This window comes from Salmo salar, chromosome ssa12 (assembly GCF_905237065.1).
Source record: "Salmo salar chromosome ssa12, Ssal_v3.1, whole genome shotgun sequence".
NCBI lineage: Eukaryota > Metazoa > Chordata > Actinopteri > Salmoniformes > Salmonidae > Salmo > Salmo salar.
Genome location: NC_059453.1, coordinates 42,792,437 through 42,936,615, shown reverse-complemented (window position 1 = coordinate 42,936,615; position 144,179 = coordinate 42,792,437). Strand labels below are relative to the sequence as shown.

Here is a 144,179-nt window from a genome sequence, read left to right as displayed (position 1 = left end):
GGTTCATGAGAAGAAGATGATTGCTGACGATTTTGAGCAATACACGGAACCCAAACCATCTGTGCGCGTGCGTCATCGTGCATAAATGTATTTTGTCCCCCTACACCAAACGCGATCACAACACGCAGGTTAAAATATCAAAACAAACTCTGAACCAATGACATTAATTTGGGGACAGGTCGAAAAGCATTAAACATTTATGGCAATTTAGCTAGTTAGCTTGCCCATGCTAGCTCAGTTGTCCTATTTAGCTAGCTTGCTGTTGCTAGCTAATTTGTCCTGGTATATAAACATTAGGTTGTTATTTTACCTGAATTGCACAAGGTCCTCCACTCCGACAATTAATCCACACATAAAAACGGTCAACCGAATCGTTTGTAGCCATCTCTCCTCCTTCTAGGCTTTTTCATCTTTTAACTTATATGGTGATTGGCATCTAAACTTTCATAGTATTACCACGACAACCGGCAAAACATTCTGTCTTTCAATCACCCATGTGGGTATAACCAATGAGAAAATGGCACGTGTGTACCTGGTTCTATAAACCAATGAGGAGATGGGAGAGGCAGGAATTGCTGCGGAATGACTTATATTTTAGCCCTTGGCAACGCAGACGCGCGTTGACGCGCACGAGCGGTGTGGGTGCAATAATTGAATAACAGAGATTCCTAAATTTATTTTGCGACGCGAGCGGTGTAGTCAGGGTATTAGCATTACATATGCAAAGATGTTTTTTGCATTAGCATATGTGCTAACGTGCATCTATGGTTACAGTGGAACTATATATGAATATAGTAATGAATTATTCTCACAACCATTACAGACTAATGAGTCTAAATACAACATCTTGTGCAGTGGTGGAAAGTACCTAAGTAAAAAATACTTTAAAGTACTACTTAAGTTGTTTTTGGGGGGTATCTGTACTTTACTTTACTATTCATATTTTTGACTACTTTTACTTTTACTTCACTACATTCCAAAAGAAAGTAATGTACTTTTTACTCCATACATTTTCCCTGACACACAAAAGTACTTGTTACATTTTGATTGGCTAGCAGGACAGGAAAATGGTCCAATTCATGCACTTATCAAGAGAACATCCCTGGTCATCCCTTTTGCCTCTGATCTGGCGGACTCACTAAACACTGATTTTTTTCTAAATTATGTCTGAGTGTTGGAGTGTGCCCCTCGTTATCCGTAAATAAAAAAAACAAGAAAATGGATCCACCTAGTTTGTTTAATTTTAGGGAATTTGAAATGATTCATACTTTTACTTTCAATACTTAAGTATATTTTAGCAAATGACATTTACTTTTGACACTTATGTATATTTAAAACCAAATACTTATAGATTTTTACTCAAGTAGTATTTTACTGGGTGACTTTCCCTTTTACTTGAGTAATTTTCTATTAAGGTATCTTTACTTTTACTCAAGTATGACAATAGGGTACTTTTTCCACCACTGATCTTGAGTCAATCTGATGTATGGTTCATGAGGAGAAGATGATTGCAGATGTTTTTGAGCATTAGCGTTACATATGCAAAGATTGAGTTGTTTAGATATCAATGCGAAATTCAGTGTGGTTCATCTTAGGGACATCCATGATAGTGATGACAGTTTCAAATTGATAGGCCACTGTGGAGTGGATTTACAGTGGTTTAATAGGACGTGTAAAATCACATTTTTGATTTGTCAAAAACTCAGCCATCTTTTGACCAATTCCTTAGCTTTTCTCAAACTACGACTTGTACCATGGGCCTACATTATCATTTGGTTATAGTGTGGCCGTCTTTGAATGCATCAACATTATTTTCTCAAAGTCTTAAGGGACTATTGTGATGAGTCCAAAGACCACATTTGGAGTGAATCTGACTTTTAGACCATGTGAAGTTTTTTTCAAGGATTTTAAATATTAGCGTTACATAGTCAAACATTTGAATTGTTAAAAGTTTCCTTTTGATAAATCAATTCCAAACTGTATGTGGTTCATCATGGTGTAACGGTCGTCTGAAGGAGAAGTGGACCAAAGCGCAGCGTGGTAAGTGCTCATGATTCTTTATTATCACAACACACTCAAACAAAACAGTGAAGAGGCGCCTCACAAGTCCTCAACTGGCAGCTTCATTAAATAGTACCCGCAAAACACTAGTCTCAACGTCAACAGTGAAGAGAAGACTCCGGGATGCTGGCCTTCTAGGCAGAGTTCCTTTGTCCCATGTCTGTGTTCTTTTGCCCATCTTATTGGCCAGTCTGAGATATGGCTTTTTCTTTGCAACTCTGCCTAGAAGGCCAGCATCCCGGAGTCGCCTCCTCACTGTTGACGTTGAGACTAGTGTTTTGCGGGTACTATTTAATGAAGCTGCCAGTTGAGGACTTGTGAGGCGTCTGTTTCTCCAACTAGACACTCTAACGTACTTATCCTCTTGCTCAGTTGTGCACCGGGGCCTCCCACTCCTCTTTCTATTCTGGTTAGGGCCAGTTTGCGATGTTCTGTGAATGGAGTAGTAAACAGGGTTGTACGAGATCTTCAGTTTCTTGGCAATTTCTCGCTTGGAATAGCCTTCATTAATCAGAACAAGAATAGACTGACAAGTTTCAGAAGAAAGTCCTTTGTTTCTGGCCATTTTGAGCTTGTATTCGAACCCACAAATGCTGATGCTCCAGATACTCAACTAGTCTAAAGAAGGCCAGTTTTATTGCTTCTTTAATCAGGACAACAGTTTTCATCTGTGCTAACATAATTGCAAAAGTGTTTTCTAATGATCAATTAGCCTTTTAAAATGATAAACTTGGATTAGCTAACACAATGTGCCATTGGAACACAGGAGTGATGGTTGCTGACAATGGGCCTCTGTACGCCTATGTAGATATTCCATTAAAAACTCAGCCATTCCCAGCTACAATAGTAATTTACAACATTAAAGTCTACACTGTATTTCTGATCATTTTGATGTTATTTTAATGGACAAAAAAATGTGCTTTTCTTTCAAAAACAAGGACATTTCTATGTGACCCCAAACTTTTGAACAGTAGTGTACATACAATGTTTCAAGTCTCTAGATCAACGGGGCGACGGATATGAGGGTTTAAGGGAGACTGCTTATAACAGCGCCCCCTATAGGCCAATCAGTACCATTATTTTTGACCAAGTTACTCATGGCCTCTAGTTTCTGTGTGTCAAGTTAGAAAAAAGTTACCAGTCTATGCTTGAGTTATTTGACCATGTCAAGGCTGGGAACCCTTAAAAAGGTGATTGCACAGGATCTCCTTTTCAAATCAAACACTCTTCGTTCGTTGAACTGCTCTCCGTTTCTTCCCGGTCAACTTCTGTGACAGCACGTGATGAATATGTCATCTTCCCACTTAATTGCCTCGCAATCAACTCGCTAATTCGCCATAAGAGTCTCACCCTGAAACTATTATTGTTAGCCCCATCTTCGAAATCACTGTAGACTGATGACTAATGTCTAGTGGTGGAGGAAATGAGGCTACGAACCCTCTGATGGACGGGATTATCACACCCTGTCAATCATCACACCATTTAGTTCAGATGAAGCTTCAGAACGTGAAGAAGAGGCATGATCTCCCATGAGTTGCATGAGTCAGTCAATCATACGGACATAGGGCATCGTAGGGCAAAGTCAGGCTTAACTTGATAGGCCACTGTGGAGTGCTGATGAACATAATAACCATGCAGTGTCCCAAAACCCTTCAACTGGCATCATTTCCTCATCTCCTTTTAAGTTAAAAAATATGTTTAATCAAGTCAATTTATTTCAGTAGTTATTTAGGGCAGGTTATTACGCAAACAAACCCATAGAGCAGGGATGGGCAACTTCAGTCCTCAGGGACCTGATTAGTGTCACACTTTTGCCCCAGCCCTAGCTAACACACCTGACTCCAATAATCAACTAATCATGATCTTCATTTTAGAATTCAATTAGATTAATCAGCTGTGTTTGCTGGAGTTGCCCATCCCTGCCCTATAGAGTCTACACTAGTGTTTCCCAAACTCCGGGAAACCCTGTGAAGAACTAGTTTTGGTTGCAGGTTAAACCCTTTTGGGTTCAGGTAGAACCCTTTTCGGTTCCATGTGGAACCCTTTCCATAGAGGGTTGTACATGGAACCCAAAAGGGTTCTACCTGAAACCAAAAAGGGTTATACCTGGAACGAAAAGTGGTTCTCAGATGGGGCCAGCTGAAGAACCCTTTCAGAATCCATTTTTCTAAGAGTGTAGACCAGGGGTACTCAAATCTTATCAAACGAGGTCTGGAGTATTACTGGTTCTCTGTTCTACCTGATAATTAATTGCACCCAGCTGGTGTCCCAGGTCTAAGCTAGTCCCTGATTGGGGGGGGAACAATGAAAAAAGCAGTGCAACTGGCTTCAAGGTCCAAATTATAATTTGAGGGTTCTAGACCCTACTCCCCAGTCACTCTTAGATTTAAGAAATATGGTGATTGCTTTACCTTGCCTTCTGATAGGCTAGGTGGAACTTATGCCATATTAATAATTGATGTGTACCCAATCTATTCAGGTCTACAAGAGTGTCTAGTGTCTAGGTCAATTTGAGTTTCGTCTCCAGAGAATTTTCCTTCAGCTCATCAGTGTGGTGCAGTAGCAGGGTCATACTGTAATAGAAGTGTATATGATCTATGAAACACATAAGATGCATCCCAGAGCCCAAGTCAAAAACAGTGCACTATATAGGGAATAGGGTGCCTGTCACGTCCTGACCAGTAAAAGAGGTTATTTGTCATTGTAGTTTGGTCAGGGCGTGGCAGGGGGTGTTTGTTTTGTGTGGTTCGGTGTTTTTGGTTTATGTTCTATATTTTCTATTTCTATGTGTATATCTAGTTTTCTATTTCTATGTTGGGTTTTTGACAATGACCTCCAATTAGAGGCAGCTGGTTGTCATTGTCTCTAATTGGAGGCCATATTTAGTGCGGTGTGTTTTCACTTGTGTTTTGTGGGTGGTTGTTTCCAGTATAGTCTGTGCACCTTACTGGACTGTTTTCGTCATCAGTTTATTTTGTTCAAGTGTTTTCTTTAATAAAGAAAGAAGATGAGCACTTTACCCGCTGCGTTTTGGTCCAATCCTTACGACGCCCATGACAGAACCACCCACCACCAAAGGACCAAGCAGCGGAAGAAGGAGCAGCAGGAGAGATATTTGGAGTCGTGGACATGGGAGGAGATCCTTGATGGCAAGGGTCCATGGAGCCAGGCTGGGGAGTACCGGCGACCGAAGGAGGAACTGGAGGCAGCAAAGGCAGAACGACGTTTCTGGGAGAGGAAAGTAAGGGAGCAACATGAGGCCGAGAGGCATCCCCCCAAAATAAATTGGGGGGGCACACGGGGAGTTGGGCAGAGTCAGAGTGGAGACCTGAGCCAACTCCCCGTGCTTATTATGGGGAGCGACAGATCAAGCAAGCACCTTGTTATGTGGAGATACGCACTGTGTCGCCCATACGCGTGCACAGTCCGGTGCGGTCAATAAGGGCTCCGCAGCGTTGCCAGGCGAGAGTTGGCCGGCAGCCAGGGAGAAGTGCGCCGGCGCAGCGCATCTGGCCACCAGTCCATCTCCTCGGTCCAGTTTACCCTGTTCCTGCTCCTCGCACTAGCCCTGAGGTGCGTGTTACTAGGCTGGCGCCTCCAAAGCCAGTCCCACGCATCAGGCCTCTAGTGCGCCTGCCCAGTCCAGTACGTCCTGTTCCTGCTCCTCGCACTAGCCCTGAGGAACGTGGCACTAGTCTGGCGCCTCCAAAGCCAGCCCCACGCATCAGGCCTCTAGTGCGCCTGCCCAGTCCAGTACGTCCTGTTCCTGCTCCCCACACTCGCCCTGAGGTGCGTGTTACTAGTCTGGCGCCTCCTAAGCCAGCCCCACACACCAGGCTTCCAGTGTGCCCGCCCAGTCCAGTACGTCCTGTTCCTGCTCCGCGCACTCACCCTCCAGTGTGCCTCCATAACCCGGTACAGCCAGTGCCTGCTGTGAGCACTCGGCCTCCAGCGACGCTCCCCAGCCCGGAGGCTCCATCGATGCTCCCCAGTCTAGAGTCCACGGAACGGGAGCTACGCCCAGAGCCACCTCTGTAGTGAGAGGATTGGGAAGGGGGGGGGGGTGTAGCACAGGGACCGTTGTTGATGGTGGCCACCCTCCCTTCCCTCTCTTTAAGTTTGGGGTTGTTTTTGTGTTTTTTTTGTTTGTTTTTGAGGTGCATTCAGGGTCTGCACCGTTGGGGGGGGGGGGGGGGGGTAGTACTGTCTTGTTCTGACCAGTAAAAGGGGTTATTTGTCATTGTAATTTGGTCAGGGCGTGTTTGTTTTGTGTGGTTCGGTGTTTTTGGTTCATGTTCTATATTTTCTACTTCTATGTGTATATCTAGTTTTCTATTTCTATGTTGGGTTTTTGGCAATGACCTCCAATTAGAGGCAGCTGGTTGTCTCTAATTGGAGGCCATATTTAGTGGGGTTTGTTTTCACATGTGTTTTGTGGGTGGTTGTTTCCAGTATAGTCTGTGCACCTTACTGGACTGTTTTCGTCGTCAGTTTATTTTGTTTAAGTGCTTTCTTTAATAAAGAAAGAAGATGAGCACTTTACCCGATGTGTTTTGGTCCAATCCTTTCGTCGCCCATGACAGAGCCATTTGGGCACAACATAGTATGAGGGGTTTGGTCTTATTCACAGTATATCATAATGTTAATTTTATTCTGCTGAATGCACTGTAAGTTCATTATGATTTACCAAGCAAATCTAAATTGCACTTGCCAAAATACATGGGGAAAGATGTGTGCAAATATAAATAATTGTTCCATTTTGCCAATTGAGGGACTTATGTGCTCCAGAAGCCCTGATAACTGTGTTCCAAAATCCATAATTCCACTAGAGTGTCTTAGAACCTCAGTTTGATTCAGTCAGACCACTTTAATATACAGCATTTAGAAGGGCTTAAGCAGGTGATAGTTCCTAAGTTCTGAGCTTTGAATAGGCTACGCATCAGCAGAAAAATAAAAGCACATTAGAGGAGTGAGATATGGAATTATTGGAGACCTGAACAGAAGAAAGATGAATTGGATATAAACCAAAAGTGTTAAGGAAGAAAGGACCCAAAATCTAATTTCTGGGGCAATATTTTCACCTTTCAACATCCTTTTACTATGCACAGAAAATGTCAAAGTTACTGACTTACACTGCTTTCTCTTATTTTAGTCAGCCTAAGAGGCGCTTTGAACTTTTAAGAGATAATTATTAATTCTTACTTAATGCAATGTTGGGTGAGTCATGTTCACCAAAGCCTCCATGACTGATTACAGTGTAGCACAGGGCCCTACTCATACTACTGTATTCCAGTGCTGATACCTGTGGATCCCACTCCCTCTCTCTCTCACCTTTTCCCAACGCTCTCTCCTGTTTACACATTTAGTTTTTCACTCATTCTGTCTCACTTGCCCTATCTTCTCTTTCTTTCTCCCTCTTTCTTTAATTATCTCAGTCTACCTCTGCCTGTGTTGCTTTCCCTCTATCTCCCTGCTCTCCCTCTCTGCTCTAGCTGCTCCCCTCTCCCTTTCATTTAGCATAATCAGCTGTCTAGACAGTAACCTCTGCAGACAGATCAACAGGAATACCTGAGAGAGCCGGTTTATTTGCGTTAACAGACAGATGAGGTCCAGAGACTGTGAATGCATTATTATGCACACTTCATTTTCACAAATGAATCTTCATTTATCCCGCTGAGATCTTCATAAGACAATGCAAACTTTGTAATTCATTATTTCCCCTCGACAAAGTTAGATTTTTTTCTGTCAGTGTTTTTACATTGCACTTTGTAAGGTATGTCTGGACATGTTTGAGCTAAAACTGACTGAAGAACGTGTTCAGAAAAATAGAGATGGCATCTATAGAAGAGGCTCATACCATGTAACTTATATGCTGTCGTGGACAGATGTAACACAATTGTAACTTCTGTCCCAGGACTGTGAGATTTGATGAGTAACAAGGAACAATTGTTCAGTGGTGTGCTGGTTTTATGTCACTGGTTAATTTCGTGGGAGTGCACCTACGCCTGGCATCTTTGAATTTAGACCTGGTTCCGCCACTCACACTTGTTTCATATCTCATACCTTTCCCCCAGAACCTAATCGAGTAGGTCAGTGTTTGTGAGATTTTGGTTCTGCCAGGATTGCTTAGATGCTATAGTGATGCTGAGGATGTGTGGTCCAAGGTGTGAAGTTTGCCATAGATGGTGTTGGAGCAAGTTTTATGGATGAAGACAAACAGTAAGAAAGTGGATTGGTCCTTTGAGCCGAATGTACTAACTTTCTATTTCATATTTTAGCAGAGGAACAAAAGTAAAGAAGTAGAAGCACTGACTTCCAATAATCACTGTTACAATTAATGCTAACTCTATTATATTCTGACACAACTTTTTGAGTGCACTTAAATAATGTAATGATTGTAGTAGTCTTTGAGTTGCTTGCTTACAGCAGAGGGCAATAAGATCTCATCAACTCACTGCATTATTAGACGTTTGTACAACATGCCTATAACGTCAGATTTTGACTTCGACAGAGATATGGAATTATAACTTGAGTGACTTATCTTGTCAAAATCCTGACTTTAACCATCATACAACCAAACCAACCAAAAACAAAAATGGCTGCTTTTCACATGGGGCTTGAACTAGCGATGTTCAGGTTACATCACCTTCCAAAACAAATCTAGCCAAAAACAATGAACTGAATATAGGGACAAAATAACACCAAATTCCTGTACATGCAAATGTGTTTGGTAAATACCAACAAAAAAAAAAACTCAATTAATAGCCCAGGCGTTTATTTGCTTAAATCACTGAACACAACAGGCGCTTATTAGAGACAGGCTTCCATTTGAGCCAGGCGTCTACTTCCTTAATGCACAAAGCATTTTTGTCATGTATACTCCCTCTCCGGCCTCTCGGTCATCAGGCAGCGCCTCATGACACTCCCCTGGACTCCATCACCTCCTTGATTATCTTCCCTATATCTGTCACTCCCCTTGGTCCTTTCCTCAGGTGTAATGGACTCTGTTTCATGTTGGTGCGTTGTTTTTGTTTCATGTTTATTGGTTGGTTTATTTATTAAAACACTCACTCCCTGTACTTGCTTCCCGACTCTCAGCGCACTCGTTACACAATTGCTAATTTGCATAGTTAATTGTTTAATTCCAACATCCACTTCCAGCATTTTAGTCAATTTATTCATTTCCTGCACCATGTGTAATAATTTTCACACTGTCACGTTACTTTTGTCTTAGTATGCCTCTATAAAAACATTGAAACTTTTCCTTGACAGAATAATTATTATCCTCTTTGACTGTGCCCTTTTGACCAGTTCTTACTATAGGGTGATATTACAGTTTTGAGGGGTCAGTACTCCTGAACTTGTTGACTGTTTTTGTACTTGCCAGTTAGCTAGCAGTTGTTAGCTGCTAATGGCTAGCAGTTTTTTACTGGCGATACAAACACATGATTGCCATAATTTATTTTGAGTCATTACTGAATTATTTAATGTAACAAATCAAACTTCAAATAATTCATGGTAACCTTGTAAACAATTCATTTAGACCAGGCGTTTAATTGTCCAGCTATTAAAAGGGATAGGCGGCTATTTGAGACTACCCGTTTAATTGTAGTTTTAAGGTAAAGCTGATTGTAATATTACTAAACACTTGTGATGTCCTGTCTTATTAGTAATCACTTTTTGTCCCTTCTGAGGTGTTTGCTAGCGGCAGTAGATCAGCTCCAGGCCCCTCTCGTCACAGATACGGGTCATGAAGGAGCCTGCCTTAAAGATCACAGAGACAGAGTGACAGAGAGACAGAGAGAGACAGAGAGACAGAGAGAGAGAGAGAGACTGTCACCATACATGGAAGCCAACAGTAAATACACGGTTGAGATTATGATTCACAGCTATTTCACAATGGACATGACACAAACAGCACTGATTACATGATCAATGGTGGTTGTGTCCTCCATTACTCTGAAAATAAACTGGTGTTTGGCCCCTGCCTCCTCCTCTGGTGATTTGTCATCATTATTTTTGACATAGAAAATACACAATAATGTTATTGCTTGTTGGCATCTTTTTTGGGGTCAGCTGAAGTCCTCAAATGCTAGCTACCCACTGGGCACAGACACCAACGTCTATTTCACGTTGGTTCAACGTAATTTAAATGATATGGAAACAACGTTGATTCAACCAGTGTGTGCCCAGTGGGTAGCTAGTTTGCTTGATTATTTAGCAGTGATCTTACAGTTGCTAGCCTGTTCGAGTTGAAACATTCCTGAAAGCAAGCTGGCGACATGCATCAAAATGTTGTCAGGTTTGCTTGATTAAGAGCTATCTAGCTAACTCTAGCTCGCAGGGATCAAACCTGTCTTCAGGTACAATGTTAGCTATGCAAATCTTCCTCTCACATTACATGTTAGGTATAGGCTATGTATTTAGCTAGTTAAGTACATCACAGTATCATAGCCTAGTATCATAGCGGCATAGCCTATCAAAAAATGACATGTAGCTAGCTAACGTAGCTAGCAAGCTATAAACAAAACATAGCTACACACCAGTTTCAGGTTTGACAGTTGACAGCCCATGTAGAAGTTAATCGGATGTAACGCTAATCCATATCCTGGCCATCTGCCCTAAATTGTTGAAAAACTCATCCCATTTTCACTCCTATTTGCCAAGCGAAATGTGCGTCTGTTGCACCCATATGCAGATTTGACAGCAAATGTCCACATTGTAGCTGGGGGTGGACTACAATGTGTTGTCTTTGGGAAAATTGAGCATCATTGGTAGAACTGTGTATGTAAGTAATCCATACCCAAACTGCCAGTAAGGCGTGACGAACTCACTTACAAAACTCAGTTTTGGCCCAGACTGACTTTATGACCAAAGTTATACTATATACACTTTGTAGTCCATTTTGATACTAGAATTAATGTTTCTGACTCATATCGATGCGACGTAGGCTGTTTAAAACCATAGAAGTTGGTTCTAAGGGGCAGTTAACCTTAAATGTACAAATTTACAACCAATAGAGTCTGGCTCTTAACTCTGCCTAGTCATGTCCTGAACAAACCCACTGCACTGCAGTCTGTCTCCTTAACACCCAGATCCTGTGGTGACCTTCACAACACCCAGGGGTAATTGAGTTGGAGGGTGGGTGGGGCCTCTAAGTCTGTATGTGTCCCAAATGGCACCCTATTCTCTACATAGTTTACTACATTTGACCAGAGCCCTATGGGCCCTGGTCAAAAGTAATGCACTATATAGGGAATAGGGTGCCTTTTGGGACAGCACTTCTTGAGTTTCCTCGTGACGAGCCAGGCCCAGGCAGCTGATGGGATTAATGTGATTTTGGTGTTTTTTACTCCCTGTGCAGACAGACAGACAGACCTGCCTCTGTTTGGTGGATGTTTTGGGTGAGCGTCGCTCTCTTGTTTGTTGCAGACAGAGACCCCAAGCAACCCTGTGTTTCAGAGTAGAGGGAGCCGCAGGATGCATGATGCATCGGTGGTGGACGGATGGAGAGAGATAGAGGAAGGGATGGAGAGAAAGGGAGGCAGAGAGGGAGATGAAGGGGGAAGGGGAGGGGGTGGAAAATGGGGGTGGAAATAACAGTGGGAAAGCAGAAGGAGAGGGAGATAAATTGTGGTGTTGGTGTTGAGTAAAAACAGCATTTTCATCTCTCCCCTTGAAGCCAAGGGATAAAGGGAGAGTATTATCAGGTGAAAGCTGAGACTGGAAGATTTAATTGGAGTGAACAGCTGATAGATACATAAAGTATGGAGGCTTTTTAAGGAGAAATAAAGACTCTCTGTCTTTCTTCATGTGGTCTGAATCAGTTGACCCACATGAGACTGTCGGTGGTCCGGAGCATCAGACAAGAGCGTGTGATGTGGCAGAGTGTGTGACTGAGTGAGCTAATGCATTTATGCAGACAAAGACATTGTCTAGACAGTAGGGCCCCCAAAAAAGGAAAATACAAATTTAATGAATGTTTGTCAGATTGTCTGACTCGGCAAGGATTATAAAAGGTGCCTGGTGTCTCGGTGCGTGGGTAGATGCTTGAAAAGGTTTTCTGAAGACTTTTGTCTGTCTGCACTTTCACATGGTTAAATTTGAAATTTTATTTAACTAGGCAAGTCAGTTAAGAACAAATTCTTATTTATAATGACGGCCTACCAGGGAACAGTAGGTTAACTGCCTTGTTCAGGGACAGAACGACAGATTTTTACCTTGTCAGCTCGGGTATTCGATCCAGGAACCTTTCGGTTACTGGCCCAATGCTCTAACCACTAGACTACCTGCCAGCCCAAAAATTGTGCTCCGCCCGGGAATCGAACTCGGGTTGAAAGAATGGGAATCTTCCATGATACCATTACACCAGCGACACAAATCAGGAGACTTTTAATATCAAAGTAACTTTAGCTCCCTCAAACATTTGTTGAAGGTGAAGATAAAGAATGTGTCCCAGATGGCACTCTATTCCCTTTATAGTGCACTACTTTTGACCAGGGCCCATAGGGTTCTGGTCAAAAGTAGTGCACTATGCAGGGAATAGGGTGCCATTTGGGACGGAACCGTGATGGTTTGCTGTTGCAGGGGGTATTTGTGTATCAGCAAAGTGAATGCTAGATATGACAGACGCTATAGTTGAGGTTATTATAAACCCTTTGCAAACATGTTATTACAAAGCATTACCCTGAAATTACGCATAGTAGACTCAGTTCCAATATCCACATTAGTATACTACTTAGAATTAAGCAATGTGTGCAAGCATTCTAAGTGACAGTATGACCATTGGAACATAGCCTGTAGTCAGACGTTTTTTAAACATATATTTCTAGTAATTATCCACTTTCTGTGACGACATACCTGAGGTCACAGTGCACATGTACCATTATAGACAGAATATATATAAATTGGGATCATAATTCGAAGATGTCACAAAATGTTAAAATAAAAATAAAATTCAGCTATTCCATTAGCTCCCCTCCCCTTACAAACCTACTTTCACATGCACGCATGCACACCCACACACCACTCGCACGCACACACGCATGCATGCACACATACAGAAACACGAACACACTCCCACGTACCAATTAACAGGCAAAAGGCAGAGGGAAAGATTATGCTTCACCATGGCGACACAACTCCACATGTTTTGTAATTTGCGCTCTGTTGATTGGGGAGGTTTTTACAGTATCCCCTTCTGGCTGGCATTTGGATTAAGCTAAATTGAAAGGACATTTTGCAGCCTTTAATTACAGAAATTAGATATTAGAAAAATATACCAAGATGTAGATTGAAAAAGGATTGGTCCCCTGATGTAGGATCCAGATTCTCCTAATTTGGTGATACAGTGCCTTGCAAAAGTATTCATCCCCCCCTTGGCTTTTTTCCTATTTTGTTGCATTACAACCTGTAATTTAAATGGGTTTGTATTTTGATTTCATGTAATGGACAACCACAAAATAGTCCAAATCCGTGAAGTGAAAAAAAATAAATACAAAAAAAATTAAAAACCTAAAAAGTTATGCGTGCATATGTATTTACCCCCTTTGCTATGAAGCCCCTAAGATCTGGTGCAACCAATTACCTTCAGAAGTCACATGATTAGTTCAATAAAGTCCACCTGTGTGCAATCTAAGTGTCACATGATCTGTCACATGATCTCGGTATATATACACCTGTTCTGAAAGGTCCCAGAGTCTGCAACACCACTAAGCAAGGGGCACCACCAAGCAAGACCAAGGAGCTCTCCAAACAGGCCAGGGACAAAGTTGTGGAGAAGTACAGATCAGGGTTGGGTTATAAACAAATATCAGAAACGTTGAACATCCCACGGAGCACCATTAAATCAATTATAAAAAAATTGAAAGAATATGGCACCACAACAAACATGCCGAGAGAGGGTCGCCCATCAAAACTCACGTACCAGGCAAGGATGGCATTAATCAGAGAGGCAACAAAGAGACCAAAGACAACCGTGAAGGAGCTGCAAAGCTCCACAGAGGAGATTGGAGTATCTGTCCATAAGACCATTTTAAGCCATACACTCCACAGAGCTGGACTTCACGGAAGAGTGGCCAGAAAAAAGCCATTGCTTAAAACCTCTCTGGGGTATGTGGGACGGTAGCGTCCCACCTCGCCAACAGCCAGTGAAATAGCAGAGCGCCAAATTCAAAACAACAAAAATCTCATAATTCAAATTTCTCACACGTACAAGAATTATACACCATTTTAAAGACAATCTTCTCGTTAATCCAACCAGTGTCCGATTTCAAAAAGGCTTTACGGCGAAAGCATAGCATTAGATTATGTTAGGACAGCACCTAGAAAAAGCACAAGAAAAACCACACAGCCATTTTCCAAGCAAGGAGAGGCGTCACAAAAAACAGAAATACAGCTAAAATTAATCACTAACCTTTGATGATCTTCATCAGATGGCACTCATAGGACTTCATGTTACACAATACATGTATGTTTTGCTCGATAAAGTTCATATTTATATCCAAAAAAAACATTTTACATTGGCGTGTAATGTTCAGAAATGTTTTGCCTCAAACTTCCAGTGAATGAGCACATCAATTTACAGAAATACTCATCATAAACTTTGATAAAAGATACAAGTGTTATGCACAGAATTATAGTTAAACTTCTCCTTAATGCAACCGCTGTGTCAGATTTCCAAAAAAAGCTTTACGGCGAAAGCAAACTTTGTAATAATCTGAGTATAGCGCTCAGACATCAAAACAAGCCATACAGATACCCGCCATTTTGGAGTCAACAGAAGTCACAAAAAGCATTATAAATATTCATTTACCTTTGATGATCTTCATCGGAATGCACTCCCAGGAATCCCAGTTCCACAATAAAATGTTTGTTTTGTTTCGATAAAGTCCATATTTATGTCCAAATACTTCCTTTTTGTTCGCACGTTCAGTCGAGTAATCCAAATGCACTGTGCTCACGCAGTAAGTTCAGACGAAAAGTCAAAAAAAGTTATTTTACAGTTCGTAGAAACATGTCAAACGATGTATAGAATCAATCTTTAGGATGTTTTTATCATACATCTTCCATAATATTCCAACCGGATGATTCTTTTGTCTTCAGAAATGAAAAGGAACACACCTAACTCTCACGGGAGTGCGCGTGATTGATCTCATGTCATTTTCTCAGTCATCTGATTCCAAGAGCTCTTATTCTCTCCCCATTCACAGTAGAAGCCTGAAACAATGTTCTAAAGACTGTTGACATCTAGTGGAAGCCTTAGGAAGTGCAAATTGACCCCACAGACACTGTATATTAGATAGGCAATCACTTGAAAAACTACGAACCTCAGGTTTCCACACTTCCTGGTTGGATTTCTTCTCAGGTTTTTGCCTGCCATATGAGTTCTGTTATACTCATAGACATCATTCAAACAGTTTTAGAAACGTCAGTGTGTTTTCCATCCAAATCTACTAATAATATGCATATCTTAGCTTCTGGGCCTGAGTAGCAGGCAGTTTACTACAGGCACACTTTTCATCCGGACGTCAAAATACTGCCCCCTACCCCAAAGAAGTTTTAAAGAAAAAAATAGCAAAAACGTTTGGTGTTCGCCAAAAGGCATGTGGGAGACACCTCAAACATATGAAAGAAGGTACTCTGGTCAGATGAGACTAAAATTTAGCTTTTTGGCCATCAAGTAAAACGCTATGTCTGGCGCAAATCCAACACCTCTCATCACCCCGAGAACAACATCCCCACAGTGAAGCATGGGGGTGGCAACATCATGCCGTGGGGATGTTTTTCATCGGCAGGGACTGGGAAACTGGTCAGAATTGAAGGAATGATGGATGGCGCTAAATACAGGGAAATTCTTGAGGGAAACCCGTTTGTCTTCCAGAGATTTAAGCTGGGGCGGAGGTTCACCTTCCTGCAGGATAATGACCCTAAGCATACTGCTAAAGCAACACGAGTGGTTTAAGGGGAAACATTTAAATGTCTTAGAATGGCCTAGTCAAAGCCCAGACCTCAATCCAATTGAGAATCTGTGGTATGACTTAAAGATTTCTGTACATCAGCAGAACGCATCCAAATTGAAGGAGCTGGAGCAGTATAGCCTTGAAGAATGGGCAAAAATCCTAGTGGCTAGATGTGCCAAGCTTATAGATACATACCGCAAGAGACTTGCAGCTGTAATTGCTGCATAAGGTGGCTCTACAAAGTATTGACTTTGGGGGGGGGGTGAATAGTTATCCACGCTCCATTTTTCTTTTTTCTTATTTCTTGTTTGTTTCACAATAAATATTTTGCATCTTCAAAGTGGTAGGCATGTTGTGTAAATCAAATAATACAATCCCCCCCAAAAAATCTATTTTAATTCCAGATTGTAAGGCAACAAAATAGGAGAAATGCCAAGCGGGTGAATACATTTGCAAGCCACTGTAATATGTTTAAATGATAGATAATCAGTGGGTTCACATTAGTGTAAATGGGTAACGACTTAACACTCGTCTTATTCCATATCCTTTTGACTTACGCATTTGCTGGTCTTTTAAAGGCAAGGGACTCCATTTCATGTGGAATTGCAGTGGAACATAGAAGTTGTGCTGTGTTCGGGTACACTCAGGGCCACACAGCCAACAAGCAGCCAGGACTCTCAGTAAATGACATAGCAGTCCCCCTCTGCATCCCAAATGGCACCCTATTACCAAGTGCACTACTTTTAGCCAGGGACCAAAAGTCTCTGGTAAAAAGTAGTGCACTGTGTAGGGAGTAGGGTACCACGTGGGACGCACTCACCCTGCTTCTCGAGTGCTGTCATTACGTCCCAGGGAGAGAGAGAAGCCCATCCAGTACTGACAGAAACCATTAAAGAACTTGACCTCTATATATAGAGGCACATACACCTCGGTTCAGAAAAATCACATCTGACTGTTCACAACTCAGTCTGAATGTTGATGTGTATCGTTTTCTTCTTTTTTCCATTCCGCTATTGTCTGCTTATGCAAATTCTATGAGATTGTTGTTTTCTAAGAGCTAGAAACAGACAAGTTTCAAGACATTTGTCTGAAGGGGCATGGTGTATTATGTAATATCTAGAGTGGTGACTTTGATTATATGTGTCTAGGGGAAATGGGAGTTGTTAACCAAGCCGATACTTTACATCAATCTTACGTAACCATAGACGACCACAGAATTTTAAAACACTTTACGAGTCTAGGAGATTCGGAGACAATCAGTGCATTACTTTTTTTTGCTTTTGACTTAATTTGGCCCAGACAGACGGCTTTTCCACAGATAGATATTCCGCTAGCCCACACGTCTAGCCACAGTAAGTAGGATTTTACAATAATGAAGAACAGAAGGTGTCTGGCCACTTTCCGTCAGCAGTTACAGGAAATTGGCAGCATTGACTCAAGATGGGGTCGTTTCAGCTGTCATGTTAGCAGCCACACCTGGGAGGCTGTATTAAGCCTATGTCCCAAATAGCACCCTATTCCCTATGTACACTCTCAAGGGTTCTACTTGCAACCAAAAAGGGTTCTTCTATTGGGACAGCCATAGAACCCTTTAAGATTCTAGATAGCTCCTTTTTTTCTTAGAGGGTAAGCTCTGATTTCCAGTTTGGAGAATGGCATTGTCAAGGCTCTGTTCAATCTATACTGGTATCTGAAAGCTTCCGGTTGTCCCCTTGATGTGCTGCAATGTTGTACTTTTTTTGTATTCAGCTAATGATTCAATAAAGCTATGTGTGCTGTTGGAATCAAAAAGAGACCGACGCGGATATTACTGTAATTTTGTTTTACCGTTCCACAAGAGGAATGTTGTTTTTCCCCTTCCCCAAAATGCTGTTTTTTTTAGATGGAACGTCGAGCTAAACACATACACGTCAAATAATTTGTTATGCATTAACTGTAAGGATAGAAAAGGGTCCAATCTTTCTCAAAACACATGCATGGGTTATAATAATTTGATACCCAAAAAATACATGTGATACACATTGTGTATGTTTCCCTGAAAAGCTATATGATTAAATTAATTTCCCTCGTTGTTCTAAAACAATGTCCACATGCATTTTTCCATTCCGCTATTGTCTGCTTATGCATTAACTGTAAGGGTAGAAAAGGGTCCAATCTTTCTCAAAACACATGCATGGGTTATAATAATTTGATACTCAAAAAATACATGTGATACACATTGTGTATGTTTCCCTGAAAAGCTATATGATTAAATTAATTTCCCTCTTCGTTTTAAAACAATGTCCACATGCATTACATTGTTGGTATTCGACAGCAAATTGCATTTCCTGAGGAAAATATTGGCTGCTATGAGGAGATGAATCTTTTAATGAAATATTCAATATCTCGTATATTTATAGGTTATTTTGACATGTTTAGAAGAATTCCTGACAGAAAATGTATGGTGATTTTGTCCATGTTTAGTCTTTTCGGATTCCCATGTTAATCAAATAAAGTGACATAGTAAAACTTAACATTTTCAGTAGGGGTCACATCTGAAACATATACCATAAGCTCAGTATTTAGCAAGCTTCACAATAAAAATCACACAATTTCAACCACTCAGAGGCCAGTTAATTAGGTACACCCATTTAGTACCTGGTCAGACCCCCTTTGCCTCCAGAATAGCCTGAATTCTTCGGGGCATGGCGTTCAATCGTTGCTCAATTGGTATCAAGGGATCTAATGTGTGCCAGAAAAACATTCCCCACACCAGTACACCACCGCCACCAGCCTGTACTTTTGACACCACGCAGGATGGTTCCATGGACTCATGCTGCGTATGCCAAATCCTGACTCTGCCATCAGCATGACGCTGTTTTTCCACTCCTCAATTGTCCAGTGTTGGTGATTGCTTGGCCACTGGAGCCACTGCTTCTTTTTTGTTGTTGATAGAAGTGGAACCCAGTGTGGTCGTCTGCTGCAATATCCCATCCGTGACAAGGATCGGGATCGACGAGTTGTGCATTCCGAGATGCCATTCTGCACACCACTTTTGTACTGCGCCATTATTTGTCTGTTTGTAGCCTGCCTGTTAGCTTGCACGATTCTTGCCATTCTCCTTTGACCTCTCTCATCAATTAGCTGTTTTTGCCCACAAGACTGGCATTGACTTTGTCGCTCCATTCTCAGGTAAACCCTAGACACTGTCGTGTGTAAAAAGCCCAGGAGGCCGGCTGTTTCTGATATACTGGATCCGGCGCATCTGGCACCGACGATCATACCACTCTTAAAGTCGCTTAGGTCACTCGTTTTGCCCATTCTAACGTTTAATCGAACAGTAACTGAATGCCTTGATGCCTGTCTGCCTGCTTTATATAGCAAGCCACAGGCACGTGACTCACTGTCTGTAAAAGCGATCAATTTTCATGAAAGGGGTGGTATACCTAATAAACTGGTGTCTAATTAGAAATTAACCATATGAAAAATACTATTAAACCATTAACAAACAATTGAATAAAGCATACCATGAAGTGCTATTTAAAATATCTATCTGCAACATTGTGAACATTGCTGTCTACTGAATATAACAACATAATGATCGGCCTATGCCCTATGTTGACACAGTGGCCATTGCTCACTCCTGTGTATACTAGACTACTGAATCTTCAGCCTAATAATGATGCATAGTCCTGCTCAGAGATCAAGGCCCCAGACACTGGCTTATGATGAAATGGCAGATCGGCCTCGGTGGGTTGAAATATGAACGTAACCAGCTGTGCGTCTCATGCTCTCAGTCAGCATGACTCATCCTGCCTCTCCTCCCCTTTGATGAGGCTGCCATAACAGGCGTCACTGCTGAGTCCCAGGAAACCAGTTACCCTATGTCTGTGTTCCAAATGGCACCCTATTCCCTATATAGTGCACTACTTTTGAATGAACTATAGGGAATAGGGTGCGATTTGAGACATAGGCCGTTACTTTATCAGAGTCAGCCTCATCAGTGTCATTGTTCTGACTCTGTTCAAATAGTACACCAAACATACAGGTACAGCATAGGACACATAGTGTATAATATATGCCATTTAGTAGACATTTTTATCCAAAGGGACTAGCAGTACAGTGAGTGCATACATGTTAGTATATGTGCCACCAGAAGGAATTGAACCCATGACTCTGGCATCGCTAGTTTCATACTCTTATCAACTCTTCCACACAGGATACTATGATCAACACTAAAGACCTTGGTTTATATACTTTTGCTTGAGCCTGCCAGGAGTGCCAGATGGGCGGTTTTTGCACTTTTGGTTCCATTACTAGGCAAGCTCCCGAGTGGAGCAGTGGTCTAAGGCACTGCATCTCAGTGCTAGAGGCGTCATTACAGACCCTGGTTCGATTCCAGGCTGTATCACAACCGGCCGTGATTGGGAGTCCCATAGGGAGCCGCATAATTGGCCCAGCATCGTCCGGGTTAGGGTTTGGTCGGGGTAGGCCGGCATTGTAAATAAGAATTTTTACTTAACTGACTTGCCTAGTTAAATAAAGATAAAAAATAAAAGCTAATTCAAGCACAGCTAAAGTATTTGATAGTACCAGAAAGGATACACTGTATTTGGCAGACCAAATAGGGTTGTCTGCTGGTCATGGGAGCTAACACCAGGTTTCAGCCAAACATTACCGAACCACCTGTGCTACATACTTTGATTTAACACGCAATTCCTCAGCATTAGTGCACTCTATTTTCAGATTACCAAACACAAGACATGAGGAAAAACTGGCTCAGTATAAAAGTGGACTCCAGTATCCTATCAGGGGGTATCAAATCTACCTCTCTCTCTCTGTCTCGCTCTCTCTCTCCTCTTCATATGGGAGTCGGTGCAGCTGTACAAACTTGGCCCCCGCCCTCCTGTCTAGAACTCTTAGCAGTGGGCGGCCAGCCAGGGACAGGAAACAGATGCAGACCTCCACAGGGTTTCAGCCAACCAGTGCGCTCAGTCGCTTCCGCCACAGCAGCCCACACCACCTTCCTGGTGCAACTGCCTCTCAGAAGTGTACTCTTTGAGCCACATGGCTGCCTTCATAGGTTCCATGGAGGGACTGGCTTCTCTGACTTTGTTGTCGGGGAGGATGAGAGGAGGGATGGATTGATAGAAACTGAGGATGAAAACACAATGGGCTGTTACGATCCATCTGGTTGCAATAGATAATCCCGATAGGCTACAGCTGAGGATAGAACTGTCAGTGTGTAGTTCTAGTCGTATCCGCTCTCCAAGGTAATTTCCTGGTGCTGTGGATCTGGTTTTCCTCTGATTGCAAAAGCATGAGGCAAAGTTTCTCAATCATTTCCTTTTTTGCTCAAATGTAGAGGTCATTCACAGGGCCGTGGCTACATATGAGGACACCGATGTCCAGACAACAAGAAAAAACATTTGAATAAGAACAAATAATTGGGAACTCAGTATTGTTCTCAACTTAGTGTTGAGAGTTAAAGCCAATTTATGCTTGATCCGACAATGAGATCCGGAGGCTCCATACAGAGGGTGTGACAAAATTGCAAAGCCTCAGGAGGCTTGCGGAGGCCAAATCGAACTCCATACCACATTGCTGTGCGCCTCCCAAATTCTGTAAAACAAATGGTGACATGATTGGTTGACGCTAGGTGGGGCGGTACATTCCTTATAAACACAAACTCACTTCCTTGACAACAAACATGGAAAAATTTCACGAAAGGCAATCAGAACAGGTTCACAAATAAAAAACATATTTATGATACCTCGTGTAAGGAATTCAAAGACACTAAACATTTTTCAACTCCTGGAAAGAGATCAGGGAGGTAATCGGGTAGATGCGGTAAAGAGGTAAATGGAATGCAGAAAGTATGGAACAGAAGAATGCTGGATTGGCACACATTCAACAAATCTGATCTAACAAGGTGGATATTTATCAAATCCATCATTATTGATGTATTATAAAAGGCCTACAATGTGGTTGCTAAAATCCGATTAGGATTGGCTGTTTTCACTGGAAAACATTTAGAAGTTTAGAAAAAGTGACTGCTAAATGCTAACTCCCATTTAAATAAGCTGGTAGCATAGCTAGCACACATAATTCTGTGTTGGTAATCAAAGTAGTTTTATACTGCAATGCAGTTGATTGATGACGATGACATGAACATGTATTGGGGTTGACATCCATAAAAGCATCCTACTCTGATTTTTACCTCAACGTAGTTTAAAATAAACATATAAACAATAGCATAAATGTAGGCTAATTTTGCTCAGGGGGCAATGAGGAGATTCGGCATGGAGATGCAAGTGGTAAAACGGTGCAGCCTTTTTACTTCATGCAATCTTGGCTGAGCTCTTATGCCAAGCACCGGGAATCAAACCCCAACATCTCAGAAGAGGTAAGGTCTTGTCTTTTAGTTTAGCCAGTTGCTTGTAATTAGCTGGATGGCTACAGAGATTAGCCATGAATCACTATGAGGGGTGTGGTACAGACCAATTTATTGGCTGAGCATTACAGCTCCCCAAAGTGCAAGAAGTATGAATAATCTGACTTCTGCGGAGGATGCATTGCTGTAAATGCTGTACGGAAACTGCAGACGGCGGATTTATCATGCAGATCCTTTTAGAATAGTAGAATACTGGTGCAATATCGAAACTTGGTTGTGTATTAGCAGTTTTCCTCTTGTTATATTCTAGTTTTTAATCCCGGTGCTGAGTTGATTTGAGTTAATGTGTAGCGACTAATTGTATAGCTAATAGGCTATGTGTTAGTAGATTGTTTTTTTTTGTCAGAGTTTTTCAATAGTATAGAAATGCAGTAAATTAACTTTAATTAAAACTCAGACCTCACTAAAACTCAGACACTGGCTACGGCCCTGGTCATTCACTCCCTAACTATGTCTTAAATGGCATCCTTTTCCCTAAATAGTGCACTACTTTTGACCAGGACCCATAGGGCCTCTGGAGGTAGTCTGGGAAACATTGATTTGAATCTAGATCCATCTTATTACACTACAAAAGTTTTTTTTCCTGGGACTAGTACGTGTCTTCAAAGTATTGTAGTGTAAAGAGGCCCTATGTAGATATTAGGGTGCCATTTGTGTTCTCTCTGCTACCGCACGGCAAGCGGTACTGGAGCCCAAGTCTAGGTCCAAGAAGCTTTTAAACAGCTTTTACGACTGAATATCTAATCAAATGGCTACCCAGACTACTTGCATTGCGCCCCCCAACCGCCTCCCCGCCCTCTTTTACACTGCTGCTACTCTCTGTTATTATCTATGCATAAGTCACTTTAATAAATCTACCCACATGTATATATTACCTCAACTACCTTGACTAACCGGTGCCCCTGCACATTGACTCTGTACCGGTACCCCCTGTATATAGCCTCGCTATTGTTATTTTACTGCTGCTCTTTAATTATGTGTTACTTTATTTCTTATTTTTGGGGGTATTTTTCTTAAAACTGCATTGTTGGTTAAGGACTTGTAAGTAAGCATTTCACTGTAAGGTCTACCTACACCTGTTCTATTCGGCGCATGTTACAAATACAATTTGATTTAATTTGATTTCGGACATACTCAAGTTGTACACTTGACTCTCTCTAACAACACTCTCTTTCCAGATCACTTTGAAAGTGTTTAGCATTTCTTCTGAAACATTTGAGTTTCACACTTTCTTCTATGGTAGCACTGTGGAAGTATTTTGCATATAACGCTCAACTTTATGCCGTTGCTCATCAAAAGCAGCTGTTCCACTTATTTCACTGTATGCACTCACTGTGCAAGTCTCTCTGGGTAAGAGCATGTGTTAAATGCTGGATCTGTTAAAAACATAAGCCTTGAAAGCCCTGAGAGTTATCTGTCTGAAGTGAAACCCTGCATCCCAAATGGCAAGCTATTCCCTATATAGTGCACTACCTTTGACCACAGCCCATAGTAATCTGGTCAAAAGTAGTGAACTACGTAGCGAACAGCGACATAGTCAGGGACATTTGGAACATTGTCTATGACTGTGAAACTGCAGTGCATACTAGATTAGAGGAGATAAAAAGTGCTCTAGGGTTTTATAAGCGCAGCACGTCCTAGCACCAGCCCCACTTCAAACACACCATTGGATTGTTATTACTTTGTCCTATGACATTAAATGACCCGCGTGCCCTTTTCCCTCTCTTGTCCACTCCTCAAAGTCATGTGGCACACACACGTCATGACATTGATCCAGTCCCACACAAACACACCCCAGATGTGGCACGCTCACTTCAGTGTAGTATGCCACCTGTCAACATTACATCCATTGCTGATGTCACCCGCATAATAGACATCTTATCAAATCAAATGTTATTAGTCACATGCGCTGAATACAACAGGTGTAGACCTTACAGTGAAATGCTTACTTACGAGCCCCTAACCAACAATGCAGTTAAAAAAAATAAGGATAAGAATAAGAAATAAAAGTAACAAATAATTAAAGAGCAGCAGTGAAATAACAATAGCGAGACTATGTACGGGGGGGTACAGGAAAAGAGTCAATGTGCGGGGGCACCGGTTAGTTGAGGTGCCCCAAACTATAGTTTTGACAAGTCGGTTAGGACATCTACTTTGTGCATGACACAAGTCATTTTTCAAACAATTGTTTACAGACAGATTATTTCACTGTTTTACAATTCCAGTGGGTCAGAAGTTTACATACACTAAGTTGACTGTGCCTTTACACAAAATTCCAGAAAAGTATGTCATGGCTTTAGAAGCTTCTGATATGCTATTTGACATCATTTGAGTCAATTGGAGGTGTACCTGTGGATGTATTTCAAGGCCTACCTTCAAACTCAGTGCCTCTTTGCTTGACATCACGGGACAATCAAAAGAAATCAGCCAAGACCTCGGGAAAACAAAGTGTAGACCTCCACAAGTCTGGTTCATCCTTGGGAGCAATTTCCAAATCTGTACAAACAATAGTATGCAAGTATAAACACCATGGGACCAGGCAGCCATCATACCGCTCAGGAAGGAGACGTGTTCTGTCTCCTAGAAATGAATGTACTTTGGTGCGAAAATTGCAAATCAATCCCAGAACAACAGCAAAGGACCTTGTGAAGATGTGGAGGAAATATGTACAAAATTATCTATATCCACAATAAAACGAGTCCTATATCGACATAACCTGAAAGGCTGCTCAGCAAGGAAGAAGCCACTGCTCCAAAACCGTCATAAAAAAGCCAGACTACGGTTTGCAACTGCACATGGGGACAAAGATTGTAGTTTTTGGAGAAATATCCTCTGGCCTGATGAAACAAAAATAGAACTGTTTGGCCATAATGACCATCGTTATGTTTGGAGAAAAAAGGGGGAAGCTTGCAAGCCGAAGAACACGGTCCCAACCGTGAAGCACGGGGGTGGCAGCATCATGTTGTGGGGGTGCTTTTCTGCAGGAGGGACTGGTGCACTTCACAAAATAGATGGCATCATGAGAAGAAATATTATGTGGATATATTGAAGCAACATCTCAAGACATCAGTCAGCAAGTTAAAGCTTGGTCACAAATGGGTCTTCCAAATGGACAATGACCCCAAGCATACTTCCAAAATTGCGGCAAAATGGCTTAAGGACAACAAAGTCAAGGTATCGGAGTGGCCATCTTATTGTGGGAAGCTTGTGGAAGGCTAGCCGAACGTTTGATCCAAGTTAAACAATTTAAAGGCAATGCTACCAAATACTAATTGAGTGTATGTAAACTTCTGACCCAATGGGAATGTGATGAAATAAATTAAAGCTGAAATAACTAATTCTCTCTACTATTATTCTGACATTTCACATTCTTAAAATAAAGTGGTGATCCTAACTGACCTAAGACAGGGAATTTTTACTAGGATTAAATGTCAGGAATTGTGAAAAACTGAGTTTAAATGTATTTGGCTAAGGTGTATGTAAACTTCTGACTTCAACTGTACATGTAGGTAGAGTTATTAAAGTGGCTATGCATAGATGAAAACAACAGAGAGTAGCAGCGGTTCAAAAGGGGACGGGAAATGCAAATAGTCCGGGTAGCCATTTGATTAGGTGTTCGGGAGTCTTATGGCTTGGGGGGTAGAAGCAGTTTAGAAACCTCTTGGACCTAGACTTGGCACTCCAGGTACCGCTTGCCGTGTGGTAGCAGAGAGAACAGTCCGGCACTTCCGGCGCCGACTGAGATGGCCGCCTCGCTTCGCGTTCCTAGGAAACTATGCAGTATTTTTTTTTTTATGTGTTATTTCTTACATTGTTACCCCAGGAAATCTTAAGTTTTATTACATACAGTCGGGAGGAACTATTGGATATAAGAGCAACGTCAACTCACCAACATTACGACCAGGAATACGACATTCCCGAAGTGGATCCTCTGTTTGGTCCATCACCCAGGACAATGGATCGGATACCAGCTGGCAACACAAAACAACGGCGCCGCAGAAGGGGCAGACGGAGTGGTCTTCTGGTCAAGCTCTGTAGACGGGCACATAGCGCACCGGTCCAGAGCATACTACTCACCAATGTCCAGTCTCTTGACAACAAGGTAGACGAAATCCGAGCAAGGGTTGCCTTCCAGAGAGACATCAAGAGATTGTAACGTTCTTTGTTTCACGGAAACATGGCTCACTCGGGATACGTCATCAGAGTCGGTACAGCCACCTGGTTTCTTCATGCATCGCGCCGACAGAAACAAACATCTCTCTGGTAAGAAGGGCGGGGGTGTATGCCTTATGATTAACGAGACGTGGTGTGATCATAACAACATACAGGAACTGAAGTCCTTTTGTTCACCTGACCTAGAATTCCTTATAATCAAATGCCGACCGCATTATCTATCAAGAGGATTCTCTTCGATCATAAACACAGTCGTGTATGTCCCCCCCAATCAGACACATCGACGGCCCTGAAAGAACTTCATTTGACTCTATGTAAACTGGAAACCACATATCCTGAGGCTGAATTTTTGTAGCTGGGGATTTTAACAAGGCTAATCTGAAAACAAGGCTCCCTAAATTTTATCAACATACCCAATGCGCGACCTGGGCTGGCAAAACCCTGGATCATTGTTACACTAACTTCCTCAACGCATACAAAGCCCTCCCCCGTCCTCCTTTCAGAAAATCTGACCACAACTTCATTTTGTTGCTCCCAGCCTATAGACAGAAACTAAAACAGGAAGCGCCCGTGCTCAGGTCTGTTCAACGCTGGTCGGAACAATCGGATTCCGCGCTTCAATCACATGGACTAGGATATGTTCCGCATAGCATCGGACAATAACATTGACGAATACGCTGATTCGGTGAGCAAGTTGATTAGCAAGTGCATCGGTGATGTTGTACCCACAGCGTCTATTAAAACCTTTCCTAACCAGAAACTGTGGATTGATGGCAGAATTCGGGCAAAACTGAAAGCGCGAACCACTGTTTTTAATCAGGGCAAGGTGACCGGAAACATGACCGAATACACACAGTGTAGCTATCCCTCCACAAGGCAATCAAACAAGCTAAGCGTCAGTATAGAGACAAAGTAGAGTCGCAATTCAACGACTCAGACATGAGAGGTATGTGGCAGGGTCTACAGTCAATCACGGACTACAAAAGGAAAACCATCCCCGTCACGGACCACGATGTCTTGCTCCCAGACAAACTAAACAACTTCTTTGCTCGCTTTGAGGATGGTACAGTGCCACTGACACGGCCCGCTACCAAAACCTGTGGGCTCTCATTCACTGCAGCCAACGTGAGAGTAAAACATTTAAACATGTTAACCGTCGCAAGGCTGCCGGCCCAGACGGCATCCCCAGCTGCGTCCTCAGAGCATGCGCAGACCAGCTGGCTGGTGTGTTTACGGACATATTCAATCAATCCTTATCCCAGTCTGCTGTTCCCACATGCTTCAAGAGGGCCACCATTGTTCCTGTTCCCAAGAAAGCTAAGGTAACTGAGCTTAATGACTAGTCAAGTAGCACTCACTTCCGTCATCATGAAGTGCTTTGAGAGACTAGTCAAGGACCATATCGCGTCCACCCTACCTGACACCCTAGACCCACTCCAATTTGCTTACCGCCCCAATAGGTCCACAGACGATGCAATCGCAATCACACTGCACACTGCCCTAACCCATTTAGACAAGAGGAATACCTATGTAAGAGTGCTGTTCATCGATTACAGCTCAGCATTTAACACCATAGTACCCTCCAAACTCGTCATTAAGCTCGAGACCCTAGGTCTCGACCCCACCCTGTGCAACTGGGTCCTGGACTTTCTGACGGGGCGCCCCCCAGGTGGGGAGGTTAGGAAAAATCATCTCCACCCCGCTGATCCTCAACACTGGGGCCCCACAAGGGTGTGTTCTCAGCCCTCTCCTGTACTCCCTGTTCACCAGCCGTCATGTCGGCTCCGTCCACCAGGGCGTTTTCTTTATGACATAATTTGCATTCTGTGTATATGTAATTCTGTGTGATTGAGGTATTTAGTAAATAAATAATTAAACCAAAGTTTGTATTGCTGATTCAACTTGTTAGCCAGGGTTCATGAAGATAACCAAGAATTTACAACTTTCAAATGAAACTGAAATAAGGTGACGATTAATATGGACTGTTATTGGTGTAAAATATTACTAGGTCTTTAAGAGATTATTCGGAAGATAACAGCTCTATAAACACTCTTTTCTGGTCCCCCGACTTTCTAGTTAATTACATTTACATGATTAACTTAATCAGGTAATATTAATTACAGAGAAAGGATTTTTTAGAATAGCATGTCATATCACTTAATCTGGCATAGCCAAAGACATGACAGTGGTGTCAGGAAAATAACCTCACACTCAATGTCAACAAAACAAAGGAGATGATCGTGGACTTCAGGAAACAGCATAGGGAGCAGCCCCCTATCCACATCGATGGGACAGTAGTGGAGAAGGTGGAAACTTTTAAGTTCCTCGGCGTACACATCACGGACAAACTGAAATGGTCCACCCACACAGACAGCGTGGTGAAGAAGACGCAGCAGTGCCTCTTCAACCTCAGGAGGCTGAAAAAATGTGGCTTGTCACCAAAAACACTCAAACTTTTACAGATGCACAATCGAGAGCATCCTGTCGGGCTGTATCTCCGCCTGGTACGGCAACTGCTCCGCCCACAACCGTAAGGCTCTCCAGAGGGTAGTGAGGTCTGCACAATGCATCACCGGGGGCAAACTCCCTGCCCTCCAGGACACCTACACCACCCAATGTCACAGGAAGGCCAAAAAGATCATCAAGGACAACAACCAGCCGAGCCACTGCCTGCTTACCCCGCTATCATCCAGAAGGCGAGGTCAGTACAGTTGCATCAAAGCTGGGACCGAGAGACGGAAAAACAGCTTCTATCTCAAGGCCATCAGACTGTTAAACAGCCATCACTAACATTGAGTGTCTGCTGCCAACATACTGACTCAAATCTCTAGCCACTTTAATAATGAAAAATGTATGTAATAAATGTATCACTAGCCACTTTAAACAATGCCACTTTATATAATGTTTACATAAACTACATTAGTCATCCCATATGTATATACTGTACTCTATACCATCTACCGCATCTTGCCTATGCCGTTCGGCCATCACTCTTTCATATATCTTTATGGACATATTCTTATTCATTCCTTCACACTTGTGTGTACAAGGTCGTTTTATTGAAGATTTTAGATTACTTGTTAGATATTACTGCATGGTCAGAACTATCAATCAAATCAATCAATCAAATCAAATTTATTTTTATATAGCCCTTCGTACATCAGCTGATATTCTCAAAGTGCTGTACAGAAACCCAGCCTAAAACCCCAAACAGCAAGCAAAGCATGTGAAAGAAGCACGGTGGCTAGGAAAAACTCCCTAGGAAAAACTCCCTAGAAAGGCCAAAAACCTAGGAAGAAACCTAGAGAGGAACCAGGCTATGAGGGGTGGCCAGTCCTCTTCTGGCTGTGCAGGGTGGATATTATAACAGAACATGGTCAAGATGTTAAAATGTTAAAATGTTCATAAATGACCAGCATGGTCAAATAATAATAATCATAGTAGTTGTCGAGGGTGCAACAAGCACGTCCGGTGAACAGGTCAGGGTTCCATAGCCGCAGGCAGAACAGTTGAAACTGGAGCAGCAGCACGGCCAGGTGGACTGGGGACAGCAAGGAGTCATCATACCAGGTAGTCCTGAGGCATGGTCCTAGGGCTCAGGTCCTCCGAGAGAAAGACAGAAAGAGAGAATTAGAGAGAGCATATTTAAATACACACAGGACACCGGATAAGACAAAAGAAATACTCCAGATGTAACAGACTGACCCTAGCCCCCCGACACATAAACTACTGCAGCATAAATACTGGAGGCTGAGACAGGAGGGATCAGAAGACACTGTGGCCCCATCCGATGATACCCCCGGACAGGGCCAAAAGCACAAGCATATCGCTACACTCGCATTAACATCTGCATGTGACAAATAACATTTGATTTGATTTGACTAGGGTGGCTAGAGTCTTTGAACATTTTAGGGTCTTTTTCTGACACCGCCTGGTATAGAAGTCCTGGATGGCAGGAAGCCTGGCTCCAGTGATGTACTCGACCGTTCGCACTACCCTCTGTAGTGCCTCACGATCGAAGGCCGAGCATGTGACGTTCAGAACTAGCATACCCCCCGCAAACCTCCGGTGAATTTACTAAATTACTCACGATAAACGTTCACAAAAAACATAAATTATTTTAAGAATTATAGATACAGAACTCCTTTGTGCAATCGAGGTGTCCGATTTTAAAATAGCTTTTCGGTGAAAGCACATTTTGCAATATTCTGAGTAGATAGCCCAGCCATCACGGCTAGCTATTTAGACACCCACCGCCCTGACCAAACTCCGATTTACTATTACAAAAGTTTGATTACCTTTGGTGTTCTTCGTCAGAATGCACTCCCAGGACTGCTACTTCAATAACAAAATGTTGGTTTGGTTCAAAATATTCCATTGTTATATCCAAATAACGGTGTTTTGTTCGTGCGTTCAAGACACTATCCGAAGTGTAAATAAGGGTCACGAGCATGGCGCATTTCGTGACAAAAGATTTCAAAATATTCCATTACCGTACTTCGAAGCATGTCAACCGCTGTTTAAAATCAATTTTTATGCCATTTTTCTCGTAAAAAAGCGATAATATTCCGACCGGGAATCTGCGTTTAGGTAAACAGACGAAAGAAAATAAAGCATGGGGTCGAGTCGGGCACGAGCCTGTACTGTGACCAGCCACTACCCAAACGCGCTACTTTTTTTCAGCCAGAGCCTGCAAAGCCACGATTCAGCTTTTTGCCGCCTTCTGAGAGCCCATGGGAGCCGTAGGAATTGTCACGTAACAGCAGAGATCCCGTGTAATGGATAGAGATAATCAAGAAGGGCAAGAAATTGTCAGACAGGGCACTTCCTGCATGGAATCTTCTCAGGTTTTGGCCTGCCAAATGAGTTCTGTTATACTCACAGACACCATTCAAACAGTTTTAGAAACTTTGGAGTGTTTTCTATCCAAAGCTAATAATTATATGCATATTCTAGTTTCTGGGCAGGAGTAATAATCAGATTAAATCAGGTACGTTTTTTATCTGGCCGTGAAAATACTGCCCCCTAGCCATAACAGGCTAAATTTCCCTGCATTAAAGTCCTCGGCTACTAGGAGTGCCACCTCTGGGTGAGTGTTTTCTTGTTTGCTTATGGCGGAATACAGCTCATTCAATGCTGTCTTAGTGCCAGCCTCTGACTGCGGTGGTATGTAAACAGCTATGAAAAATACAGATAAACTCTCTAGCTAGATAGTGTGGTCTGCAGCCTATTATGAGACACTCCACCTAGGGAAGCAATAGCTTGAGACTTCCTTGTTCGGGCGCGTTCGACGTCACCGGCCTTCTAGCCATCGCCGATCCACTTCTCATTTTCCATTTGTTTTGTCTTTGTTTTACACACCTGGCTCCAATTCCCCAATTACTTGTTCATTATTTATTTAACCCTCTGTTCCCCCATGTTTTTTTGTAATTGATTGTTTATATGTATTGTGAGTGATTGTTTGTACGTTCCATACTCATATCTGCTGTCCTGCGCCTGACTCCTCCACACCAGCTACACACAGGCCGATCACAGAATCCCTCACCAAACGAATGGAGTCAGAAGGAGCAGACGCCCTCCCTGTGGTGGTAGAGGAGTGCGTCCAGCAGCACGCGACCATGTTGCAACATCTGGGCACCGCCATGGATCGTGTGCTGCAGACGATGGATCGTTGGGAGAGAGAAGGAGGATTTAAAGTGCTGTTGGAAATCGCATTGTTCACCCACCGCTTTCGGGTATTTTTCGACCACCCGCCTGAGGGTCGAGCGGCGGGTGAACGACTGTTCCATCTGAGGCAGGGGACGAGGAGCGTGCAAGATTTCGGATTGGACTTCCGGACCCTGGCCGCCAGCGCGGGATGGAACGACAGGGCCCTGATCGATCACTACCGGTGTAGTCTGCGCGAGGACGTCCGTCGGGACTTGGCCTGCCGAGACACCACCCTCACGTTGGACCAGCTGGTGGACCTGTCCATCCAGCTGGACAACCTGCTGACTACCCGCGGACGTCCGGATCGGGGCCTGTCAGTTCCATCCCCAAGCACCTCCGCTCCGACGATGGAACTGGGAGGTGCTGCACTTAGGGCGACCGGAGGAGGGGCCATTCCCTGCACCATCTGTGGTCGCAGAGGGCACACTGCTGGTCGGTGCTGGGGAGGTTCCTCAGGGAGTCAAGGCAGCAGGCAGGGCACTATTGTGTCACCCCAGGTGAGTCGCCATCAGGCTCACCCAGAGCCCCCTGTTGCTCACATGTATGTGTTTATTGAATTTCCTGAGTTTTCCCCGCATTCCCAGCATAAGGTGCTCGTAGATTCAGGTGCAGCTGGGAATTTTATTGACCGTTCTTTTGCCCATAGTTTAGGGATCCCCCTTGTTCCTGTGAATATGCCCTTCCCTGTGCACGCCCTAGATAGTCGACCATTAGGGTCAGGGCTGATTAGGGAGGCCACCGCACCACTTGACATGGTTACGCAGGAGGGTCACAGGGAGAGAATCAGTCTCTTCCTTATTGATCCTGCGTTTCCCGTGGTGCTGGGCCTACCCTGGTTGGCCTGTCATGACCCCACTATTTCGTGGCAACCGAGAGCTCTCAAGGGGTGGTCACGAAAGTGCTCAGGGAGGTGTGTAGGGGTTTCCGTTGGTGCTACTACGGTGGAAAGTCCAGACCAGGTCTCCACCGTGCGCATCCCCTCAGAATATGCCGATTTGGCTCTCGCCTTCTGTAAGAAGAAGGCGACTCAATTACCACCACATCGACGGGGCGATTGTGCGATAAATCTCCTGGTAGACGCAGCACTGCCCAGGAGTCACGTGTGTCCTCTGTCACAGGAGGAGACGGCGGCTATGGAAACATATGTCTCCGAATCCCTGGGGCAGGGATACATTCGGCCCTCCACCTCACCCGCCTCCTCGAGTTTCTGCGCCCGTGTATTGACTATCGGGGTATCAATCAGGTCACTGTGAGGTATAGCTACCCGCTGCCTCTCATCACCAGTGCGATCGAGTCAATGCACGGGGCGCAATTCTTCACAAAATTGGATCTTAGGAGCTCTTACAACCTGGTGCGTATCCGGGAGGGGGACGAGTGGAAGATGGCATTTAGTACCACCTCAGGGCACTATGAGTACCTCGTCATGCCGTATGGGTTGATGAATGCTCCATCAGTCTTCCAGGCCTTTGTTGACGAGATTTTCCGGGACCTGCATGGGCAGGGTGTAGTGGTGTATATCACGACATTCTGATATACTCTGCTACACGCGCCGAGCATGTGTCCCTGGAGTGCAGGGTGCTTGGTAGACTGTTGGAGCATGACCTGTACGTCAAGGCTGAGAAATGTCTGTTCTTCCAACAGTCCATCTCCTTCCTAGGGTACCGCATTTCCACTTCAGGGGTGGAGATGGAGAGTGACCGCATTTCAGCCGTGCGTAATTGGCCGACTCCAACCACGGTAAAGGAAGTGCAGCGGTTTCTAGGGTTTGCCAACTACTACCGGAGGTTTATCCGGGGTTTTGGTCAGGTAGCGGCTCCCATTACCTCACTGCTGAAGGGGGGACCGGTACGACTGCAGTGGTCGGCTGAGGCGGACAGGGCTTTTGGTCACCTGAAGGCTCTGTTTACCTCGGCTCCCGTGCTGGCTCATCCGGATCCCTCTTTGGCGTTCATAGTGGAGGTGGACGTGTCCGAGGCTGGGATAGGTGCCGTGCTTTCTCAGCGCTTGAGCACGCCACCAAAGCTCCACCCGTGCTTTCTTTTCGAAGAAGCTCAGCCCGGCGGAGCGAAACTATGATGTGGGGACTGGGAGCTGTTGGCTGTTGTCAAGGCTCTGAAGGCGTGGAGACATTGGCTTGAGGGGGCTAAACACCCTTTTCTCATCGGTACTGACCACCGCAATCTGGAGTACACCCGGGCGGCGAGAAGACTGAACCCTCGCCAGTGGGTTCTTTACCCATTTTGTTTTCACTCTGTCCTACAGACCAGGTTCCCAGAACACTAAGGCAGACGCACTGTCCCGGATGTATGACACAGAGGAGCGGTCCATGGATCACACTCCCATACTTCCGGCCTCTTGCTTGGTGGCACCGGTGGTATGGGAGTTGGACGCGAACATCGAGCGGGCGTTGCGCACAGAGCCCACTCCTCCCCAGTGTCCAGCTGGGCGTCTGTACATTCTGTCTGCTGTCCGCGACAGTTTGATCTATTGGGCCCACACGTCACCCTCCTCTGGTCACCCTGGCATCGGTCGGACGGTGCGTTGCCTTAGTGGGAAGTACTGGTGGTCCACCTTGGCCAAGGACGTGTGAGGGTTTATGTTTCCTCTTGCTCGGTGTGCGCCCAGTGCAAGGCTCCTAGGCACCTGCCCAAAGGGAAGTTACAACCCCTACCCATTCCACAACGGCTGTGGTCGCACCTGTCGGTGGACTTCCTGACGGATCTTCCTCCCTCACAGGGCAACACCACTATCCTGGTCGTTGTGGATCGATTGTCTAAGTCTTGCCGTCTCCTCCCTTTGCCCAGTCTCCCTATGGCCCTACAGACTGCGGAGGCCCTATTCACTCACATCTTCCGGCACTACGGGGTGCCTGAGGACATAGTCTCTGATCGGGGTCCCCAGTTCACGTCCAGAGTATGGAGAGCGTTCATGGAACGTCTGGGGGTCTCGGTCAGCCTCACCTCAGGTTTTCACCCCGAGAGTAACGGGCAGGTGGAGAGAGTAAATCAGGATGTGGGTAGGTTTCTGCGGTCATATTGCCAGGACCGGCCAGGGGAGTGGGCGGCGTTCATCCCCTGGGCAGAGTTGGCCCAAAACTCACTCCGCCACTCCTCCACTAACCTCTCCCCCTTCCAATGCGTACTGGAGTATCAGCCGGTTCTGTCACCTTGGCATCAGAGCCAGATCGAAGCTCCTGTGGTGGACGAATGGTTTAAGTGCTCGGAGGAGACCTGGGACGCTGCTCATGTGCACCTGCAACGGGCCGTGAAGCGGCAGAAGATGAGCGCCGACCGTCACCGCAGTGAGGCCCCTCCGCCTGCCCTGTCGGAAGCTGGGTCTGCGGTTTGTGGGGCCTTTCAAAGTCCTGAGGAGACTGAACGAGGTATGCTACAGGTTACAGCTTCCCCCAGATTACCGTATTAATCCCTCGTTCTATGTGTCTCTCCTCAGGCCGGTGGTGGCTGGTCCACTCCAGGAGTCTGAGGTGTGGGTGGTTCCTCCCCCCCTCTGGACATCGAGGGGGCCCCGACGTATGCTGTTCGAGCCATCCTGGACTCGAGGCGTCGGGAGAGGGGCCTTCAGTACCTCGTGGAGTGGGAGGGGTACGGTCCGGAGGAGAGATGCTGGGTGCCAGTGGAGGACACCCTGGACCCTTCGTTGCTGCGGGAGTTCCACCGTCTCGCCCTGCACCTCATCCTCCGGGTCGTCCCCGAGGTCGGTGTCGGCGCGCTGCTGGAGCCGCGCGTCAAGGGGGGGCACTGTCACCACTTCCGCCGAAGTCGGTCCCTCTTTTCGTTCCCGCGACGTTCAGCAGTCGACGTCACTGGCCTTCTAGCCATCGCCGATCCACTTTTCATTTTCCATTTGTTTTGTCTTTGTTTTACACACCTGGTTCCAATTCCCCAATTACTTATTCATGATTTAACCCTCTGTTCCCCCATGTTTTTTTGTGAGTGATTGTTTGTATGTATACGGTCCGTTTTTGTGGGCTAGTTTGTGTTGTATTTATTGTTTCCTTGAGTAAATTACCTTCCTTACTCATATCTGCTGTCCTGCGCCTGACTCCTCCACACCAGCTACACACAGGCCGATTACAGATATCGTGCACCAGCTGTTATTTACAAAAATACATAGTCCGACGCCCCTTGTCTTACAAGAGGCCGCTGTTCTATCCTGCTGGTACAGCGTATAATCAGCCAGCTGTATGTTGATGTTGTTGTTCAGCCACGACTCTGTGAAACATAAGATATTATAGTTTTGAATGTCCCGTAGATCATCGATTTTATTCTCCAAGGATTGCACGTTTGCTTGCAGAATGGAAGGAAGTGGGGTTTATTCGATCGTCTACAAATTCTCAGATGCAGCCCGCCCTTTGGCCCCTTTTTCTCCGCCTCCTCTTCACGCAAATCACGGGGATCTGGGCCTGTTCCCGAGAAAGCAGTATATCGTTTGCGTCGGGCTCGTCAGACTCGTTAAAGGAAAAAAACGATTCTGCCAGTCCGTGGTGAGTAATCACAGTCCTGATGTCCAGAAGTTATTTTTGTCATAAGAGACGGTAGCGGCAACAGTATGTACAAAATAAGTAAAATAATAAGTTACAAAAACCGCAAATAAACGAACAAAAAAACACAAATCGGTTGGGGACATGTAAAACGTCTGCCTTCTTCTCTGGCGCCATTTTATGGGTGACACAATATCACCAGATTTATCATAAAGTGAACATTATTTACAATAAGGATTACATGGAGAAAATCGGACCTCTCTGAAATGAAAATGGATCGCCCTCCCTCAGCAAAATATATTTGACCTAAATCCTTCCTGAACTCTTGAAAAGAAAAACAAGTGACCTTGCCCTGTACTCAAAATAATTATTAAAACATAACGTGGATAGCAGAGAACATCCTTACCGGTTACCGTCACTTCTTGGACAGGCCAGAGCCTTAGATATGCCGTTTTAGGAACAGTTCTTCGTCCTGTAAGCATTTCATGGTAACGCAGGAATTTTGACAGCGTACAGGGCTGCAGGCCAGAAGGTTGTGGGTTCACAGACCACCGTGGACAAGAGTAAGGGTGGAAAGATCTTCATAGCAAAAGCAGAATCTTTTTTAATAGGCTACCACACAAATTACTGAAATTACAGACTAAGAATGGACAGAGAGATAGGTCTATGAGTTCATCTTATCATATTTCTCCAATGCCAAATCAGTGTGTCTTGTTTGCGTTGGTAAGAATCTGAGCATGGTACTTTCAAAAGTTAGGCCTGCCTTTCCATCCCAGACGGTAGGCCTACCGACACAGAAACATTTAAGCTTTAACTGCTGGCAACTCTTCTTCCTGTCACGACTTCCGCCGAAGTCGGTCCCTCTCCTTGTTTGAGCGGCGTTCGGCGGCCAACGTCACCGGCCTTCTAGCCATCGCCGATCCACTTTTCATTTTCCATTTGTTTTGTCTTTGTTTTACACACCTGGTTTCACTTCCCCAATTACTTGTTCATTATTTAACCCTCTGTTCCCCCATGGTTTTTTGTGAGTGATTGTTTGTATGTTTATCGGTCTGTTATGTGGGCTTGCTTTATTGTATTGTATTTGCCTATTATGAGTAAATTACGTTTATTTACTCATATCTGCTGTCCTGCGCCTGACTCCTCTACACAAGCTACACACAGACCTCATTACACTTCCATGGCTTAACCCAACGACAGAAGGTGTTTCCCTAAAAGCTGTTTGGGTTTAACCATTTTGTATTGTACAGAAAGTGAATAGCTTAATCAATTGATAGTGACAGAATTAGATTACTTCTCAAGCAAAGTACGTTTTTGTCTCCTTGGCTATAGGAGGTTGTAGTTCATCCTCTGAATGTCAAAGAAACTAAACAATGATATGCCCATATGCATCGGAGTCCTTCACTGACACAGAGGTAGGCTATTTAAAAAGTGCATGGTGGGTGGAGGAATTGGCCAACAAATCTATGTATATATCAGCCTATAGCCTTATTTTCTCTGTCAAACAGGTAGGCCTGTCCAAAATGGTCTACTTTCAGCACCATAGGCTGTCCATTTCTGATTGATTGTGCTGCGACTGCTGCTTCAAGTTTCAGCACCACAATGAAAGTTACTTGAATCTGGCTTATTGTGAGGTCAATAACTCTAATAAATACACCAAGGGCAAGAAAAATATTGTTTTTATTCAAATCAATTATAATAGTAGGTAGCTATCAAAGTTGACCTCCGGTCCACCTGCTCATCTTCACGCTCTCCTTCTCAAACTGAACAGAATATAGGCTATAGGCTAGGCCACGCACAATATATAGATTTTTTGGGACTAGGCCTAATAAATAATACAATTCTGAATAATTATTTGACTCTCCTCCTGAACTGTCACTGCAGGCCTACACGGTACAGCATTGGTTAGGCAACACAAAAAAAGGTTTTGATCAGCAAGACTAGAGCAGGTTGGGGCTCAGGGTTGGAATATCCATTGCACTGTATAATGCAGCCTAGTTTTATTCACACCATCGCAGCAATCTTAGAAATATAACTTTGCTCTGTGCTTCTCCGAGCAGACACGTCGTAGCCTACCTGCTGGGCACGCAGTTGATATTGCGTGCCCAGCAGAGAATCAGCAACTAATCCGGGCGAGGGTGTGACGCTCTCTGCAGCCAATATGCGTAAGACCTTTAAACAGGTCAACATTCACAAGGCCAAAGGGCCAGACGGATTACCAGGACGTGTACTGCGAGCATGCGCTAACTGGCAAGTGTCTTCACTGACATTTTCAACCTCTCCCTGTCTGTAATACCAACATGTTTCAAGCAGACCACCATAGTCCCTGTGCCCAAGAACAGTAAGGTAACCTGCCTAAATGACTACCAACCCGTAGCACTCACGTCTGTAGCCATGATGTGCTTTGAAAGGCTGGTCATGGCTCACATCAACACCATTATCCCAGAAACCCTAGACCCACTCCAATTTGCATACCACCCCAACAGATCCACAGATGATGCAATCTCTATTGCACTCCACACACTGCCCTTTCCCACCTGGACAAAAGGAACACCTATGTGAGAATATTATTCATTGACTACAGCTCAGCGTTCAACACCATAGTGCCCTCAAAGCTCATCACTAAGCTAAGGACCCTGGGACTAAACACCTCCCTCTCTGCAACTGGATCCTGGACTTCCGGACGGGCCGCCCCCAGGTGTTAAGGGTAGGTAACAACACATCTGCCACACTGATCCTCAACATGGGGGCTCCTCAGGGGTGCGTGCTCAGTCCCCTCCTGTACTCCCTGTTCACTCATGACTGCCCGGCCAGGCACGACTCCAACACCATCATTAAGTTTGCCGATGACACAACAGTGGTAGGCCTGATCACCAACAAAGACGATTCAGCCTATAGGGAAGAGGTCAGAGACCTGACCGTGTGGTGCAAGGACAACAACCTCTCCCTCAACGTCATCAAGACAAAGGAGATGATTGTGGACTACAGGAATAGGAGGACCGAGCACGCCCCCATTCTCATCGACGAGGCTGTAGTGGAGCAGGTTGAGAGCTTCAAGTTCCTTGGCGTCCACATTACCAACAAACTAACATGGTCCAAGCACAGCAACAGTCGTGAAGAGGGCACGACAAAACCTATTACCTCTCAGGAGACTGAAAAGATTTGGCATGTGTCCTCAGATCCTCAAAAGGTTCTACAGCTGCACCATCGAGAGCATCCTGATGGGTTGCATCACTGCCTGGTATGGCAACTGCTCGGCCTCTGACCACAAGGCACTACAGAGGGTAGGGCGTACGGCCCAGTAGATCACTGGGGCCAAGCTTCCTGCCATCCAGGACCTCTATACCAGGCGGTGTCAGAGAAAGGCCTTAAAAATGTTCAAAGACTCCAGCCACCCTAGTCATAGACTGTTCTCTCTGCTACCGCACGGCACTTGTCATCTCCCGTCTGGATTACTGCAACTCGCTGTTGGCTGGGCTCCCTGCCTGTGCCATTAAACCCCTACAACTCATCCAGAACGCCGCAGCCCGTCTGGTGTTCAACCTTCCCAAGTTCTCTCACGTCACCCCGCTCCTCCGCTCTCTCCACTGGCTTCCAGTTGAAGCTCGCATCCGCTACAAGACCATGGTGATTGCCTACGGAGCTGTGAAGGGAACGGCACCTCCATACCTTCAGGCTCTGATCAGGCCCTACACCCAAACAAGGGCACTGCGTTCATCCACCTCTGGCCTGCTGGCCCCCCTACCTCTGAGGAAGCACAGTTCCCGCTCAGCCCAGTCAAAACTGTTCGCTGCTCTGACACCCCAATGGTGGAACAAGCTCCCTCACGACGCCAGGACAGCGGAGTCAATCACCACCTTCCGGAGACACCTGAAACCCCACCTCTTTAAGGAATACCTAGGATAGGATAAAGTAATCCTTCTAACCTCCCCCCCTTAAAAGATTTAGATGCACTATTGTAAAGTGGTTGTTCCACTGGATATCATAAGGTGAATACACCAATTTGTAAGTCGCTCTGGATAAGAGCGTCTGCTAAATGACTTAAATGTAATGTAAATGTAAATGTAAGAGGTACCGGAGCGCCAAGTCTAGGTCCAAGAGGCTTCTAAACAGCTTCTATCCCCAAGCCAGAAGACTCCTGAACATCTAATCAAATGGCTACCCAAATGGCTACCCAGACTATTTGCATTGCCCCCCCTCTTTTACGCTGCTGCTACTGTCTGTTATTATCTTTGCATAGTCACTTTAATAACTCTACCTACATGTACATATTACCTCAATTACCTCGACTAACCAGTGACTCTGTACCGGTACCCCCTGTATATAGCCTAGTTATTGTTATTTTACTGCGGCTCTTTAATTATTTCTTACTCTTATTTCTTATTTTGGGGGGGGGGGGGTATTTTTCTTAAAACTGCATTGTTGGTTAAGGGCTTGTAAGTAAGCATTTCCCTGTAAGGTCTACACATGTTGTATTCGGTGCATGTGTCTAATAACATTTTATTTGATTTAATTCTAAAACACTGAGAAATATAGAAATATCATAAATGACAAATTACATGACCGACTGCTTTAAAAGAAATACTAAACCTTCCCCTTGAACGAAATTGAAAAACCATGAGCCTCCCCATTTTCCTCCAGGTACCCATTCTGTAAATTTTGATGACTGGCTGAGGTTGGGTATTGATGCAGTTCAAAAGAAGGAAGATAACATCCTCTACTGGCAGTCTGAAATACTGCGTCTGCTAAGAGTAGAACTATTACATTGAGTCAGCTTGTACTACTGCTCTGTGATTACTGTAAGGTAAGAGACATTATGGAGGTAGTTATCCAGCTTTGGGACCTCTGAGGTCTGACCTCTAGGTCAGGACAAATGCCTTTTTACTTAAATATTCAACAGGTATTGCTAAGAGTGCCAAATCACCATCATCGACGACATTTAACTGTGCATTTAAACTTTAAGGAAGTCACAATTCAATGTACCTTTTTTGCTATAAAAACGGTAATTTTAAATGCACTGCAGGAAGACATGTATAAATTGATGTGAGCAATTGTTGCTCAAAAGGGGGTGCGGATTATTAACTTAAAAATGTCAGTTAAAAAGATGTACGTATATAGTCCAAGTCCATTACAACACTCATTATTGTTTACTCAAATTGTTTCTAATTTTACACAATGTGTGACACTCAAATGATTTGGAATTGTTTCCAAGGATACACAAAAGGACAGTTTCTCTGACTCCACTATGTTGCTATGGTGATGGTAAACATATCTGTTAATATAACATACAAGACTATATAAGACTGAAAGGTGAGAAGTCACATACACTACAGAGAGACAGACACGCTTGCCAGCATAGATGGCAGCCTGCAAACCACTTGGATCTGGTAAAGAATGCAGCTTTGTGGATAAAGATGAAATCTGGTAAACTCTTTAAAGTCTATGAGTTTACAACAAAACAAATGCAATTAAATGTTATATTGTGTATTCCTTGAATTTTGCTGACAAATTCGACTTTCTTTTTTTATATAGCACAAGGTTTGTCACTTTTGTTCAAGATGAGGATGTGTTATTGTTATTGTAGTAGTGGCAGTAGTGGTACTGCAGTAATGGTGGATTGGTTAGCAGTAGTTAATGGTGGTGGTGGTGATAGTAGTAGGCATGTTTAGTAGAAGTAGTAGTAGTAATAGTAGTATAACAAGTAGTTGTAGGCTGGTAGTAGTAGTAGTACTAGCATTAGCAGTAGTAGTATAGAATATATTGATTTTACTCAGGTTCAGTAGAGGGTTAGCCTATTCTCTCTAGATTATCTTTGAAACTATCTTTGTTTTTGAAATATTTGGTTCTCTGATCTGTGTTAAGTTATTTAGGAGCCATGTTTTGCAGGTCCAATGTTTGTTCAAAAGCCTTATACATGTCTTTGATTCATTTTCAGGAAAGTTCATGTCAAAATAGAGCTTCAGTCAGCCAAAGCCTGGCCCAATAAATGGGGATTCTTGAACAAGTCCTACAAGGAGGTAAGCCAGTGAAACCTGATGCAGTATGAACACAGAACAAGTTCTACTTCTTCAGAATACAACCATACAACCCTATAGCCTCTATTGATTAGCCAGGTAGGGACAGACTGAACTGGGCTCCATTTGAATCAAAACAATGAAATCAAAGTTATTGGGTTGATCGATCACATATCTATGAGTTTCTTCAGATGTTCAGATATTTCATGCAATGTTTACAGATGCAGGAAGAGAGCAACAAGCTGAAGGACGTTGTCAAATTGGAGCTTCCCCAACATCTTAAAACACGACCCCCTACCCCACCTGAGAAATACATCCAAGTGAGTCCTTACAAACTCCTTTGGGTCAAGGTCAAGTAAGGCCCTGGTCAAAGGGAGTGCACTATATAGTAGTGCACAACCAGGGTTGGGTAGGTTACTTTCTAAATGTAATCCGTTAGTTACTAGTTACCTGTCCAAAATTGTAATCAGTAACATAACTTTTCGATTACCCGAACTCAAATATTGTTACTTTTAGATTACTTTCCCCTTAAGAGGCATTAGAAGAAGACAAAGATGTATGTTACCAATTGAACAGTATCTATTGCAGGGTAAATCAATGTTAAAGTTTACATAGCTGGCCATATATATATATATATGTAAAATTGTACTTTATGCGTTGGGTTATGTAGGCTTCTTCTAACCCATCGCTTCTACTACATATAACAATACAATTAAATGATATCTTTACAATAAAAAACCAGTCTATCAGAATTCCAGTCATTCCAATAAATGTTATACCCCTTGATCTTCAAGAATAGGACTTGGAAATATGGAAGTATAGATTAGCCAAATTGTTTTACCTGAGCATAACCCCAAAACTAAGGACTTATTAGCCAGCCCTACTCTGTTGTTTATGATTTTGTTGTCATGGAGGACTGATTGGACTCATTGATTCGAATTGAAAAATAAAAGCTGCGCTCATAGAATGGCATGCTTTGAGCACTACTGAAGAAAAAAAGCCCCACTTGTATTACATAGGCTTGGATCTGCACTGTGCAGCTGTTGCTCGAGCGCATTTTTTACTGGCTGTCCACTGGTTTCAGAAACAATGATTGATAGGCAGCTTAAACTTCTTGAATTCAACCATTATTGGGTTCAAATACAATGCGTAAGGCGCCAATAGCTAAATATGAGAGCAGCAGTGTGATTCACATCAATGCGTTATGTAGATATCAATAATAAGTGATATCCGTATTGCCGTAGACCCCCAGGGGTATGCGCGGTCCCGTCGGGGGTAAGCCAAATTAAAATGTGATTCTGTCACGGTCGTCGGTAATGGAGGACCAAAACGCAGCAGGTATGTGTACACTCATCTTGACATTTATTAACTCAGAATGAACACACCAAAACAACAAAACGAACTTACGAACACCGAAACAGTCTTGAAAGGCTCACTCGGCAAAACAAGAAACAATCTCCCACAATTACACAGACAAACACACCCAACTAATATAGGACTTCCAATCAAAGGCAACACCACACAGCTGCCTTCAATTGGAAGTCCACCCCAATTAACTCAAAATAGAAATAGATTACCTAGACTAAACATAGAATTACATAAACAAGGAACAGTGCCCAAAAACCCCGGAATACATAAATCAAATGCCCTTTTTAGAAAAACCACCACCCCGAACCACATAAACCAAATACCCTCTGCCACGTCCTGACCAAACTACAATAACAATTAACCCTTATACTGGCCAGGACGTGACAGATTCACATAAAAACATTTTTTTTCCTTCACATTTTCAAAAAGGCCATTTCTATTTTCCAACGGGGATATACATTTGGATGAGGTTTTTTTCCCTCGCCTGTGTCGTCTTGTTTCACTGCAAAAAATAGATTTAGACAATCTAGTGTTCAGCGAAATAACAACACAATGTCAAATACAGGTAGCCTAGTCAAATAATTAACATCCAATCACATTAACCGTTACTCTCTCGCGGGAATTCCACCAACGGTTCGTATGTAGCCAAACGTAGCTGCTGCTCATGTTGGTATCTGTACTGATGGCGCAAAAGCCATGACAGGGAGAAATAGTGGAGTGGTAAACGCGTGTGCAAGCAGTTGCTCCCGACGCCACTTGGGTACACTGCAGCATCCACCGAGAGGCTATAGCTGCCAAGGGAATTCCTGACAGCTTGAAAGACGTTTTGGACACTACAGTGAAAATGGGTAACTTTGTTAAAGCAAGGCCCCTGAACTCTCGTGTATTTATATTGAATTATGTAATGATATGGGCAGCGACCATGTAACGCTTTTACAACATACAGAAGTGCGCTGGTTATCAAGGGGCAAAGTATTGACACGTTTTTTTTTTAATTGAGAGGCAAGCTTAAAGTTTTCTTTACTGACCATAATTTTCACTTGTCTCACCGCTTGCATGATGACGAGTTTCTCACACGACTGGCCTATCTGAGTGATGTTTTTTCTCGCCTGAAAGATCTGAATCTAGGATTGCAACTATATTCAATGTGCGGGACAAAATTGAGGCTATGATTAAGAAGTTGGAGCTCTTCTCTGTCTGCATTAACAAGGACAACACATAGGTCTTTCCATCATTGTATGATTTTTTGTGTGCAAATGAACTCAAGCATACGGACAATGTCAAATGTGATATAGCGAAGCACCGGAGTGTGTTGGGTGCGCAATTACGCAGGTACTTTCCCGAAACGGATGACACAAACAACTGGATTCGTTATCCCTTTCATGCCCTGCCTCTAGTGCACTTACCGATATCTAAACAAGAGAGCCTCATTGAAATTGCAACAAATCAGAAGCCACTGCCAGATTTCTGTGGGCTGCGCTTAGAGTATCCTTCCTTGGCAAATCGCGCTGTTAAGACACTGATGCCCTTTGCAACCATGTACCTATGTGACAGTGAATTCTCGACCCTCATTGGCATGAAAACTAAATACAGGCACAGACTGTGTGGAAAATGATTTGACTGAGACTCTCTCCAATACAACCCAACATTGCAGAGTTATGTGCATCCTTTCAAGCACACCCTTCTCATTAATCTGTGGTTAGTTTTATATGTAAGATGGTTAAATAAAGAGCAAAATTATTGATTATTATTATATACTGCTCAAAAAAATAAAGGGAACACTTAAACAACACATCCTAGATCTGAATGAAAGAAATAATCTTATTAAATACTTTTTTCTTTACATAGTTGAATGTGCTGACAACAAAATCAGACAAAAATAATCAATGGAAATCCAATTTATCAACCCATGGAGGTCTGGATTTGGAGTCACACTCAAAATTAAAGTGGAAAACCACACTACAGGCTGATCCAACTTTGATGTAATGTCCTTAAAACAAGTCAAAATGAGGCTCAGTAGTGTGTGTGGCCTCCACGTGCCTGTATGACCTCCCTACAACGCCTAGGCATGCTCCTGATGAGGTGGCGGATGGTCTCCTGAGGAATCTCCTCCCAGACCTGGACTAAAGCATCTGCCAACTCCTGGACAGTCTGTGGTGCAACGTGGCATTGGTGGATGGAGCGAGACATGATGTCCCAGATGTGCTCAATTGGATTCAGGTCTGGGGAACGGGCGGGCCAGTCCATAGCATCAATGCCTTCCTCTTGCAGGAACTGCTGACACACTCCAGCCACATGAGGTCTAGCATTGTCTTGCATTAGGAGGAACCCAGGGCCAACCGCACCAGCATATGGTCTCACAAGGGGTCTGAGGATCTCATCTTGGTACCTAATGGCAGTCAGGCTACCTCTGGCGAGCACATGGAGGGCTGTGCGGCCCCCCAAAGAAATGCCACCCCACACCATGACTGACCCACCGCCAAACCGGTCATGCTGGAGGATGTTGTAGGCAGCAGAACGTTCTCCACGGCGTCTCCATACTCTGTTACGTCTTTCACGTGCTCAGTGTGAACCTGCTTTCATCTGTGAAGAGCACAGGGCGCCAGTGGCGAATTTGCCAATCTTGGTGTTCTCTGGCAAATGCCAAACGTCCTGCACGGTGTTGGGCTGTAAGCACAACCCCCACCTGTGGACGTCGGGCCCTCATACCACCCTCATGGAGTCTGTTTCTGACCGTTTGAGCTGACACATGCACATTTGTGGCCTGCTGGAGGTCATTTTGCAGGGCTCTGGCAGTGCTCCTCCTTGCACAAAGGCGGAGGTAGCGGTCCTGCTGCTGGGTTGTTGCCCTCCTACGACCTCCTCCACGTCTCCTGATGTACTGGCCTGTCTCCTGGTAGCGCCTCCATGCTCTAGACACTACGCTGACAGACACAGCAAACCTTCTTGCCACAGCTCGCATTGATGTGCCATCCTGGATGAGCTGCACTACCTGAGCCACTTGTGTGGGTTGTAGACTCCGTCTCATGCTACCACTAGAGTGAAAGCACCGCCAGCAATCAAAAGTGACCAAAACATCAGCCAAGAAGCATAGGAACTGAGAAGTGGTCTGTGGTCCCCACCTACAGAACCACTCCTTTATTGGGGGTGTCTTGCTAATTGCCTATAATTTCCACCTGTTGTCTATTCCATTTGCACAACAGCATGTGAAATTTATTGTCAATCAGTGTTGCTTCCTAAGTGGACAGTTTGATTTCACAGAAGTGTGATTGACTTGGAGTTACATTGTGTTGTTTAAGTGTTCCCTTTATTTTTTTGAGCAGTGTATTATTATTTGTGCCCTGGTCCTATACAAGCTCTTTGTCACTTCCCACGAGACGAGCCGGGTTGTGACAAAAACTCACACTCATTCTTATGTTTAAAAAATGTATCTTATAGTGTGTGTGGCAGGTTTACAATGATGGCAAAAAACATTTGAGAGTGCGCTGATCCTGGTGCTAGAGGGGGTACACAGCTGGAGATTGAATGTTTGAAGGAGTCCTGGACTACTGCCGTAGACTAAACCCCTGCTGTTATCCTTACCTCCAAGCGTTTATTCACGTTGGATGCCAACAGAAGTCACACTATTGGAAGACATAGCTTGGACTGCAGCCTACAAAAGCCTATTCCTGCTCTTTTTTTCCCCCGCGATCCATCAAACACATTTGGTGTGTCATCATAGTGGTCTCTGACTTGTCTTCAGACTCGCTCAGGTGGAACAAACTTAAACTTGTGCCTTTTTCAATGATGATTTGAATGTCATTGAGAAAACAGAGAAGTGTCAAATATTTTTTTTCGTAAACATCCTTTCTGAATTTCAATGTAATCACCTAGTTTTTCAAAAGTATCTGTAATCTGTTTACAATATTTTTGCTGGTTTTTGTAATCCCTTACAAGTAATCCATTACTCCCCAACCCTGTGCACCACTACATAACAAAAACGTATATAGTGCACTACTTTTGACCATGACCTATAGGGATCCAATTGTCTTACGTCAGTTAGCGTGACGAGCGTCGCGTAGCAGTGACCCCACCTGTTGGAAGACAATGATAGGGCTCTGGTCGAAAGTCGTGCATTATGTTGGGAATAGGGTGCCATTTGCAGACCGTAATGCTGGGCTATGTGTGACACTGAGGTCGGTTGCAGGTAGGACCCTCTCCCCCAGTTCCCCAGACCACCCAGGCTCAGATTGGCTGGCGCTCGGCCGTACCCAAGTTGCAGTTGGAGCGCTACGGAAAGGTCCAGTGTGGGAAGAAGAGCTTCCTGAAGGAGCTGGGCTGGGCCTGGGACGCCTGCAGCTGAAAAAAACCCTCTGCTGCCATGACACCTATCTCCTAGGCCTTGGCGATGCCGTGCACAGACTCAATATTGATGACTACTCAATATATGACTTTCCCTTATCCCCTGCTTTTGTTTGTCTTTGTCTTCCTCGCTTCCTCCTTTTTTTATTCACATACTCTTAAATCCTATGAAATTAGCAATATCAGCATTTTTTAAATATATTACTAAATATTGATAAATTCTCACTAATCAATACAAAATACTATTAATCTGCTCTTATTTACTTCTGTCTCTCTCACATTTAATTTCAACACAAATATTGCATACTATATCCAACAAAATTAACACAATGGGTGCTTGGTTATTTTGATCCAATGACAATCATTTGATTATTTATAGGATATTATGTTCTCTCCTTTCATTATCCTGTAGTCAATGGTGCTGTATTCCCACAAATGTAATGTATTAGTTAAGGTCCAACATTTTAATTTTGAGGAGGGAATTTTAAACCATGTTTGTTCCCATTTGATATACTTGGTATGATTTCTTCAATGGCAGTATGGTTGACCATGTATCAATATCTTGTCTTGCAATTTAGCCTATATTCGGTTTGGTTTCATAAGATTGTTATAACAAATTAAGATTTTTATAACAAATTAAATTAGACTTTAGGGGCTCTCTGACTTCGGTTGCCAGCTGGACGGTGCTACCTCCAACACATTGGTGCGACTTTCTTCCATGTTAAGCAAGCAGTGTGTCAAGAAGCAGTGTAGCTTGGCAGGGTCGTGTTTCGGAGGACGCATGGCTCTCGACCTTTGCCTCTCCCAAGACCTTAGGGGAGTTGCAGCGATGGGACAAGATTGTAACTACCAATTGGATGTATTCACAATCTATTTGTTTATATTAAAAAGTATTTACATAGAAAAGCTATTTTACCATATAGAAATGACCAAATATTTACTAAGATGTGGATTCATTATATCAAGCATCACTAGAAACCATTTACCAGCTGTGTTGAATTATTAGCCAAGTACCCGAAAGTATTTCCTACTACACTGAACAAAAATATAAACGCAACACGTAAAATGTTGGTCCCATGTTTCATGAGCTGAAATGAAAGTTCCCAGAATTTTTTCAGATGCACAATAAGCATATTTATCTCAAATGTTGTGCACAAATTTGTTTACATCCATGTTAGTGAGCATTTGTCCTTTGCTTAGATAATCCAGCCACCTGACAGGTGTGGTATATCAAGAAGCTGATTAAACAGTGTGATCATTACACAGGTGCTAGGGACAATAAAAGGCCACTCTAAAATGTGCAGTTTTGTCACACAACACAATGCCACAGATGTCTCAAGTTTTGAGTGAGCGTGCAATTGGCAAGCTGACTGCAGGAATGTCCACCATAGCTGTTGCCAGAGAATTAAATGTTAATTTCTCTATCATAAGCCACCTCAAAACGTTGTTTTAGAGCATTTGGCAGTACGTCCAACTGGCCTCACAACCGCAGACCACATATTTGGCATCGTGTGGATGAGCGGTTTGCTGATGTCAACGTTGTGAACAGATGGTGGTGGGGTTGGGATGCTCTGGATCAACATGTACAACAGTGTGTTCCAGTTCCAGCCAATATCCAGGAACTTTGCACAACTATTGCAGAGGAGTGGGACAACATTCCACAGGCCACAGTCAACAGCCTGCTCAAATCGCCAGATACTGACTTATTTTTTAAGGCATCCCAATAATGTGAAATCCATACTTGTTGAGCACATTCATTCTGGCACATGTCTCGCCCATCAGTGCAACACATATGGCACTGTCATACTGAGCTTAATGCAAGGCTACAGCTGCACTGACATCATTTTTGTTGTTGTTGCAATTTACTAATTCTACCTAAGGGCGCAATGCATTACACACATTCCAGATCTACTATTATGAAGCTGCCTGGAATACAAGCCAAACTGCTGTCTAACAGTAGAGGGGGATATGCGGATTTCATAATAATGAAAATTATGTTGGATAAAAATGTTTTACACTTCTGAAATGCTACTAGGAAACTGTTACTATTCTGTGGATGTTCTATGAATTGAGGACAACTGAAAACATGTTTGTGTTCTGGTTGTCATTTAACCACTGGGTACATTCCAATATCCATACTAGCAGAAAATACCCATACATGCCCAATACATTGCTTTATTCAAGGTGGTATGATAGAATGGATATTGGTACAGAGCCACATGCTATGATGGATTGGCAGTTTGGCACACAGACAATGCCCTGCTCTTAACCTTAGCCGGGTGACTCTTCCTCTCACATGTTCCCCCCAGTCTGCTAGACAAAAGTGGCAGACAGACACACTAGTGGGCCTGTCCCTGCACTGACCTTTCTACACAGCCATACACCAGCTCTCCCGCGACCTCGACGTAAAAAGCCAGACCCCAGTCACTCATGCAACAACAAAGACAGGCTCTAAGGGGTGGAGCTACAGGACAATATGATTGTTTTCAAAGGCATAACTTACATTTTTAATTGAAAAAGGAATTGAATATTTTACATTTTTCAAAAGGTTTTGTAATTCCAAGCAGATTATTTTGCCTATGTACCCACACATTCACATAAGTGTTTGTGTTGTTCCACAATATTACATCCTCCCTTCACACTGAAACACATGATAAATTATGATGCACAAAATCCTTCACTTTGTAGCATCAAAGAAATACATAAAGATATGCTATGTGTAATACATGACTGTGCCCTCTCATGAATTGAATAGCAAATTAAACTAGATGGTAACTTTACATAAAGTAAAAGTGTGGGGCTTTCTTCATCTGTTTAAAAATGTTTACTTAAACAAAGCAACTAAATAGAGTCAAAGCTAAATGTAGTAAAACAATTGGTCTGATTACTTTGATGTACTACTATACCAACTTTATTACTTTGGATTGTACGTCAGTTAGATCACACATTTCATCAGAAACACTCAGACTACTACACTTTTATACACTCTCCTACTAGAATACCACAGTATATGCAAACTGTAATAATAGAGCACAGAAGACTATGAGGCATAGTTGAAGTTTTAAATAAATACCAAACTATTTTTTACAATGGATTTGGACAATGTGAAGGCATCTGGGCTGGATCAGTGGGAAAAGAGACCAGTGGCCGGAAAGGGGGAGCCCTTGCCCCCTGTTGGGTTCTAAGAATATGAAATATACTTATACATGTCACTGAGGGAGAGAGGGTAATGTATAACGTTTACATTATGTCAGGATATGTTATTGTTAGAGGGATCCTCTGGGAGGAGAAGAGACACAATCTGGTACCAGTCACCATGACAGCCGTGAGTTGGGGTGGCGTGAGCACTTTGGGGCACAGGTCAGGTCAGATGAAGTGAGGAAGACAGATATCACTAAGGTTCTGTCGAGCAACAGAGATGCATTGGCTGTTCAGTTGTGTAGGAGGAGACTCAGCATAGGAGAAAAGGCTAAATATCAGTGCTTGCGTGAATGTCTTTGTCTGTTCAGCTGTTCGATCCTTTGGGATGAATAAACTTTAGAACCTAACACCCCTAAGCATCTCTGCCCCCAGGGAGGATACACAAGTTAACTGAGCATAGCATACATAGGGCCCTAAAAAAAAATCACGTTACATTTTTTTGCCTGATTCCGTTTTGTATTTTCCCAAATTCTGTTTTCTCCGTTTCATTTTTTCAGGTAAAAATGTCCCATTTTTTTTAACGTTTTTGCTATCAAAATCACCTTTTTTTTACGGGCTCCTAACCAATTGTGCTATTTTGCATTGTTTGTAACTTATTTTTAACATAATGTTGATGCTACTGTCTCTTATGACAGAAAATAACTTCTGGATATCAGAACATGCTGGGCACTTGTTGGCTGCTTTTCCTTCACTCTGCGGTCCAACTCATCCCAAACCATCTCAATTGGGTTGAGGTCGGGTGATTGTGGAGGCAAGGTCATCTAATGCACCACTCCATCACTCTCCTTCTTCATCAAATAACTCTTACACAGCCTGGAGGTGTGTTGGGTCATTGTCCTGTTGACAAACAAATTATAGTCCCACTACACGCAAACCAAATCGGATGGCGTATCGCTGCAGAATGCTGTGGTAGCCATGCTGGTTAAATATGCCTTGAATTCTAAATAACTCACTGACAGTGTCACCAGAAAAGCACCCCCTCGCCATCACACCTCCTCCTCCATGCTTCACGGTGGGAACCACACATGCGGAGATCATCCGTTCACCTACTCTGCGTCTCTCAAATTTGGACTCATTTCCACCAGTCTAATGTCCATTGCTCGTGTTTCTTGGCCCAAGCAAGTCTTTTTTTTTTCTTATTGGTGTCCTTTAGTAGTGGTTTCTTTGCAGCATTTTGACCATGAAGGCCTGATTCACGCAGTCTCCTATGAACAGTTGATATTGAAATGTGTCTGTTACTTGAACTCTGTGATACATTTATTTGGGCTGCAATCTGAGGTGCAGTTAACGCTAATGAACTTATCCTCTGCAGCAGAGGTAACTCTGGGTCTTCCTTTCCTGTGGCGGTCCTCATGAGAGCCAGTTTCATCATAGCACTTGATGGTTTTTGCGACTGCACTTGAAGAAACGTTCAAAGTTCTTGAAATATTCCGGATTGACTGACCTTCATGTCTTAAAGTAATGACAGACTGTCATTTCTCTTGCTTATTTTAGCTGCTCTTGCCATAATATGGACATGGTCTTTTACCAAATATGGCTATCTTCTGTATACAACCCCTACCTTGTCACAACAACTGATTGGCGGACTGCCCTGCCGTGTTCCCTGGCATCCATTGAAGACCAAGACTTTTCCGCTCTTCCTCCCGAGTACTTTGACCTCTGGGAGGCCTTCAATAAGAGGCAATCCAACACCCTACCTCATCATCCATACGACTGCGCAATGGAATGCCTACCCGACTCCACCCCTCCCCGGGGCCGTCTGTACTCCCTCTCAACCCCTGAAGCAGCAGTCATGAACAATTACATCCGGGAGTCGCTGGAGTCAAGTTTCATTCACTCCAATACATCCCCAGCTGGTGCAAGCTTCTTCTTCGTGGGAAAGAAGGATGGAGATCTGTGTCCCTGCATCGATTGCAGAGGGCTGAACAGGATTACGATTAAGAATCGGTAACCCCTACGCCTGATGTTCGCCGCCTTGGAGATGGCCCTTAGGGCCCAATTCTTCACCAAACTGGACCATCAAACACATTAAGAAGGAAAGAAATTCCACAAATGAACTTTGAACAAGGCACACCTGTTAACCTGTTAGGGCTAGGGGGCAGTATTTACACGGCTGGATAAAAAACGTACCCGATTTAATCTGGTTATTACTACTGCCCAGAAACTAGAATATGCATATAATTATTGGCTTTGGATAGAAAACACCCTAAAGTTTCTAAAACGGTTTGAATGGTGTCTGTGAGTATAACAGAACTCATATGGCAGGCAAAAACCTGAGAAGATTCTGTACAGGAAGTGCCCTCTCTCTTTTTATTGAAAACTTAGGATCTTTGCTGTAACGTGACACTTCCTACGGCTCCCATAGGCTCTCAGAACCCGGGAAAAAGCTGAATGATGTCGAGGCAGCCCCTGGCTGAAAAACATTAGCACCTTTGGTAAGTGGTCTATCAGAGGACAATGAGACTGAGGCGCGTGCACGAGGTGACCCCATGTTTTTATTTTCTCTCTCTTTATACTAAAACACGGTTTCCCGGTCGGAATATTATCGGGTTTTTTTACAAGAAAAATGGCATAAAAATTGATTTTAAACAGCGGTTGACATGCTTCGAAGTACAGTAATGGAATATTTAGAATTTTTTTGTCACGAAACGCGTCGGGCGCGTCACCCTTCTTTACCCTTTCGGATAGTGTCTTGAACGCACGAACAAAACGCCGCTATTTGGATATAACTATGGATTATTTTGAACCAAACCAACATTTGTTATTGAAGTAGAAGTCCTGGGAGTGCATTCTGACGAAGAACAGCAAAGGTAATAACATTTTTCTTCTAGTAAATCTGACTTTGGTGAGGGCTAAACTTGGTGGGTGTCTAAATAGCTAGCCCTGTGATGCCGGGCTTTCTACTTAGAATATTGCAAAATGTGCTTTCACCGAAAAGCTATTTTAAAATCGGACATAGCGAGTGCATAGAGGAGTTCTGTATCTATAATTCTTAAAATAATTATGTTTTTTGTGAACGTTTATCGTGAGTAATTTAGTAAATTCACCGGAAGTTTGCGGGGGGTATGCTAGTTCTGAACGTCACATGCTAATGTAAAAAGCTGGTTTTTGATATAAATATGAACTTGATTGAACAAAACATGCATGTATTGTATAACATAATGTCCTAGGATTGTCATCTGATGAAGATCATCAAAGGTTAGTGCTGCATTTAGCTGTGGTTTGGGTTTATGTGACATTATATGCTAGCTTGAAAAATGGGTGTCTGATTATTTCTGGCTGGGTACTTTGCTGACATAATCTAATGTTTTGCTTTCGTTGTAAAGCCTTTTTGAAATCGGACAGTGTGGTTAGATTAACGAGAGTCTTGTCTTTAAAATGGTGTAAGATAGTCATATGTTTGAGAAATTGAAGTAATAGCATTTCTAAGGTATTTGAATAATGCGCCACGGGATTCCACTGGCTGTTACGTAGGTGGGACAAAATCGTCCCACTGGCCCTAGAGAGGTTAATTGAAATGCATTCCAGGTGACTACCTTATTAAGCTGGTTGAGAGAATGCCAAGAGTTTGCAAAGCTGTCATCAAGGCAAAGGGTGGCTATAAATAAAAACCCTTGGATGGGTAGGTGTGTCCAAACTTTTGACTGGTACTGTATGTGTGAAATTTGTTTTGATTTAGAATGGACCATTATCATGCACCTGTCTCAAAACAGGGGCAGGGGAAAAAAATACATGTCATCTATTCACTCAAATAGCAAATGGAGGACATTTGTTCTGTGGTTCATTTTCATGCCAGCCAGATAGGCTATACTCCTGTAAGCAATGTGCTTAAAATAAAGAAAGTTGAGAAATAAATATAGTAGCCCTAGCCTATAAAAAGCTGATGAGATCCTCCTCTTTTTAATTGAGGCCATCGTTCTGTTTCTCGTGCAATTGCATAGACTATAGAAATGTTGCGCAACATGAGCTCATGGGCTCTCATGAAGTGTTTGATTAGATTTTCGATCACATTTGCATTGATGTCAGAGTGATTAGAGGGACAATAGAGTGCAAAGTACCAGGCAGTTGGCAAGTTTGGTTGGTTACGAATGACCATCAACAGCATCAGAGCTTGGAGAAGCCTAATTACTGTGACTAAATGGTTGCGTGGAATTTGACTGCCTTCAATACGATCACCGCAACAGCCCTACCTGCAACCACAACACTTCAATAACACTTGCCATGAGATATTCTCTAAGCATTACAAGAATATGGCTCTGAATATATACAGCAACACATCCCCCATAAGCATTCCTGTCTCTTCTATAGATGTTATATCCTTGTATTGCTACTCTTGTTTATCTCTGTCTCCCTCTGTATGGCGATGCTCCTCTGTGAAATCTTAAAACACAAAGAAGACATTCTTTTAATGTGATTTTTGTAACTTATGAAAAGTATGATACAGTGAGGGAAAAAAGTATTTGATCCCCTGCTGATTTTGTACGTTTGCCCACTGACAAAGAAATGATCAGTCTATCATTTTAATGGTAGGTTTATTTGAACAGTGAGAGACAGAATAACAACAAAAAAATCCAGAAAAATGCATGTCAAAAATGTTATAAAATGATTTGCATTTTATTGAGGGAAATAAGTATTTGACCTCTCTGCAAAACATGACTTAGTACTTGTTGGCAAAACCCTTGTTGGCAATCACAGAGGTCAGACGTTTCTTGTAGTTGGCCACCAGGTATGCACACATCTCAGGAGGGATTCTGTCCCACTCCTCTTTGCAGATCTTCTCCAAGTCATTAAGGTTTCAAGGCTGACGTTTGGCAACTCGAACCTTCAGCTCCCTCCACAGATTTTCTATGGGATTAAGGTCTGGAGACTGGCTAGGCCACTCCAGGACCTTAATGTGCTTCTTCTTGAGCCCCTCCTTTGTTGCCTTGGCCGTGTGTTTTGGGTCATTGTCATGCTGGAATACCCATCCACGACCCATTTTCAATGCCCTGGCTGAGGGAAGGAGGTTCTCACCCAAGATTTGACGGTACATGGCCCTGTCCATCGTCCCTTTGATGCGGTGAAGTTGTCCTGTCCCCTTAGCAGAAAAACAACCCCAAAGCATAATGTTTGACGGTGGTGATGGTGTTCTTGGGGTCATAGGCAGCATTCCTCCTCCAAACACAGCGAGTTGAGTTGATGCCAAAGAGTTCCATTTTGGTCTCATCTGACCACAACACTTTAACCCAGTTGTCCTCTGAATCATTCAGATGTTCATTGGCAAACTTCAGACGGGCATGTGTATGTGCTTTCTTGAGCAGGGGGACCTTGCGGGCGCTGCAGGATTTCAGTCCTTCAAGGCGTAGTGTGTTACCAATTGTTTTCTTGGTGACTATAGTCCCAGCTGCCTTGAGATCATTGACAAAATCCTCCCGTGTAGTTCTGGGTTGATTCCGCACCGTTCTCATGATCATTGCAACTCCACGAGGTGAGATCTTGCATGGAGCCCCAGGCCGAGGGAGATTGACAGTTCTTTTGTGTTTCTTCCATTTGCGAATAATCGCACCAACTGTCGTCACCTTTTCACCAAGCTGCTTGGCGATGGTCTTGTAGCCTATTCCAGCTTTGTGTAGGTCTATAATCTTGTCCCTGACATCCTTGGAGAGCTCTTTGGTCTTGGCCATGGTGGAGAGTTTGGAATCTGATTGATTGCTTCTGTGGACAGGTAGGTGTCTTTTATACAGGTAACAAACTGAGATTAGGAGCACTCCCTTCAAGAGTGTGCTCCTAATCTCAGCTCGTTACCTGTATAAAAGACACCTGGGAGCCAGAAATCTTTCTGATTGAGAGGGGGTCAAATACTTATTTCCCTCATTAAAATGCAAATCAATTTATAAAATTTTTGACATGTGTTTGTCTGGATTTTTTTGTTGCTATTCTGTCTCTTACTGTTCAAATAAACCTACCATTAAAATGATAGACTGATCATTTCTTTGTCCGTGGGCAAACGTACAAAATCAGCAGGGGATCAAATACTTTTTCCCCTCACTATACAAACTTTTGCAGCTTCCCCTCGACCAATCATCATCTACCACCACCTCCATCAACACCATACTGTGGGTCTTCAAATGTTGTCAGATATACACAGGGAAAGACGGCACCAAACATGGGAACAAGACAGCTCTGAGCAGTGACACCAGGAGAGAGAAGGGAGAATCACAGCATCTAAATTTAGCAAAGTCACAAAAATAACAAAAGTGACAGAGGCATCTGTGCAGTCCAAAACAAGTATCTTATGCTGCCAAAAAGGCTATCAATGTACCTCAAGAAGTTCCCAGATAGGCATCTGCTCAGCTGCAGTCTACTCTTGAGGCCCAGCCTACCTTTTCTTGGAGCGTCGCCTGATGCAGTTACCTGTAGCAATGTCATGAGTGGAGTGCTGGAGGTGAAGTGTCCCTTTAGTGCGAGGGACATGACCGTGGAGGATCATGTGTCCTCAATCAAGGATTTCCACGTGATCAAAGAGGGTGAGGGGATAAATATCTGGCTCGCAGTCAGTGTTCCAATTAATCCCAACCGTTTTCGAATGGGTTGAGGTCGGGGCTCTGTGCTGGCCAGTCAAGATCTTCCATACTGATCTCGACAAACCATATCTGTAAGTACCTGGCTTTGTGGATGGGTGCATTGTCATGCTGAAACAGTAAAGGGCCTTACCCAAATTGTTGCCACAAAATTAGAACATAGAATCGTCTAGAATGTCTTTGTATGCTGTAGCATTAAGATTTCCCTTCACTGGAACTAAGGGGCCTAGCCTGAACCATAAAAAACAGCCCCAGACCATTTCCTCCTCCACCAAACTTTACAGTTGGCACTATGCATTGAGGCAGGTAGCGTTTTCCTGCCATCTGCCAAACACAGATTCGTCCGTCGGACAGCCAGGTGGTGAAGCATGATTCATCACTCCAGACAACGCGTTTCCCTGCTCCAGAGTCCAATGGTGGCGAGCTGAACACCACTCCATTGACGCTTGGCATTGTACATGGTGATTTTAGGCTTGTGTGCGATGGAACAGTTCTTGTCCTGACATTGCTTCCAGAGGCAGTTTGGAACTCGGTAGTGTTGCAACCGAGGACATAAGATTTTTAAGCGCAACGCACTTCAGCACTCATCGGCCCTGTTCTGTAATCTTGTGTGGCCTAACACTTCGCGGCTGAGCCCTTGTTGCTCCTAGATGTTTCCAATCCACAATAACAGCACTTACTGTATAGTTGACGGGGGCAGCTCTAGCAGGGCAGAAATGTTATGAACTGACCTGTTGGAAAGGTGGCATTCTATGACGGTGCCACGTTGAAAGTCACTGAGCTCTTCAGTAAGGCCAAACTACTGCCAATGTTTGTCTATGGAGATTGCATGGTCATGTACTCGATTTTATACACTGGTCAGCAATAGTTGTAGCTGAAATAGCTAAATCTACTAATTTGAAGGGGTGTCCACATATAGTGTATCCGGACTGTATCACATCCAGCCGTGATTGGGAGTCCCATAGGGTGGCGCACAATTGGCCCAGCGTCGTCTGGGTTTGGCCGTCATTGTAAAAAATACATTTGTTCTTAACTGACTTGCCTAGTTAAATAAAGGTTAAATAAAAAATTTACATCTTGGGATGGATTGCATATAAAAAAATACTCATGTTAAAATTGTAATTATTAAATATAAGTTAATTGCTTATGTTAGCCTATGTACTGTAGGCATAATGTTAAACCAGTGCTCTGACAAACAATATGAAATTATCATAAACAAAATGTGGTCTGTCATTATTTACATCTTCACTAACATTAGTCACAGTTACGCTAGGCTGATAGCTACTTTGTTAAAATAGCTAGCTACCTTTTGTTTGGAGGTCATCTGAAGGATGTTGTTCCAGCCATGTGCTCCCCGCATCTACAGGGTTAGGACATATTTCGCTTGGCTTTCCATCAGTGAAGTTCTAAAAATAAAATGTTAGATGGCTAGATTAGTTATTGCATGCAGCACAAACGAGGAACAGACTAAATGCTAAACTAAGGTATGCTTATAAACAGCAAGGGTAATGAGTCATTGAGCTAGCTAGCAAGATTAGCTATGATCACACCAAGCTAGCACTTGTCACTGAGCTAAGATAGCCGAACAAGTTAACTAGCTAAATACATGTATAATATAGCCCGTTCATAGACGCCAACTACATTTAGTGCCTATTGGTGAGGGTATCTTGTTCCCGGGGGTCTTTTGTTAAGAGCCCCGACGCTTGCACTAAATGTTAACACACATTGCTTATGATACGGTTTTGGAAACAAGAAATGTACACTGAGTGTACAAAACATTAGGAATACCGCTCTTTCCATGACATACCAGTAGCTCGCCTAACAATTCCAAAAATACATACAATGTTTCACATGTACCATCGCAAACTGTCATAAACAAATCTCACAAGTATCCGACACTGCAAGCTCCCAGCTACTATCTAATCAACGCAACATTGACATTTTTCAAACCTCTGGTTAGCCACTAACAAAATATCTACCAAATATTTTTCAGCAATATTGCCAGTCTGTCTGTGTGGTGCGCACGTTTGTCTGTCACTCCGTGTGTAGCCAGTTGACGTGATAACCGTCTTGTGGGTTGACAGAAATACTTTCTTCAAAACCTTCTCAATTAAATGTTAACTGCAAAGTAGGCTTACCTGGCAGAAGTATATCATGAGGAAGTAAATATATCATTTGTATCTATTATTTGTTATTTGAAAACTTTGCCATGAAATGAGCAGAACCAGTACAGAACCATCGCTAGACCAGCACATTAGATGGCACATTCCTCATTCGCTAGTTGCGCAATTAAAAGGCAAGATACACAATTAAACAACATCAAAAAATGGTCTTCTGATGTGATTTAACCATTGACATGGACTCAGAACATCCAATTTCGTTATTTCTTTATGAACAATTTTAATTTTGAAAATAAAACAGAAAACTTCATTTGGGAAAATATAAAACAGAATTTGGGAAAACATCCAAGATGTACATTTAAGGAGCCTGTTACTCCTAAAGGTCCAAGGACCTTATATGTTATTTTCAGAGGTAGAATGTATCTGGCAGCCAAAACAGCCAAATACTCCATCTAACCGTGAATCGATTCCCAATTGCGGTATGGTTCTAGAAACATAAAGCCCTTTACTTTCATTCATAATTTCACAAATGCAAAATATACATTTAGGTTAGAGCATTGGACTAGTGACCGAAAGGTTGCAAGTTCGAATCCCCGAGCTGACAAGGTACAAATCTGTCGTTCTGCTCCTGAACAAGGCAGTTAACCCACTGTTCCTAGGCTGTCATTGAAAATAAGAATTTCTTCTTAACTGACTTGCCTTGTTAATTAAAGGTCAAATAAATAAATACAATTTGCATCCCTCCCCCTTTTGCCCCCAGAACAGCCTCAATTCATCAGGGCATGGACTCTACAAGGTGTCAAAAGCATTCCACAGGGATGCTGACCCATGTTGACTCCAATACTTTCCATAGTTGTGTCAAGTTGGCTTGATGTCTTGTGGGTGGTGGACCATTCTTGATACACACAGGAAACTGTTGAGCGTGAAAAACCCAGCAGCGTTGCAGTTCTTGACACAAACCTGTGCGCAAAGCACCTACTACCATACCCTGTTCAAAGGCATGTAATCTTTTTACACAATCCGTGTCTCAATTGTCTCAAGGCTTAAACATCCTTCTTAAACCTGTCTACTCCCTTTCATCTACATCAGTGGTCACCAACCTTTTCTGAGTCAAGATCACTTTGGCAGTCAAAAAGCAAGCCAAGATCTACCACTCAGATAAAAAAAAGACTTAAAAAATGTAACATGAAACTAATAAAAACAATTCTGAATGAATGAGTTTTGTGCAGTAGGCCTAATACATTATCACAGCATATTGGTTAAATGACTGGCCTGCCAAAATTGTTCTTCTCAGAGCATACATTTCAAAACTCAAGCATTGATAACAGATCAGTTGGTGTAGCACTTGCGAGTCACAACGGAGCATTTAACTGAAATAATTTGTATTTTTATTTTACTGGACTGATGGTACCTGCATTTGATGGTCATGGTGCTTTCAAGACAACTGGGAACTCAGTGACCTTCAGGTCAGAAAGTCGGAGCTCTAGAAAGGTGCCAGTTTTCGAGTTGGATGACCATTCAAAGCGATTTTCCCAGTCGGATCTCGTTTTTTTTCAGTTCCCAGTTGTCTTGAACTCACTGAAGTCGGAAGTCCGAGATGTCTGTTCCGAGTTCCGAGTTCCGAGTTGTTTTTAACATGGCATTAAAGTCTCAGTGGAGGGAGGGAGAGAGCAGCAGAGGGTCTACCTCTTATGGTCCCTGCTCTTTCCTTCCTTTCCTCCGGTGAGACCAGAGAGAGGGGACACATTCTTCCACCTTCCATTCAGGCACAAATTGATGTTGTTCTGATAACCATAGAAAGTTAAATACTCCTCGATATTAAAGTAGACACCATGAGCTGCTAATAATAATAAAAATGCTGGTCTATTGATACACTTGGCTACTCATTCATTCATTCTGCAGGGTGAGTGGAAGTAAAGAGAAGCGCATTTTATGTTTTGTAAAAGTGTTGAATAAAAAACAGTGTTGACAGTGTTAAATTAAACGTAGACATGATCTCACTCATTAAAACATCAGCTCTTTGCTGTATTCTTTGACAGTCTCTCTCTGGTCATGTTTTTAAAAGTTATGAAATCTCAGGTAGGCTAGTATCAAACTTTTCTGTGGCAAGGGTCGTGGAAGCTGTAGGTAGGGATGGTTATATGAGCTATCTGATTGGCCAGAGCAGTAGGCGCACTTGATTTAGCCACAGATCTCCCAGTCTACCGGGCAGGCAGAGTTTGTCTTTTCAAACAAATGAATGGTTGAAACACTTACCCTTAACACGGGGCCTCACAGGGGTGTGTGTTTGGTTTCTTCCATGACTGCGTGGCCGTGCACGACTCCAACACCATCATTACGTTTTCAGACGAGACAACGGTGGTTGGCCTGACCGCTGACGAGACAACAAAACGAAGGAGCAGATCGTGGACTTCAGGAGACAGCAGAGGAGCATGCTCCACTGGTCACTTTAATAATGTTTTACCCACTTCATATGTATATAATGTATACTAGTCAAGGCCTATTCTATTTAACTATTGCTTTACATATAGTATTCTATCCTAAGTATTCTTCAGATATACTACATATTCTATCCATACACTGTCCATACATCCCATCATGTTGTAATGACCTGGCTAGATCATAAAGGAACAATTGTCCAGACAGAGGGTTGAGTTTACGAATTCACGGTTTATTAACCCAACTCCACACATTCTACTGTTTGGCTGTAGCTCACGCCAAATAAATGAAAGATACCCGTATAAAACAACCGTGACATTCTCTTGTGAAGACCAGCCGTAAGAGAGTGAACAATGGCTAAACATGGTCTTAAACTTGCAATGCTCCATGGTCTTTAACTTGCAATGGCATGTTGGACCCTGCGAACACTGGGTACTGGTAAGTACAACACAACCAACTAACAGCATAACACATAACACACATCTGTCTGTGTGGGTCGCTACAATATATACAGTATCGTTCTGGGTTCCACTGCGCAAGAGGGGGTCCATGGAGTTTTATGAACATCAAGGCATACACATGGTGAATTAGGATTTTTTTTCAATGTTCTGATTGGCCAAAGTGGTCAAACCTCCGACGAACGTTCGCAGTGCACACACATAGCCTACAGTTCTTATCATTCCCACCACCGCCAGAGAGAAGACTGGGAAGAAACCACCATTTACCTACCTCTACGCTGCTATACATATTTATTTGGTTTGACATTCTATCGTTTTTCATGGAATTTTGGTGATAATTAACTAGAATTTATTTAGAATTTATCTGAATAAATGTTTCCAGAAATAGTTTTACCAGCTCCATGTATTCTCAAATTGAAAAAGGTGAGGGAGCGCCGCTCCCCTGCACTCCGACAGCACTACAACCCTGACCATGAGCAAACCTGTAGGAAACGTTATGCTGAAGGACTGAAATTCCCACAAAAGAACATTATTTGTTAACGTTCTCGGAACAATTTGAGAACATGACTTTAAAAAGAACCAATAGGAAACCTCTAGGAACGTGTTGCTGAAATACTGAAATTCCCACAGAAGAACTTTGTTTCTTAACATTTTCTGAACTATTTGAGAACATTTCCAATGTCAAACTAGTTGGAGAACATTCCTAGAACATTACCAAAATTTAAACTAAGTGTAACCATATTTGAACTTTTAGGAAATGTTTTGTTAAAGTAATGAAATACCAAGAAAATCGTTTTTTTTTGGTCAAGTTCCTTAAATGTGCTGAGAATGTTCCAAAGCCAAGCAAATATCCTGCGCCATTCAAAGAAAGTTGTGGGAAGGTTGTATTCAAAATAACCATAGGACCACCACGCTCTCACCACGCTCTAAGACAGGGGTTTTCAAACTGGGTTCCGAGGTACTGCAGGGTGACCACAAATGTATTATTATTATTCTCATCATCATTATTATGTTGTTTTATGAATATTGCTAACTGCAAAAGAATACCATTGTGGATACCATTTTTATGTCTCTGCATCCAGTATGAAGGCAGTTAGAGGTAGTTTTATGAGCCAATGCTAACTAGCATTAGCACAAGGATTGGAAGTCTACAGGAACAGTTAGAATGCTTGCTGTTCCTGTTCATCCGTCTCTGCGGAAGTACATAAATGGCTTCATTGCCAAAATCTCAAACTATTCCTTTAATATGGAGGAAATTACAGTCATTGGCGCTAATTACAGGTTTTTTTTCTGTATAGAAAATTGTTAGGTGGGCCATCTAAGTGGTAATTTTCAGGATGGAAAAACAGTTTCAGTGTCAACTTAAATGACCAAAACCCAGATAGAAAGCATGCAGGAAATATATATATATTTTATTTTAGTGATAATACCCTCGAAGCCTGTGTTTGGAGGATATATTGGCACGGTGTTGCCAATATATCCTCCAAACACCAGCATCGAGGGCATTGTCACTTTTATACAACGGGTTTTGACATATGATTGACATATTTTCATTAAACTTTATTTTGATCAATTTATTCATACTATTTCATCCTTCCACAAGATATAGTCCCAACACAAATCTAGGGTTGCTAGAGACACGACCCAGTCGTTCAGTCTTTTTGTTCTGTATCTTATGGACACAAGTCAGCAGTTCAGTGTTTTTGTTCTGCATCTATAGACGCGACCCAGTCGTTCGTTCTAAATGTTCCATTGCCATACTGGCTGGCAACATTCTTAACCCTTGCTAGAGATGTGACCCAGTCGTTCAGTCTTTTTGTTCTGTATCTATGGACGCGACCCAGTCATTCAGTCTTTTTGTTCTGCATCTATAGATGTGACCCACTTGTTCATTCTAAATGTTCCATTGCCATACTGGCTGGCAACATTCTTAACTCTTGCTAGAAACGCAACCCAGTCGTTCAGTCTTTTTGTTCTGTATCTATGGACACGACCAAGTGGTTCAGTCTTTTTGTTCTGCATCTATAGGCACGACCCAGTCGTTCGTTCTAAATGTTCCATTGGCCACATTCTTATCTCTTGTTTGCTAGCTAGCCATAATAACAGCAAAGTAGCTGCATTTGCATTTGTTTAAGTTGTTTTCTAGTGACATTTATTTGGATACATCCATAACAATGAGCTAATGAGGCACGATTTCGCATGGCATAGAAAATGTGCTCACTCGTCAGGACACTGTTGTTCAGAGGAGCTAGCCAACAACACAGCTACAGTAACACAATCACTTCGAACTGAAGCTGGAAAGACTGCAAATTACCTGCATTTTGTTTGACCTTTTTTCAATGTACTTTTTTTATATATATCCATAGAAATGATGCCAGCTGATTCATAATTTCGTATGGCTGAGAAATGCTGCCTGTCTGTCTCATCCCAACTCGACAACTCGACAGCAGGAGATCGAATTTGATTGAATATTGAAACAGTGTTGCAAATGTCAGAGAGACAGACAGCAAGGTTTATACAAATCTCCACTGTTGAAAACGAAATGCTAGTCTAAAAGAAATGTGAGATAATGTGTAGATGCTTTTTATAGTGGAGATCAAATTTCTAAGTTGCCTGGCTGGGCTGATGAGACAGTGGATTGCGCAGTCAGATGGAACAGACTAAATAGATTTAGCCAGTGGCAATTTGTGGAATAGACGCCGGCTAGAATGCGGTTTTAACCAATCAGCATTCAGGATTAGACCCACCCGTTGTATACTTTTAAATAATATCATCTTTGACAACTAACAATCAGATATTGTTTGTTCGGATGTGCGTTAAGTACAAAAACAATTATCCCCCATCCCAACAGGAGGCCTTTTGCTTCTTGCTAGGTTGTCATTGTAAATAAGAATTTGTTCTTAATTGGTTTACCTGGTTAAGTAAAGGTTATGTAAATAAAACTAGATAGTCAGGGAGAATCAAAAATTCCAAAAACCAGACATTCAACGCACATGCCAATTGATTTTGTTATGACATTTGAGCAGAGGAACATAGAATTAGACATGACAAAATGCATAGAATTGCAGAAACTTAGCATTAAAACGGCAACATTTTCTCTCACCTCAATTAATTATTTTCTAGAATTGCTAAAAATGTGTTTAACAACAGCAACATTTTTTCTTCGCTGGCAAGATACCTTTGTAGCTAATAGACTGTTAGATTTTACACTACCAAATCTATTCATTTTAAAATGTTGATTACTTCATTTTGCTAACATATGGTGGTCCCTGGGCAAGAAAAGTTTGAAAACTCCTGCTCTCTGAAACATGGTTCTCAGAATGTTATGTGCTTGTCAGTGTTTCATCTTCTTTCCCTATTTTCGCTTCGCTTGTTATATATTATGCACATTGATAGCTTGCTAGCAAACCTCCTCACCAATTAATGTATCATAGTAGCAGGCTTACAGGAGGCAGCAGTAATCTGAATGATCAGACCGAAACGTGATGAGAAGGGATCGGGTGAAATATGAAGCGAGTGAACGGAGACATGACAAAGCCTGAACATTTCAGCTATATTTCTCATTGATTTAGCCCACTATTGCCTATAGGTGTGATACAGATGAAGGCCTATATTTAATCTGGATTTGACAAATAATAGCCTGACTAGGAATCTTTGACTTCTCCATGTGCCATATGTGTTCCCAATTAGGGTAAATGTAGTCCTATTAATAATGTTTGAATGTTTTCCTAATTTGCATCGGCTAACCATTGTGATTAATGATATTTACAATATTCTGATTGAATAAACAGGTATGGGTAACAAATAATAATTGGTTTCGGTGTTCCGCATGGGCCCTTTGATTTTTCATTCGTTTTCCATAAATGGCTACTGTAGTGGAAGAATGAGAGGAGGTGATATACTAACGACTGGTGACTGGCTGGCATGCGAGGCCCAGAGTGATGATTCAATCACGATTTATGACATTGTTTGGATGGCAGACAATCTGTGGGCTATCACAAGGTTCAAACATACCTTATTTGTGGCAAGCTCTAGGAAGAGAATTCAATTGTCATGTTTGGATTGTTTCAAGAGTTCATAAAGAGCTATGACTTTTTAAATATTTGATTGTACTGTAAGTGCTATGGATTTATTGTCACAGGGAAACTGTTATTCTGTTCGTCGGACAGCGGATAGTTCAAAGATGGAGTGACACAAGGGTGTGCTCCTAACATTTAAATTGAGTTGATTAGATTATAATCTGGATGTGTCCCAGTCCTTGCTCTATGAAGGTGGCACATTCCCCCTCCCCCTACATCTCTGTCCCTACAAACCACTACATATCCCTGTATGATCAACTCCAAAGTAGTTTTGAGCCATGTTTCCTGCATACAAATCACATCAGGCTTAGCTGGCATATCCACAATGAACTGCTTGAACTCATGCCCATTAGCCAACAGGCTTCGAGCATTCCATTGTTGTATTACCAACATAACTAAGATCCAGTAATACATGACTCCAGCCTCGGCTGATTGAGGTCATCTCGAACCTCTTCCCATGTCAACCCTGTCATCCTCAGATGTCTCCCAGCCGCTTTCACTATTAGCTGAATCCTCTCTGTTTTAGACTCTACTTTAGCAGTGCTATTGATAGCTCCTGCTATGAATGTCTCCAGCTTTCTCTTATCTATGTATACCATATCGCCGCCCACCTGCCCCGTAATCCCAGTTCTAGATGCTCCTACCCATCTCTCCCTTGAACCTGTATCTCCCTGTACCTGGACCATCCTCACTGCCTCAGCATATGACACCCTTCTCTCCACTCTCACTTATTGCACCTCCACTGCCTGTTTCCTTGCATCACACCCACCATATGCCACAACATGAGCCCCCCCCCCCCCGAAAGGCTTCGGTAGTTATTTGGCAGTACCCTGTCCTTGATGTGTAACAGAATAGCCTGGCTATCTACCCTAATCACATCCCTTGTTGCTTGCAATCTTTGAAAATTCACTAGAACGCCTCCTCTCAAGTTGTTGCTTACCTCTTTAGTGCTAACACTCACAGGCACTCCTGTTATCACGCTTTTAATCCATTACTTCCCTGCTAGATCAGTCCAGCTGCTCGACAACACCTTACACTTACCTATTTGCTTCACTCAGATTTTTCCCTCTGCACCATGTCCTTACAGAGCACCAACAAGCTCCCATCTCTTAACACTTTATCATTGACAACTTCCCAGATCAACTCTTTTATCAGCCATCAACCTTATCGGACTCATTGCTCCATCTCCCCCTTCCTCCCTAAACTTCAGAATCACTTTATGCTCCTCCTCACCTCCATGCTCCCCTCAAGACTTGTCTTGCCCTTCCTTGGCACTCTCTACCTCCGAACTGACGCTGGCATTGGAAACTGTTGCTTTCCTCAAACTTCCTTTTCATCGCCACCTCCATAAACCTCTCACTCCCCTTAAAACCCCTACTCCCTTTTTCCCTTACCTACTCCCCCCTTTATTTGTATCACTATGCCCTATACTTGCTTCACTTTCTTCTCCATCACTATCACCTAAGATCTGTGACCCAACCGCCACGACACCAAGTAAAGTTTGATTGTTTGCTTATCAATTTTACCTTTATTTAACTAGGCAAGTGAGTTAAGAACAAATTCTTATTTTCAATGACGGCCAAGGAACAGTGGGTTAACTGCCTTGTTCAGGGACAGAACGACAGATTTGTACCTTGTCAGCTGGGGGATTCAAACTTGCAACCTTTCGGTTACTAGCCCAATGCTCTAACCACTAGGCTACCCTGCCGCCCCGCCTCAATGACTGATACCAGAGTGAAATTAATAATTAGTCACAAACGATAACTTGTATATAGCCTAACCAGCTCTGCTAGGGTGAGTAAAATGGTCAGAGTGAGACGTTCTATCATTTATGTCTGGAAATAGCTAGCTAGCAAGCTAGCCAACTCCAGCCAGTTAGCTTTAGGTGCTTGGTTGGTACAAGCATGCATTGTTGGCAGGCAAGCTGCAGGACGAGCAGGCTACAATTCCTCATCGTTTATCAGTGCAATTTTGACGGCCAACTAACTGAAAAAAGTTTGAGAGGGTTTATCTAATGTTCCTTCGTTAGATTTCAGCTCATCTTTCTCTGGCTAACGTTAGTTGTTGATCTTTTTGTTGTTGATGTGCATAACTGAGGGAGAGAGATTACCTTTTCATGGTTGTTTGATCAATAGGACTGTAAATTTCCCAAATGTAAGAGGACTCTCAAGTGGTATTGACATATTTGCAGAAATCCATTCTGGTGTATTTTTTGGCGAATGTGTTCTAATGATCTAAAGTCGCGCTGTTGCAACTGCCTGTAAACACACAGTCCAGTTCAAAGTGAATGATGGCAGGCCTGTGTGGAAAATAAAGTCCTACTGTAGCTCTGATTGGCTATGGCGCACCTGTCTGCGTAGACTCTGGTCCTGGACAAGACAGATGTTTTTATTCAGTTTTATTTACTGCATTTAATTGTCCAAACGCACATCTACTTTCCCACTCTGTATTGCTATAGAATTTAAGTAATTCCCAAACATTCTAAGAATTTGTGAAAATGACCATATCTAAAAGAAATGACCATATCTGCTCACTTGTCAGAAAATATTTTTTAAAACGTCATTCTTCCTGGGGGTGTATATGATCAGATTTGAATAAGATTTCATGTTGCTAAAAATGCTGTCAGTTCTACTTTAAGTGATAATGTGCTCTGTTTAACTAATAGGAGCTGGCATATTGCCCTAAAATAAGGCCTGTTTTCTTTGCAATTACTTCAAACAGCAAACATATGGTACTATTATGAAACTGGGCTTCATGGCAGATGCAATGAATAATAATAATCAGAAAAAGCGTTGTTAAAATTGTCATGTGTCCAGCCTAGTTATGAGTCAACCTGCACATCACTAGTGCATAATGACAGAACACTGCCCTGTGTTTTCTATAAGGAATTCGAGCAGTACATTAAGACCATTATACATTATTCTAATAAGAAAGCTGTTAAAACAATCAATATGTGTGCATCTTTTAAGGTCTTTGTATAATCTGTCATTTGTTGTACCCCCTAGCATATGTTATCATTGTCTGTTTGTATACTTCTTATATGTATACTGATTTTTCTCCAAGAAGAAAAAAATAAAAAAAATTATAAAAAGAGAACACTGCCCTCCACTTCTCTATGTGGCCGTCTATCTGACTTTCTATTTGTCTTTCTGAGCCGGGCGTCAGTTAAACTGCAGTACCAAAGCAAAACTGTAGGAGCAGTCGAAACCGTGCTTCAAGATAGGAATTTTCTCTAATACAGTATCTCTGGCCTGGTCAGAAAGATCAAGAAGAAATATCAACAGCATCAGTTCAGCTGTGCGAGTGAAAAGATACGAGACTAGTTTCTAACATTTGTTGAATTCTGTTATTGCTACTGTATAGCACTTGTAGTATAAATCATTGTTGTTATTTAGCGCAAAGATGTCTTTGTTCGGGAAGTTATTTGGCACTGGAGGTAAAGGGGATAAATCGACTAGCCCTCAGGAGGCGATTCAGCGACTTCGAGACACAGAGGAAATGTTGACGAAGAAACAGGAATTTTTGGAGAAAAAGATTGACCAGGAACTCCTCACTGCGAAAAAGAATGGCACCAAAAATAAAAGAGGTGAGACCTATCAGAGATGCGCTCTTAATGTATTAGCTGTCTGGCTCGCTTATTAGCCAACAACTTGACAGGAAGAAGGAAGTTGATAGTTAGCAAGTCATAGCTAACGCTAGCTGCTAACTTCTAGCCTGTGTGTGAGCCAGTAGCTAGCTATCTAGCCGAGTATGGTAGGTTGCCAATTATTGAGCAATATGCCACGTGGTTAAATATCTTACTGATTTGATCACTTAAAAATATTGCTGTTTTATTTATAGGTTAGTAGCTAGCTAGCCAACGTTATATAGCTATGTAGCCTACTGTACTAGCTAACTATACCCTTATCAGTGAAACTTGCAGGCTAACGTTACTTCTCTAAATAGGCTGGACACAATGCCTTTTTCTGATTAAAAAAAAGACTTAATTGCATCCGCCGTGGAGCCCAGTTTCATAATATTACCTTATGTCCCAGCTGTTTGCCGTAGTTTTGAAGTAATCACGAAAAAACAGGCCTTATTTTAGGGCATTTTTCACCCTGCTAACTCCTATTAGTTCTATTGAGTACAGTGGCACTAACTCGCCTTCCTTAGGTTCTATTCCCAGCATATTGTGTCACGTCACAATGCTGCTTTACTATTGTTGGCAATGAGACCTGCCCACGTTGCTGGTAGTTAAAATGTAAAGAACAACAAAAAATGGAACTCTTGAGCTGGTCCCATTGTTTCCTATAGGGAAAATAGGTATGTCTGTCTATTTTGCCAAATATCTCGCAATGTGTATATTTAGATTTATTTTGTTCAAACTGGACACCATTTTAATCATGAGAATCTCCTCTTTCTAATTATGTAAGGTTGGGCATCTAGCCCCAAAATACCTTTTGCCATTGGAACGCTGAGCTCCCCCCATTGTTTTCCTATGGAGAGGCATGTTGGTATATTTCGCCAAATATCTCACAATGTGTATATTTAGATTTCTTTTCAAGTCGAACACCATTTTAATCAGGATAATCTCCTCTTTCTAATTACATAAGATTGGGCAGCGTACTCTGCTGTCATCGCTCGCTAGACCAGAAATAGTCAAAAGTTGTAATTTTCCCCCTACTTTCTCGTTATGCAGACATAAGCACACTTGGCACCATTGAGGTGCGGATGTTTACCTTCAACACAATTTTTTTTTTTTTCTTTTTTTTTTTCAGTTTCGTCCTAGGAACAGATTGTAGTGGTTAAATAAAAAGGATAAAAAATTTTTGATGCCATTTAGGCAAAACAGTCTCTGCGAACATTTGATTCCATTCATTTGCTATGGGCTCGCGCTAGTGTTCCAGTTTAGCCAATGTTATTTTGCCATTTTGTCAGCCTTGGGTGAATTTTGACTCGTTCTATTGTCCAGCCTACTCTAAAGCCATTTCATGGCCCCTGATGTTGTACATCATGACATGGTCCTAAGACATGCCTCTTCCTAAGTGACTTGCTACCTTAACTATTCTGAATATGTCACCCACTGCTGTACAAACAAGCCTACAACCTGATTGTCATGAAAGTGGACGTTCCTGCAAGCCTTTCACATAGGAATGTTTGCTTTAGTTAAAACCTAAATGTGTCATGTACTCTAACAACCCGATCAAAATTCAGAATAATTGACAACATAGTGTAAAGGTAGACACAAGGAATATTTGGTCATGGAAAGTATTCCCTGAACCAACTCTGAAGCACTTTTCAAACAGACAGTGGAACGTCGCTGAATACCCCACTTGTCTCTCGTCGTCGTCTTTGTGGTTTATTGGCAAGATGGCGCAGACGGAGATGGTCGCCTTGCTTCGAGTCCTTAGGAAACTATGCAGTATTTAGTTACAAGCATTTCGCTACACTCGCATTAACATCTGCTAACCATGTGTATGTGCCCAATAAATCTGATTTGGCAGACTGAACTTATAAGGTGTATTGCCGCCACCTACTGTACAGGGTAGTAAAATATATTTTGGATGAATAAAACTCATACTGATTACCAAAAACACTAACCAAATTCACGCTACTACCCAGAATTTTTTTTTAAAACTACTCCTTCAGTTGGATTTAAATGTATATTCAGGTCCCTACACAGTAGAGTTTGGTGGTCCAAACTTCTTCCATTTAAAAATGGAGGCCACGGTGTTCTTTGAGAACATCAATGCTGCAGACATTTTGTTGGACCCTTCTCGGAGCTCTACAGACAATTCCTTCAACCTCATGGCTTGGTTTTTGCTCTGACATGCACTGTCCACTGTGGGACCTTTTATGTAGACAGGTATGTTTCTTTCAAATCATGTCCAATCAATTGAATTTACCACAGGTGGACTCCAATCAGTCAGTCCTTTATGGTAGAGTGGCCAGATGGAAGCCACTCCTCAGTAAAAGGCACATGACAGCCCGCTTAGAGTTGGCCGGTGGGGTGCTGCAGAGATGGTTGTCCTTCTGGAGGGTTCTCTCATCTCCACAGAGAAACTCTGGAGCTCTGTCAGAGTGACCATCGGGTTCTTGGTCACCTCCCTGACCAAAGGCCCTTCTCCCTCGATTGCTCAGTTTGTCCGGGTGGCCGGCTCTAGGAACAGTCTTGGTGGTTCCAAACTTCTTCCATTTAAAAATAGAGGCCACGGTGTTCTTTTAAAAAATCCCCTCAACACACAAAACCCCATGACAAAGCAAACATTTTTTTTTAAATCTTTGCAAAATCTATTTAAAAAAAAATGAAATATCACATTTACATAAGTTTTCAGACCCTTTACTCAGTACTTTGTTGAAGCACCATTGGCAGCTATTAGAGTCTTCTTGGGTATGACACTACAAGCTTGGCACACCTGTATTTGGGGAGTTTCTCACATTCTTCTCTGCAGATTGTGTTATTTTTTAAATATTTTGTTTTACTTTAGTTAATTTAGTAAATATTTTCTTAACTCTATTTATTGAACTGCATTGTTGGTTAAGGGCTTGTAAGTAAGCATTTCACGGTAAGGTCTACATCCATTGTATTCGGCGCATGTGATAAATAACATTTGATTGGACTTGAGATCATCTCAATCTCTGCCAGGTTGAATGGGGAGCATCGCTGTACAACTATTTTCAGGTCTCTCCAGAGATGTTCGGTCAAGTTCAAGTCCAGGCTCTGGCTGGGCCACAAGGATATTCAGAGACGTGTCTCCAAGCCACTCCTGTGTTGTCTTGGCTGAGTGCTTAGGGTTGTTGTCCTGTTGGAAAATGAACCTTCGCCCCAGTTTTCATCAAGGATCTCTCTGTACTTTGCGCCGTTCATCTTTCCCTCGGTCATGACTAGTCTACCAGTCCCTGCCGCTGAAAAACATCCCCACAGCATGATGCTGCTACCACCATGCTTCACAGTAGGGATGGTGCCAGGTTTCCTCCAGATGTACCGCTTGGCATTCAGGCCAAATAGTTCAATCTTGGTTTCATCAGACCAGAGAATCTTGTTTCTCATGGTTTGAGAGTCTTTAGGTGCCTTTGTAGCAAACTCCAAGCGATGTGCCTTTTACTAAGGAGTGGCTTCCGTCTGGACCCCTACCATAAAGGATCTTGGACGGTCGATTTCCATGGTTCTGCTTCTCTGTCTCTAAGGGAACTTTTGATGGAGCTGTTATACAATCTAGCTCACGCAGTCCTTCAAACTATGGGACTGTTCAGATAGTCAATAGAGTTGATTCTTTCAGTGCTTATTGATTGGTAGTCTCGCGTTACCATTCTAAGTCTCGTCCGAATTAACATCCATGCAGGAAGCATGGAACTGAGGCTAAATGATAGATAACCACATGCTTGAGTGGACTATATGGGGTGGTAGTGAAGCTGGTGGTAGTGCCTTCAGGTTGCCTTAGTTGTAGTAGCAGGGGAAATATTTGCACATCGGGTGATGTCCCTGACATGTCAATAGGTCAGTATGCTAGCTAGCCTATGTTTATGGAGTAGCTTAGCTCAATCCAAAAAACACAAGCAAGCTGAAGCCACAGGACAGTAAGACATAATACACATTTTGTATCATTTTTGGTCACAAATGTAGCAGGAAAATGGTGTGTTCAAAAAGTACTTTCAGCATTTTTTATTTAAACTGTCTGGAGTGACAGATGTGCTCAATCAAATAAGATGTTATGCAGAAATCTACAAGCTACAAAGTAATACCATCTTATCACGTCTAAGATACTTCAGCCTGTCTCACCTCAATTAAGTACATATTGTAAGCTTGTCTAAGCCTTCTTATTGTAAGCTTATACATGGTCACCCAGTGAATACTGAGTTAGCCAAAACCAACCAAAGAAACGAGTCAGTTGAACAACAACGTTAGATTTTCTAATTCCTCTTGCATTGCTTTAGGGCTTTTCTGCTCCGTTAGTATTCCCATCCCACAACCTCTCACAGTCGCTTCTCCTTCCTCCCGTCTTGCATCCAGCTGCTCTGCAGGCCTTGAAACGGAAAAAGCGGTACGAGCAACAGTTGGGCCAGATCGACGGCACGCTGTCCACCATTGAGTTCCAGAGGGAGGCGCTAGAGAACGCCAACACCAACACCGAAGTGCTGAAGAACATGGGCTTTGCTGCCAAGGCCATGAAGGCAGCCCATGAAAACATGTAAGGGCCACCGTCGCTTTTATTATTATTATTATTATTATTATTATTATTATTATTATTATAATAAACTGAAAAAACTATTTCGTAAACTGAAATTAAATAATTTACAAACACGTTTTGAAAAACTAAAACTATACTGAAACTTAACTTTGACCCCAAAACTAAATTTAAACCATCATGGATTATGTTCAGCTGTAGATTTTTTCTCTCTAAACTTTTGCCAAAAATCTAATGTGGTTTTCAAGCATTTTTTTTTTCTTCTAATGGGGTTTGCAAGCTTCTGAATCTGGCAGGTAAATGCTGCCAGGAGATAGGCTTAGCTTCTGCATCACTATCACCAGCTATCACTAGCTAACAGGGAAGAAATCTGCTAATTTCTTTCTCTAACTCTAAAACTAAAAACCTAATAGTATAAGAATAAAATAGAAATGTATTTAAAACTCAAACTAAATATAAACTATTGAATCAGGCTTGAAAACTTACTGAAACTTAACAGAATTTTGAATAGAAATAAAAACTAATTTAAACATAACTATAATAACCATGGCGCGCACACACACACACACACACACACCTCTGAGGTGCCTCTGACCTAGGCCAACATTAATGTTCTACTTCACGTTTGTCTAGGATTTTTTGTATGTGTGACTAAACCTTGAATATGCAATGAAACCCATTTAACTTGTATTTTTTGTGTTCGGTACATGAGAATTTAACCGTAAAAGTAATTTTTTAAGTGCACTACGTCCTCATGCACAGCCTTTTATCTGCAACAAGTCAATTTGATGGAAACACATCACTAGTGGGAAAATGTTCATATTTCTTTTAATGCAGAAACCTAGCTAATGAGTGAGACAAGGAGTCCAAAGAAGTGGTAAAAAGCCATCGACGGACCCCCCCCCCTCCCCCCCAAAACCAATCCCACCCTAACGAGTATATAGTATCAGTTCTCTGTTTGACAAGTAGTATCGAGCTGCGGCTCGGAGTATTGTTTCTTCATCCTATGTAATGTATTTTCAGTGAATTTTGTGGCGATACATATATTTTTTTTTCCCCCATTCAGAGTGATTAGTCATTGAAGTTGTTGGGTTTATGTCCCATCCTACATCCTGTTATTACCACTAGATGGTGCTGTTCCTGCTATTAGGTGATTTTGTTTTAAAGAATCCCACCACTGCCGATTTTTAAAGGGATACTTCACCCAAATTACAAAATTACATATTGACTTAATTACCCTGTGAGCAGTCTATGGACCAGGTATGAAATAAACCAATGCTTTGGTTTTGTTTACCTGGCCATTGTTTCAAATGCAAACTTTTTATAATTTGTGTCACAATTCCAATGCAAGTCAATGGTACATACTGAGTGTACAAAACATTAGGAGCAACTGCTCTTTCCATGACAGACTGACCAGGTGAATGCTATGATCCCTTATTGATGGCACCTGTTAAATCGACTTCAATCACTGTAGATGAAGGGGAGGAGACAAGTTAAACCCCTACATCTAATTAGCATAATCAAAATAAAACAATTCTGTCAGTTTAAGCTAAAGATATATTTTTTTTTTGCATTGGCTGTGTCTCAATCCACCCCACATCCGCCGATGTCTCACATCTGCGGTGAAACAAGCTAGAGCAGTGTTTGTCAGACCATGAGACATCCCGAAAATTGGTCTTCTCACAAAATCGTATGTAGTGTCCGAACGGTTTGGCCTATAAACTATTATGACCCCTCTATGGACAGATGAGACTCTCACAAACACTATGGTGTTCCTTTTGCTCTACAACCCTCACAAGCATCTTGGGACTCTTCTGAAGTCGATACAGCCGATCTGCCAACTTCTGTCTGTAGTGTCTGAACAGTTTGGGCTACACACTAATATGAAAGGTGCGACTCTCACAAACATGCCGGTTGTTTTGCTGTAGGACGCCTCACAAGACTCGTCTGAAGTTCCCCAGGTACCAGTAAAAAAAAAAAAAATTTAAAGAATGGATTAATATAGAAACAGTAAAAAAAAATATATGTTCCTCATCTATAGGACAGACACTTGAGAACAAACTTCCTTGTTATTATTTTGGGGGACTGTTCTATGTAGTGAATCTGTTACTCATTGTCTTTGTAGGGGCTAATAGTAAGGCCTAATGTAATTTATCAAATAGTTGTTTTATATATATTTTTTTAATTCTAAATCAAAATAGCTAAATGATCCTTGGTATGACCTTCTTAAAACAATTCCATATAGCTTAGTAGACAGGGCTTAGACAGGGCTTAGTCAGTAGAGGCATAAAGAGGGATTTTTAAGCCTTGAGACATGGATTGTGTATGTGTGCCATTCGGGGTGTGAATGGGCAAAACAAAGGATTTAAGTGCCTTTTGAGTGTGTCAAGAGCCCTAACGTGGCTGGGTTTTTCACACTCAACAGTTTCCCATGTGTATCAAGAATAGTCCACCACCCATTGGACATCCAGCCAAGCATTGGAGTCAACATGGGCCAGCATCCCTGTGGAACGCTTTCGACACCTTGTAGAGTCCATGCCCCCAAAAATTGAGGCTGTTCTGAGGGCAAAAAGAAGTGCCACTCAATATTAGGAATGTGTTCCTAATGTTTTGTACACTTTGTTATGCATTTTCACACTTTATTATACACGCTTCATTATTCAGAATGCAAAGTGACTTCCATAAATATCTGCAGTGAGGTTGATTTTTAATTTTCCATATCTCTATCCTATATCTTTTCAATGTAAATATTTGGGAATTTTATGATAGTAATATCATAAAATGGCTTCTGTCAGAAAAACTTTCAGCATGCCACTATTATTCTTTCCTGAATTTGCTATGAATTATTAAATGGTCTTTTGTGTTTTTGCCCATAGGGACATAGACAAAGTGGACGACTTAATGCAGGACATCACAGAGCAGCAGGAGCTGGCTCAAGAAATCTCTGATGCTATTTCTAAACCTGTAGGGTTCGGAGAGGAATTTGATGAGGTAAGCTGAGCTAGGATGTTTCCTTTACCGCGGAGTGTTTCCCAAACTTTTTCAACCTCCCCATTTGAGAAGGTCTGGTCACACCACACATTTCCTATGTGGCAAAGGTCTGGATGGATATTGTCATTTATTGGCTTAGTCCCAAACCCCCACCCCGCGACCTCAGCAACCTGCGCCATGTTTATTTATATGGGTACAAGCTCTGTCCATGACAGAAACTGCACACAGCTCTTGTTGCCAGAGAGAAAATGTTGCAGCTTTAAAGCTCTTGCAATTCTACACATTTTACCATGTCTGATGTGTGTTCATGTGATGTCTGTGTGACCAGAACATAATGGGCTAAAAAACGTTAGCTGACCTGGGCTAGTTGAACAACTGGACATTTCTGACATCCCAATTTTGGGAACCACTGCCATATCGAATCAGACTAAAGGTGTTCGTTGTTGTTGTTTTGAAATGTATCCTTATCTTATTTGGACATATAGACCTGTCTAACCCTTAATTATTTTTCTTTCTTTGTGTAGGATGATCTCTTAGCAGAATTGGAAGAACTGGAACAAGAGGAACTAGACAAAAACCTCCTGGAAATCACTGGAACAGAGAATGTACCGCTGCCAAATGTGCCCTCCACATCCTTACCTGTAAGACCAGCAGGTAATGGATATATTGGCTTAGCCACTAAAGCTTAGCCAGCTTTAATGCTAGCTCATGTCTCTGAGGTACACTGACAGGAATTGATTTGAAATGATAAAATACTGTCTACATGCACACACATTTCTTATTCTGAAAACATCTACCTGTAAACGGTAGTCTTCCCAGTAGTAGAAGGTTTTTACCATTTCCAACCAGTATTTCGCCAGTCAGTGTAACGCTACCTGACTTCTATTCAAACCTGAACGTTTTTTTGTCTATCTTTATAGGCCGATTTTTAAATAAAATAAAATAAAAATTGTACTAATTTTATCAAATGAATGTGGTTCATTCTTACAGCAAAGGAGGAAGACGAGGACGACATGAAGGATCTGGAGGCATGGGCCGCCAACTAGTCACTGCTGTTACTCCATACCTTCTACAGGTGGAAAAGAAGAACTCTGTGTTTCAGGAAGGAAAAGTCTGAATAAATGGAGACTTAAAAAAAAAACTCGACAACCTTTCGCTTACTGTCAAGCTCAGCCTCCTAAAGAGGGACAATGGCATGTTGTACCGTCGACCACTGAAAACCCCAAATCTCTGGAGCGACCAAACAGTGTTTTTCTTTAAGTCCCTCAACTCGTTCTCTTCTGTAAAGCAATGCTTCACTCCTTCCACCCCCTTTTCTTAGTGCACAGAATATATTTTGAAAAGAAAGTGTAAAAATGACTCCTCAACACTGACAATAAGCTCCAATGTAGAATTTATAATACCTCATACTGTTTTATGTGTAGTGCGACAATACGTTGGAAGATATTACAATACCCTGTATACATTTTTGTTGTTGATGCACAATTTCCCTTTGGCGTCATGTGTTCACATGGCAATCCGCTGTTATTTAATCCATTTATCAAAATATGCACTTAAAATATACCTATTGAACATTATATTTATTAATAGCTATGTCCAGCGGGGAGAATTTGAATCCCATCTTTAGGGCTATTGGTGTTGGTCTTAAATTTTATTTTGGCAGGATTTATTGAACTATATCATGAATATACTTCCAGATACTCTGGCTTTCAAACGTGCACATATCTATGAGGGCAACTCCACAAGGTATCCTTGAAATGCTTCTCTGAGTGATGGTTCACACGGTTATCTTTCTTTGATGTGACAACCTAACCAACTAGTTACATTTTGAAAACACAATGACATTTCTCGTCAAATATGTCTATACTGTATCTGTTCAAACTGAAGTGACTGAGTGAGATTATGTCTGCCTCTGAGTTTTTGTTCATTTTCATCTTTAAGAAACATTAACACTATAGGAGGCTAAAAATATATATATTAGGGTGTTTGGGCTTCTCAGAGTGATGGAATTTGATGTGTGTTTGAAGCGAGAATAAATTGATTGTATTCAGACTCCAAATTACAGGCAATGAGGTTTATTTAACATTATGGCTTTCCTGAGTTTGTCAACTTACCCTGATACTTTATAATTCGACATGCTGCTTCAGATTTCATATTTTCTATGTTTCAAATTTATATTTTCTGCCTGAATTCCACCCTCAGAAGGGGAAATTAACTCATGTATGACAGCATTATGTTATGTTTGACATGCTCTGATATACCATAGGTTGTGTGTGTTTGTACACGGGGCTGTCTCTTGCGATCTGGTTCCTGTTTTTCTTTGGTCCGTCTTCCTACCCTGCCTATCACAACTTTCCCTTGTTTTAATGGAACACCTAAATTAAACCTTTTGCCAAGCTGTGCGCTGTTTGTTTCCTTTTCTTAAGCTAAGAAAATCTGTGAATTCCTTTATCAAGAACTGTTGGTCAGAGTTATGGCAAGCGCTTGTGATGAAATCAATGCTATTCAGAGGGCCAATGTTCATGTAATAGTAAGTGTTGGGTCAAGGGTTATGGTTGGGCAAGGGCTATTCTTAGGCCACAGTCATCTGCTGAAAATGTCTGAGGTCATGTACCATGTTTTAACCGAAATACTAAAAGTATTATTGTTTGGAATGGAAGAGAACTACAGTGGCACTGTTTTTTTTACCTTATTTTTGTCAAATATAAATAATTCTGTTGACAAGGCCCAAGTTAAAAAGTTCTCATTTGAATAAATTATATTATTGTATACTGAACAAAATTGTAAATGCAACATGCACCAATTTCAATGATTTTACTGAGTTACAGTTCATATAAGGAAATCAGTTAATTGACATGAATTAATTAGGTCCTAATCTATGAGTTTCACATCACTGGGCAGGGGTGCAGCCATGGGTAGGACTGGGAGGACATAAAAATATATATATATATATATATCACCTTTATTTAACCAGGTAGGCTAGTTGAGAACAAGTTCTCATTTACAACTGCGACCTGGCCAAGATAAAGCAAAGCAGTGTGACACAGACAACAACACAGAGTTACATATGGAATAAACAAGCCAATAAACAAGTCAATGACACAGTAGGAAAAAAATTATATAAACAGTGTGTGCATGAGGAGGTAGGCAATAAATAGGCCATAGCGAAGAATTACAATTTAGCAGATTAACACTGGAGTGATAAATGAGCAGATGATGATGTGCAAGTAGAGATACTGGTGTGCGAAAGAGCAGAAAAGTAAATAAAAACAGTATGGGGATGAGGTAGGTAGATTGGGTGGGCTATTTACAAATGGACTATGTACTGCAGCTGTACATAAAACCCACCCACTAAGGAGCCAATACCACTTTAGTTTTTCCCCCTCAAAAGGGCTTTGTTACAGACAGAAACACTCCTCAGTTTCATCAGCTGTCCAGGTGGCTGGTCTCAGATGATCCCACAGGTGAAGAAACCGGATGTGGAGGTCCTGGGCTGGCGTGGTTACACGTGGTCTGCGGTTGTGAGGCCCGTTGGATGTACTGCCATATTCTCTAAAATGACGTAGGCGGTGGCTTATGGTAGATAATTTAATGTTAATTTACAGTTGAAGTCGGAAGGCATTAAAACTCGTTTTTCAACCACTCCACAAATTTCAAACTATTGTTAAGTCGGTTAGGACATCTACATAGTGCATGACACAGGTCATTTTTCCAACAATTGTTTACAGACAGATAATTTCACTTATAATTCACTGTATCACAATTCCAGTGGGTCAGAAGTTTACATACACTAAGTTGACTGTGCCTTTAAACAGCTTGGAAAACTCCAGAAAATGATGTTATTGCTTTAGAAGCTTCTGATAGGCTATTTGACATCATTTGAGTCAATTGGAGGTGTACCTGTGGATGTATTTCAAGGCCGACCTTCAAACTCAGTGCCTCTTTGCTTGACATCATGGGAAAATCAAAAGAAATCAGCCAAGACACCAGAAAAAAATTGTAGACCTCCACAAGTCTGGTTCATCCTTGGGAGCAATTTCCAAACGCCTGAAAGTACCACATTCATCTGTACAAACAATAGTACGCAAGTATAAACACCATGGGACCATGCAGCCATCATACCACTCAGGAAGGAGACGCGTTCTGTCTCCTAGAGATTAACGTACTTTGGTGCGAAAAGTACAAATCAATCCCAGAACAACAGCAAAGGACCTTGTGAAGATGCTGGAGGAAACAGGTACAAAAGTATCTATATCCACAGTAAAACAAGTCCTATATGAACATCACCTGAAAGGCCGCTCAGCAAGGAAGAAGCCACTGCTCCAAAACCGCCATAAAAAAGCCAGACTACAGTTTGCAACTGCACATGGGGACAAAGGTCATACTTTTTGGAGAAATGTTCTCTGGTCTGATGAAAGAAAAATAGAATTGTTTGGCCATAATGACCATCGTTATGTTTGGAGGAAAAAGGGGGAGACTTGCAAGCTGAAGAACACCATCCCAACCATGAAGCACGGGGGTGGCAGCATCATGTTGTGGGGGTGATGTGCTGCAGGAGGGACTGGTGCACTTCACAAAATAGATGGCATCATGAGAAGGAAAATTATGTGGATATATTGAAGTAACATATCAAGACATCAGTCAGGAAGTTAAAGCTTGGTCACAAATGGGTCTTCCAAATGGACAATGACCCCAAGCATACTTCCAAAGTTGTGGCAAAATGGCTTAAGGACAACAAAGTCAAAGTATTGGAGTGGCCATCTCAAAGCCCTGACCTCAATCCTATAGAAAATTTGTGGGCAGAACTGAAAAAGCGTGTGTGAGCAAGGAGGCCTACAAACCTGACTCAGTTACACCAGCTCTGTCAGGAGGAATGGGCCAAAATTCACCCAACTTAATGTGGGAAGCTTGTGGAAGGCTACCTGAAATGTTTGACCCAAGTTAAACAATTTAAAGGCAATGCTTCCAAATACTAATTGAGTGTATGTAAACTTCTGACCCACTGGGAATGTGATGAAAGAAATAAAAGCTGAAGAAAATATTCTCTCTACTATTATTCTGACATTTCACATTCTTAAAATAAGGTGGTGATCCTAACTGACCTAAGACAGGGAATTTTTACTAGGATTAAATGTTAAAAAAAAAAGAAGTTTAAATGCATTTGGCTAAGGTGTATGTAAACTTCCGACTTCAACTGTATCTGGCAACAGCTCTGGTGGACGTTCCTGCAGTCAGCATGACAAATGCACACTTCTGAAAACTTGAGACATCTGTGGCAATGTGTTGTGTGACAAAATGGCACATTTTAGGTGGCCTTTTTTTGTCCCCGGCACAAGGTGCACCTGTGTAATGATCATGCTGTTTAATCAGTTTCTTTACATGCCACACCTGTCAGGTGTATGGATTATCTTGGCATTGGCTAAATACTAACTAATTCGGATATAAACACATTTCTGCACAACATTTGAGAGAAATAAGCTTTTTGAGTATATGGATAATTTCTGGTGTCTTTTATTTCACCTCATGAAACATGGGACCAACACTTTACATATTGCATTTTATATTTTTGTTCAGTGTTATTTGATCCTTTTGAATTGTGTAGACAACAGAGAGGCTACAGAGGTAGATTATAGGGAAGGGCTAGAGATGGGACACAAGTTTTAGGTCAGTCTTCCAATGAGTGTATGCACAGCCCTGTCAATGCATTTCTTTGTTTGCTTAAAACCTTAATGCTTATATAAAAAGCTGTGTATTTAGGCTGCGTCAGCTCTTACGATCTCCATTTAAATTTAATATACTCCAAGGTATCATTTTGGGTAACACTTCCTTTGAAGGTTGCATACATAAAGCATAACACAACAACTCAGTCATGTGTTACCTCATTTTAATCATTCATCATATGGATAGCCGTTTTGTAACTTGGTTGAAAATATGCAGTGGTTATGCAACAGGCTTATTCAATATCATAACCATACTTGGTTGAAGGAGTTTGGTTGACTCTTCCACTTGTAATATGCTGCTGCATCTGAGTTTAGTCATGCAATGTGCAGTTGAGGGGGGGTTTGGTGTCCCATTATAGCTAGGCCTGCATTGCTGTTTCCTCCACACTGTAAACAGTGTTTTACTTTTTCATCATCTTTGCCAAACTTTTCTTTCAATCAAACAATGTTTCATCAAGACACCCAGCCAGTTTGTGGTTATATGTTGCAGTTCAAATGTGTCATGTGATTTCCTCATGAATTATAAACCCATTTATCAAACACAGAATAACTAAAAGGGGATATAATTAAATAGAACACTTATACATAATTTAATGTAGTAGGCCTATGATAAGGGGATTGTGGAACTGAAGGTAGGCATATCTTGATTTGTTTTTGGTTATTACTATGTAATAGTAGTGCTATAAAACACATGTTTATTGTCACATACACCAGATAGGTGTAGTGAAATGTGTTGTTTTACTGGGTCAGCCGTAGTAAGGCACCCCTGGAACGAATTAGGGGTATGTGCCTTGCTCAAAGGGCACAGACAGATTTTTCACCTTGTCAGCTCAGGTATTCGAACCAGCAACCCTTCAGTTACTGGCACAACACTCTTGCCACTAGGCTACCTGCCACCCAATTATTAACTATCCAAAAAAAGAGGTTGTTGTATGACACTGTTTTTGGCTGCCACTCTCCGTGGCTAAGAGCCAGTTCGTTTTGCATGGCGTGGCACCGGCCCATGCAAAACGAATCCGCTTTCTTTCGTACGGGGCAGGAACATTCTCAACCAATTGGAAACGTAATGTTGAAGATTGGCACGGAGACCTCGTGAATATTACAAGCAAGCAAATTGACTGATACTTAAATTCAAGTTCACAAATATTATACCCTCTCTGCCCAAAGCCAGGTAGCAACAACCACACATATCAAGACGGTGACATCCAAAAGAAACCATCATGTCTGAGAAACTTCCCTTCAAAGTTGGTCAGTATGAATGTACATTATTTATGTTCTTTATCATACAGGCAAGCTTCGAGCCCTTCATTGATTGTGGATTAACGGGTGGCTAACCAGCTAGGCTAATGTCGGGTAACACAGATTTTATACTGCACATTTGGCTAGCTTGGCGCTATTTTAGCTGATTTATATCAAGTGATGGCTAGCTAATTAGTTATCATTGGACATTTGGCTAACCAAACATCTGCAAATGTGCACTAGCATTTATAAACTTGTATAATCCAGTTAGGACGGAACACGGTCCATTTGCCTGCAGGCTTTTGTTATTTTTACAAAGCCTTCCCCAATTCATAACCAGTAACAGCAGTTTTGGCATGCAATTCACATATATGTGGTAGAAGGTAAGAGTATTGTTACATTACAAAATAAATCCGAGTCGACATGCACACAACACTTGTCCTCAGTCAAGCATGGTTTATTTCGGAAGATTTAACTATGTTCTCGGTAGTTGTAGTCCATTTAGTCGAGCATGGTGCTTTCGTTTGTTTTCTGAGCTCGGTACTAAAACTGCATTACCCAAGTTGTTTTATTTATTTTAATTTCACTTTATTTAACCAGTTGAGAATAAGTTCTCATTTACAACTGCGACCTGGCCAAGAGAAAGCATGCAGTGCGACAAAAACAACAGTTACACATGGGATAAACAAACGTACAGTCAATAACACAATAGGAAAATCTATATACAGTGTGCAAATGTAGGAGATTAGGGAGGTAAGGCAATAAATAGGTCATAGTGGCGAAATATTTACAATTTAGCATTAACACTGGAGTGATAGATGTGCAGATGATGATGATGTGCAAGTCTTTGCAGTGTGCGACGCCGCCAGTTTTCCTTGATTGACAGGCAGTATGTCACCCTGGAGTCTGGCACTGGCAACGAAGGGAAATATTAGTGCGCTATCTTCCAAAGACAGTACAGTATGAAGATGGGCAGAAGGTGCTTCTCCACTGGATAACGCTTGTAGGCGACGTAGGCTAGCTAAACTCATACGCATAAACACGTCAGCGAGTATAACGCTCGTCTCGCGCCGAACTGCGCATGTGCAGGCTGTCAAATCAAAGGTAGACTGGACACACCAAGGTAAAGACAGTTTCAAGTTGGATATTCAACAGATATTCTCGCTTTCAAACCTCAATAGCTTTCAAACCACTTGAGCCACAGACTCCAAATAAGTGTCATTATGTTGGAAGAATTTCGCACAACATTGCACAGGTCTTATTTTCACGATTTGGACATTAATTCACTTTCCAAAGCTAATAAACACGTGGAAATGTGAGCAGCATTTTGTATTCCTAGTTGAATTAGTTAGGGAGCGTAAACAAAGTACAAACTTTTTTTACATTCGAATTTCACTAGCTCATTGGTCATGTGACCTAATGACTCAAACAAGGTCCAGAATGTCCACTGACTACCCTTCTATATTGCAAACCCTTTAGTTTGTCCATTTTCATCTCACAAGATTTTACATGAATTTTTCAAAATGTAAAATTTCAATAGCTCTTTAGTCATGTGACCTAGGGACTTCAAATAAGGTTCAGAATGTCCACTCAGTGGGCCTACACATTGCACACCCTTTAGTTTGTCCATTTTCATCTCACAAGAGTTTACATACATTTTTGAAAATGTAAAATTTCAATAGCTCCTTGGTCATGTGACCTAATGACTTCAAACATGGTGCAGAATGTCCACTGACTACCCTTCTATATTGCACACCCTTTAGTTTGTCCATTTTCATCTCTCACGTTTTTACATACATTTTTCAAAATGTTAAATTTCAAAAGGTCCTTGGTCATGTGACCTTCTGACTTCAAACATGGTGCAGAATGTACCCTTCTATATCGCACACTCTTGTTTGTGTACTGTAAAATCACGCGGTGTAACGTACATTTTTCATAGTTTTACATTTCAATACCTCCTTGGTCATGTGAATTACACACCTAATAAGCGTGCAGTGGATATATACCCATATTGCATAACCTCTAGTTATGTCTCTTCTATATTGTTGTACATTAATATTAGTTTGCCAATTAGGGGGTTCAGTCCAGTGTTGTGTTTACCCTTTTTTTGTTTAATATTTATCTATAATAATTGGTAGTTCAAAGTACTTATTTTTCCACAGTATTTAATAGCGGTACACAATAGGAGAGAGACATATCTCTTTTCATCGTTAATATCAACCATAAAGGGCAAAGTACGAGAGTCATGCTATTAATTGTCCAAAGCAGGGATGGAGAGTGAACTAGTGAGGTAAGCTGTAGTGGGTTTTCTGGTCAATACATATACTGAACATGTAACCACAGTAATGGTGGCCAGTAAATAAATGAATAAAAATGTAATATTGACAAATTTAACTAATTGTAGACCTTTAATCTTTTCCAACATGTCAACAGACACTTAACTTCAAATAAGTATGAACCATTTCAGTGTTAACTTTCTCTTTATTCCTGGTTGATGTACATTTCAGAGCCTCTTCAGTGTGGATGGGGTATAGCATACATTTTCAACAACAAAGACTGCACTTCCTGTTTGTGTTCTTTACTCTGTTTAACTATTTTGTCTTCATTCCTAGTTACAGCACATGGAACCATCGTTGGCATGCAAAACATTAAATCTAAAACAAAACAAAGCGTAACACCTTATAAATAATATCAAATATCAATGCAGTATGACGAATTAGCCATCCATTGTGTTATATCATAAATTGTCTTACATGCCGTCACTGTTGTCAGAAGATTATGAACATGTTAAATTAAGTTACTAACCCAGTCAGTCTTTGGGCCACATTCAGGTTCTTTATCAGTGGCACACATGAAGCAGTTGTTGGCTTTGTTGAACTCTGAAATCAAAGGCATGAACTGAACATATGGCTGTCTGACACAACTACATAAAAATAAAGAATTTACTTTGAATTAAATGCCATTACATACCAGACATTCTTAGTATATCCTCAGCCATTTCTTTTCGCAGTTGCTCCATGTGTTTTTGAAGGTTCCATATCAATTTGGGAGGGAATGTTGGGGAAGTTCTGTACAACTTACTTGGCCATCTACACCAAAAAAGTAAAATAGAGTTTTTGACCTAATTGTCACATAACAGCTAACCATTCATTATTGAAAATATAACTATCAAACCTGCGTTACAAAGACCCCGCAGCTGAAGGTGTCCTGCTGCATGGTGTGAGTTATTTCCCCTCCTTTCCACTGTATGTCTACCCAGTTGTCTTTTCCATGGCAGGATCTTCTCATTTTGAAGTATTGTCTTTTTTATGTAAACAATGGAATTCTGATTAGTTATAGGCAAATGAATACACAAGCCAAATATGTATGCTGTTTTCCTTATCACTATAATCTAGTAGTAATTTAGTAGTAGAGGTAATTTACTTTATGCCCCATTCTACACACAGCCTAAATTACAGGCACTGAACCATTTACAGGACAATAATAAAAGTAGCATATAGGATCCAGCCCTATCACAGAGTGAATAAATGTCAAGCGTTTATAGACTTTAAGAAAAAATATTAAGTGACAGTTTCATCAGTACGTGCTTAAAGAAAGTCAGATCACAGATGACAGTGCCCACCAAATCTATGACAATAGACAATGAATTGTAAGCACCAAAGTGTGTTTGTCAAAATAATATCTGAAAATGTCAGTTGTTGAACATAATACTTCTATTTGCAATAGCAATTTATGATATATGCAGTTGAGGAATATTCCATGTGCCAACACTACATGTAGAACGGACATAAGACATTCCCACATACAGTATATTTTATTTTATTTTACCGTTATTCAACCAGGTAAGCCAGTTGAGAACAAGTTCTCATTTACAACTGCGACCTGGCCAAGATAAAGCAAAGCAGTGTGAAACAAACAACAACACAGAGTTACATATGGAATAAACAAACGTACAGTCAATAACACAATAGAAAAGTCTATATACAGTGTGTGCAAATTAAGTAAGATTAGGGAGGTAAGGCAATAAATAGGCCGTAGTGGCGAAATAATTACAATTTCGCAAATAAACACTGGAGTGATGGATGTGCAAGTAGAGATACTGGGCTGCAAAAAAATATATAACTAAAATAAATAATAATATGTGGATGAGGTAGTTGGATGGGCTATTTACAGATGGGCTATGTACAGGTGCAATGATCTGTAAGCTGCTCTGATAGCTGATGCTTAAAGATGGTGAGGGAGTTATGAGGCTCTAGCTTCAGTAATTTTTGCAATTCGTTCCAGTCATTGGCAGCAGAGAACTGGAAGGAGAGGCGGCCAAAGTAGGAATTGGCTTTGGGGGTGAATAGTGAAAAATACCTGCTGGAGCGCGTGCTACAGGTGGGTGCTGCTATGGTGACCAGTGAGCTGAGATGAGGCGGGGCTTTACCTAGCAAGGACTTATAGATGACCTGGAGCCAGTGGGTTTGGCGACGAGTATGAAGCGAGGGCCAGCCAACGAGAGCATATGGGGCTTTGGTGACGAAACGGATGGCACTGTGATAGACTGCATCCAATTTGCTGAGTAGAGTGTTGGAGGCTATTTTGTAAATAACATCGCCGAAGTCAAGGATCAGTAGGATAGTCAGTTTTACAAGGGTATGTTTGGCAGCATGAGTGAAGGATGCTTTGTTGCGAAATAGCGGGCCAATTCTAGATTTAATTTTGGATTGGAGATGCTTAATATGAGTCTGGAAGGAGAGTTTACAGTCTAGCCAGACTCCTAGGTATTTGTAGTTGTCCACATATTCTAAGTCAGAACCGTCCAGAGTAGTGATGCTAGTCGGGTGGGCAGGTGCGGGCAGCGATCGGTTGAAGAGCATGCATTTAGTGTTACTTGCATTTAAGAGCAGTTGGAGGCCACGGAAGGAGAGTTGTATGGTTAGTTAACAGTGTCCAAAGAAGGGCCAGAAGTATATAGAATGGTGTCGTCTGCGTAGAAGTGGATCAGAGAATCACCAGCCGCAAGACCGACATCATTGATGTATACAGAGAAAAGAGTCGACCCGAGAATTGAACCCTGGGGCACCCCATAGATACTGCCAGAGGTCCGGACAACAGGTCCTCCAATTTGACACACTGAACTCTATCTGAGAAATAGTTGGTGAACCAGGCGAGGCAGTCATTTGAGAAACCAAGGCTATTGAGTCTGCCGAAAAGTTCCTAACTTCCCTGAAAAGTTGCATATCGTGGGGGCTATTTGATGCTAATGCAGTACGCCACAGGATGTTTTTGTGCTGGTCAAGGGCAGTCAAGTCTGGAGTGAACCAAGGGCTATATCTGTTCCTGGTTCTACATTTTTTTTGAATGGGGAATGCTTATTTAAGATGGCGAGGAAAGCACTTTTAAAGAATAACCAGGCATCCTCTACTGACGGAATGAGGTCAATATCTTTCCAGGATACCCGGGTCAGGTCGATTACAAAGGCCTACTCTAGAGGTCGACCGATTATGATTTTTCGATACCGATTTATTGGAGGCCCCTAACCCCCGATGCCGATTAATCGTCCAATTTTTTAAAATTGTTTTTATTTATTTGTAATAATGACAATTACAACAATACTTAATGAACACTTATTTTAAATTAATATAATACATCAATAAAATCAATTTAGCCTCATAAATAATGAAACGTGTTCAATTTGGTTTAAATAATGCAAAAACAAAGTGTTGGAGAAGAAAGTAAAAGTGCAATATGTGCCATGTAAAAAAGCTAACGTTTAAGTTCCTTGCTCAGAACATATGAAAGCTGGTGGTTCCTTTTAACATGAGTCTTCAATATTCCCAGGTAAGAAGTTTTAGGTTGTAGTTATTATAGCACCATTTCTCTCTATACGATTTGTATTTCATATACCTTTGACTATTGGATGTTCTTATAGGCACTTTAGTATTGCCAGTGTGACAGTATAGTTTCCGTCCCTCTCTTCGCTCCTACCTGGGCTCAAACCAGGAACACATCGACAACAGCCACCCTCGAAGCAGCGTTACCCATGTAGAAGAGCAAGGGGAAACAACTACTCCAAATCTCAGAGCGAGTGACGTTTGAAACGCTATTAGCGCGCACCCGGCTAACTAGCTAGCCATTTCACATCGGTTACACCAGCCTCATCTTGGGAGTGATAGGCTTGAAGTCATAAACAGCGCAATGCATTGCGAAGGGCTGCTGGCAAAATGCACAAAAGTGCTATTTTAAATGAATGCTTACGAGCGTGCTGCTGCCTACCATCGCTCAGTCAGACTGCTCTATCAAATCATAGACTTAATTATAACATAACACACAGAAACACGAGCCTTAGGTCATTAACCTGTTGGGGCTAGGGGGCAGTATTTTCACGGCCAGATAAAAAAACGTACCTGATTTAAACTGGTTACTACTCTTACCCAGAAACGAGAATATGCATATAATTAGTAGATTTGGATAGAAAACACTCTAAAGTTTCTAAAACTGTTTGAATGGTGTCTGTGAGTATAACAGAACTCAGAACTCAGCCAGGGACTGCAGAGTCATCATTCAACGTTCTGGCGCCTTCTGAGAGCCTATGGGATCCTTAGAAAATGTCACGTTACAGCAGAGATCCTCTGTTTTCGATAAAGAGGGTATAGAAGGCCAAGAAATGGTCAAAGAGGGCACTTCCTGTACAGAATCTTCTCAGGTTTTGGCCTGCCATATGAGTTCTGTTATACACAGACACCATTCAAACAGTTTGAAACTTTAGGGTGTTTTCTATCCAAATCAAACAATTATATGCATATTCTAGTTTCTGGGCAGGAGTAATAACCAGATTAAATCGGGTACGTTTTTTTATCCGGATGTGAAAATACTGCCCCCTACCCTAGAGAGGTTAACGAGAGTCTTGTCTTTAAAATGGTGTAAAATAGTCATATGTTTGAGAAATTGAAGTTATAGCATTTATGAGGTATTTGTATTTCGCGCCACACGATTCCACTGGCTGTTGACTAGGATTCCCAGACAGGTTAAAGGTAAAAAAAATCGGCGTCCAAAAATATCGATTTCCGATTTGTTATGAAAACTTGAAATCGACCCCAATTAATCGGCCATTCCGATTAATCGGTCGACCTCTAGCCTACTCGCTGAAGTGTTTTCGGGAGCGTTTGACTGTGATGAGGGGTGGTCGTTTGCCCGCAGACCCATTACGGACGCAGGCAATGAGGCAGTGATCTCTGAGATCCTGGTTGAAGACAGCAGAGGTGTTAGTCAGAGGCCAGGTTAGTCAGGATGATATCTATGAGGGTGCCCGAGTTTACGGATTTGGGGTTGTACCTGGTAGGTTCCATGATATTTTGGGTGAGATTGAGGGCATCTAGCTTAGATTGTAGGACGGCCGGGGTGTTAAGCATTTCCCAGTTTAGGTCACCTAACAGTACAAACTCTGAAGATAAATGGGGGGCAATTAATTCACATATGGTGTCCAGGGTGCAGCTGGGGGCTGAGGGGGGTCTATAACAAGTGGCAACAGTGAGAGACTTATTTCTGGAAAGGTGGATTTTTAAAAGTAGAAGTTCGAACTGTTTGGGCACAGACCTGGATAGCATGACAGAACTCTGCAGTAGACTGCAACTCCACCCCCTTTGGCAGTTCTGTCTTGGGGGAAAATGTGTACACATACATGGCATTTTTCAGCTATGATTTAACCACTCAGAATCCAGAATGGATATGACAATGTGGCCAGCATAGGATGTAATACACCCTTACAACAATCTAGTTTTTGATCTTCTTGACTTCTTATCTGGTAAACTGCTACTATGTGGCAAGAAAAGAGCCCCAATTAGGGGTTAGTGTACTCCAGTAAAAAAGGGCAGGTTTAGATTCAAAACTATTGCTCTGTGTCCCCGTTCATAGGGGCATGAGAGACTCGTCACGGGTAGAATTGAGTTGGCACTTTATTGGCCCACACCCACAAGGTTGAGGTTACTCATGGACAGTAATTAGTTTTTTTTTTTTTGCATTGATGCATTGTCTTCTAACTGTCCAAGAATAGGATCCAAAGTGTTAGGAAATATTTGTTCCCATAAATACAAAGGAGGATGTCTCTCCTCATACCTCTGGCACTTTAGTCAGACTGCCAGACTGTGCACCACAGAACCAATCAGGAGAGAATACATACAGGTCAACGGTGCCAATTGAAAGTCAAGTGGTGTGTCTGTGCCTTTTGGATTACTCCCTCTACAGAGAACCCCTGTGGTTCAAGTCAAGAGCTACCCTTCCCCTTTCAGTCTGCTTTGCGCATGTCTGAAAGTGACAGAGCCAGCAGCCAGGAGTTTTTCACAGTATGTCATAAAACATTATTACACTTATGAATGTATGTAAAATGCTAATATGTATAAGATCCAGTACGATGGAATAACTAAGCCCTGAATTTGAATGCAGCGTGTTCCGATTCCTCCTTCTCTTTCTGTCCAGCAGGGTCAACCAAAAACACTTAGCCTGATGGTTCATGCAGGTACTGGAGAAGCAATATAGAAATGTATTGATCCCTTAAATGATTTTACTATTAAATGACCCGTATCACAACCCTCATACCTCTTCACAAAAATGTACCTAAATCAGTTTTGGAAAAAGGATTTTTGTTTTTCCAGTTAGAAATGGTAGACCATGCATCAAATAACTATTTTCATCAGAAAAACAAACCCTCAAATGCACTATTGCATTTTGTAAGTTGTCTGAAGGTGGCTTGTTGTGAATGCACTCAAATATCAAGTCATTATCAGGTTATGGAAACTGCGTTCTAATACTCAACGTAGAAGGATTTGTCTTAATGTACAGTATATTAAAGTGATGCTATGAAAAGGATTCTTTCACCTTATCAAGCTCACTCTGACAAATGCCTGCCTATTACTGTGATTAAAAAGAGCATGTGAAACATTGTTTTTCATGAGGCCTACCTGAGCGCCTTCCTTTAAGCACCTCTGTTCGAACACCTCTCCTGTCCTTGATCCATACCAGATTCAGCCATTTGCTTATCTTTTCAGTGTCCATGTGAAGGATGGTTATTGTGAGGCTGGAAAATGTTTAACACCCATGTGAAATGAAGGCCTGCAAAGCTTAGATTTAAGTCTAATAGCATGAAATGAAAGTAGACAAACATCAGTGTGCGATATGAAGGTATAGTCAGTGGACATTCTGAACCTTGTTTGAGGTCTCTAGGTCACATGACCAAGGAGCTATTGAAATTTTGCGTTTTGAAAAATTCATGTAAAATCTTGTGAGATGAAAATGGACAAACTAAAGGGTGTGCAATATAGAAGGGTAGTCAGTGGACATTCTGAACCTTGTTTGAAGTCATTAGGTCACATGACCAAGGCGCTATTGACATTTTTAATTCAGAAAAATGTATGTAAAATCTTATGAGATGAAAATGGACAAACTAAAGGGTGTAAGTCCACTCGGTGGACATTCTGAACATTCTGGACCTTGATTGAAGTCACTAAGTCACATGACCAAGGAGCTAATGAAATTTTAAATTTGAGTTCAGTAGGTCATATGACCAATGAGCTATTGAAATTCAAAAATGTAAATAAATAATTTAAAATAGTGCGAGATGTAAATAAAAATAAAAAAATGTCTACAATGTGTGTCTATGCCATCGGGTTAGCAAGAACCAGTTTTGAAAGTTTTAGGAGTAATGGTTAAATAGCTATTGAAATTTGACAAATTTGATTTGTCACTATGTTGACGGTCCCTAACTGCTGTTGGTGGACGTAAGGAAGACTACAGGTGAATATCCGTCGGAAATCCAACCTGAAACTGTCTTTACCTCGGTGCAAGACACATAACATTTTTTATGTTTTTTTTTTCTGATTAAAAATGAGTTAATTGCATCCTTCGTGGAGCCCAGTTTCATAATATTACCATATGTCCCAGCTGCTTGCATTAGTTTTGAAGTAATCATGAAAAAACAGACCTTATTTTAGGGCATTTTCACCATGCCAACTCCTATTAGTTATATTGAGCACCGTGGCACCAACTCGCCTTCCGAAGTTCTATTCCCAGTTTATTGTTCTACGTCACAATGCCTGCTTTGCTATTGTTGGAAATGAGACCTGCCCACATTGCTGGTAATTAAAATGTAAACAACAAAAAATGACTCATGGAACTCAGGTCGTCCCATTGTTTCCTATAGGGAAATATAGGTATGTCTGTCTATTTTGCCATTATCTTGCAATGTGTATATTTAGATTTTTTTTGTTCAAATTGGACATCATTTTAAACCTGAGAATCTCCTCTATTCTAATTATGTAAGGCTGGGCAGCGTACTCCGTTGTCATCAAATGCTAGCCCCTACATACCTTTTGCCATTGGAACGCTGAGCTCCTCCCATTGTTTTCCTATGGAGAGGCATGCTGGTATATTTCGCCAAATATGTGTATATATAAAAATAAAATCTATTTGGACACCATTTTAATGAGGATAATCTCCTCTTTCCTTTAACATATGGTTGGGCAGCATACTCTGTCATCGATTGCTTGACCAGAAAGTCAAGTTGCAATTTTTCCCTACTTCCTCGTTATGCAGACATAACATCATTTAAAAGCTTAACTTCTTGTTAATCCAGCCGCAGTGTCAGATTCCAACCAAGCACTAGCGTCACGAAAGTCAGAAATAAAAATAAAATACATGCTTACCTTTGAAGATCTTCCTCTGGTGGTAATGCCATGTGTCCTAGCTACACAGTGAATGTTTGGTTTGTTTGATAAAATCAATTTTTATAGCCTAACACGAAACATTTGTAAACCGCTTACGTCGTGATTTATCGTTGATTGACTGTATTTTGGCCCAATGACCGCTGATCTTGAAATCTAGCTTGGAATATAGCCAATGAGCTGAGGTAAACGGCAATATGTCGTAAACTCTGGCGTAAAAGAGGTTCATTCGCCATTGCAAATCCTACTTGACGGAGCCAGGAGTGTTACGCATAGCAGTACATAATCAAGAGCATTTTCAGCAATTTTATATACACTGCTCAAAAAAATAAAGGGAACACTTAAACAACACATCCTAGATCTGAATGAATGAAAATCTTATTAAATACGTTTTTCTTTACATAGTTGAATGTGCTGACAACAAAATCACACAAAAATAATCAATGGAAATCCAATTTATCAACCCATGGAGGTCTGGATTTGGAGTCGCACTCAAAATTAAAGTGGAAAACCACACTACAGGCTGATCCAACTTTGACGTAATGGTCCTTAAAACAAGTCAAAATGAGGCTCAGTAGTGTGTGTGGCCTCCACGTGCCTGTATGACCTCCCTACAACGCCTGGGCATGCTCCTGATGAGGTGGCGGATGGTCTCTTGAGGGATCTCCTCCCAGACCTGGACTAAAGCATCCGCCACCTCCTGGACAGTCTGTGGTGCAAAGTGGCGTTGGTGGATGGAGCGAGACATGATGTCCCAGATGTGCTCAATTGGACTCAGGTCTGGGGAACGGGCGGGCCAGTCCATAGCATCAATGCCTTCCTCTTGCAGGAACTGCTGACACACTCCAGCCACATGAGGTCTAGCATTGTCTTGCATTAGGAGGAACCCAGGGCCAACCGCACCAGCATATGGTCTCACAAGGGGTCTGAGGATCTCATCTCGGTACCTAATGGCAGTCAGGCTACCTCTGGCGAGCACATGCAGGGTTGTGCGGCCCCCCAAAGAAATGCCACCCCACACCATGACTGACCCACTGCCAAACCGGTCATGCTGGAGGATGTTGCAGGCAGCAGAACGTTCTCTACGGCGTCTCCAGACTGTCACGTGCTCAGTGTGAACCTGCTATCATCTGTGAAGAGCACAGGGCGCCAGTGCCGAATTTGCCAATCTTGGTGTCCTCTGGCAAATGCCAAATGTCCTGCATGGTGTTGGGCTGTAAGCACAACCCCCACCTGTGGACGCCGGGCCCTCATACCACCCTCATGGAGTCTGTTTCTGACCGTTTGAGCAGACACATGCACATTTGTGGCCTGCTGGAGGTCATTTTGCAGGGCTCTGGCAGTGCTCCTCCTGCTCCTCCTTGCACAAAGGCGGAGGTAGCGGTCCTGCTGCTGGGTTGTTGCCCTCCTACGGCCTCCTCCATGTCTCCTGATGTACTGGCCTGTCTCCTGGTAGCGCCTCCATGCTCTGGACACTACGCTGACAGACACAGCAAACCTTCTAGCCACAGCTCGCATTGATGTGCCATCCTGGATTAGCTGCACTACCTGAGCCACTTGTGTGGGTTGTAGACTCCGTCTCATGCTACCACTAGAGTGAAAGCACCGCCAGCATTCAAAAGTGACCAAAACATCAGCCAGGAAGCATAGGAATTGAGAACTGGTCTGTGGTCACCACCTGCTGAACCACTCCTTTATTGAGGGTGTCTTGCTTATTGCTTATAATTTCCACCTGTTGTCTATTCCATTTGCACAACAGCATGTGAAATGTATTGTCAATCAGTGTTGCTTCCTAAGTGGACAGTTTGATTTCACAGAAGTGTGATTGACTTGGAGTTACATTGTGTTGTTTAATTGTTCGCTTTATTTTTTTGAGCAGTATATTTAAATTATGGTGAATAAATCAGTAAAAGTTAAAACAAAGTCTAGGTATACAGATTTAACCCAAATTATAGAGGAAATTGATAAAGCGAGACAGAGTTGCTACAGGAAGATGAATCTTTCAGCGAGGCTAGTTTTGACTCGCAGGCGGAAGACATGTTTCTCCACGGAGAGGATGCTATGTTGGACTGGTAAGAGTTATTATCATGCTAATGTCGTTGTTTGAAATTACTAATATCAAATATTATTCATTTGAGTTTTTTTTTTTTTTTTGTATTTGCAATATATAAAAATATCATCAGTAATGAAATGTGTAAAGTACACATTGGCCATACATTGTGTGTTATATATTTTTACATTTCTTTTATATAAACATGGAATGGAACAGCACTTCACCATAGTCATTATGTTCCCTGTGCTCTATATAATACATATCTGTTTATTTTACGTGTTGATACAGGGCTCATACGTGAAAGTATTCTTACAGATTTTTTTTTTCAGTGGCAGTGACTCTGATTATGAGCCCCCAATGTCTAGGTGTCCATCCCCCTCTGAAGCTGGTTCATCAAGCCGGACCCCTGCTGTCTCCGGCTCCACACCTACCCGGCCATCTAGAGGTGTGAAGACAGTGACCAAGAAGCGGATGTGGGGAAGAGAGAAACCTGCAGACAGAGGGGCAGAGGGTCGTTGGCACTATGTGCTAGAAGATTATGTGGAACCAATTCCACCAGTATTTTGACCAAAAAGGCAGCCAGGACCTCAACTAGACATGACTGCAAAGTATAGCCCCCTTCAACTGTTTTTCACCTCGTCTGTTATTGATTCCCTGGTGTCTAACACGAATAAGTATGGTGCTAAGAAGCACGCAGGAAAGAAAGAGGCATGGAGGGCCATTTCCATGTCAGACCTTTTCTGCAACATTTCACAGGTTATTTACATGGGGCTGGTGAAGTTGAAAACTCTGAGGGACTACTGGAAAACGTCAGCGCTCTATCAACTGCCTTTCCCCATCACTGTCATGTCTTGTAAAAGATTTCTGGCTATCTCACGGGCGCTTCGCATCAGTGACCAAGAAGTTGATGGGGAGAATGACAAGAGGCACAGCAAGGTTTGATAGGCTCTGCAACATCAAACCGCTCTACCCCAGCATCGTTGAGGCCTGCAAGACCTATTTTCAGCCCGCCCAGAACCTGTCCGTAGATGAGAGGATGGCAGCCTCAAAGGCCAGAATTGCCCTCAAGCAATACATGTGTAACAAACCAACAAAATGGGGTTACAAACTGTTTGTTTTGGCTGATTCTGTGTGTGCCTACACTTGCAATGTTTTTGTTTATGAGTTTTGCTACCGGTAATGGACTTAGTTATGATTCCGTTATTGGATTTTCAACTGCTGGGGAAGAGCTACAACCTGTTTGTAGACAACTTTTACACAAGCCCTACCCTGTTTACAGACCCGAGGAAGCGGGATGTGTGGGCTTGTGGCACCATTCGAACCAACAGTCGGCTTTCAAAAAACAAAGGTGAACGACATGTTTAAGCGGGCTGAGTGGGATACCATGCGATGGATTCGTGAAGATGGCCTGCTCTTTGTAAAGTGGATGGATAGCAGAGAGGTGGTCATGTGCACAACTATCCACAAGTCCTTCAGTGGCGATCACGTCGTCAGGCGTGTGAAGGATGGTACCGGGGAATGGACCACAAAAAAATGTCCCCATTCCAGCTGCTGTAAAGGACTACAACAAGGGCATGGGAGGTGTGGACCTGTCAGACACACTGATAGGATACTACAATGTTCTCCACAAGACATTTTTCTATCATTTCATCGACATTGCTGTTGTGAATTCCTTCATCCTCCAGAAGGAGATGGCTAAGAGCTGTAGACAGCCCCCCATCTCACAGCTAGCCTTCAGGGAGCTGCTTCTGTCCCCTCTACCTCTGTCCCTTCTGCTCCTTCAACCAGTGGTGTTCACCTGCCCAAATTCATCTCTGCAGGCATGAATGTCCCTCAGGGCAAAAAGGGCTCAGTAGGGAGGTGTCGTTGTGCGCTTTGTCACAGGAAATGCCCCATCACCTGCACCACTTGTTCAGTACCCTCTGCTTTACAGCAGAAAGAGACTGCTATGAGCCGTGGCATCAGCAGCACAATTTTGTGTAGCGGACTGAGGGTCTTCACAATATTGTAAATAGAAAGTGTGTAAATAGTTACCCTTGTTGTTTTTTAAATATATATATATATATTTTGGGGTGTGTTAGAATACCATTTATGTATTTTGTATATAGTTATTTGCTTCAAAATGTATCACTGTACAAATTCGGCCACTTGGGTACATTTGTGTGGGACACCTGGGTGACTTCATGCTCAATGTCATGTAGCTCGCTCATTCTTGAAGTTATCTGTCTGAAACTTTGCTCAACTATTGTTGCCCTATATGTTGTTCATTCAAATTATCCCCAGCAACCTGTCTGAATGTTTGGCTGTTCTTGTTCATTTGAAAGATGATGCAACAACAATAAAAAAACAGATGTTTTTTTTCTTTGTATTATCTTCTACCAGATCGATTGTGTTATATTCTCCTACATTCAATTCACATTTCCACAAAATATGCATATCCTTGCTTCTGGGCCTGAGCTACAGGCAGTTAGATTAGGGTGTGTCTTCAGGCGGAAATTGAGAAGGAGGGGGGGCCTACCCCCGAAGAAGTTAAATCAAAAACGACTGAGTGCTTTTGATTTGCTGGCTGTGCGCAAGATGACCGTTATACCTGATTCTGTGCATGAGCTTAGCTAGCCAATGTTGCTGTGACATCGCCCACAAGCGTGATGGGGGATTTCTATTGGAGAAGCCGTTTTCTGCCTGTCTTTGGTACTATTGTTGATTTTTGTTACAGAAGTTCAGAGGACCTATGAATAAATAAATAAATCCTCGTTAAGTCAATTTCACGACTTACAGTGCATTAGGAACGTATTCCGACCCCTTTTTTTTAATTAACGTTACAGCCTTATTCTAAAATGGATTCAAGAACATTTCCTCATCAATCTACACACAATACCCCATAATGATGATGCAAAAATATTTTTTTTTTTACATTTCTGCAAATGTTGAATTTTTTTACTTACCTTATTTACATAAGTAGTCAGACCCTTTGCTATGAGACTTGCAATTGAACTTAGGGGCATCCTATTTCCATTGATCATCCTTGATGTTTCTACAACTTGATTGGAGTCCACCTGTGGTAAATTCAATCGATTGGACATGATTTGGAAAGGGACACACCTGTCTATATTAGAGGTCGACTGATTATGATTTTTCAACGCTGATACCAAATATCGGAGGACCCCAAAAAAACGATTAATCGGTCGATTTAAAAAAATTTTATTTATAATTTTTAAAAAAAAGTTGTGTGCGTGTGTATATATATATATATATATATATATTTTTTTTTTTTGTTGTAGTAATGACAATTAAAACAATGAATACTTTTATTTTAACTTAATACATCAATAGAAATCAATTTAGTCTCAAATAAATAATTAAACATGTTCAATTTGGTTTAAATAATGCAAAAACAGTGTTGGCGAAAGTAAAAGTGCAAGATGTGCCATGTAAAAAAAGCTAACGTTTTAAGTTCCTTGCTCAGAACATGAGAACCTCTGAAAGCTTGGTGGTTCCTTTTAACATGAGTCTTCAATATTCGCAGTTAAGAAGTTTTATGTTGTAGTTATTATAGGACTTTCTCTTTATACCATTTGTATTTCATATACCTTTGACTATTGGATGTTCTAATAGGCACTTTAGTATTGCCAGCCTAATCTCAGGAGTTGGTAGGCTTGAAGTCATAAACAGCGCTGTCATTCAAGCATTGCTAAGAGCTACTGGAAAACGCAGGAAAGATTGAATGAATGCTTAAGAGCCTGCTGCTGCCTACCACCGCTCTATCAGACTGCTCTATGAAATATCAAATCATAGACTTAATTATAATATAATAAACACACAGAAATGAGCCTAAGGTCATTAATATGGTCAAATCCGGAAACTATAATTTAGAAAACAAAACGTTTGTTCTTTCAGTGAAATACGGAACGGTTCCGTATTTTATCGAACAGGCGCCAACCTAACACGGAACCCAATCCGGCCATCGTGCATACATTTATTTTGTCCCCCTACACCAAACGCGATAATGACACGCAGATTAAAATATCAAACAAACTCTGAACCAATCACATTAATTTGGGGACAGGTCAAAAAGCATTAAACAGTTATGGCAATTTAGCTTGCACTTGCTAGCTAATTTGTCCTATTTAGCTAGCTTGCTGTTGCTAGCTAATTTGTCCACCCAAGCCACTGCCTGTTCACCACGCTATCATCCAGAAGGCGAGGTCAGTACAGGTGCATGAAAGCTGGGACCGAGAGACTGAAAAACAGTTTCTATCTCAAGGCCATCAGACTGTTAAACAGCCATCACTAACATTGAGTGTCTGCTGCCAACATACTGACTAGAATCTCTAGCCACTTTAATAATGAAAAATTGGATATAATAAATGTATCACTAGTCACTTTAAACAATGCCACTTTCTATAATGTTTTCACACCCTACATTACTCATCTCATATGTATATACTGTACTCTATGCCATTTACTGCATCTTGCCTATGCCGTTATGCCGTCGCTCATCCATATACACTGCTCAAAAAAATAAAGGGAACACTTAAACAACACAATGTAACTCCAAGTCAATCACACTTCTGTGAAATCAAACTGTCCACTTAGGAAGCAACACTGATTGACAATAAATGTCACATGTTGTTGTGCAAATGTAATAGACAACAGGTGGAAATTATAGGCAATAAGCAAGACACCCCCAATAAAGGAGTGGTTCTGCAGGTGGGGACCACAGACCACTTCTCAGTTCCTATGCTTCTTGGCTGATGTTTTGGTCACTTTTGAATGCTGGCGGTGCTTTCACTCTAGTGGTAGCATGAGACGGAGTCTACAACCCACACAAGTGGCTCAGGTAGTGCAGCTCATCCAGGATGGCACATCATGCGAGCTGTGGCTAGAAGGTTTGCTGTGTCTGTCAGCATAGTGTCCAGAGCATGGAGGCGCTACCAGGAGACAGGCCAGTACATCAGGAGACATGGAGGAGGCCGTAGGAGGGCAACAACCCAGCAGCAGGACCGCTACCTCCGCCTTTGTGCAAGGAGGAGCAGGAGAAGCACTGCCAGAGCCCTGCAAAATGACCTCCAGCAGGCCACAAATGTGCATGTGTCTGCTCAAACGGTCAGAAACAGACTCCATGAGGGTGGTATGAGGGCCCGACGTCCACAGGTGGGGGTTGTGCTTACAGCCCAACACCGTGCAGGACGTTTGGCATTTGCCAGAGAACACCAAGATTGGCAAATTCGCCACTGGCGCCCTGTGCTCTTCACAGATGAAAGCAGGTTCACACTGAGCACGTGACAGAGTCTGGAGACGCCGTGGAGAACTTTCTGCTGCCTGCAACATCCTCCAGCATGACCGGTTTGGCGGTGGGTCAGTCATGGTGTGGGGTGGCATTTCTTTGGGGGGGCCGCACAGCCCTCCATGTGCTCGCCAGAGGTAGCCTGACTGCCATTAGGTACCGAGACGAGATCCTCAGACCCCTTGTGAGACCATATGCTGGTGCGGTTGGCCCTGGGTTCCTCCTAATGCAAGACAATGCTAGACCTCATGTGGCTGGAGTGTGTCAGCAGTTCCTGCAAGAGGAAGGCATTGATGCTATGGACTGGCCCGCCCGTTCCCCAGACCTGAATCCAATTGAGCACATCTGGGACATCATGTCTCGCTCCATCCACCAACGCCACTTTGCACCACAGACTGTCCAGGAGGTGGCGGATGCTTTAGTCCAGGTCTGGGAGGAGATCCCTCAGGAGACCATCCGCCACCTCATCAGGAGCATGCCCAGGCGTTGTAGCGAGGTCATACAGGCACGTGGAGGCCACACACACTACTGAGCCTCATTTTGACTTGTTTTAAGGACATTACATCAAAGTTGGATCAGCCAGTTGTGTGGTTTTCCACTTAAATTTTGAGTGTGACTCCAAATCCAGACCTCCATGGGTTGATAAATTGGATTTCCATTGATTATTTTTGTGTGATTTTGTTTTCAGCACATTCAACTATGTAAAGAAAAAAGTATTTAATAAGATTATTTATTTCATTCAGATCTAGGATGTGTTGTTTAAGTGTTCCCTTTATTTTTTTGAGCAGTATATTTATATGTACAAATTCTTATTCATTCCTTACACGTGTGTGTGTGTGTGTGTAAGTATAAGGTAGTTGTTGCAAAATTGTTAGATTACTTGTTAGATATTACTGCATGGTTGGAACTAGAAGCACAAGCATTTCGCTACACTCGCATTAACATCTGCTAACCATGTGTGTAATATGACCAATACAATTTGATTTGATCATTCTTACCCCAAGGCACCTTCTCTTATCTGAAGGCAGTTTTGGCCATTGAGACAGTTGCCATTGTAATATTCCATTAATACCAATTTTACCCCAGTTTGGCAGTTAGTCCCAGTCTCTTTCTTGTTTAACATATAACATTTGTAATTATTTTGCCCTTCTCAGCCATCAACAATACTAAATTATTGTACTGGGCCTAGTTTTCCACAAGCATTTTAAGACTTGTTTCATTAGAACCTTCAAAAGAGCATTGTTAAATCTGAGCTGTTTCCCAAAACCATCGTCACTGAAGTTGCTCTTAAACGCTTGTTATTTACTGACTGCCTTGGACAACTCGTAGAATAGTTAAGTGCGTTGTTAAATGCTTTTTTTGCCCTTCTGTGTCAGTTTATACACAGAAGATCATCGCTAAACACAGAATCAAGATGTTTTTCTTTCTGACTGCCGATAACTTCAAAACGAAATTGACTTCATATACAAAGTTGCTACAAACAAGCGAAGGATAAAGAGGATTAAAATAAAGATGATAACAGTATAGGCTACACAGGCCTGTATATTGAAATAAATTTAATGTTCATTCAATTGCGTTCTGTTTTACTAATTATAGTCTACTGTCTAATCTTTATTTAGTGTATTATTAGGTAGGCCTACACATTAGAATAAGCTGCCTCAATATTTGCTGCCATAGGTGATATCTCTGCGCTTATCCCTCGTCAGTATTATGGAATAATTATAATATTAAGGGACAATTTTAATGGAGAAAGCTGATCCGAGAGCAGCGCTGCCTTTCATTCGATCCTATTAGTGTTGACACGTGCCTCGACGACACACTTAGTGAACATTCTCTGAGTGGTATTTTGGGAAACACATATTACATCTTCGGAAGGATGCATCCTTAACACTCGCAAGCCTAAGTTCCATCGCTATCGGAAACCAGGCCCTGGTGTACACTCAAACTTCTGTATTATTGTCCTATTGCCTGGGTTGCATTCATTTGGTACAATTGGTATAGTAATGTTTTAAAAATAGAATATGAAAATTAACTTTCCCATTGGTAGTGCCTGCTTTGTTTAATTTTTTTAAATCCTGGTTCATCCTTACTGAATGCATCCATTGGGTCTGATGCCATTGCAAAGCGCTCATTAACCCTGATTCTCACGCCCCTCTCTCATTGCAGTCTATGCCTGGAAGGGGATGACCGACGAGGAGTATGTGTGGTGCATTGAGCAGACCATCTACTGGAAGGACGGCCAGCCCCTCAACATGATCCTGGACGACGGCGGCGACCTCACCAACATGGTCCACAAGAGGTACCCCATACTGCTGTCAGGTACAGGACCTAGCTATCTCTGACTTACAACTCTCAGGGCCTCAGGCCTCTCATACTGCTGCTTAATTAAAGAAGCAGGGCACCATATTGCTGCAAACATTGAAGGGCTATGGAGGACAGTGGTATTCACCTGTCCCAATTCGCTCACTCCCCCTTGGCCCTAACTGGATCCGAAGGGTACTGAAGTGAAATACCGTGTAGTAGTGGAGCTCCCATTTTGCTTTTGCCTTACAGAAATGTAAACATGAGGTTTGATATTTAGCCAATGCCCCTGCATTGGACTTGTCACAGTTATTTGTCATAATCATTTACTTTATCCGGTCAAGCCTTTGTTGGTTTGCCATTTTGTTAAGTTGTGTGGCAAATTAAGTTGGATTTTAGGGTGTGTTGCATCCTGTTAGAGCCTTTAACTTCTCAGGGCGACGTGGGACGCTACCACGTCGCCCTGAGGGTGGGACGCTACCACGTCCCACCCACGTTTCACACTATTCAACAGCCAGTGAAAAATCAGAGCGCCAAATTCAAAACAACAAAATGTCATAATTCAAAGTTCTCAAACATACGACTACTTTACACCATTTTAAAGATACACTTCTCCTTAATGTACCCACATTGTCCGATTTCAAAAAGGCTTTACGGCGAAAGCATAAAGTTAGATTATGTTAGGACAGTGAAAACACAAGAAAAACCACACAGCCATTTTCCAAGCAGGAGAGGGGTCACAAAAACCATAAATTCAGCAAAAATTAAGCACTAACCTTTGACGATCTTCATCAGATGACACTCCTAGGACTCAATGTTAGATAATACATGTATGTTTTGTTCGATAAAGTTCATATGTATATCCAAAAACAGCATTTTACATTGGCGCGTGATGTTCAGAAAATATTTTGCCTCCAATACTGCCGGTGAATCAGCACAACAATTTACAAAAATACTCATCATAAACGTTGATAAAATATTAAACTGTTATTCAAAGAATTATAGATGAACATGTCCTTTATGCAACCGCTGTGACAGATTTCAAAAAAGCTTCACGGGGAAAGCACACTTTGCAATAATCTGAGTACGGCACTCAGAAAAAGACATCAAGCAATACAGATACATTTTGGAGTCATCTAAAATCATAAATAGCATTATAAATATTCACTTACCATTGATCTTCATCAGAAGGCACTTCCAGGAATCCCTGGTCCACAATAAATGTTGTTTTGTTCGATAAAGTCCATAATTTGTAAGCTACTCCAAATGTAGGAAGCGCGACCAAAATGTCATGACAAAAAGTCAAAAAAAGTTATATTTACGTTCGTTGAAACATGTCAAACGTTGTATAGCATCAATCTTTAGGGCCTTTTTAACTTAAAACTTCAATAATATTCCAACTGGATGATTCCAATGTCTTGAAAAACGTTATGGAACACAGCTACCCCTCACGTGAAAGCGCGCCACAAAACTCATTCTGAGTCACTAACTTCCAGGTCCTCTTGTTCGCTCTGTGTTCACCGCAAAAGCCTGAAACTAGGTTCTAAAGACTGTTGACATCTAGTGGAAGCCTTAGGAAGTGCAAAATGAACCCTAAGTCACTGTGTGTTAGACAGGCAATGACTTGAAAAGACTACAAGCATCAGATTTCCCACTTCCTGGTTGGATTTTTCTCAGGTTTTTGTCTGCCATATGAGTTCTGTTATACTCACAGACATCATTCAAACAGTTTTAGAAACTTCAGAGTGTTTTCTATCCAAATATACTAATAATATGCATATCCTACGTTCTGAGCCCGAGTAGTAGGCAGTTTAATTTGGGCACCTCATTCATCCAAACTACTCAATACTGCCCCCGGTCCCAGAAAGGTTAAAGGAATGACTGTTCCATCCAGAGCAAAGCATTAAAGGGGAAGTTCAGTATTTAACTTGATGTTTTGTATTGGCTGGGAGACTCTGTAATCCATGGTTTCTATTTTCTTTAAACAGCAAAGACACACTTTAGCCAGCAATTGAAATAAGTGGGTGATGGGGTAACCGTGCAATGTAAAGGTGGTTTACTTTATGCCCCAATGCGAAACACTAGAGGTATTGTAATAGGCACAGCCTTTCCACACTAGTCCTGTACACTAGTATTCTCAGATCTAATTTAGTGTGGTTCAGGAATGGAAATACACCTCCCCCAAATTGGAAGGGTGATACTGCTATGATTATCAGCAGGGCTGTATTTCTCAGTCTTGTACACTAGGTGGCGGCATTACTCCAGAGTCAATACTGAGAACTGCGGATGAACTTAAGGTGCTTGGTAAGCAACATGCAGCAGGAACTCTTAACTTTAAACACAGTCCCTTGGGAATGATGTTCCTAAGGAGGGAAGTCTTGACTCCTGTTCGAAATGTTAACCTGCCGTTCATATTAGTTCTCTGAGAAGAGATCAGGCTATGGCCCTGATAATTTTGTGATCTTTATGTTGGCGCCACCTACCACATGTGGATGCCATAAAAAAAAAAGGTGCTAATTAAAGATTGTCAAATTGTCTCCTTTAGGAATAAAGGGTGTGTCTGAGGAGACCACCACAACCTGTACAAGATGATGAAGAACGGTGAGCTCAAGATCCCAGCCATCAATGTCAACGACTCAGTCACCAAGGTAGACCCCATCATCCTCCCTAAGTAGGGCCATGCATGCCTCATCAGTTCTTAAAGTGCCATAAAATAAAGGTACTGTACGTCATCACCCTCCTGAGTAAGCAGCGGTATTGACTCCCTCTCTATAGATCGTTTGACAACCTGTATGGCTGCAATGAGTCTCTGATTGACGGGATCAAGCAGGCCACCGACGTGATGATTGTCGGAAAGGTGGCGGTTGTTGCCGGCTACGGTGACGTTGGTAAGGGCTGCGTCCAGGCCCTCCGTGGGTTCGGTGCCCGCGTCATCATCACCCCATCAATGGACCCCATCAATGCCCTGCAGGCTGCCATGGAGGGTCTGGATCCTTTTTAGTTTGATTATGTTATTGTTCAGATTTAATTTACATTCTCAAAATATTATTGGAGATTGGTTATAGGTGTGCATTCAGTTATCTTGGGTGCCTAGCAAATATGATCTGAAGAATTTGTTTTAAGTTAAAGGCCATTTATAATTGCTGTACATACTATGCAAACAATTTCTGTTTGACCCCATGCCATTTGTTCACTGCTGCAGAGGTATCAAGCTCAAGTGTAAAAGTAATGTTGTACATTGTTTTTGTGTAGTATTTAATTGGCTTTTGTGATTGTTGTAGGATATGAAGTCACCACCATGGAGGAAGCTTGCAAGGAGGGGAACATCTTTGTGACCACCACTGGCTGTGAGGACATCCTTTTGGGCAAGTAGGTATCATTTTGGAGTCTGGTAGAACACCATGCAACCCATGTTAAACACTGTCTGATCAGAAGTACACGCAGTCAAGTAGGGCTGACCCCATTTAATCAATTGTTTGGGCAATAGGCTGTTGGACGAGCAGTCGCAAATAGATTGTTTTCGTTCATGGCACATAAGTTTGATTTGCTCCTGTCTCTGTGGACTAAGCCATTGTGGAGGTCACGGGGATGACACGGTCCAATAAGAAGAGTGTGGCTAAGTTGCACAAGGTATGTCTCTCTCAGAATGCGCTCTCCCGCCATTTCGTCCACATTCATTGTTTCATAACTTCATTGTGTGAATTGTTTGCCCTTTTATTGTTAGTCTATCATTACATAGATCACCAGTAGTACATTGTTTCATTCCGTTTATGAGTTCTCAATTTATTCATCATATTTACTTTGGAGTGCTCGTGTCAATGTTGAGTAAGGACACGCACCTGATTACGCATATAGAAGTAGGCCTATGCCACCTGGCCTGCGCGCAAGTGTAGACCTATATGTTTGCACATTTGGGACGTCTGTCTTAACTCAACACCACTAATGACCAGTGGCGCTTCTTAAAGTCATTTTTTCTTCACTTCAAACCACAAGTAAACCAAGTCTGTTTTTAGAATCCATTGAGAATGACAGTAGTTCAATGTATTAGCGCGATATTTCCATCTCTCTCCCTTTCGATAACCACTGCATGAAAGGGGGAAAATGTCATGCTCTGATCCAGGTGAAACGCCATAAAATACCTGATTTACTTCTTATCCCTTGCACAAATGGCCTACAGCTGTGTCTGTCCTGAGCTCACTGGATACGAGGGCCGTGAATATTTTATACAATGCTGCACGTTTCCTATCGAAAGGTTCGGGCCGGACCAAGTCAATACGTTTTTTTGCAGACAGGCAATGTGTTGCAAATATGTTTTAAAAAAAAATATATATATATATATATATATAAGTATTTTTTACAATTTTTATAGGATTTGTATTAGGCTGTTTTATACCTGCAGGCTGCAATGTTTTTATTTGTTTGCTTTATGTTGGCTATTTCTACATGGATGGCAATAGAAGTAACTTTTAGATATCCTCTTCAGCGTCTGATCCCGTTAGCGGGATCAAAATCCAGCGAAAAATCATATCGCCAATTAGCATTAAAAAAATTAATAATTTAAAAAAATAAAAAATGTTTTGTTTGTTTTATAGATACACCTCTCCTGAATCGACCCACGTCGTCCGATTTCAAAAAGGTTTTACAGGAAAAGCAAATCATTAGATTATGTTAGATGAGTCCATCGTAAAAAGCAGCAACATAGCCATTTTCCGACCAACCACTTGCATCACAAATAACCAAAAAACAGCTAAATGCAGCACTAACCTTTTACAAACTTCATCAGATGACACACCTAGGACATCATGTTACACAATGCATGCATTCTTTTGTTCAATGAAGGTCATATTTATATATAAAAACAGCATTTTACATCGGCGTCTGACTTTCACTACCTATTTTCCCCTCAAATGCGTCCCGGGAAACAGTCCTACAATTCCCTAAATTACTATTCGAAAACGATTTTTTAAATTTATATTGTCAATCTAACATTTATAGATGAATATCTCTTGAGAACACCTGTCATACCAGATTTTAAATTAACTTTACTGGGTAATCACACTTTGCGATAAAAGGAGATGCGATACTCAGAAAATGAGCTAATAAACCGAGCTCGGCGCCATCTTGGAACAATCGCATGTCACATCTCATCTTGTATAATATTGTCAATAATCGCCTACCTTTAGTTGTCTTCATCAGAAAGCACTTCCAGGAATCCCAGGTCCACAACAGATGTATTTTCGGTCGAAAAAGTCCATCATTTATGTTCCATTAGCTTTCTGTTGTTAGCGCGTCTGAATGCTGTATCAAAATACTCTGCCGGGCGCGGCACAGCCGTTTCGAAATAAAACATTTTTTTCCCATTTAGGTTCGTTCAAACATGTCAAACGTTGTAAAACATTAATCTTCAGGGCCTGTAACACCTAGAGAGCCAATAAGATTCGACGGGGACGGTTGCAGAGTGTTTTGAAACATTTCCAAAGGTGGGGGTAGACAGCGCCGCCGGCGTCATAATGGTGATGGCCCATCCCCTGTGACCAATTTCCAATGCGTCTCATTCACTGAGTTTCGACTGTATAAGGCTCAAACCACTGTGAAAAGACTGGCGACATCTAGTGGAAGCAATAGGAAGTGCTCACTGAACCATTGTTAACGGTGTGATTAATAGGGAAAGATGAGAAGTCGAGTCCACAATTCAGAATTCCACTTCCTGGTTCAATCGGTCTCGGGGTTTTGACTGCCACTTGAGTTCTGTTATACTCACAGACACCATTCAAACAGTTTTAGAAACTTTAGGGTGTTTTCTATCCATATATAATAAGCATGCATGTCCTAGCTTCTGAGTTTGATTAGTAGGCCGTTGAAAATGGGAACGAATTTTTTTCAAAATGCGCTGTGGCGCCCCCTATCCTAGGGTATCCTCAAGAGGATATACTTTCTTTATTAACCACATGACAATGATTTTGAGATTCGAAGACTTATAAATTAAATGAAACAGTTATACAAAAATATGCATCTGAAAACCATAACTGGCACGCAAATTAGTACAAATGGTAAGATGATAAATTGTCACGCCAAATGGAGAAGGTTGCCGGTGGCTGGTGTAGCCTATTACCGCCAACTTCAGGAGCGTAACACATAATCTGCAAAGGCCAGGAAGAGGAGAGGGGTTGGGAACTTTTTTTTTTTTTTCTTTAAATCTATTTTGATCTCTTGAGTCATTCGTGTGTCTTCATTATTTAATCACAGTGTGCTTAGCATCAGGCAAGCTCCGTAGCCTGCATATAGTTGATTTTATTAAAACGCATAGGGTGTCTACATATGGAAAAATTCACGTTTTAAAATTTCAACCAATCGATTGGTCGCAAAAACTTTTTTGCCAGGGACAGCGTTAGTCAAGCATTATTTGTATTAAGTGATTCAATGCAGCACAGGAAAAAACATTTAGAAGTTACTTCTACATACACTACCGTTCAAAAGTTTGGGGTCATTTAGAAATGTCCTTGTTTTTCCATGAAAACATACATGAAATGAATAGGAAATGTAGTCAAGACGTTGACAAGGTTATATATAAATAATTGTTTTTATTTTTTATTGAAATAATAATTGTGTCCTTCAAACTTTGCTTTCATCAAAGAATCCTCCATTTGCAACAATTACAGCCTTGCAGACCTTTGGCGGTCAAGTTGTCAATTTGTTGTGGTAATCTGAAGAGATTTCACCCCATGCTTCCTGACGCACCTCCCACAAGTTGGATTGGCTTGATGTGCACTTCTTACATACCATACGGTCAAGCTGCTCCCACAACAGCTCAATAGGGCTGAGATCTGGTGACTGTGCTGGCCACTCCATTATAGACAGAATACCAGCTGACTGCTTCTTCCCTAAATAGTTCTTACATAGTTTGGAGCTGTGCTTTGGGTCATTGTCCTGTTGTAGGAGGAAATTGGCTCCAATTAAGCGCCGTCCACAGGGTATGGCATGGCGTTGCAAAATGGACTGATAGCCTTCCTCCTTCAAGATCCCTTTTACCCTGTACAAATCTCCCACTTTACCACTACCAAAGCACACCATCACATTGCCTCCACCATGCTTGACAGATGGCGCCAAGCACTCCTCCAGCATCTTCATTTTTTCTGCGTCTCACGAATGTTCGTCTTTGTGATCCAAACACCTCAAATTTAGATTCGTCTGTCCATAATACTTTTTTTCCAATCTTCCACTGTTCAGTGTCTGTGTTCTTTTGACCATCTTAATCTTTTGTTTCTATTGACCAATCTGAGATATGGCTTTTTCTTTGCAACTCTGCCTAGGCCAGCATCCCAGAGTTGTCTCTTCACTGTTGACGTTGACTGGTGTTTTGCAGGTACTGTCTCTCCTTTTCTGGGGAGTTTCCCATTGCTTGGAAGGCAGCCACGGTTCGTCCTTATTTAAAGGGGGAGATAAAGCTAATCCTAACTGTTATCCTCTCTGGGCTAGGCGGGACGAATTCGTCCCACCTACGTAACAGCCAGTTCAATCCTGTGGCGCGATTTTCAAAACGTTTGAAATGCTATTACTTCAATTTCTCAAACATATGACTATTTTACAGCTATTTAAAGACAAGACTCTCGTTAATCTAACCACACTGTCCGATTTCAAAAAGGCTTTACAACGAAAGCAAAACATTAGATTATGTCAGCAGAGTACCAAGCCAGAAATAATCAGACACCCATTTTTCAAGCTAGCATATAATGTCACAAAAACCCAGAAGACAGCTAAATGCAGCACTAACCTTTGATGATCTTCATCAGATGACAACCCTAGGACATTATGTTATACAATACATGCATGTTTTGTTCAATCAAGTTCATATTTATATCAAAAACCAGCTTTTTACATTAGCATGTGACGTTCAGAACTACCATACCCCCCGCAAACCTCCGGTGAATTTACGAAATTACTCACGATAAACGTTCACAAAAAGCATAACAATTATTTTAAGAATTATAGATACAGAACTCCTCTATGCACTCGATATGTCCGATTTTAAAATAGCTTTTTGGTGAAAGCACATTTTGCAATATTCTAAGTGCATAGCCCAGGCATCACGGGCTAGCTATTTAGACACCCGGCAAGTTTAGCACTCACCAATATCAGGTTTACTATTATAAAAGTTTGATTACCTTTTGTTGTCTTCGTCAGAATGCACTCCCAGGACTGCTACTTCAATAACAAATGTTGGTTTGGTCCAAAATAATCCATCGTTATATCCGAATAGCGGCGTTTTGTTCGTGCGTCCCAGACACTATCTGAAATGGTAAATCAGGGTCGTGCGCATGGCGCAATTCGTGACAAAAAAAATCTAAATATTCCATTACCGTACTTCGAAGCATGTCAACCGCTGTTTAAAATCCATTTTTATGCCATTTTTCTCGTAAAAAAGCGATAATATTACGACCGGGAATGTCCATTTAGCTAAACAGAGGAAAGTAAACAAAGCTTTCGGTCGACGCGGGCACGAGCCTGAGTCTCACAGTACTGTAACCAGCCACTACCCAAACGCGCTACTTTTTTTCAGCCAGAGCCTGCAAAGCCACGATTCAGCTTTTTACCGCCTTCTGAGACCCTATGGCAGCCGTAGGAAGTGTCACGGGACAGCTAAGATCCTCACTCTTCAATAAACAGAGACAAGAAGAACGACACCTTGTCAGACAGGCCACTTCCTGCATGAAACCTTGTCAGTTGTTTGCCTGCCAAATGAGTTCTGTTATACTCACAGACACCATTCAAACAGTTTTAGAAACTTTAGGGTGTTTTCTATCCATATGTAATAAGTATATGCATATTCTAGTTACTGGGTAGGAGTGGTAACCAGATTAAATCGGGTATGTTTTTTATCCGGCGGTGTAAATACTGCCCCCTAGCCCTAACAGGTTATAGGCCTGTTTATTGACAAGTTTTTCCAACACTTTTGATAATCAACTGACTGGCTTTCTTGATAGTATTCTCTCGGGCATGCAATCTGGTTTCCGCTCAAGTTATGGATGTGTCACTGCAACCTTAAAAGGTCCTCAATGATGTCACCATTGCCCTTAATTCTAAGCAAATTGTGTTGCTATTTTTTTGACTTGGCCAAAGCATTTGATAAGGTAGACCATTCCATTCTTGTTGACCGGCTAAGGAGTATTGGTGTCTGAGGGGTCTTTGGGCTGGTTAGCTAACCACCTCTCTCAATGAGTGCAGTGTATAAAGTCAGAATCTGCTGTCAGCCACTGACTGCCACCAAGGGAGTACCCCAAGGCTCAATCCTAGGCCCCACACTCTTCTCAATTTACATCAACAACATAGCTCAGGCAGTAGGAAGCTCTCTCATCCATTTATATGCTGATGATAGTCTTCTACTCAGCTGGCCCCTCCCTGGATTTTGTGTAAAATGCGCTACAACAAAGCTTTCTTGGTGTCCAACAAGCTTTCTCTACCCTTAACCTTGTTCTGAACACCTCCAAAACATTTACATTTTACATTTTAGTCATTTAGCAGACGCTCTTATCCAGAGCGACTTACAGTAGTGAATGCATACATTTCATACATTTTTATTTTTTAAAAAATGTTTCCCGTACTGGTCCCCCGTGGGATTTGAACCCACAACCCTGGCGTTGCAAACACCATGCTCTACCAACTGAGCCACACGGGGGACCAACAAAGGTCCCTCCTCCCACAGATGTTATTACTACCGCTGAGGGTTTAGAGCTTGAGGTAGTCACATCATTTAAGTACTTGGGAGTATGGCTAGATGGTACACTGTCCTTCTCTCAGCACATATCAAAGCTGCAGGCCAAAGTTAAATCTAGACTTGGTTTCCTCTATTGTAATCGCTCCTCTTTCACCCCAGCTGCCAAACTGTAAACTGGTCATCTCTGTATACCCGTCGCAAGACTCACTGGTTGATGCTTATTTATAAAACCCTCTTAGGCCTCACTCCCCCCTGTCTGAGACATCTACTGCAGCCCTCATCCTTCACATACAACACCCGTTCTGCCAGTCACATTCTGTTAAAGGTCCCCAAAGCGCACACATCTCTGGGTCGCTCCTCTTTTCAGTTCGCTGCAGCTAGCGACTGGAACAAGCTGCAACAAACACTCAAACTGGACAGTTTTATCTCTTCATTCAAAGACTCAATCATGGACACTCTTACTGATAGTTGTGGCTGCTTTGTGTGATGTATTGTTGTCTCTGCCTTGCGCTTTGTGCTGTTCTCTGTGCCCAATAATGTGTGTACCATGCTGTGTTGTCATGTGTTGCTGCCTTGCTATGTTGTCTTAGGTCTCCCTTTATGTAGTGTTGTGTTCTCTCTTGTTGTGATGTGTGTTTTTGTCCTATATTTATATTGTATTTATTTTTTATCCCAGGCCCCCGTCCCCGCAGGAGGCCTTTTTGCCTTTTGGTAGGCCGTCATTGTAAATAAGAATTTGTTCTTAACTGACTTGCCTAGTTAAATTTAAGGTAAAAAAAAACATGTATAGATATTTAATGAAGCTGCCAGTTGAGGACTTGTGATGTCTTTCTCAAACTAGACACTCTATTGTACTTGTCCTCTTGCGCAGTTGTACAACCGTCCATTAATGTATGCACTGGTGTTCTCCCCAGACACTTTGAGCAAATGAAAGACGACTCCATCGTTTGCAACATCGGCCACTTCGACTGTGAGATTGACATGAACTGGCTCAATGCCAACTCAGCCGAGAAGATCAACATCAAGCCGCAGGTTGGACTAACCCCCCCACACTCACACACCCTAGATGTGCTATGTATGTTATGTTGTCTTCTGTAATTTAGTTCTCCAGTTTTGTCGTAAACTACCGTTCTCCTGCCAGGTGGACCGCTACCGCATGAAGAGCGGTCGCAACATCATCGTCCTGGCCGAGAGCAGACTGGTCAACCTGGGCTGCGCCATGGGCCACCCCAGCTTCGTCATGAGCAACTGTTTTACTAACCAAGTGTTGGCCCAGATTGAGCTGTGGAAGAACACCAGCAAGTACCCCCTGGGAGTCCACTTCCTGCCCAAAAGGTGAGCCATTTTTAAGAGAAGCGACGTAAATGCACTTGTCTTTTCATCATTACATTGACACGTGTATTCTGTAGCTATTTAGTTGTGATCGTCCTATATACGTTTTTTTCACAACCTGGAAAGGGTTCTAGGTTTTCTTTGCCTGCAACTCTGCACAGTGTAATCGGGAAAAAATGTAGTGTCACTGTATTCTGAAATTGGCCCCACTAACTCCTGGTTGAAATAGGTGGTTTCGGATACTGTGAAAAACATCAAGTGGACACAGGTAGCTTTTTTGACTTCTCAGAATTGGACAAGCATTTGTAGTATGTTATCAAATATGCCCCATTAACATCACATCGTGGCCTTTATCCAGTTTGCAGAACCACGTAATGCATATATTTCTTGAGTTGAGGATGTTCTTAATACATTACTATTGGCAATTCTACCATCTGACGGGTGCTTGGGAATTTAACTATCAAACTGGTTGTTGGCTTTGATTAACCCTGTAATAGGTAGCCGAAATGAAGCTCTTTGTACTTGGAGCTGAAATTGAGCACTGCGCAGTCATTTTAAATTGAATGACACATGGGTTGTGGTGAACATCTTAAGGCCTTTAGCTGAAGCCACACACTCAGAGCTGAGCGCAAGAGATATGCTGGTGGGAAGTTGGGAACAAAGCCAGGGATGGTTCGAGGTCAGTCTATTGCCTTAAGAATGTAGTTTTATTTATTTATTTTGTTTAAGAGTACATGGTCTGTCAAACATAAGAACCACCACTGATATCCCTCATTATTTTCCTGCTGGACATAATGTTCAGCCTTTTTTGACAGCTCCTTTGTGAATTATGTATGTTCTTGAGACTGGCATTGAGACCAGTTTTGGCATTTTTCCAGCGATTTTGACCTAACTGCTTGGGAGCAACCAAGCATGTTTTTGTTTTCAGGGGAAAATGTGATTTGCATGATGATTGAACCCATTACTAATAAGTTTTGTCCCAGTGTAAGGAAACTTTATTCTGAATTTGACTTGTAATGTCCTTTTTCTCTTCTTTCTGCAGCTGGATGAGGAGGTGGCTCCCGCCCATCTCGACAAGCTCGGCGTCAAGCTGACTAAGCTGTCAGATAAGCAGGCCAAATACCTGGGACTTAACTGCGAAGGACTCTTCAAGCCCGACCACTACCACTATTGAAAAGTTTGTCAGGAAGGTGGCCAAGCAGCGGCCCAGAGTCATGGTTCAGTCTGGAGGTGGTGTGGTGGTGCATGGACACATGGGTCTGGGTAGGGGAAGATTCCCAGGAGTCTTCTGGTGGCTAGGACATTTTTGCTAATCCTCTGCTTCAACTTGCATTCAAAATGTCTTGCCCACTGTATACACTTGCCTTTAGACTCTAACCAGAGCTCCATTGCCTTTCAAGTAACAAGTGCTAAATGGCTTCTCAAGGCCCCATTCTTGCCCGATTTATTTTAGTTGAAAGCCCCAATCCCTGTACTATTCAGGTTTACATATACAATGTAGTGGCTAATATGGCAATAAGTGCTGGTTTCATATTGTCTTAAGGAAAATCCACCAAAGTACCACCAAGGCAGTTCTTGCCTGGCTTCAAGTGTACTTACTCAGTTCTAGAACAATTGTAATGACTTCCCTATTTTTTTTTGTTTTGTTAGCTTTATCTTGCCAGTGTTGTGAGCTGTGAGAGAATGGGGTGAGGTCAGGTCAACTATACTAGCATGTTTAGCGGTTACATCATGTTTATCTCAAGTGTTGCATTTCATACAGGAGTTGTACTATTGGGAAATGTGACGCAATAAAGATCACATTTTAGTGGGTTGTAATTCTCTTTTATTAACTTTTGTTTGATTGCTGCATGGCAAATGCAATGCAAGAGTTGAAATAATGCAGAGGGCAACTCCACGCAACCTGCCGGACCCCTCAATTGAAAATGACAGATTCTGTCAGGACACTTCATTACTGCAATTTGTCTGCCCTTTGCTTAAGTCTATTCCAAACAGGTGAAAATTGACACGTTTGAACCTAACTGGAGTTATGCGAAGCTATTCATTGGGGGATTGCGTGGATGAACGCTATTAATTCAAATTTACACTGCAATCGCCCATCAACTTAGAGATTTTGCTTTTGATTCAATGCTACTTGGCTCCGGAGGATCCATCAACTAATTGAATAATGGCGTTTCTTTCGCCGTTATTGGCACCAACTCAGTGGCCTGGTTAGTGTCCACCCTGAAATTGGAAGGTTGTGAGTTTAATCCCTCACCGAGTCATACCAAAGACTGTAAAAATGAGACCGGATGCTTCTCTGCTTGGAACTCACCATTAAGAATATAGATTGGAAGGCCCTGCAATAGAGTAGTGTCCTGTCGAGGGGGTGTATTTCTGTATCAAGCTGTCTCGTGCTACAGAAATATGAACCGTTCCGGATCGCGCAAGGCTGCTTACCTTTGTTATTCCTTGTACTTGTCTCCACGCCAACTCAACATACTATGAAGAACTTTACAGTATGCATTACAAGCATTTGGGTTTGAATGTTAGTCAAGAAAAGGTAGGAAGAAATTATTTTAAAGCTTGAATCGTAAACTACAGTCTGCTTAACGCTCATACTACCGACACAATTTTGGATCATAGCCCAAAGGTGGTTTATTAAATGTTTCATTACTTTGTCAATCAACTTGTTCATAATATAAATTATCAATATGGACCTTTTTTAAAAAGTAAATTAATCTTTGGGTTGTCCGAGAATTTATAGCACGACTTTTAATGCTCCTTGGTTGGGGTCTGAGCAGATTATTTGTTGCAAACGCAATAAAATGGGGGTCCGATAATCCAGGATTATGAGGAAAAACATTAAGATCCACAACATTTATTCCATGGGACAAAACTAGGTCCAGAGTATGACTGTGGCAGTGAGTAGGTCCAGATACATGTTGGACAAAACCCACTGAGTCGATGATGGCTCCAAAAGCCTTTTGGAGTGGGTCTGTGGACTTTTCCATGTGAATGTTAAAGTCACCAAAAATTTGAATATTATCTGCTATGACTACAAGATCCGATAGGAATTCAGGGAACTCAGTGAGGAACACTGCATATGGCCCAGGAGGCCTGTAAACAGTAGCTATAAAAAGTGAGTGAGTAGGCTGCATAGATTTCATGACTAGAAGCTCAAAAGACGAAAACGTCATTTTTTTTTTGTTGTTGTAAATTGAAATTTGCTATCGTAAATGTTAGCAACACCTCCGCCTTTGCCGGATACACGGGGGTATGGTCACTAGTGTAACCAGGGGGTGAGGCCTCATTTAACACAGTAAATTCATCAGGCTTAAGCCATGTTTCAGTCAGGCCAATCACATCAAGATTATGATCAGTGATTAGTTCATTGACTATAACTGCCTTGGAAGTGAGGGATCTAACATTAAGTAACCCAATTTTGAGATGTGAGGTATCACAATCTCTTTCAATAATGGCAGGAATGGAGGAGGTCTTTATACTAGTGAGATTGCTAAAGCGAACACCGCCATTTTTAATTTTGCCCAACCTAGATCGAGGCACAGACACGGTCTCAATGGGGAAAGCTGAGCTGACTACACTGACTGTGCTAGTGGCAGACTCCACTAAGCTGGCAGGCTGGCTAACAGCCTGCTGCCTGGCCTGCACCCTATTTCATTGTGTAGCTAGAGGAGTTAGAGCCCTGTCTATGTTCGTAGATAAGATGAGAGCACCCCTCCAGCTAGGATGGAGTCCGTCACTCCTCAACAGGCCAGGCTTGGTCCTGTTTGTGGGTGAGTCCCAGAAAGAGGGCCAATTATCTACAAATTCTATCTTTTGGGAGGGGCAGAAAACAGTTTTCAACCAGCGATTGAGTTGTGAGACTCTGCTGTAGAGCTCATCACTCCCCCTAACTGGGAGGGGGCCAGAGACAATTAATCGATGCCGACACATCTTTCTAGCTGATTTACACGCTGAAGCTATGTTGCGCTTGGTGACCTCTGACTGTTTCATCCTAACATCGTTGGTGCCGACGTGGATAACAATATCTCTATACTCTCTACACTCGCCAGTTTTAGCTTTAGCCAGCACCGTCTTTAGATTAGCCTTAACGTCGGTAGCCCTGCCCCCTGGTAAACAGTGTATGATCGCTGGATGATTCGTTTTAAGTCTAACACTGCGGGTAATGGAGTCGCCAATGACTAGGGTTTTCAATTTGTCAGAGCTAATGGTGGGAGCCTTCGGCGTCTCAAACATTAAGAACACCTGATCTTTCCATGAGGCTGACCAGGTCAGCTACATGTTAATATTGGTTCATTATTTGGCAGGCACTGAACAGACAAATGTGACAACTAGCTAGATGGCTACAGTAGTTGCCTTGGTAACCAAACACAGACTTGCTAGTTTAGCTAAGCAAACCATCATCCATCTTTACTATTATGAAAATCTAATTCAACAATGAAGTTAAGTTTTCCAATTTGACTTTTGCTTTCAAAAGCAGTTCAAATAGATCATGCAAGAATGAACTTAGCCATTGAATTACATCATGCAATAGGGAAATAATGCACACTCTAGAATGCCCTTCAAGCCAGTCAGAAATTAGTATTCAACAATGCCATGATATAATCAAAGATGTTCTATTTGTGGTAAAATGGTTTTAAATATGCATTGATAAATGATTAAATACACATTTACCTCAACCTTTATAAAGGGTACCTTTAATATAAAGTGTTACAGGTTGTTTATTTGACCATTTTAAACAACTATCAAAAGACCACGTGCATACGAAAAAAGATTGCAGTCAGAGTGCAGTATAACTGCAGTATTCTGCAATTACTGCGTCCAAAATACTGCAGTCGACTGCAGTTACTGCACTTTCAAAACTGCAATCTTTTTTTGTAAGGTTGGGAATGCAAGGGGCAACTTTAGGGATAACCAAAGTACCCTGTGTGCCATTAGACATACTGAAACGTTGAAATTGCTGCCAAAGTGTTTTCCTGAGGCACGTAACTGCTCAATCAACCTTTTTCTAAGACTATTTTCTTTTGCCTGTGAATGGGAAACAGCTGCTGCCTGTGGTACCCAAAGTGTCACTCCCTCCCGTTGATGTGTTTTGGCTCCTCACTTTTATGACTTGTACTGGCTGGGCCTGGTCAATGTTTACAGCCCAGCTCATTACACTGCTCTGAGCAGCTCAGTCCTCTATCATGAGAGCCACTGGTCTGACTTTGATCTACGCAATGCTATTTACCACAAGGTTTTGTCATTGAAAGTGTCTGAGTCTGCACAGCAATGTTCTAGATTATTGGACCATTGGCTTTCATACTTTCTTAGTTCTCTGGGAGGCTCAAGCAATGTGTCTGTCATCACAATCAGTTGAATAAGAGCCAAGTTGGTTGGGAATTTTGGGGAGGTCGCAGAGGTTAATAAACTCAGCAAAAAAAGAAACATCCTCTCACTGTCAACTGCGTTTATTTTCAGCATACTTAACATGTGTAAATATAAGATTAAACAACTGAGACATAAACTGAACAAGTTCCAGAGACATGAGACTAACAGAAATGGAATAATGTGTCCCTGAACAAAGGGGGGTCAAAATCAAAAGTAACAGTCGGTATCTGGTGTGGCCACCAGCTGCATTAAGTACTGCAGTGCATCTCCTCCTCATGGACTGCACCAGATTTACCAGTTCTTGCTGAGAGATGTTACCCCACTCTTCCACCAAGGCACCTGCAAGTTCCCGGACATTTCTGGGGGGAATGGCCCTAGCCCTCACCCTCCGATCCAACAGGTCCCAGACGTGCTCAAAGGGATTGAGATCCGGGTTCTTCGCTGGCCATGGCAGAACACTGACATTCCTGTCTTGCAGGAAATTGTGCACAGAACGAGCAGTATGGCTGGTGGCATTGTCATGCTGGAGGGTCATGTCAGGATGAGCCTTGGTAGAGGCTCAAGGCCGCGGCAGACGGATTACCAGGACGGGTACTCAGAGCATGCACGGACCAACTGGCAAGTGTCTTCACTGCCATTTTCAACCTCTCCCTGACCGAGTCTGTAATACCTACATGTTTCAAACAGACCACCATTGTCCCTGTGCCCAAGAAAGTGAAGGTTACCTGCCTAAATGACTACCACCCCGTAGCACTCACGTTGGTATCCATTAAGGGCTTTGAAAGGCTGGTCATGGCTCACATCAACACCATCATGCAGGAAATCCTAGACCCACTCCAATTCACATACCGCCCCAACAGATCCACACATGACACATTCTCAGTGCCCTTTCCCATGTGGACAAAAGGAACACCTATGTGAGAATGCTATTCATTGACTACAGCTCAGCGTTCAACACCATAGAGCCCTCAAAGCTCATCACTTAGCTAAGGAACCTGGGACTAAACACCTCCCTCTGCAACTGGATCCAAGACTTCCTGACGGGCTGGCCCCAGGTGGTAAGGGTAGGCAACAACACATCTGCCACGCTGATCCTCAACACGGGGCCCCTCAGGGATGCGTCCTTAGTCCCCTCCCGTACTCCCTGTTCACCCACAACTGCGTTGTCAAGCACGATTCCAACACCATCATTAAGTTTGCTGACGACACAACAGTGGTAGGCCTGATCACCAACACAAATGAGGAGCCTATAGGGAGGAGGTCAGAGACCTGGCAGTGTGGTGCTAGGACAACAACCTCTCTCTCAACATGACCAAGACAAAGGAGCTGATCGTGGACTACAGGAAAAGGAGGGCCGAACACGCCCCCATTCACATCGACAGGGCTGTAGTGGCACAGGTCAAGAGTTAAGTTCCTTGGTGTCCACATCACCAACAAACTATCATGGTCCAAACACACCAAGACAGTCGTGAAGCGGGCACAACAATACCTTTTCCCCCTCAGGAGACTGAAAAGATTTGGCATGGGTCCCCAGATCCTCAAAAAGGTCTACAAGTGCTCCATCGAGAGAATCCTGACCGGTGTCATCACTGCCTGGTATGGCAACTGCTCGGAATCTGACCATAAGACGCTACAGAGGGTAGTGCGTATGGCCCAGTACATCACTGGGGCCAAGCTTCCTGCCATCCAGGACCTATATACTAGGCGTGTCAGAGGAAAGCCCCAAAAATGGTCAAAGCCTCCAGTCACCCAAGTCTGTTCTCTCTGCTACCACAATGCAATCGGTACCGGAGCGCCAAGTCTAGGTCCAAAAGGCTCCTTAACAGCATCTACCCCCAAGCCATAAGACTGCTGAGCAATTAATCAAATAGCCACCCGGACTATTTACATTGCTTTGTTTTTACGCTGCTGCTACTCGCTGTTTGTTATCTATGCATAGTCACTTTACCCCTACCTACATGTACAAATTACCTCAGCTGAATCCTCATACTATTAGCTGTTCTTTTCGGACAATGAATCTTCTTTCTTGTCGCTACCAGTAACTTTGCCTCGTAACCGCAACTTTGCAGGGTCAAAGAAGCAAGCAAGTGTACTGCAATTGTCCTTACACAATTCATCAGAGGTGACATCCAGAACACTATCAAACAAAATAATATAGCTGCAAGCAGCCACGCCGGGTTTCAAGCTTTGGCCCCATAGCGCCACCATCAGGACAAATGGGCTAGGATGAGCTGCTTCTGTACTCCTTATCACGTTTGCCAAATATCTGACCTTAACATCGAACAGATCACGCAATTTGCTTTTGATTCATTTTGAAACATTTTCAGTGATGTTGACTACTTTAAATGTATTTTCTCCAGAACCGCGGGACAGTTGGCACCAAATTTGCTATATAGAATCTATGTACCCATGTCTTTTCCAGGACTCTAGCTCAAAATATATGGCTGCTATGAGCCTGCATGAATGGTTTTGCCTGTCCAACAGTGCCACCATGCAGCCAAACTGAACCGTACTTTACAGGTTAGCTAGACTCATATCCCTGAGTGTGTGTGCCAAATTCCATGTGGTCGATATGAATGTGCTTGCATATGTTGAGTCTTGACAGTGTTTGGAACAAGTGTACCAAGTTGTTACAATACTAATATTTTTTTTACATTTTAGTCATTTAGCAGACGCTCTTATCCAGAGCGACTTACTTTTTTTTTGTACTGGCCCCCCGTGGGAATCGAACCGACAACCCTGGCATGGCACACACCATGCTGGCGTTACAAACACCGTGCTCTACCAACTGAGCCATTTATGTGCCAGGTCATGCCCACTTGAATGTTTATTGGTCAGTATTGTTGTTTGACATACTAGCCTCAAAAATTGAGAGATTTTTGGTCATTAGATGCCATATATCAAGTTTCATTCAGATCGGTCATTCTCTGCCAGAAGAGTAGCGTTTTAAGTGTTTTTCACAAAATTCTTAATGGTGGAAAATTCTAAATGGCGGACCTTGTGGGTCCTTGAGGCAAATGTGTTCCTTGTGAGGAGAGGGAACTATGTACCAAATTTCCGGACTCTAGGTTTCACGGGGTGAGGGGTGGGACTTTTCAGAGTTTGCATCTTCAATCACTTGTGGCAAATTGACATGGCATTGCTTGAGAGGGTGTGGCCCTTGGCCGTTAACCTTTTTTACACAACCCTGTAAGTCTTACCATCTCACAGAGATTTGCATGTGAATTTTTTCTTACAGAAGAAGAATAAAAAGAATGCCAAAAAATACAATAAGGTTTAACCCAGCTTCACTGCTTGAACCCCTAATAACCAATGCCAACAAATATAATAAGGTTTCTCGCAGCTTCGCTGCTTGAACCCCTAAGGATAAACTGATGAGATGGGTAATATTTTTGTAGCATGTGGGCTTTTTTAAGTGTTCATCATAGTCCAAAACGTGTATGCTTATGCACAGCAGTGTTCTACAATATTGGATTGTTGACTTTCATACTTTTCAAATTCTCAGAGCAGCTCAAGCAATTTCTCCAACTGTCAACACATTCAAATGAAGAGGAGCCGTGTTGGTTGCGAATTGTGGGGAGGTGTGCGTTTGGCCTTTGCTCCTGTGGATGTTGGTCTCAGAGCTGCGTAGTTATGTTGCAATGAGACGCAGGACTATCCCATCTCAGCGTCTGTGGACTATGATTTACGTTTTCGTGGGTGCAACACAAGTGCAATAGAAACCAGGCGTCCAGTACTGCTGCAGTATGATGATTCACAGCCATGATCTAAACAAGCGCAGCAGTTCAAATGCGTTTAAATGTGAAGATGACTTCAATGCACATAAATAAAGTTACCAAAAATGTAAATAGAAGTTTATTTCAAAATATATGTTGATTAGATTTTTCGTTACATCAATAAAATAAGTGTTAATACAAGCCATATGCCATAGAAAAATTCAGTACTAATGTCCTTCAGTAAATGCCTCGCAGTAAATATTGTAGTTATTTATTTTTTTACTCAAGAACAGACATTTTGGCTCCTTGAGTGCTTTTGCCAGTTTTTCTTTCTGTAAATAACATGTCATATTAATATAGAACTATAGAACATTTTTATTTCTCCAGTGCTAGTTTAATTTCTGCTGTCAGTCAAGTGCAATACAACACTGCTGATCATTATGAGGTTGTGAACACTAGCAGCATCAATCTATGAAAACCAGGTAGGGGAACACAATTTGTGCTTTTTTTAAGGTGCTTGCCATGTTTTATCAAAGAGCCAGACAATTTGGCCCCTGGACTTGAAAACTACTCAAGACAGTAAATCCTACACACTGTCTCTTTTACAGCACTGGCATGATGTGTAAGCTACTGCTTCATGTACATGTCTCACAACAAAGTCTTCATTAATAGAATATAATTACAAAATATATTTCGTTTTGTCAGGAAACCAGTTCAATATCCACTATTATAGGCTATGATTTAATAGGCCTTGGGCTAGGCCAACTTCTCCATTTATGGAAAGGTAGTCTACGTAAAGGGCACCAAACTTTAAAATGTAACAGATTTTAATGAAAGGGTCAACTAGTCTATTTAAAATCCCTTTTGCAAGTCCTAGTACACAATTATGGAACCTGTCTGGTGCCGCTTTTTTTTTTACTTCATATGGCATCTACATTTTGAGATAAATATTATTCCAATTATTTGTAATGTCTCAAATTTGGAATGATAGTCCAAGGATGTGTGTGGTTTTAGGCCTACACATGTAGGCTCTGTCCTCAATTAACCTTGGTCATTATCCTCAGAAGTGAGACATCAAACAAGTTGGTATGATAAGCCTAGTCATAGACATTTTCTCTCCTTGTGAATATGCCAATATTTTGTTATTTTTCTTTCATGTCTTCAACACCGCGGATTTCCCATTCGACAATAGCACACAGTCTTGAAAAGGCGGCAGTGGCAGAAAGCGCAGTACTCACAGCACACATTATTAGGGGTTTTGCAGCTTCCCCACAATGGCACGCAGTTGGCGGGAGGAGGTGGACGTTTGTTTTTGACGCTGAATTTGTTCTGTGAAAGGAGGTTAATGATTTAGCCTTGCCTGCACTTACACTAAGGGTACATCAATGAACATGAATGAATGCCGTAATTAATGATGAATAGCCTACAACAAAGCATGAATAGTGTTCACTTTACAATAGGGCCCTCCTTAGTAAATTCAGAAAAGTTTCCTGGATGCAAAGTGACTAAACTAATATTTAGATAACATGAACTTAATTAGCATACAAGCTATTTGAAGCAATTTTCACCTCTTTGCTAATATGATCATGAATGTCTTTAGTAATAGTTTAGTCAACAGAATGCATGTTGCTTTGTAAATGCATTAATATATTATGTATTTGTGTTAACTCCTGCATTTACTCATGTTTAATAATGTACCCTTATTGTAAAGTGTTACTACTTGACTCATACTTTTCATCAAGTAGAAACATGCCTTCATTCACACTGAAATGTTTTTACATTCAATGTCACAATAAGCTTTTTTTTTTTTTTTTTTTTACACTATTGGCTGTGTATTTTAGACTTATTTCCACCAACTTATCAATATGACACAAACATGAATAATTTTGACTTATTTTCAGAACATAGTTACCTTTCTTGGTTTCTTGATTTTGTTCTTTGCAGTTTTGGGCAACTCTGAAAAATAAATGTATTTTACATATTTTCATAAGGTATATAATTTAGCAGTTTATCAAGATTGGTGTTAGTCATACTGACGGCTTTGCTTTTGAAGTCAACCTTGGAATACTTAAATACCCAAGCAAAATATATCTGCATTTTACAATAATATTTCCTGCATATAACAGCAAAATGGCACAAGATATCAGCACATATCAAAGAATGGAGTGATTTTTAGCAGGCCATTTATTTTTATTCCACACACTGATTATATGCCAGACCTAATGATTAACTGACCTACAATGACGATGGGTGGAGCATCTGACAGGCTCCCATTCTGTATACTCGAGAAAGAAGACATATTGGTGGATAGCTTGTCCTCCAGTACCATGTGCGAGTATACCAAGAGAAGCCAGGTGGAGCTTAGACAGCTCAGGAGAAACAGGGAATTCATCTGTGTTTTTCTGTCGGCAAGGTCGGCCTAAAAACTGTAGAGGACAGAGTGTTAGAAAGTAGGCCTATGGAAGACTATTAGAGCCCATTTTGATTGCATTGTGGTTGTAAACATATTCATATCAGATAAAGAATTTGAATGTCACAATTTACCCAGCAGCTCAAGATTGTTATTGTATGGAAAATCAACTATAATTGGCACAAAACTGACCACATGCACAGCAAAAAAATACCAACATCTAATAATCAGCACATATCCATTTCTTAAATAAAGCTTTACATAGATTTTTAAAGATAGATATATCTCGATCAATTCTGTAATTGTATCCAACATGCAAGTGCTACAATAGGAACATTTTGAACACAATCTCAGGCCTTTGATTGTTTTGACTGTCCTCAGCATAACTTCTCTATATGGTTTCTTTCAGCTTGGATGAAGCTTTCTGTGGGAGCCTATACCTAGTCAAGCTGAGCTGCTTCTTCCTTATAAAATTTGTTAAACTTTATGCAAAGGAAGTAGTCTCAATAATAGTCTTCAAATAGACATCTAGGGGCGGTTTCCAGAACACAGATTAAGCCGAGTGCTGGACAAAAAAATCCAACTCAATGGAGAATACACGATGGCGCCGTACTGTATCGCTGCCGTCTTGCATGCTCCGACCCAACTTTGCAACTGCACTGTTGGGTAGGGCTTGCAAGTTAAGCATTTCACTGTACTTGTGCATGTGACAAATACAACTTGAATCTCCATAAAATAAATGCTTTTAAATCATGGATAAGTCTTAATATGTGTCTAGGATACCGCCCCATTAAGTGCCTTTAAAACTTGTAAAGCTAGAATAAATGTAATGATTGATTGGCTATAGCATTTCCTCTAAATGTCCCTAGTTCCGTTAATTTTAATTATATTTTAAATAATAATACCTAGTTGTTATGAAATTTACAAAAGACTGAGGTTAACCGTTACAGGAAATTAACATAAAGACATTTCAATCTGGATGAACATGGTGGATTATAACCCTGTGTGGGTATAATTTTCAGTGAACATGTAGGCCTATACAAAGTGTTATCTGAAGTAAAATATTCACAAATAAATCAAAGCTGTCTAACATAAATCAATTGGATCGTGAGGTACTTATTAAATACCTTGTACAGTATGAATTGTATTGCCATGAATTTATATGAAGAAAATATACCATAAAAAAATAAGCAAATTTAATGTATGTCCAAGTGTAATTAATGTGCTCAATTTAAGATGTGAAATTTTAAATTAAATGAATTGGTTTATATTATCTTTACTCTGCAGGTAATTTGCATTATTTGCCCCATATGCTGTTTGAGACCCCCAAAAATTAAGGAATGCATGCAAAGCCTTTTGCTTTTTATATTATCTTAATTATGCAATGCGTCAATAGCCTCCACCATACAAAAAGCATTTTTAAATCGTTCATAATATGTAGGATGAAATAGCTTTTTGACCAGAGTTTAATAGTAAATTTTTTGTAACCAAAATGTATTTATTTAGCCTTTTTTTCATTGGGGTGGTAGAGGTACATAAACACAAAGTATTGATCATTATGATCATATTATGTAGTTAAATGTTGTATTAAAGGAAAAGAAACAAAGAGAGGTGAGCCTTCACCCCAAATCTCCCATCTCATTCCCCCAACCCCACCCATCCAACATGTCTTCCCCTCTGCATACCACCCCTTCCCCATGGTCCTGAAAGCAAAACATGTGTGTATATATATATTGTTTGTATATATATATTTTGTTTGTATGTGTTGGGATTTGTAGGTTGTTTATTTGTATGTGTTGGGCTTTAGCAGAGATTATTCTTTACAGAGTCAAGTGTATTTGTCCAGGCCTCAATTGTTCCTTGACTAGCACCATTCATTCTCGCTGTTGATATTGCTAACGTTATAACTTCTAATAGTAACTGTATCCACTGGAGAATTGGGAGAGAGTAAGGTAATTGCCCTCTAATAGCCAACATCTTTTTTTGAGGCAGTGCTGCCTGCCGGCGGTAATCGTCTCTGATTAATTTAGGTACAAGGAGCTATCATCGTTAAGTAACATAGTAGATGCAACGCACTGAATATTTACATTCATGCACTTCTAACTGCAGGGCACTCCCACATCATATGAAGGAATGTGCCTACCTGATTTAGGGGACACAGTGAACATTTGAGGCCAATTTCGCCGTAAAACATTTCCTTGGTTTTAAATACATTCTGTGAACAAACTTAAAATGTATAAATTGATGGTTTGGATTATTGGATGCCAAGGTCATATTTTTCCATACATTGTTCCAATTAAAGGGTTGTTCAGATTCACTTAGATCTGTGGACCATATTTTTGTCCTCACAACAGACTCTGTCCTTTGAGTGGTGGAGCATTTTTGATACACACGGGAAACTGAGCGTGAAAAACCCAGCAGAGTTGCAGTTCTTTACACAAACCGGTGCACCTGGCACCTACTACCATACCCGGTTCAAAGGAACTTAAATATTTTGTCTTGGCCATTCACCCTCTGAATGGCACACACACAATCCATGTCTCAATTGTCTCAAGGCTTAAAAATCCTTCTTTAACCTGTCTCCCCTTCATCTACTCTGATCTAACAAGTGACATTAATAAGGGATCATAACTTTTACCTGGATTTACCTGGTCAGTCGGTCATGGAAAGAATAGGTGTCCTTAATGTTTCGTACCCTCAATGTATATTATAGAGATTAGTATTTTCGGGAGCCCAGATAATTTATTTATGAATCCCATCATTGGACGGTTCGGTAGTTGGATTTCCTAAGGGATTGATAGGCCAGAATAGGCTATCAAAGTTTTAAATATAGACAAAATGAGTTGTCTGGCAATGTGTATGTGCCTTTCAAATCATGGAATGTTCTTAAACCATTACTATCCATGATATCAGCAAGGGTACGGATGCCATATTTGGACCATTGGTGTATGCAAAAGGCCGCCCTACAGATCGCAAGGCATTATTGTGAAATATTGGAGTATGGGCATGCCATTTCGATGGCATTTTTAATTTTGTGCCAAATAGAGATTGTGTGAGCAATAATAGGATCAAAGCTATTTTACATTGTTTAAGGGATGAAGACTTTTAAAGAGATTTAGAGAGATGTATTAACATTATTTAAGAAGTAGTATTAATTTGACAAAAGTGCTGCATTGATTCTGTGTCACATGTCAATGATAAATTTGCTATTTTTAAATTTTGATGTCAGTATTAATGATTTTACTTTTGTACGTCCACAAATGTTTTAATTGGAAATTCATCACCATGTCTCTGTCAATTATCAGTTAATCTTACTTCTCATCATTGATTTTATTGACCTATTTCAGGTATTTTAATGTTAGTCCTTAATCAATATTGATAAATAAATAAAAATTCTTGAGTGTACTTTTAAAGAGCTGAGATTTACTTTGAAGTGCAAAGTGTAGCAATACAGGTGAAATCAGTCATTGACACCGACATGGTGGCGTAGCAGGAAGTTTGGATTGCCGTGAACCAAAAGGTTGTAAGTTCAAATTTCAGGTGAGAACATGTTGAATATAAATTACTGTATAAATGAACATGCTCAATGTAATCATGTATGTCAACGTGTGTCAAATATGTAAGTTGAAAATGTGTATGTGTGTAGTGAATTCCACAGCCTTTTTTTTATTATAAGATGCCCCAATAACAATTTCTAATTGATACAATTTGAAAAACGCATTTTAATTTGACAGAATTTTTGCCAACGTTTTCTGAAATTGTCGCTAACAAAAAAAAATCCAGTGGAACCAGTTACTTAATAATAATTAGTTGAAACAACTCAATCTTTTTTACAGTGTTAAAGTAAATGCTCTTCTTGAGTGATATGAGCTCCAGCCTCCAAAAAAAGCAGAGCAAATGTGCAGTTTCATGACTAATGCTTTTGTTGGTTGATTTGTCTTCCATATCCTTCAAAGACAGAAAAGCCATTCAAGCTTTCAGAGTTACTTACCTCTGTAGTTTTTGATTGACAGGATCAACGTTTATCTCCCACTTTTTCCTGCAGGTTAAAAAGCTACTCCTCACTCGTTGTCTGCTAATCGACAGAGAAATACCACCCAGATCATGTGCTCGGGCAATGTTTAAGATATGGAATCAGGCAGGGGCGGATCCACATCTTTAGAAAAAAGTCTAAAAGAAGACTACCAGGCAGGCCAGCCTTTTTGGGAAGATGCATGGCTACATGCTGAGAACCAGTTATAATCCACTGTCCTCTTTCGAAGGAGCCTTTGGGATTACTGGGCCAGGGCATGCATCTCCACGACAGGGTTTTAGATATGCGCCAGCGGAGTTGCAGGATCTGACATTTACAACTGTAGGTTATGACCTTATGGGGACGCCTGGGCTTCATTATGTAAAACATTGTGAGTAGTCACATAATGAACACAATGAGCGGTCACAGAAAGCTAATGCTATATTTTTAAGTGAACAGGTGCTCCATAATTTTACTAATATGACCAAACTGCATTTCCCGGGATACACATAGTAAAGTTGCTAAAGATAGGCCTCAAAATCACACTTTGTAATTTTTTAAAACACTTTTACCGTAGGCCAGGCCCTGTTGTTACGTCATATCCCAGCAATAATGCCTTGTATTACACTGGGAAGAAAACACTTAATTTGCTCAACTTGCCATTGGCTCAACTTAGCCCCAAGACAAACAGTTGGACTACATTAGTCCACACATCTACAAGGATGTACTTTCATGCTAGGGTTATGACCTCATATTGAAGCTTATAGAGACCCCAACTGATGTATAGAACTATAGAATTATCTACTTTGGTTTATTTTATTATTATTTTTTAGCTTTATTTAACTAGGCAAGTCAGTTAAGAAACAAATTCTTATTTTCAATAACTGCCTTGATCATGGACAGATTTTTACCTTGTCAGCTTGGGAATTTGATCTTACAACCTTTCGGTTACTAGTCCAACACTCTAACCACTAGGCTACCTGCCACCATTTAGATACAACCATCATGAAACCTGACACAATAAATTAATTTGAGTTGGTGAAAATAATTTTTTTTGACCTAACTTGCCTACCACTTTTTCCAGACTCATGAAATGCTGACCTCTTCCTAAATATTTGGTCAAATTATTAATTTTAGTGTGGCTCAACTTACTCATTTGGCTCAACTTACCTCACTCTCCCCTACAGCCAAATCAATGGAGATAAGTGGAACCCCTGCTTATCATCCACACTCCATGGGTAATTTTTATGACAGAAAAAGGGGGGTTTCATGCTCAAACAACTGGAGGAGAGGTACCATGTTAGAAAACCAAAAGATTCATCAGAAGTTGAGGTGCGACACACTCTCCATTTGAATAAAACAAAATTAAAACATTTGAAATTATAAATTATAATGTATTTAACTTTTTCCGAGAGACGATTGTAAGTAGAAATGCGAAACTGTAAAAGTGCTCACTGAGGTGTAAACAATTGGGTATCGCTTTGAAGTTGGATGTCACACACTCCAAGGGCAGAGAGCCATGATAAATTGTTTCATGCTGTTATAAAGCCATGAGGGAAAACGCCAATGAGGCATTGATTATAATAAACTCTGGATTTCCTGTCTCCTATTTTGTACTGGTTTATCCTCCTTGTTCAAGGTGTGTTTATGTGTCTGTGTGGAGGGGGGGCGAGGGGGGAGGGGTCACCACGACATCCCATCTTTAACTACATTTAAATGTCAAAACCCATTATTCTATTTATGTACCCTTCACCAGGCTTGGCTAGTATATGGTCTTGAATAACTAATGTCTTATATACAATTAACTTAAAAGGTTAAAAGGAGTCAAGGCAATCTGAAATCCAAGTCCAGAAATCTCTTACTTGGCTACACAATTTAAAGGGATACTTCAGTATTTTGGCAATAAGGCCCTTTATCCACTTCCCCAGAGTCAGATAAACTTGTGGATACCATTTTTATTTCTCTGTGCTTTGAAGGAAGTTGCTTACTAGCGCAATTGCTAACTAGCGTTAGTGCAATGACTGGAAGTCTATAGGTATCTGCTAGCATGAAGAAGATACACATAGACGTCCAGTCATTCTACTAACACTAGTTAGCATTGGCTCGCAAAACTACATCAAACTTCCTTCATACTGGACACAGAGACATAAAAATGGTATCCACAACTTCATCTGACTCTGTGGAAGTAGATAACGGAAGTGGTGTAAAAAGTTCCCAATTGTCATACTTGAGTAAAAGTAAAGATACCTTAATAGAAAATGACTCAAGTAAAAGTGTAAGTGATACCCTGAAAAAGTAGTACTTTAAAGTATTTTTACTTAAGTACTTTACAACACTGGATAAAGGGCCTTGTTGCCAACATCCCAAAGTATTCCTTTAATTGGAGTATTAATTCATAAAATAATTCAGTGACAGTCCAAATATAACTTTTCAATATGGATCAAGCAATAGTCTTCAAAATAAACCAATCAGTATGGCATCATGCTCAAGCAATGGACTTAAAAAGGTACAACAACTCATTGTCATTCACCATAAAGTAAAAAACGTTAACATTCAATAACCTGGTGCAACCTTATTCAAAGGTGGGCATATAGTGGTACAGAGAAAGGTCAGATCTACAGTCTCAATTAACTTAAACGCACCAAATACCTGTTTACGGCTGTCACTGTCAGAAATAACATTTGGGCATATTGTTTTCCTATCTATGGTATCCAGCTTCTCCTATGATATGACAGATGTCAATCTGCTTTGTGTCATTGTTGAGCGCATCCACATCTTTAACCTCCTTGACAACCAAATTAAATCAGAATGCAGGCAACAACATTTGTTATAGCACTTGGACTAGAGTCAGCAACGAAGAGGAGTTGAACCGATAGTTCCAATCTGTGTGCGATGTAAATTGCTGTGCAATATGCTGTACCAGACTGCCTTAACTCAAATTCCAAATTGTCACCTGATGACCTGTTCATCCTCTCTCTGCCTCAACATGGGCAGTGCTCTCTCTCTCTCCCTCTCTCTCCCTCTCAAATCTTTCAGCCCTGCAATAATCATTACCAAATACCATTATCATATGACAAAAATGGCTGGCCTTAACAATGATGGGCTTAGCTTATTAACATTAATTAGATGTAGCTTTTTTTATTAGCAAAATTATTTATTTACTAGCTAGCTGACTACATAATGCCAGTCTATTATGAATTGTACAGTGTTGTTAGCTAGCTAGCTACATAGCCATTCATTCATTTACTTAAAGTCCTCTGCACTCCCCCCAAAATGTTAATGTCCTGCACTTTCATCCTCTTTCGCATTGACACCTCCACTAAGGGGGCGCTATCTCCCTTTCCACTAGGGTAACCACTGACTCACTGAATGCTGCTCATCTGAAACTGCAGTTGAAAAGGAAAAGATCCAGATATCTAACATTAGCCTACCTAAAATAGTAAACTTATCATTGCATCACTTAATATTTAAACAATATTATCTCATCACCAATAGCTTGCTAGTTACACAACATAGGAATACATTAATGAAATGTTCATGGACTTTTACTCATTTTAAACTTTCATAACATTTATACATTGGAGAGCTCTTGAATAGATATTAGATATTTCATATTCAATACATTTGCTAACATTTGTGTGTAGGACAGTGACAAAAAGTCCTAATTTAATCCATTTTTAATTCAGGCTGTAACAAAACGTTGAAAAAAAATCAAGGGGTGTGAATACTTTCTGAAGGCACTCGGAAAGTATTCAGACCACTTGACTTTTTCCACATTTTGTTACGTTACAGCCTTATTCTAAAATGGATTAAATAGCTTTCCCCCTTATCAATCTACACACAATTCCCCATAATGACAAAGCAACAACTGGTTTTTAGAAATGTTTGAAAATTAAAAATGTAAAACTTAAATATCACATTTACATAAGTATTCAGACCCTTTACTCAGTACTTTGTTGAAGCACCTTTGGTAGCGATTACAGCCTCAAGTCTTCTTGGGCATTGCGCTACAAGCTTGGCATACCTGTATTTGGGGAGTTTCTCAAATTTTTCTCTGTAGATCCTCTCAAGCTTTGTCAGGTTGGATGGGGAGCATCGCTGCACAGCTATTTACAGGTCTCTACAGAGATGTTAGATCAGGTTCAAGTCCAGGCTCTGGCTGGGCCACTCAAGGAAATTCAGAGACTTGTCCTGAAGCCACTGTGTTGACTTGGCTGTGTGCTTAGGGTCATTGTCCTGTTGGGAGGTATACCTTTGCCCCCAGTCTGAGGTCCTGAGCACTCTGGAGCAGGTTTTCATCAAGGATCTCTCTGTACTTTGCTTTGTTCATCTTTCCCGTGATCCTGATTATTCTCCCAGTCCCTGCCATTGAAAAACATCCCCACTTCACCGTAGGGATGGTGCCAGGTTTCTTCCAGATGTGACACTTGGGATTCAGGCCAAAGATAATCTTTTTTCCGAGAGTCCTTTAGGTGCCTTTTGGCAAACCCCAAGCAAGCTGTCATGTGCCTTTTACTGAGAAGTGGCTTCTGTCTGGCCACTCTACCATAAAATATGTTAGTCAAGTCAACCAGTGTGTTTTTCACATACTCCTTTTGCTATTCTCTTTTTGATAGTCTTCCCGATTTTGACACCTGCCTGACTCTGGACTACTTTCTCGCATGCCTGATAATCCTGCCTTCCCTGACCTTGATTCTGCCTGCCCTTCGGTACCTTTTGGACTCTGAACTGGTTTTGACCCTTTTGCCTGTCCACGACCATTCTCTTGCCTTACCCTATTGGATTAATAAAAATGGTAAGATTCCAACCATCTGCCTCCTGTGTCTGCATCTGGGTCCTGCCTTGTGTCATGATAAACTGACTGTTAGAACTGTTAAGGCTCCATGAATTAGGAATTGAAAAACTATGGTTGAAAGAGATGGGGCAAAAGGAGTGGCTAATATGTCTGGCTGCACATCTGACTGGGTGACTTGCTGCAAATTGAGAAATTATGTGACTAAACTAAACAAAAAGAAAACTGTATTATGAAGTCAAGGTTAATGATATTAAATTAAATTATGAGCAGAAAAATAAATTCAACTATATCTTTCATCGAATTCACAAAACCATTTGATTTTGCCAATTATTTTTATGATTACTTTGGCAAAGTGGGCAAACTTTGGCAGGAAATGCCAACCACGAACAGTGAGCCAGCATACTTACGCATAGGTGGATAAATTGTTATTGATCAATAATGACAAACCTGGCATTGACAACTTAGATGGAAAGCTTCTGAGGATGGTACCTGTCTCTATAGCCACTCATATTTGTCATTTAATGTGAACCTAGAGGAATGCCTTGTCACATTAGAGTGTCTAGTTTGAGAAACAGGCACCTCACAAGTCCTCAACTGGCAGCTTCATTAAAGAGTACCCGCAAAACACCAGTCTCAACGTCAACAGTGAAGAGGCGACTCTGGGATGCTGGCCTTCTAGGCAGAGTTCCTCTGTTCAGTGTCTGTGTTCTTTTGCCCATCTTAATCTTTTATTTTTATTGGCCAGTCTGAGATATGGCTTTTTCTTTGCAACTCTGCCTAGAAGGCCAGCATCCTGGAGTCGCCTCTTCACTGGTGTTTGCGGAGGAGGTGAAGACCTACTTGCCAGAGGAATTGAAAAGCTACCCAGACACGCAGGTTATTGTTGACGGCACCAAGCTTAGGTGTCGGACACCGTCCGCTCTTCTGCTGCAGAGTGAGATGGGAATAGCTCCTTATCGACCGATCACCTTTGTGTTCTCACTGTATGCAGGCTCCATCAGCGACAGATACAGTCAGACATCCAACACCTTCTCTCCGACGATAGCGGTTGATGTTATTCTTCAATAACAGATCCTAAAGCAAATCAGGGGGAGAAAATATATTTATTCAAAGAGAACAAATCATAGTTGTTATGTTGGAAAGTAGGTGGTCATTCTTCCCTGTCCTCAGTGTTTTCTCCACTGAACAAAGAGACAGGGTGTCGTTTATAACCCAACCCTAGCCTGTGGTTGACCAATTAGCATTCCTTGCAGTAAAATTGGGCCAATGGCCAAATAACAAGTATCCCGTTTCAGGCTCAATGTATAGACACCAACATTCCCTTAGCGATTGCAGGCAGAGTATCCTAGCCCAGTTGCACATATACACTGAACAAACATAAACACAACATGCAACAATTTCAAAGACTTTACTGAGTTACTGTTCATATCAGGAAATCAGTCAATTGAAATAAATTAATTAGGCCCTAATCTGAATATGCAACTGGTGGTAAAAGATACCTTAGAAAAAGGTAGGGAAATGGATCAGAAAACCAGTCAGTATCTGGTGTGACCATTTCCCTCATGCAGCGCGACACATCTCCTTCGCATAGAGTTGATCAGGCTGTTGATTGTGGCATTTGGAACGGCCTCTTCCACTCCTATTCAATGGCTGTGTCAAGTTGCTGGATATGGGCGGGAATTGGAACACGCCGTCGTTCACGTCAATCCAGAGCATCCCAAAAATGCTCAATTGGTGACATGTGAAGTGATAATGCAGGCCATGGAAGAACTGGGACATTTTCAGCTTCCAAGAATTGTGTACAGATCCTTGTGACATGGGGCCGTGCATTATCATGCTGAAACATGAGGTGATGGCGGCGGGAAGAATGGCACGACAATGGGCCTTTATTTATATTGAATCACGCTTCACCATCTGGCAGTCCGACAGACGAATCTGGGTTTTGCGGATGCCAGGAGAACGCTACCTGCCCAATGCATAGTGCCAACTTTAAAGTTTGGTGGAGGAGGAATAATGGTCTGGGGCTGTTTTTTCATGGGTTGGGCTAGGCCCTTTAGTTCCAGTGAAGGGAAATCTTAACGCTTCAGCATACAATGACATTGTAGACTATTCTGTGCTTCCAACTTTGTGGCAACAGTTTGGGGAAGGCCCTTTCCTGTTTCATCAAGACAATGCCCCAGTGCACAAAGCATAGTCCATACATAAATGGTTTGTCAAGATTGGTGTGGAAGAACTTGACTGGCCAGCACAGAGCCCTGACCTCAACCCCATCAAACACCTTTGGGATGAATTGGAAGGCCGACTGCGAGCCAGGCCTAATCGCCCAACATCAGTGCCCGACCTCACTAATGCTCATGGTTGAATGGAAGAAATTCCCCACAGCAATGTTCCAACATCTAGTGGAAAACCTTCCCAGAAGAGTGGAGGCTGTTATTGTAACGGCTGCCGTATAGAGCGGACCAAGGCGCAGCGTGTTGAGTGCTCATAATTACTTTTATTAAACTCAGAACACTAAAGAAAATAACAAAGAGAAAAAACGATCAGCTAACAGTTCTGTCAGGTATTAAAGTCTACACAGAACACAATTAAACAGAAATCAACTGCCCACAAACACACTACAAAAAAAACCAACTTAAATATGATCTCCAATTAGAGACAACGCGAACCAGCTGCCTTTAATTGGAGATCATCCCAAAAACCTCCAACGTAGAAATAGAATACTAGAACAAAACATAGAAAAAGAAACATAGACAAACCACCCCAAAAAAACCCTGTCATGCCCTGACCTACTCTACTATAGAAAATGACATCTTACTAGGGTCAGGACGTGACAGTTATAGCAGAAAAACGGGGGACCAACTTCATATTAATGCCCATGATTTTGGAATGAGAGGTTTGACGAGAATGTGTTGACATACTTTTGGTCATGTAGTGTAGTTAATTTTGGGATTTGTTGCAGGCAACGATTGTAAAAAAGAGCCATCCTTCCTTGAAAGTCGTTGGCTAACATTCGCTAGCTAGCTGGCAGTATATACAGCCACTTGAATTCTAAAATGTTAAATTTGAAGAAACTAACTAACAAACTAGAAACACACAATACTTATACTATACTACTTATACTACTATTATATACAAAAAGCACTTCAATATATACAGTGCCTTTATAAAGTATTCATACCCCTTGACTCTTTCCATATTTTGTTGTGTTACATCCTAAATTTAAAATGGATTAAATGTAGATTTTTTTGGTCACTGGCCTACACAAAATACCCTATAATGTCAAAGTGGAATTATGTTTTTCACATTTTTTTACAATTTATTTAAAAAGGAAAATAATTATAATTATTCAAACCCTTTGTCATGGCAAGCCTAAATAAGTTATGTACACATTTGCTTAATAAGTTGTATGGACAATAATAGTCTTTAACATGATTTTGGAATGACTACCTCATCTCTGTACCCCACACATACAATTATCTGTAAGGTCCCTCAGTTGAACAGTGAATTTAGAATTTTGTGTTATCTGTGATCGTTTTGTTTGTCTTGTGTAGTTTCTTAATCATTGTACCTAAACTGTATGTGTAAACATGTATACGCAGGGCCCAGCTGTAAAAAAGACCTTGGTCTCAGTCTGTGTTTCTTGTTGAAATAAAGGTATAATAATAATAATTTCAACCACAAGTACAAGGGAGATTTTTCAATGCCTCGCAAGGAAGGGTACCTATCGGTTGATAGGTAAAAACAAAAAAAGCATACATTGAATATCCCTTAATTACACTTTGGATGATGTATCAATACACCCAGTCACTACAAAGATACAGGCGTCCTTTCCAACTCAGTTGCCAGAGAGATAAGAAATCGCTCAGGGATTTCACCCTGACGCCAATGGTGACTTGAACCCGTTAGAACCCATTGCGGCTGCAAACGGCCTTGTTTTTCTAACAATAATATCTGTGCCAATATTTCAAAATGTACTTGATAACAACCTGATGTCGTTTTTTCGCGTGGCTGTTGTCGTCAACCAGAAACAGGGTATGCTGTCATTTGACTTTTCAACGTTTTTTTAAATCTTCAGTCCTCAATATGATGGCGTCAAAGTGGAAACAACTTTTCACTGTGAAAGAGGCTGTACCTATGTTGGTTAGTGTTATGGATTCATACATGTCTTTTCTCCACAGAACAAAGAAACAGAATGCCACTTATAACTCCCCACCCTAGCCTGGGGTTGACCAATCAGTCCTTACAGTACAAATGGGCCAATGGCCAAATAACAATGTACAGACCAATGAAAACATGGCACACGTAGCTCTGAGTTCAGGACTGACATTCCACAGATTCTAAACCGATCTTGAACTGAAAACCAACTATTTCCATTGATAAATCCCTATTGATCATTAATCCTAGTCCTCTCATCCTCTGCGTTGTGTATTTATCTTCAAAATATTCTTATATCAGCTAACCAGGTATTTATTTTGTCTTGTTTCTACCGATATACATCATATGGAAACGGCCCAAGCTGCTTGTTATAGCTAGCTAGCTAACTGGTTAGTCTGTCAGGCAAGGAAAGTTGTGTGTAGTGGTAAATTAGGGCTGCGCTCACAAACCATCAACCTCAGCTGCCAATTTCACTAGCTAGCCATACAGACAACCAGCTTACTAGCCACCAAAATGCTAGAGTCATTTGTTTTTAGCTGTTGGGCTTAGGTAATGGTTTGTCATGTTTGCTAGGTGCAGATATTCATGGGCTATACATTGCCTCGTTTTGCTATTATTTGACAGCTTAACTGTCATTTTAGGGAAGTAGATACCCGTCCAGTGGAGCTCATATGATGAGTGGGATATTTGTTTACATAGCCAGCTAACAAGTTGCTTGTGGGCTGTCATGTGCCTTTTACTGAGGAGTGTCTTCCGTCTGGCCACTCTACCGGAAAGGCATGATTGGTGGTGGGCTGCAGAGGTGGATGTCCTTCTGGAAGGTTCTCCCATCTCCACAGAAGACTATTAACAAGCAAGTGTCTATTCCACCTTGGTTCAACATCATTTCATTGAAATTATGTGGGAACAACATTGATTCAACCATCTGCCCAGTGGGTGGTATGTCCAAGAAACTTCATTACAATGTGTAATGGTAGCTAAGATTTTTTTTTAAATGTAAAAAAATATTATCAATCTACCTCAAATATTATTTTCAGACTAAGCAAAATCCTAAAATTGTTACTTTGTTCTCAGGTCTCCACATGCTGCCGAAACGGGAGTACTCCCTGACGAAGTCCATGTTGCCGAAACGCGTCAGAGTTTTAAAATCTTTGTTCCATTGAACATGCCATAACAATAAAGGCATTCTAATTATAGGAAAAGTGGTCCACTATTTTTGGTATGTGTGTAATTGGAAAAGCAAGCTTTTGACTTGCATGCATTGATCGTGTAATAGATAAAAGGAAAACAATTTGGACATGAAAGACCTAACTAATAGGTTTACTTCAGGGGCATATTTACTTAGTGCTCAAATGTCAACCTGCCTTGCTTTTTTAAAATTAAAGATGGCTTATCAACTATTTGAGCTCAAAGACATTGCTCTCTTCTTCAAATCAAATGTTATTGGTCATATACACATGGTTAGCAGATGTTAATGCAGTGTAGCGAAATGCTTGTGCTTCTAGTTCCAACAATGCAGTAATATCTAACAAGTAATCTAACAATTCCCCAACAACTACCTAATATACACAAATCTAAAGGGGTTAATTAGAATATGTACATATAAGTATATGGATGAGCGATGGACGAGCGGTATAGGCAAGGTGCAATAGATGGTATAAAGTACAGTATATACATGTGATATGAGTAATGAAGATATGTAAACATTATTAAAGTGCCATTACTTAAAGTGGCATTGTTTAAAGTGGCCAGTGATTGGGTCTCACTAACTCTCTGAGTTAGTGATTGCTGTTTAGCAGGCCTTAAGATTGAAAAACAGTTTCTGTCTCTCGGTCCCAGCTTTGATGCACCTGTACTGACCTCGCCTTCTGGATCGTAGCGGTGTGAACAGGCAGTGGCTTGGGTGGTTGTTGTCCTTGATGATCTTTTTAGCCTTCCTGTGACATTGGGTGCTGTAGGTGTCATGGAGGGCAGGTAGTTTACCCATGGGGATGCGTTGTGAAGACCACACCACCCTCTGGAGAGCCTTGCGGTTGAGGGCGGTGCAGTTGTCGTACCAGGTTGCGATACAGCCCGACAGGATGGCCTCGATTGTGCATCTGTAAAAGTTTGTCAGGGTTTTGGGTGACAAGCCAAATTTCTTCAGCCTCCTGAGGTTGAAGAGGTGCTGTTGCGCCTTCTTTACCACACCGTCTGTGTGGGTGGACCATTTCAGTTTGTCTGTGATGTGTACGCCGAGGAACTTAAAATGTTCCACCTTCACTGCTGTCCCTTCGATGTGGATAGGGGGGTGCCCTCACCTCCTCCCTGTAGGCTGTCTCATCGTTGTTGGTAATCAATCCCACTACTGTTGTGTCGTCTGCAAACGTGATGATTGAGTTGGAGGCGTGCATGGCCACGCAGTCGTGGGTGAACAGGGAGTACAGGAGGGGGCTGTGCATGCACCCTTGTGGGGCCCCAGTGTTGAGTGTCAGCGAAGTGGAGATGTTGTTTTTTACCTTCACCACCTGGGGGCGGCCCATCAGGAAGTCCAGGACCCAATTGCACAGGGCAGGGTTGAGACCCAGTGCCTCCAGCTTGATAATGAGCTTGGAGGGTACTATGGTGTTGAATGCTGAGCTGTAGTCAATGAACAGTACTCTTACATAGGTATTCCTTTTGTCCAGATGAGATAGAGCAGTGTGCGGTGTGATGGTGATTGCGTTGTCTGTGGACCTGTTGGGGCGGTATGCAAACTGTAGTGGGTCTAGGGTGGCCGGTAAGGTGGAGGCGATATGACTAGTCTCTCAAAGCACTTCAT

General features: G+C 41.8%; 4 protein-coding genes and 1 long non-coding RNA gene across 5 annotated transcripts; 3 read left to right on the top strand and 2 right to left on the bottom strand.

The window, feature by feature from the left end:
* The first annotated feature begins 42,084 nt into the window (after positions 1 to 42,084).
* On the top strand, positions 42,085 to 49,467 carry LOC106565066 (uncharacterized protein C20orf85). Its single transcript, XM_014131690.2, has 4 exons — positions 42,085 to 42,262; positions 42,774 to 42,855; positions 43,074 to 43,172; positions 48,407 to 49,467. The coding sequence occupies exons 1-4, from the start codon at positions 42,198 to 42,200 to the stop codon at positions 48,560 to 48,562; spliced, it is 402 nt and encodes a 133-aa protein (XP_013987165.1). The 5' UTR covers positions 42,085 to 42,197; the 3' UTR covers positions 48,563 to 49,467.
* Positions 49,468 to 59,556: 10,089 nt separating this feature from the next.
* LOC106565067 (uncharacterized) lies at positions 59,557 to 71,578 on the bottom strand. Its single transcript, XR_006757991.1, has 3 exons — positions 71,441 to 71,578; positions 62,699 to 62,816; positions 59,557 to 59,728 (listed from the first exon to the last, which is right to left on the bottom strand). It is a non-coding gene; the product is annotated as an uncharacterized lncRNA (long non-coding RNA).
* Positions 70,627 to 80,972, top strand: chmp4ba (charged multivesicular body protein 4Ba). The gene is made up of 5 exons (XM_014131689.2): positions 70,627 to 71,004; positions 75,409 to 75,586; positions 78,460 to 78,574; positions 79,099 to 79,228; positions 79,565 to 80,972. The coding sequence occupies exons 1-5, from the start codon at positions 70,821 to 70,823 to the stop codon at positions 79,618 to 79,620; spliced, it is 663 nt and encodes a 220-aa protein (XP_013987164.2). The 5' UTR covers positions 70,627 to 70,820; the 3' UTR covers positions 79,621 to 80,972.
* Positions 80,973 to 85,245: 4,273 nt separating this feature from the next.
* ahcy (adenosylhomocysteinase) lies at positions 85,246 to 118,725 on the top strand. The gene is given in 9 exon segments (XM_045691388.1): positions 85,246 to 85,542; positions 105,740 to 105,892; positions 108,420 to 108,443; positions 108,446 to 108,522; positions 108,624 to 108,858; positions 109,156 to 109,243; positions 116,501 to 116,618; positions 116,728 to 116,921; positions 117,961 to 118,725. Coding segments are annotated over 9 exon segments (969 nt in total). The 5' UTR covers positions 85,246 to 85,514; the 3' UTR covers positions 118,013 to 118,725.
* A 7,408-nt stretch (positions 118,726 to 126,133) lies between these two features.
* Positions 126,134 to 132,681, bottom strand: asip1 (agouti signaling protein 1). Its single transcript, XM_045692093.1, has 4 exons — positions 132,409 to 132,681; positions 128,243 to 128,433; positions 127,920 to 127,963; positions 126,134 to 127,336 (listed from the first exon to the last, which is right to left on the bottom strand). The coding sequence occupies exons 2-4, from the start codon at positions 128,397 to 128,399 to the stop codon at positions 127,169 to 127,171; spliced, it is 369 nt and encodes a 122-aa protein (XP_045548049.1). The 5' UTR covers positions 128,400 to 128,433; positions 132,409 to 132,681; the 3' UTR covers positions 126,134 to 127,168.
* Between the last annotated feature and the right edge of the window lie 11,498 nt (positions 132,682 to 144,179).

Coding starts and splice junctions, on each gene's coding strand:
- LOC106565066 (XM_014131690.2), top strand. CDS start 42,198: ATGGCAGCCTGCAAACCACTTGGATCTGGTAAAGAATGCAGCTTTGTG. Junction 42,263..42,773: donor GTGGATAAAGATGAAATCTG/GTAAACTCTTTA, acceptor ATTCATTTTCAG/GAAAGTTCATGTCAAAATAG. Junction 42,856..43,073: donor TGAACAAGTCCTACAAGGAG/GTAAGCCAGTGA, acceptor CAATGTTTACAG/ATGCAGGAAGAGAGCAACAA.
- chmp4ba (XM_014131689.2), top strand. CDS start 70,821: ATGTCTTTGTTCGGGAAGTTATTTGGCACTGGAGGTAAAGGGGATAAA. Junction 75,587..78,459: donor AAGGCAGCCCATGAAAACAT/GTAAGGGCCACC, acceptor TTTTGCCCATAG/GGACATAGACAAAGTGGACG. Junction 79,229..79,564: donor CTTACCTGTAAGACCAGCAG/GTAATGGATATA, acceptor TCATTCTTACAG/CAAAGGAGGAAGACGAGGAC.
- asip1 (XM_045692093.1), bottom strand. CDS start 128,399: ATGAATTCCCTGTTTCTCCTGAGCTGTCTAAGCTCCACCTGGCTTCTC. Junction 127,964..128,242: donor TCCACCCATCGTCATTGTAG/GTCAGTTAATCA, acceptor TTTATTTTTCAG/AGTTGCCCAAAACTGCAAAG. Junction 127,337..127,919: donor AAATCAAGAAACCAAGAAAG/GTAACTATGTTC, acceptor CTCCTTTCACAG/AACAAATTCAGCGTCAAAAA.